A 144179-nucleotide genomic window follows, 5' to 3' on the forward strand; every position below is an offset into this window, starting at 1 on the left:
TTTTTCCCTTTTTTGTCTTTATCTTCACTTTTGCTGTAACAATTTAAATGTCTGTGTAATTTTTGTGGGACAAATAAAGCAAGAGAACATTAAAGTCTGGCAGTGGCTCAGTCCGTAGGGGCTTGGACTGGGAGCTGTAGGGTCTCCGGTTCAAGTCCCCGAACAGACCTAAAATATGGAGTGTGGACTACTACTTGGAGAGTTCACCTCCTGCCCTGCCGTGGTGCCCTTGAGCAAGGCACTGGACACCCCCCTTCCCCCCTCACTCCCAATGCTCCCCGGGCGCTGTACAATAGCTGCCCACTGCTCCTAGTACTAGACTCCTGGTACTAGGATGGGTTAAAAGCAGAGAACACATTTCACTGTGTGTGCTGTGTGCTCTGCATGTGTGACCATTAAAGAGGGTTTCATCCCTCCCAATATATATATATATATATATATATATATATATATATAATGGTGTTTGAACATTGCTGCATGTAGACATATTCTAGTAGGAACACAAAATACAAAAATGAATTTGAAAAGTTAGGTAATATGGTTATTTAATATTTCAAATTAGTTTAAAAGGGCTTATATTTTGTCAACAGTTTCATAACAGATGCCTCATTATTTTAGTCTTACTCCACTCTAATGTCCATTAAGTCTCACAGCAGAGATCAATGATCTTGATGGTTGAAATGATGCCTTTGGTTTCTGATGCAAATCAACATTTCTGGAAATGTAGAGGTTTTTTAGTCTGCACATACTGTATCTAAATATAACATGCTGCTCGTCTCTCTTTGTACCTTCAGAGGCCTGTGTGCAAAAGTCTGTGTGTGAAATATTGTGCAATAAAAAAGAGAATTCATAATGCAGGTGATGCTTCCTGGTAATAACGTGTGTGCAGTGGAGGTGGTAGTAACTCCTGACCCTATTAAATTAATTAAGCCCCAGCTTATCATGATAGAGGGACAGAGAGAGAAAAATGAGCATGGTGGAGTCTGGAAGTACTCCCTCTGAAAGCCCCTCGCTGATGAGGCCAGAGGCTCGGCACACCGAACAAACGCATAACTTATTAAATTAGTGTCGGTCTCCACGGGATGCTCAATAATTGTCCTCCATGTCATTAAATGTAGCCTGCTTTTGGCTGCGCTTCACAGGCTGCTGCAGCCAGCCATGTGCAAGGGTCCACAGCCACTGATATCTGCATGCACTGGCCTTGTGTGTGTCTGTGTGTGTTCAAGCATAATGTAGCGTCCCAAGGCTAGGGAGGACGCCAATAAAAGGATACATCCTGGTAGTTCTGTTTATCGTGATTTATTTTAGATAAAACATTTGACTCACATAGTACATTTAAATGTTTTATTATATAAGTAAATGTATAGGTAGGTGTCTCTTTATGGAGGGCTGTGAATCAGGGACTAGCATGGTCGTCCACTTATTGCAGGGATGGGGGCCGTTCAATCCTCTGTTCCTCCTGTTCACTTGTCTTTTGCACCTTATTTAGGTTGCATGGTAGTTCCAGCATTGAAACATGATAAGCTTAAACACTGATTTTAAATGTTGACCTCTGAAGACAGTCGATGATATAGTTAAACTGTTGGCTTGATAATCTCAATGAGTGTCTTGGGTTTCCAAGTGCTCCAACAGTTTAAGCATCTATATCATAACATTTCTGGTTGTTACAGTTACAAACCCATAGCTGTAGCAAACATGAAGGGTGTAGTTCAACATAGCCAGGCTTTCTTTGAGTTAGCTTAGTCTTTGCAACAATAGCCTCAGTATAACCTCAGTGTGACATTCTAAAGCAGGAGTGAAAAACTCAATTTCGTGGCAGGCCACATCAGCATTATGGGGCCGGTTGTAAAACTATATAAATATACATCTATAAATATATTAATATATAATATATATAAAATAATGTATTATATTACATTATTGCCTCTGCATTGGATTATTATCGGATAGGGTAATAACTTCATAATTAACTACGTCTGAAAGCAGAAGTCAAGGGCAAATAATTACAAGTCTCTTCAGTGGCATGTCACAAAGTGAGATGCATTTTTGGCCAACGTGCTTCTGTAAAGCAGCATGAAACCGTATAATAAACATATTATATGGATGAGCAGGAACTTCCTGAAGCTAAATGGTAGTAAAACTGAGGCCCTGCTAATCGGCTCAAAAAACGCCCTCTCCAAAATCGTAACTACCCCACCCCCAAGCATCATGATCGACGGCTTCCCTGTATCCTTCACCAGCCAAGTCAAAAGCCTTGGCGTCATCCTGGACAGCACCCTTTCGTTTGCACCACACATAAAAAACATCACCCGGACTGCTTTCTTCCATATCCGCAACATTTCCAGACTCCGCCCATCGCTTTAAAAATCCAGCACCGAAATCCTGGTTAATGCATTTGTCACATCCCGGATTGACCACTGTAATGCTATCCTCTCTGGCCTACCCACAAAACTACTCAACAGACTCCAAATCATTCAAAACTCGGCTGCCCGGATCATTACCTGTACCAAATCGTCCACATCACCCCAATCCTCATCCAACTTCACTGGCTCCCTGTTCAGCACCGGATTGACTACAAAAACCTTCTGCTTACATATATACCCTCAACAACCTCACCCCCACCTATCTCTCAAACCTCCTCCAGGAATACACCCCCTCCCGCTCCCTGCGCTCATCCTCAGCCGGACTCCTGACTGTCCCCACCTCCTGCCTTAGCACCATGGGAGCCAGGGCTTTTAGCTGCACCGCACCCAGGCTCTGGAACTCTCTGCCTCCACACATCAAACAGTCTGACTCCATCACGACATTCAAATCCCACCTCAAAACCCACCTGTTTAAACTGGCCTACTCACTCTAAAACACATTCAACCTGCTATCACGGATCCTCCTCTCACTCCACACACTTGTCTTGCCTGTTTTATGCTTTTATGCTGCTGTATTGCCTTGTCGGTTCGATTAAATTGTGTTCCGTTTTTTTTTTAGCTGTTTTAACTTTTAAATGCACTGTAAGGCGACCTTGGGTGTCCTGAAAGGCGCCTCGAAATAAAACGTATTATTATTATTATTATTATTATATTCTTTGCAAGCTCTTGCGGACCACATAAAATGAAGTTGCGGGCCTGATTTGGCCCAATTTTTTTAATCAGTGCTCTATTATCAGCAGTGTAAAAAAAAGGCTTCGGGAAGTCAGCATCGAAACAATTCATGTTTTTATTGTATTTATACCATCAATCAATCAATCAATCAATCAATCAATGTTTATTTATATAGCCCAATATCACAAATGTTACATTTGTCTCAGTGGTCTTCACAGTGTGTACAGAATATCAGTATGACAATACGACACCCTCTGTCCTTAGACCCTCACATCGTACAAGGAAAAACTTCCGGAGAAAACCCACAGTTTAAAGGGAAAAATGGGAGAAACCTCAGGGAGAGCAACAGAGGAGGGATCCCTCTCCCAGGACGGACAGACGTGCAATAGATGCCGTGTGTGAATTGAAAAAAAATACATTTACAACATAGGTAGTCCAAATGTTTGGAAATGCATGTGTCTATAATAAGAAGATGAATCCATGAGGATGTCAACAATCCTGTGGGAGCCATCAAGGAAGTAGTATGATGAGAGTCAGGCAGGACCACAGAGACAGGTTCAGCCACAACTCAAAATCCAGGACTCAGGATGCAGGACTCAGGATCCAGGACTCAGGATCCAGGACTCAGGATGCAGGACTCAGGATCCAGGACTCAGGACCACAGCAACAGGCACAGCCACAACTCAGGATCCAGGAATCAGGATCCAGGACTCTGGAACCGAACTGTTATATTGCATACTTCCACTCCCGGAGCGGCACACCTCGCTAACCCACTAATCTTGCTTTGTCATTCTCCCCTCTGATGTAGGAAACCTCCAATTACAGTTTACTGTTCTGTTGCATGCATGTATGATGGTGAACAGGAACTAAAGATTACACTTGATAAAATATTAAACTGTTTTTCACTTAGATGAATTCAACCATGGTGCAGTTTTGTTCCCAACTGAGAGGACAAAGTGTTCCCTGGTTTACCTGGTTCCAGACCTCGGAATATAACAAATGGTTCAGTGATTAAAATAGACCTGATGTTGTGCCATGTGATGGGTTTTGGAGGAACAATCAACCTCTAAGGATATAGGAACTTGTAAGAATTAAGGAAAAGTACATTCCTATATAGCTAGCTGCCTATATCCATTACATTACATTACATTACATTACATTGCATTTAGCTGACGCTTTTGTCCAAAGCGACTTACAATAAGTACATTCGACCAGGAAGACACAACCTTGAAGAAAACAGAATCATATAAGTACATCAGGTTTCATAGAGCCAAACATTTCAAGTGCTACTCAACTGGCTTTAGGTAAGCCAGTCCTTTATTAGTATAAAAGTGCTTCGTTAATAGTTCTAACGCTCGAAGTGGAGTCGAAAGAGATGAGTTTTCAGTTTGCGCCGGAAGATGTGCTAGCTATCTGCCGTCCTGATGTCAATGAGGAGCTCATTCCACCATCTTGGAGCCAGGATAGCAAACCCACGTGTTTTTGCCGATGGGAACTTGGGTCCCCCTCGCAGCGAGGGTGCAGCGAGTCGTTTGGCTGATGCAGAGCGTAGTGCACGCGCTGGGGTGTACGGTTTAACCATGTCCTGGATGTAGGAAGGGCCAGATCCATTCGCAGCATGGTAAGCAAGTACCAGTGTCTTGAAGTGGATTCTAGCAGTTACCGGAAGCCAGTGAAGGGAGCGGAGGAGCGGCGTGGTGTGGGAGAATTTAGGAAGGTTGAAGACCAGACGAGCCACTGCATTCTGGATGAGCTGCAGAGGTCGGATGGCACATGCAGGTAGAGCAGCCAGGAGGGAGTTGCAGTAGTCTAGACGTGAGATGACGAGAGCCTGGACCAGAACCTGCGTCGCTTTCTGTGTCAGCTATCCATGCATAACTATTACAGATTAACGCTGGATGAGATGCTGCCAGTCAACTAACAAGTCTTAAACCGATATATTTATTTGAACTATGTAAAAAACAGATAGTTAACTGTTACCAGCTTCTGGCTTGACTTACAATTATGTTGTAGGTGATATGTAATCCCTGCTTCTCAAAAGCAAAAATAAAAGACAAGAAAACCCTCCTCCCAACAAACAACTTGAACACAATATCATGCTAGAATATTATCGATTTACACGGAAAACCACAAACAAAACTTGTAGTATTGGTAACTCATCAGGGTACTGATTTATCTCTATGCTGTGGGATATTGATGGCATCAAGGAAACTTTAAATAATAACTTGAATTAGTGGATCTGGTTTCTCATCACACATGACAGATAGTGTTACATGACAAGTTTGACACCGTCATTTGTAGCTTTGAAAAATAATATCTTGCAATTAGGTTGAAGCATGTAATTACAACCCTGTAAAAGAAGTGAATTGGTGTTTGTGGAATCAATGTTGTTCATCATCAAATAATGAGGCATGGAAAAGGCTTGCTTTAGTTTCAGTTGAAAAGTATTATGTTCAGGAGTTGAGCTTCAGAGAATTGCTTCAACATGCTAATGCCCTCCTTTTATATCGGGTCTCTCACTGCGTCTGACATGATGAGGAAAAACTGCCTTTTAAATTTGAGCGTCCTGCAGCGTTTGCTGGGGGAAGGAGACTGCTGGGATCAGACCTGTTTTAACCGTTAGCTCCCCGGTGGAGATCTGACAGGTATCCATAACCCTTACCTTTCTAATCGGATCAAATTCAGCTGAGCTCTATGCTCTTTTTTGCAAAACAGCCTGCTTCACATTCTTATAACACCCATTTGTACAAAGGCATGCTGAATGATTCATGGGGCCCAGAGGTTGGGAACGTGGCAGGGATGATAGATGTTTCTGTATCAGGATCCTGACTGAACAGTTTCCAGACTAATATATGTGTATTTGACAGTGCTGTTGAAGAGCAGCTGTCAGTTACCTGTAGAATGTGTGCCTCCGCTGAGCTGCCCCTGTTTCAGACACTGTGATCTAACAACCCTTTTCCTCTTCTTGTCACCATATCATCTTCTTGTTTGTCCATTGAGCACCACATGACAACAACTCTCTCTGTAGGATGAAGGCTAATGTCAAGACAGAGAGGGAAACAGTGGAACAAACACTCGGGTAGAGAGACACCAAACTGTGAGATGATGAAAAAGGGAATGAGTGATGGTGTGAAACAGAAAAGTGAGAAGAATGATGAAGAATGCGAGCTGTGGCGAGCTATAAATGATCAGGAGGTTGGACGAAGAGGGGGAAAAAGACTCGACAATTAAAGCTGCTAAATGATGTGCAGCTCAGTGACAGGACGGGAGGATGTTTCCACCCAAATAAACAAACAACGAGAAGAAGACGAGGGAAAGTCTGAGGGAGAGACTCTGGGAGCTGATAATGAGGACTCGCCTGTAAACAATGAAACACTTCTTGACAGAAATCTGCAGAGGGGGATTCAGACACATTCTGTTAATCAGCATGGTTAATTAGTCGCAATGCAACAATAATTAATTAAAAAAGTGATATTTGAATTAATTATTGATTACATTAATTAATTCAGAGGGGGTAAGGGAGGGGTCTGGGAGTAATTAAGATAAATGGTAAATGTGTTGGTAATTAGGATTGGAGCGAGGTGATGATGATAATGATGTAAGGACAGGATGCCAGCAGACTGTCAGGCGGCTCTCCATTCATCAGAGCAGAGAGATGGATGATAGACGGGGAGAGAATAATGCTTCCAGGAGCATTATTCAGCTGGTGCTAATCAGCTGGGAGCCGTGCACTCTGTTTCCGTAGTGTTCTTACTAATGAGAGACTATTGATTGTGTAGCCCCCGCCCGGCCCCTCGCTTTGATCCGAGCTCTGAATCACTGGTTAGCACTCCGCTGGACGGACACATACACGTCCCTGCTGATGATTACAACACGAGCAGACTCAAGACTCCTGCCTTCTCTCTATGTCGACGCACGAGATATCTCCAGAGCCACGCCCACATTTGTGCACAATTACCGCCGTCTGGATCAGCAGGTGTGAGATGTGGCCCTAGAGCTGCAGTCTACAATACGACACAAATCAACATTACTGTCAAGGCAAGAATTAGGTCCATCTGACTCAAACCACATCAAACTAAACAACAATAAAATCCAAAGACCCTTCAAGTGGCTACCAAGACTGGATACTGAAAGATGGGACAGATTTACCACTACCAAAGATATTCAGTCATCTGAGCAGACAAATCAAATATGAATAATAAGCGGGTTTTTTTTTTTTTGGCGGAGGTGCGCATGCGCATGCGCACCTCCGCCAAAAAAAGAGCACCGGGTCATTTGAAAAAAGGTGCATTTGCGTACCAACATTGAGAGAGAGAGAGAGGAGAGAGGGATAGAGAGAATAGAGAGAAGGGAGAAGAGAAAAGAGAGGAGAGAGAGAGGACATAGAGAGAAGAGAGAAGAGAGGAGAGAGACGAGAGAAGAGAAAAGAGAGAAGAGAAAAGAGAGAGGAGAGAAGAGAGGAGAGAGAGAAAGATATTTGCGAGTTGCATATTATGAACTCAGGGTCGGCCCGGAGCACTGGCATTATAGATGTTCGCCTCGGGCGCCAGATCTGTGGAGGCGCTGCGCTGGCAGCTCTGGGAGGGAAAAAAACATTTTTGACCGTTGGGGCTCATCCTAATTTTCGGCCTTGATGTAACAATATTCATAATTAAGTAATTGTAACACCCTTTTCATCCCGGTTACACGTTTCATTTGCCCTGTACGATGGGTGCTGTAAGTGATGAAAATGGGGGATGTTGGCTTATCTGGCGCCCGCAGCTCACAGCCAAAATGCGAGTGAGCGTGGGAGCGAGGGAGGGTTGTTAGGGCTGTTGTTATTAGAATCTGGTGCTAGCTGCTCTAACGGATATAAGAAGAAGATGTTTCTACAATGATGTGGAGGGAGAGTTCTCTCCAGTCAGACTGAGAGGCTGATAACTTCAGCTCAGTGAGGTAAAGAACTCTGAGTGTTTAGATAGTTCACTTTAGTCTAAGTTATCTCAGTGGGTCTCAAACGGTTTGATCACAATTTATGTAAACACATATTTCCAAGGCACTCCTTTATAATTATTGGGATAAACAGGTTTGAAATCATTCCAATGTATACTATAGGACAGTAACCCAGACATATCGTTTTAAACTGGAGAGATACAAAAAAATGCATAAATAAATAAATGTTAAGGTAAAATAAGATATGAATGAATAACACAAATAAAATAAGTTACATTCATTTGTTATTGGCTATGGTAGGTTATTGGTTATGTTCACATACTTATTTGATTACATCCACTTGTCTAAGATGACAACAGAGACTTTCGACCCAAACCCAGCTGTTGACTTGTGGATGCAAGCAGCTAATCGCAGACTCAACCAGAGAGAAATAAGTAGGCCTACATCATCAGCTACCATGTCTGACAGAGAGGAAGACAGTGAGGAGAACAGTCAGGAGGGTAGTGATGACAGCTTGTAGGATTACTGGTCGTGCTAATGTTGTCTTGTGTTCACCTCTGCATGTGTGTTCTGTGTTCACCTCTGCATGTGTGTTCTGTGTTCACCTCACGTGTGTTCAGTGCCATGTGTCTGGCAAATAAAGTCAAGACCCCCTCAAAAGTTACAGTTTATTTCATTTTAAGGATGAGCACCAAGCAACATCTCCAGGTGCTCCTTTGAGAACCAGGGCAAAAAAGTTATGTGCACCCCTGGTTATAACTTATGATCAAACAACATTGCATTTCATTAAAGCTGTGTCAGGACCTCGACACAAACTGATGAACCCAAATGAACGACCCAGAGACAAAGTCTTGAATGTAATAAAATGTATTTATTAAATCCAATGATCAGGAAATCCCTCTTAACAGAGTAGGTCAGGGGTGCCCAACCAGTCGATCGCGATCGACCGGTCGATCGCGGGGAGATTCCCAGTCGATCGCGAGATGTGTCTAAAAATAGAACAACAACATTCTGTTTTATCGTTAATGTCCTGTAACATAATCTTCCTGTGCCAGAATAATGCACTTGAACGCATCAAAGCTTTGTGATTGGCCGGCTAGACCCCATGTGTCGGGGCGTGGCTGGTGGGCAGTGGGCACTAGTTGACGTTGTCTGTGTCAACAGGAGTGACAGTCCGCACACACACAAGACCGCAATTATGGCAGAAGCAAAAAAGCCCAAAATATATAATTTTCACTCCGAGTGGGAGGATGATTATTTTTGTATCTATTCCAATTCAAAGTCCATCTGTCTCATCTGCAATGCGAGCGTGGCTTTATTGAAGAAGGGTCATTTAGGAGCGGCATTTCAAAACAGTGCACAAACGCTACGAGACGGAATTCCCTCCTAATTCTGCCCTACACTCCCAAAAGGGGAGGGGCCTGAGAGGACAACTAAATGCACAGCAGTCCATTTTCACCAGGCCCAACAACAAGAGCAAGGCTGCTACCATAGCATCTTATCGTGTCAGTCACGTTCTAGCGAAACACATGAAGTCTTTCAAAGACGGCGAAGTTGTGAAAGAAGCATTCCTGGAGGCTGCGACGCGCTTTTTGGGGACAGTAAAAATAACAGTAGCATTTCAACAGGTTTTTGATATAATAAAAACTCAAGTTAGATACCGTTATTAATCAGCTGTAAGTTTTAGTTTGTTTGAACTTATTCATTATAATTATTGTACACAATGGTATAAGAATGCAAACTTAAATTGATTATAGTCTATTATCAATTCAGGTTAAGAAACTAGTGTTGCTTGTATCCTATTTTAAAGGCATTTCTTTTTATTCTCTACTAAAATGCAACAAAAAAAGGGTTTGATTCTAATAATGTTGTCTTTTTTATTGCACTTTGGCAGCAGATTCCTGTGTAGCTTCAGATCTGAGTTGTCTTATTAGTAAGCCTAATTTATACTTTTGTAGCAACACTATTTTTATATAATGGCAAAGAAAGGGTTCAGAGTCTTTTCTTTTTTTCCTGTGTCATATGTGGCAGCACTGTTCAATGCTTCTTGAAAACATTACTGTAGTATGTGACGTGTGAATACACTCCAACTCTGTATCAACAACACTGTTGTGTAGCTTCAGTTAAATACTTGTATGTGTGTAGATTAGAAAGAGGTAAGATAAAGGATCTGCAGTATTTTATGAAGTATTAATCGTACAAAGGTCAGTTTTATGTATTTTAGATAATAAGCAGAGTTGTGCAGCTCTATTTGTTGACCTATCCAAAGCTTTTGATACTGTCGATCATCGCATTTTGAAGCAAAGGCTGGTCAGTATAGGCATGTCCAGCCATGCAGTGGGGTGGTTTGTAAACTACCTCTCTGAAAGGTCCCAATGTGTTCAGTTTGATGGGCTGTCTTCTGAGTGGTTAAACATCACTAATGGTGTACCACAAGGTTCAGTTTTAGGTCCGCTATTATTCTCTATCTATATTAATAGTTTAGGTGAAAATGTCAAAGGAGCAACCTTACATTTTTATGCGGACGATACCGTTATGTACTGTGCAGGTCCCTCGATTAACGAGGCTGTTGTTAAATTACAGGCTGTTTTTAACATTATTCGGGCTCAGCTCTCTGAGTTTAAGCTTCTTTTAAATGTGGATAAAACCAAGGTAATGCTCTTCTCTAAAGCTAAAAATACACCAGAGACTGCTTTGGATATTGTAACTACGCAAGAAATACAACTTGAAGTGGTTACCTGTTACAAATACTTGGGTATCTGGCTTGATGACTGTCTCACTTTTAAACTTCATGTCAATAACCTGCTTAAAAAGCTGAGGGTTAGGCTAGGTTTCTTTTACAGAAATAAGTCCTGTTTCTCGCTTGAGGCCAGGAAAAGGCTAGTCACTGTGACCTTTTGACCTGTGCTGGATTATGGTGATTTGTTATATATGAATGCACCTGCCAATTACCTGAGCAAGTTAGATGCTGCGTATCACAGTGCACTGAGATTTTTGACAAATTGTAAAGCACTTACGCATCACTGTACCCTGTATACCAAGGCGGTTATGCCATCACTAACTGTACGGAGGCTCAGTCACTGGTACTTTTTCATTTACAAAGCCATGTTGGATAAACTACCATCTTATATCTGCTCCCTGATCTCTCTGCGAATTGAAAGTACTTATTGCCTGAGATCGCATGCTGTGGTTTTATTAAATGTGCCAAGTGCTAGGACTGTCTTAGGGAAGAAAGCTTTTAGATGTGCAGCTCCACTAACATGGAACAGTCTGCAAAAAGAATGGAAAATTACCAAGCTAGTACCACTACATGTTTTTAAAGCTCGGTTGGATGCTACAAAATCAGATGCTGTTGGTACCTGTACTTGTGGTTAAATATGTAAATTGTAATCCCTGTACATTTTGCTGTATGATGTCCTTTTGTTGTTCTGTTGTTTATGTCTTCTTGTGGAACCTACTGCTGCAGGTCTCCCTTGAAAAAGAGATCATTGATCTCAATGGGATTTTACCTGGATAAATAAAGGTTTTGAATTGAATTGAATTGAATTTATACAAGTAGAAGTGTGTATTTACCTGGTAGTAGGCTGTCAGTAACTACGCCTCTCTATTTGGACTGGTAGATCTCGGCAGACTGGCAACTTTAAAAGTAGCTCTCGGTTCAAAAAAGGTTGGGCACCCCTGGAGTAGGTGGTGGAATACACAAAAAGCGCTCACAAGGAGGAAAAAACTAGGCATAACAAAAGGAGAACTTGAGAAAAAACGTAAGCCTACAAAAATATACAAAATAAAATAACCTGACATGAGAGAAAGCAATCCTTTCTGAGTAGAGGCTTGGCACGACCATTCGGGGAAACAAACAAGACGAACTGACACAGGACAGGGGAGAGACTGGACTATTTAAACATGAGGTGAGTGGGAACAGGTGGAAACAATCCAGCCTGTCCTCCTACAAAAAACGACCATATAGGCCGATTGTTCAAGCCCTTATTACGACCCAGAGACACGTTTGAAAGTGTATGTTGTTTCTTACTCGACCACTAGAGGTGCTCTAGTGGTCGTGTAAGAAACAACATGCTCCCGGCCCGTTCATTGCAAACGCTCCGGAGGGACGTTTATTCACAAATAACCCTCTCTGGAAAATCCTAAATTGTGGAATAGTTTGGCCATTAAAATGCTTTTTGATTCGATTTCTGGCGAGAAGTGTATATTGTAATCTTAGAATCCACGTCCAGTCGATGTGTAGGATCTATAGTTTGATAGATATTACGAAGATGATTTGAGGTCTCGTCAGAACAATGTGTATGCAGCTTCCAATTAAAGTTAGCGTGGGTGAAAACAGTTTTTCCGGTCTCGAAGTTTTCATAATAAAACCAGATGTATTCCCCTCACTGTCAAATGATTACACAGTGATATCTGCATTACTCATCCACTAAAAAACATCAGTTTATCCTTGTTAATTACACAATATTGATTGGTTTAAATTATGTACAAGGCTTTTGTATTTTTAACCTTCGATTCAGAGAAACAAATAGTTTTAGACACTACAGTTTCCAAAGGCACTACACTACCCAGAATCCCCAGCTATCGTTTGGAACTACAACATCCCCCTTGCTTTACAAACCCTGTGAATAGTCATCAAGCCCTGTGATTGGATGTTGGAGTGGCAGTGCGACAAGGTTACGCTGAGTGTAAAACAGCTCTATGAAATGGAATGGAACCACGGCAGACTTTCCAAAACTGGAATTGGACGGGTCCAGTATTAAACTGTGTATTAAACCCTGGAGGTTTAGGGGATACGAAACACATACAATTGTTATCCACCGGTGAAATCCGAAATGAGCTACCTCCTTGCATTACCACAGCATCTGGCACTATATCGTACAGGGCCGCTATTTTAAATTGTTTTAATGAGCATTTTGTGTCCTGTGGCTCTCTGTTTGATTCTGTTACAAACTCTGCTACTGTGAACACCACAGTCTGTGACTCTGAAAAACGTAGTTTGGAAAACCTTTTCAGTTTTTCTCCATTTACTATTGAAGTCGTTCATGAAGCCTTAACCAAGTTAGATCCTAAGAAACCGGCTGCTCCGGACAACTTAGAACCTTTCTTTTTAAAGATAGCTGCAGATTTGATCCTCTTACTTCTCTTTCTAACCTCTCGCTCAGCACGAACACAATTAAAAAAATATGGAAGTCAGCTTATGTCCTTCCTATACTAAAAGGTGGGGAGGCCACTTTATTAAATAATGATAGGCCCATCTCTAAATTGTCAGTTCTGGCCAAGGTTCTTGAAAGCCTAGTGAGTGAGCAGGTAAAGGTGTTTTTATGTAAAAATGACATCCTATGTAAACATCAGTCAGGCTTCAGAAAGCAACACAGCACCATCACTGCGACAATGAAAGTGGTGAATGACATTGCGGGTATGTTAGACACAAATAAATTGTGATTTTAAATCTCAAAACCGCTACAGTATCTGTCAGGCAGAAACTTGGGACAAGTAATTTGACTGAAACCTTAAAACTGAACTAACTGACTGCTAGGGTTAACTTTGATTTAAACATTTGTAGAATACTAAGAGCTTTATTGAGTAGGTGTAACTGTATTAAGGGTTAAACTCATAACTTTATAACTTAGGGTTTAATGTAATTGTAAAACCATTGGGCCACTTAAAATACAATAACAAGTCAGGAGGGAGCCAGTCTAGATTTCCTTTTGAGGGCCACCAGCTGCAGAGAGTTAACTAATTAAAGGGACGTGGCCCCACAGCTGTGAGAACTCAGCAATCAGGTGTCCATTTTAGGTAGCACTTTCCTGGAGCGTCAGCTTCAGCGTCAGACAGGCTAAGACTGACAAAGACATTGGAGTCCTGCGGGAGTAAGACTGACAAAGACATGGGAGTCACGAGGGAGGCAAAGAGGAGGCAAATCCTACTTTGATTGAGCTAAAGTATCGCTGGTGTTTTATTTTATTTGGTTGTTTAGCCCCTCATGCTATAATCATGTGTATTTTCTCCATTCCTGTTTATGTGTCTTCTCGCAATTATCACTGGCCCCGTGTATCTCGTAATCGATATAACCGGCCTGCTCTCGTCTATCCCATATGCTCCACTGAGATCCAACATTTAGTTTCAGGCGGCCTGTGGAACTGCCAGTCAGCTGTTCCTAAGGCTGACTTCATCTCTGGCTACGCTTCCCTGCAGTCTCTGGATTTCCTTGCTCGCACTGAGACGTGCTTACTCCATCCAACACATCCACCCCAGCAGCTCTCTCCACAGCATATTCCTTCTCCCATACACCCAGACCCACTGGCAGAGGAGGTGGCACTGGTCTCCTGCTCTCTCCCAAATGGAGCTTTTCCCTCTTCAAGCTACCTAACTTCACTCCTTCCACCTTTGAATTCCATGCCGTCACAGTAACCCATCCTATACAATTAACCATTGTTGTTCTCTACCGTCCACCAGGCGCCTTGGGGGACTTCTTGGAGGAATTAGATAATCTCCTCTCACACATCCCTGAAACTGGTCCTCCCGCTGTACTTCTCGGAGACTTCAACCTCCAGACAGGGAAGATATACGAACTAACATCTCTGTTAACCGCCTTTGCTTTCTCACTGTCTCCGTCCCCACCAACTCATAAAGCTGGCAATGTCCTTGATCTCATATTCTCAAGGAACTGTACTACTTCTAACCTCTCTGTAAACCCGCTCCACACATCCGATCACTTATTTATTTCATTCTCTCTACCCCTTTCCAAACATAACAAACTAATCTCTTCTCATCCTGCACCTGTCCGCCGTAACCTTCGTTCCCTCTCCCCCTCTACCTTTGCCTCATCGGTGCTCTCAGCCCTCCCTTCCTCGGACTCGTTCCAACTACTACCTCCAAACTCTGCTGCAGAAACTCTCCTCTCTACTCTCTCATCCTCTCTGGACTCTCTCTGTCCTCTCACATCTTGGCAGGCTCGTCAGTCCCCTCCTGCTCCCTGGCTAAATGATGCACTGCGTGCTAATAGAACCGTCCTTCGGGCAGCAGAGCGGAAATGGTGGAAATCCAAACACTGTGTCGACCTCCTAACCTATCAGGCTCTCCTCTCCTCTTTCTCTGCTTCGATCTCTCAGGCAAAAAGCACTTTCTTTCAAGATAAGATCCAATCTTCCTATTCCAATCCCAAAAAACTATTTTCCATCTTCTCCTCCCTCCTGGACCCCCCCCAAAGCCCCTCCCCCCTCCTCCCTTCTGTCAAGCGACTTTGTTAACCACTTTGAAAAAAAGGTTGATGATATTCGCTCTTCTTTTTCTGACTCACCTCTACTCACCGCTGGGTCACCAGACCCTCCTTTCACCCACACACTGACCTCCTTTTCCCCTCTCTCTCCAAGTGAGGTTCTTACCCTCATTACCTCTGCCCGCCCTACCACCTGTCCTCTGGACCCTATCCCTTCAAACCTCCTTCAGACTGTCGCTCCTGATATTCTACCGTTTCTCACCCATTTCATCAACACTTCTCTAACTTCTGGTCACTTTCCAAACAGTCTCAAGGAGGCAAGAGTAAACCCTCTCCTAAAGAAACCCACTCTCAACCCGTCTGATGTTATAAACTACAGGCCTGTCTCTCTACTCCCGTTCCTATCTAAAACACTTGAACGCGCTGTCTTTAAACAACTCTCCTGCTATTTCCATCAGAACAACCTTCTGGATCCGCACCAGTCTGGTTTCAAGGCAGGTCACTCCACAGAAACTGCCCTCCTTGCTGTCACTGAGGAACTGCACACTGCTAAAGCAGCCTCCCTCTCCTCTGTCATCATCCTTTTGGACCCGTCTGCTGCATTCGACATGGTGAATCATCAGATCCTCCTTCGCACTCTCCAAGAACTTGGAGTTTCCTCACCTCATACCTCAAAGACCGCACCTACAGGATTACTTGGAGAGGGTCCGAGTCCGACCCTTGTCAATTAACTACAGGGGTCCCTCAGGGCTCTGTTCTTGGTCCCCTTCTCTTCTCCTTGTACACAAACTCGCTCGGATCAGTCATTAGGCCGCATGGTTTTTCATACCACTGCTACGCTGACAACACCCAATTAATTCTGTCCTTTCCCCGCTCAGAGACCCAGGTCGTCGCACGCATCTCTGCTTGTCTAGCTGACATCTCTCAGTGGATGTCTGATCATCACCTCAAGCTCAACCTTGACAAGACTGAACTGCTTTTCCTTCTGGGAAAAGATTGTCCCACTCTTGACCTAACAATCAACATTGGCACCTCTGTTGTTTCCCCGACTCAGACTGCAAGGAATCTGGGTGTGATCCTAGATAACAACCTGTCCTTCACTGCAAACATCGCTGCTACAAACCGCTGCTGCAGATACACGCTTTACAACATCAGGAGGATGCGTCCTCAGCTGACCCAGAAAGCGACGCAGGTTCTGGTCCAGGCTCTTGTCATCTCACGCCTAGACTACTGCAACTCCCTCCTGGCTGGTCTACCTGCATGTGCCATCCGACCTCTGCAGCTCATCCAGAATGCAGCTGCTCGCCTGGTCTTCAACCTTCCTAAATTCTCCCACACCATGCCGCTCCTCCGCTGCCTTCACTGGCTTCCGATAACTGCTAGAATCCACTTCTAGACAATCAAATCAAATCAAATCAAATCAAATCAAATTTTATTTCTATAGCACATTTAAAAACGATTTTTGGTCGAGCCAAAGTGCTGCACATGCAGATAATAAATAACACATTCCTACCGATGTAAACAGAAGACAATAAATTACAACATCAAATATAAAAATCAAACACAGGGAAGTGTCATGAGTCGTGCTCTGCTCTGATTAGAATGCCAGGGTGAAGAAGTGAGTTTTTAGTGGTACTTGCGTACCATGCTGCGAATGGATCTGGCCCTTCCTACATCCAGGACATGGTTAAACCGTACACCCCAGCACGTGCACTCCGCTCTGCATCAACCAAACGGCTCGCTGCACCCTCGCTGCGAAGGGGACCCAAGTTCCCATCAGCAAAAACACGTGGGTTTGCTGTCCTGGCTCCAAAATGGTGGAATGAGCTCCCCATTGACATCAGGACAGCAGATAGCTTACACACCTTCCGGCGCAGACTGAAAACTCATCTCTTTTGACTCCACTTCGAGTGATAGAACTATTAACAAAGCACTTATATACTAATAAAGGGCTGGCTTATCTAAAGCCAGTTGAGTAGCACTTGAAATGTTTTTGCTCTATGAAGCCTGATGTACTTATATGATTCTGTTTTCTTCAAGTTTGTATTTTGTTGGTCGAACGCACTTATTGTAAGTCGCTTTGGATAAAAGCGTCAGCTAAATGCAATGTAATGAAATGTAAAAAAAGCAGAGTTGTGCAGCTCTGTTTATTGATCTTTCCAAAGCTTTCGATACCGTCAATCATCATATCCTGAAGCAGAGGCTGGCCAGTATTGGCATATCCAGCCATACAGTGGGGTGGTTTGTGAACTACCTCTCTGAAAGGTCCCAATGTATTCATTTTGATGGGCTCACTTCTGAGTGGTTAAACATTACAAATGGTGTACCACAAGGTTCTGTTTTAGATCCACTTTTATTCTCCATCTATATAAACAGTTTAGGTCAAAATGTGGATGAAGCAACTCTAAATTTGTATGCGGACGATGCCGTGATGTATTGTGCAGGTCCCTCCATTAAAGGTGGGGTAGGTAATTTTGGAGAAACCAGCTCGAGTGCGCTAGAATTTGAAAATACACAGCCGGAATAAATCTCCTACTTCCTTACAGAGCCCCTCCTCCAACACACAAGAACGCGCACATGACTAATGAGGGCACGAGATAAGTTTTTGCACAGATGGAAGGCTGACAGGCAGGTAGGCCATCCAGTTACTTTAGCCGGGCCGGCTAAAATTATTGGTCGTGCTTTTTACAGTACTACGGCTTCCACAGATGACATTTTTTTATGGATTTTTTGTCAAAGCACTTAGACGTGTGCTCGGCTGGCTCTAACTTTCCCACTCTTATTTACCTTTTAAATCTCGTCTTTTTTCAACATAATTTGTTTGCAACAGTTTTATAAGCCAGTGTTAACTGCAAAGACCTCTGGCAATGTCGAAAGCAAAGGGAAAACAATCTGAAAAGGGCAAAGGGTCTCCATCAGCGTCGACTCCTAGCATAACTCCAGCCTCGACTCCTAACATAACTTTGGCTGACATTAGCTTGCTACTGGATGGACATAGAGCAGCTCTCACGGCTGATTTCAAATCCTCATTCGAGTCTCTGACATCTACCCTGGACAGCATACACTCCACTATCACAGACCCACGGGCAGCGTATACATTCTCTGGAAGCTAATGCTACTGAAGTCGACCAACGTCTCCAGCAACTTGAGGACGCTTGCTCTGCTCTAAAGGGGGACAATGAGACACTCAAAACTAAGGTAGCAGATTTGGAGGGACGCAGCAGACGCCAAAATCTTCGGATTATTGGCCTACCTGAATCTATCGAAGGTCCCCGCCCGTCTGCCTTCTTCTCTCAACTCCTCGTTGATACCCTCGTCACGGAGATTCTTGCATCGCTCCCCGAGCTTGACCGAGCTCACCGGAGCCTTGCGCCCAAGCCTGCCCCAGGAGGGAGACTGAGACCTGTCATCCTGCGCTTCCACCGCTTCCAAATTAAGGACCTAGTGATCCGTGAGGCAGGGTGAGCTGAACTACAAAGGCCATAAGATAATTGTTTGTCCAATGTTTTTTCAGTTAGGTTTTTTTATTATATTGTTCATTTTATGTTTTCTTATCCTTTGTCTGTGGAATGCTTCTAGACTTATACTAAACTCTGTCTCACGCCACACATTTTCTCTCCCTGTTGCTTGTCAGCGGGCGGGGGGTGGCAGGTATGGGGACAGGGACATGCAGGTACACCACCTGCCCAGTATCATGTTATGCTAAGCTCTAACTCCTTAACAGCACCAAGTGGTGCTTTAAGATTTACTAGTTGGAATGTCGGGGGCCTGAATTCTTCTGTGAAACGTAACAATGTGATTACCTTTTAAACACTAAAATTGCCTTTTTGCAAGAAACCCACCTCCAACCATCAGACCATCTTAAACTTTGCAGAGGGTGGGTGGGCCAGCTTTACCATTCTTCTTTTTCGAGCAAGGCCCGAGGCGTTGCAATTCTTGTTCATAAATCTGTCCCATTCTCTGTGTCCAATGTTATATCAGAGCCAAGTGGCCGTTTTATTATCGCAACTGGCAAAATATGTTGCAACAATCTGACGTTGGCGAACGTGTATGGCCCGAATTTTGACAACGAGGACTTTTTCAGAAATGTTCTTTTCTCCATTCCTGACATAAATTCCAGCCAGCTCATTCTGGGAGGTGATTTTAACTGTTGTATTGATCCTTCACTTGACCATTCATCTAACAAGCCCTCTGCCCCATCTTCCAAAGTTATTCAACTGTTCATGGAGCAATACGCAGTCTCAGATGTTTGGCGCTTTTTGAATCCTAGTGCCAAGCAGTTCTCCTTCTTTTCTCCTGTTCATGGTACTTTCTCCCGAATTGATTTATTTCTTATTGATAACAAATTGCTCCCCTCTGTTAGCTTGTGTTCATACAGACCTATAGTGATATTGGACCACGCATCTGTCATTGTTGACATCTCTCTTCCCGGCAGGTTCCCCCTGGCGCTTCAATTCACTACTACTTTCTGACCCGGATTTTATCAAAACTATTAGGAATTGCATTGACCTTTTTATTTCCACTAATGTTAACCCAGCTGTATCTGCAGCAACAGTTTGGGAAGCGTGCAAGGCCTATCTAAGAGGGGAAATAATATCCTATTGCGCTTACAAAAGGAAAATCAATACTGAGAAGAGTATCTGCCTTTCCAGGGCTTTATCGGATCTGCCGACAAGATGTGTAGACTCCCCCAGTGCAGATCTTCTCAAAGAATTACTGACAAAAAAGGCTGAATTTGACATTTTGGCCTCAGCAGAGGCAACACAATCACTTTTAAAAACACGCCATAATTACAATGAATTCAGAGATAAACCGAGCAAAATACTCGCCCAACAAATTCGACAATCCTCTTCCTCTCAGCACATCACTCAAATGAATACTGCTGATGGAATATCTATTAATCCTCAAACCATTTATGACCAATTCAAGGACTTTTATAGTTCATTATATACTTCTGAGGGCTCATCTGATGAGACACAATATGACAACTTATTTAGGTCCCTAAACATCCCCTCCATTGATCCTGAAATATCGTCAGGGTTAGATGAACCCTTCACAGTTAATGAATTAAAAGCTGCTCTAATGTTGATGCAGAGTCGGAAGTGTCCGGGCCCTGATGGCTTCCCTGCTGAATTAAAAAAAAAAGTTTGCTGATAAATTAACCCCTCTATTGCTAAACATGTTTAATTAATCGTTTCAATCTGGCACACTCCCCCCTACGTTACGTCAGACTACTATTTCTCTTATACTGAAAAAGGACAAGGATCCTCTTCTTTGTGGTAATTTCCGCCCTATATCTTTGCTTTGTGCTGACGTCAAGCTTTTAGCTAAGGTGCTAGCAAAACGTTTAGAATCTGTTATGACTACTATTATCTCCACAGATCAAACAGGGTTTGTTAAAGACAGACACTCTTTTCACAATGTCAGACGGTTATTTGACATATTATATTCACCCTCTTCTCCCGGTCCCCGGGAAATTATTATTTCAATGGACGCTGAGAAAGCTTTTGACCGGGTGGAATGGCCTTATTTATTTCACACGTTGAGAAGATTTGGATTTGGCGACACATTTATCTCATGGATTAGGCTTCTATATACACCCCCCCTAGCTTGCGTCCGCACAAATAATGATTATTCTGATTGTTTTCCCCTCAAACGTGGAACTCGGCAGGGTGGTCCACTTTCTCCTCTTTTGTTTGCCATTGCCATTGAGCCGCTGGCGGTGGCCCTCAGGTCCAGTTAGATGCAGGGCATCTCAAGGGGGGGAGTTGAGCATAAACTCTCCCTGTATGCTGACGACCTTCTGCTATTAATCTCGGACCCAGACAAATCTATTCCTCCAGTATCGGCTGTGCTGAGGGAGTTTGGGCAGATTTCGGGTTATAAGTTACATTTTACCAAAAGTGAACTGCTTCCCATTAACGCTTCAGCTACAGCCTCTTTCAAAGTTACCGTTTAAGACATCTCTGGCAAGTTTTACATATCTGGGCGTTTGCGTGACCAAGAGCTTCTCAGATTTGTTTAGGTGCAATTTCTCCACTCTGTTGGTCCGACTGACTCAAGACCTCCAACGTTGGTCTCTCCTACCTCTATCTCTGGCTGGCGGAATAAATTGCATTAAAATGAATGTGCTCCCCAAATTTCTATATATTTTTCAGTGTATACCAGTTTTCATTTCGAGACATTTCTTCCATTCACTTGATTGCTCAATTTCTCAGTTTATATGGAACAAGAAAACACCCAGAATTCGAAAAAACATTCTTCAAAAAACCAAGGAAATGGGTGGCTTAGCATTGCCTAACTTTTTATTTTACTATTGGGCCGCGAACATTCAAACTTTATTGTCCAGTCGTTGTATTAACAAACAACCTCCACCGTGGCTGCAGATTGAGGATGCCTCATGTGGCTCTTCTCCTCTGTTGGCCCTCTTGTCCCTGGCGTTACCATCCTCAACATACTCCAAAAATATTGTAGTTAAAAACTGTCTCAAGATCTGGACTCAATTTAAACGGCACTTTGGGTTCCAGGGAATACCTCTACTGTCCCCTGTGCATTCCAATCCGCTGTTCACTCCCTCCATCACTGATGCTGCCTTTTCAATATGAGAGATCAATGGGATTGTGTCTGTAAAACAACTTTACATTGATGTAACATTTGCATCTTTTGATCAGCTAGCCCGTAAATTCAATCTACCTAAGTCCCACTTCTTTAGATATTTACAAGTCCGAGATTTTATATATTCGTAATCGTTTTCCAAGTTTCCCCGCTATTCCTCCTTCTACCTGGGTTGACACTCTCTTAAGTATTAACCCTAACTTCAAGGGTACCATTTCAAAGCTATACAATACTCTTTCACATGCCACCCTCTGCCCTCTGATAACTTTCGCACTAATTGGTCAGAAGACCTCAATATGGAGATAGGGACTGAGGATTGGCAGTCTATTTTGAAATGTGTCCACACATCATCCATTTGTGCCCGCCACAGGGTTTCACCTAGGACCAGCTAATCTTGCCCACATGTTTTGGACTTACCCCACCCTATCTCAGTTTTGGAAGTCTGTCTTTGACTCACTCTCAGCTATCACGTCTGTTACCATCCATCCCTCACCCTTAATTGGCCTGTTTGGTGTCTTGCCCGTTGATCATTTACTGCCATCCTATTTCGCTGAACTTGTAGCTTTCCTCACATTGCTGGCTAGGCACGTTATTTTGATGCATTGGAAGTGTCCTCGTCCCCCCTCTCATACACATTGGATAAAGGATGCCCTATACTTTGTGAAATTGGAAAACATTAAACACTGTATTAGGGGCTCAGACTTAAAGTTCAAAAAATGTGGCTCCCCTTCTTAGAACATGTTAAGTCCCTCCAGTTGGAGCCTGTCCCCATTGACTGAGTCACCCCCCTGTACCGCAACAGTTCACAGGAATGCTCACAAGATTACCTGCAGGTTTTAAAAAAAATGTTTTTAATTATTATTTTTTTTTAAATTTTTTAAATGTAATTATTACATTATTGTCTAATTATAACTGATGTGTTGGTTCTAGGGGTTGTTTTGTTAGCAATCGCAGGGTAAATGTAATGTATTGTATTGTGGCTGGATTGGTCAAAGTTAAGTGAGAAGGATATTAATCACTATACCTCACTCACTGACAAATCATTAGACTTGGTTGTAATTCCTAGAGAAGCAATGCTGTGCAGTGACACCAACTGTAAAAATGCGCAGCATGGTAGTGATCTATGTTCTACATATGATCTTATTATTGATGTGTTAAATGCCTCAAGTAAGGGTTTTTACAACGGTAAGAAAAAGGAGCATAGTATAAAACCTGGATGGAATGAACATGTGTCTGAGCTACACTCTGCTGCTAGAGATGCTTTTAAATTCTGGGCCGAATCAGGAAGGCCGAGACAGGGGTCTTTGTTTGAACATAAACAGTCCACTAATGCCAAATATAAGTATGCTGTCCGCTTCATTAAAAAAAAAGAGGACACAATGAGGGCTGACTCACTTGCCAGAAAGCTGCGCAACAATAGTTGCTCTGATTTCTGGAAAGAGGTCAAAGTCATAAACAGCTGTAAGACTCCCTTACCGTCTTCCATTGAAGGAGTGTGTGGGTCAGGCAGCATCGCAGAACTGTGGCGACAACACTATTATGAGTTGTTCAACTGTGTTAAGAGTGATGCATTTGTGGTTGAAAAGGTTGACTCCACTGAAAATGTTACAGTTAGATCAGAGGAAGTCTACAACACTATAATGAATCTAGAAAATAACAAAGCTTGTGGCCCGGATCTCATCTCAGCTGAACACTTAAAACATGCCAGTCTTAGGCTTGCTCCTCTTCTTGCTCTGTGTCTTACTGGTTTCCTTAATCATGGTGTCTTACCAGATTCCATGTTATCTGTGCTACTTGTGCCAGTCATCAAGGATAAAGCTGGGAAGATTAATGGCATTGATAATTACAGACCCATTGCTTTAGCTAGCATTCTCTCCAAAGTGTTGGAGAAAATTCTGTTGGATAGGCTGGAAAGGTATATTACCACAGCTGACAACCAGTTCGGTTTTAAAAGAAAACACGGCACAGATATGTGTATTTTTGCTTTAAAAGACATTATAGCAAAATATAGAAGCCATAATTCCACCATGTTTCTGTGTTTTATTGATGCTTCCAAGGCATTTGATAGACTGAATCATTACAAATTATTTGACAAAATGTGCCAGAGAGGGGTACCCAAGTACATAATAAGGATCTTAGCCTTTTGGTATGCACATCAGACTATGCAGGTGAAGTGGGGCAATACTGTGTCTGAACATTTTTATGTTGGTAATGGGGTCAAGCAAGGTGGGATTTTATCTCCTTTGTTGTTTAATCTGTACATGGATGATCTGTCGAGGAAACTGAACTTGTGTAAAACTGGCTGTGTCATTGGTGCTACTGTTGTCAACCACCTTATGTACGCAGATGATTTAATCATCTTTTCCCCGTGCAGTGCTGGCTTACAACAGCTTCTGAGGACTTGTTCCCAGTATGGCATTGATTTTAATATTAAGTATAACGCCAAGAAGAAAAACATCATGATTGTACGAAGTAAAGAGGATAAAAAGGCTGTATTTCCTCATTTTATTCTCAGTAGCAACATTCTTCTTGTGTGCAGTGAGATCAAGTACCTTGGTCATTATATTTCTGATGATCTCACAGATGACAAAGACATCCAAAGACAACGCTGCAAGCTGTATGCCCAGGCAAACATATTAATGCGTAAGTTTCACAAGTGCTCTGTAGATGTCAAGGTATCACTTTTTAAAGCTTTCTGTACACCATTGTACACGGCTCACCTGTGGAGTAACTACAAGGCTCACCTGTGGAGTAACTACAAGGCTAGAAGCTTGCAAAAACTAAAAGTTGCATACAATGATGCTTTACGGTTGCTGCTGAGGGTACCAAGATGGCACAGTGCCAGCCAGCTGTTTGTTAACTTGGGGGTACCTACCTGTCAAGCCCTTTTAAGAAAGTTAATGTACAAATTCATGTGTCGCCTAGTAGACTCGGACAATTATGTTATTTCGATTTTAATTAACCCTGTGAAGAGTTCTACCCGGTTCTCTTCCATGATTTGGAGACATTGGCGCAATAGCCTATACAGACAGTGAGCATGTGTCGCTCGCTGTGATTGGACTGATTTTATGTTTTTATCTGTTTGTTTTTATCTGTTTTGTGTTTAGCTTTTTATCTTATTTATTGATGTGTGTTTTGTCTTTTTGTGTGATATGGACCTTGAGTCTGGAATAAAGATTGGAATTTGTGTATTGAAAATCTCAAAAATAAATCATATATTAAAAAAAAGACACCGGAGACCATTTTGGATATTGTTACTACGCAAGGAAATGTACTCAAAGTGGTTACCTGTTATAAATACCTTGGTATCTGGCTTGGTGATTGTCTCTCTTTTAATCTTCAGGTCAATAATCTGCTTAGAAAGCTGAGGGTGAAGGTTTCTTTTTCAGGAACAAGTCCTGTTTCTCACTTGAGGCCAGGAAAAGGCTAGTCTCTGTGACCTTTTTACCTGTGCTGGACTATGGTAATTTGATATATATGAATGCACTTGATCAGGTAATGACCTGATCAAGTTAGATGCCGCCTATCACAGTGCGCTGAGATTTGTTACTAACTATAAAGCACTCACTCATCACTGTACCCTGTATGCAAGGGCAGGTCTGCCTTCACTTACTGTTTGGAGGCTCAGTCATTGGTAGATTTTCATTTATAAAGCCATGTTTGGTAACTACCATCATATATGCTCTCTGATCTCACAGAGAGTCGCAAGTAGCTATTGCCTAAGATCCCAGGATGTGTTTGTATTACATGAGCCAAGTGCTAGGACTGTTTTAGTACTAAAGCTTTTATGTGCGCAGCTCCTCTAGCTTGGAACACTCTGCAAACAAATTGGAAACTGAGCATTTTGGTTCCCCTGCATAATTTTAAAGCTCGGCTGCATGAAATGATATGTTATACTCTTGGTACCTGTGCATAGGTTTGTAAATTGTACCCCTGTAAATTATGTTGTATGACGTCCTATTTGTTTTCTGTTGTATTTATGTTTACATGTGTAACCAATGTGCTGCAGGTCTCCCTTGAGATGAAAAAGAGATTGTTGATCTCAATGGGATTTCACCTGGATAAATAAAGGCTAAAAACAAACAAACAAATGGATATTTCAGGCACCGTCAGGTGAACAGGTGAATGTAAATGTTTGCTGTTGGGACAGGAAGGAGACAGATTCCCAGTGAAAAAGAGGAGAGCAGACGCTTCACCTCCAAATCTGTTGACAGGCCAAATGATAATGTGATGGAGCGAGAGACTAAGAGCGGGTGATCAGTTGGGGAGGGAATTGGGAATAGATATGCAAGGTAACTCAATTAAAGAGGCAATTTCCACCCTCCCCTCTTGCCCTGATAGAACTAGAGCAAGTGAAGCCACTTACAATGGTGTCAGAGGACAAGTGGAACACAGAGTAGAGAGAAGGCTGGCACACTTAGAGTGGGGGCACCAAGATATGAAAACCTCATGACAAAGAACCAAATCAAAGCCTCTGGAGAAGAGTCAGAATAACTTTATTTATCCCCGGCGGGAAATTGGGTGATAAAAATATATCGGAGACCATACATTTATATTTTACATATGAGAAAAATATGAAAAACAGATACAAAAAATATATAGGTTGAATATGTAAAGCTAATTCAGGATCTATGATTAAGTGTGTTAAAATGCACCAATAGAATACAAAAAGAATACTACTCAAAATGTATACAGAATCAGAGCATTGTGTCACGATCTGTCTGTGTTGTGTTTTGTCTTGTCTTTTTTCTGTCTTTGGTTTCATGTTTTATTCAGTGTTTATAAGTGTTCACCCCCTGTCTTGCCTGTTGCTTTCTGTCTGTTCTATTTCATCCTTACTGACCGCCAGAGGTGGTGCTTTAGCACTGAATATCTTCTGTCTCGCGCATGTGTAGGTTGAATATGTATATCAACAAAGTCACGTGTGACCTCGTATGACCCCGGAAGGCATAAGTTCCGGTGTTGTCAACGAGTTCAGTTCTATGGAATCTTCTCGCGGAAACACCAAGAAACACCAAGAAACTCTGGTGGTCATCCCGTATTCATAGAACCGTAGTTACATACGTAACTATCGTTTTCCCTACTACCTAATTACCCGATTGTGTTCACCTGGTGCCCCTGTGTTTTCTCCTCCCTCCTCACCTGTGTCTTGTTTGTGTGATTAATCTTGTGTGTATTTAAGTTCTGGTTTTTCTGTCTGTCATTGTTGGTTCATTGTTTGTCTTTGACTGTGTCACGGGGTAGGGTTCTGTTTCTTACGCTTTGGCCTTGAAAGAAAGGTATTTTTTCGTTACTTGGAATAAAGGTTTTTCGTTGAAATCTGCATTTGGGTCCTGCCTGCTTCACTCAACCTGACAGAATTAACCAACCACAAATGGACCCAGCAGATGATCTATTTGAGATGGAATTACAAAATTGTACCTTTTATTTGGCTTGCTGCTTTGATTGGTGGAAGGGAGCGTCCAGTGTTCGGCAGAAGAGGGCCGCTCTGGTAGTTGGCAGCAGAGAAACCATGTTTTGTTGAGTTCTTACCTGACTGGATTTTGGACTTCCTTTCGACATGTGATTCCCGGCCTGCTAGCCCCAGGCATGCTAGCCCCCTGCCTCCCAATTCCCAACCTGACGCCATACGTCTCAGTGTGTTCCGTCTGGAGTCAACCCCTGCTTCTTCCCCATTTCCTGCTCCTTTCCAGGAGCCGTTCTCGGGTACTCGTCTGGCTTTTGGAGGTCCACGGAGCCTCCAAAAGGCTCCTAAGAGAAGGAGTCGCAGGTCCAGGCTAGCAGCCCGAGCCCCAGAAGCCATGCTTTGGGCTCCAGTGCTGGCCCCAGCAGCCATGGTTCCGGCCCCAGTTCTGGCCCCAGCAGCCTCGGTTCCAGCCCCAGTTCTGGCCCCAGCAGCCATGGTTCCGGCTCCAGAACCGGCCCACAAAGCCATGGATCCGTGCACCAGTACCGGCCCACACAGCCATGCTTCCGTGGTCCATTACCTGGCTTACACAGCCAGGGTCCAGGCTTCTGTTCCGTGTCCAACAGCCATGGTTCCGGCTCCAGAATCGGCCCCAGCAGCCATGGTTTCGGCTCCAGTACTGGCTCTCCGGCCGACTCCAGCCCCCCGTGTTCTGTTGGCGAACCGACCGTCTCAAGTCTCCTCTCAAGTTCCTTCTCAAGTCACCTCTCGAGTTCCCTCTCAAGTCACCTCTCTAGTTCCCTCTCGAGTCTCACCTCGAGTTCCCTCTCGAGTCCCCTCTAGAGTTCTCTCTCAAGTCCCCTCTCAAGTCACCTCACGAGTACCCTCTCAAGCCTCCTTTCAAGTCACCTCTCGAGTTCCCTCTCAAGTCTCCTTTCAAGTCACCTCTCAAGTTCCCTCTCAAGTCACCTCTCGAGTTCCCTCTTGAGTCTCCTTTTAAGTCACCTCTCTCGAGCCCTCTCTCGATTCCCCTCTCGAGTCCGCTCTCGAGTTCCCTCTCGAGTTCCATCTCAAGTACCCTCTCCAGTCCCTACTCAAGTCCCTTCTCTAGTCCCTACTCAAGTGCCATTAGAGGTTCCGCTGGGGGTCCTGCCAACTCCATGTCCTGTCCCGTTGGGGGTCCCGCCGACTACTCTTCTGCCGGGGTTCCTGCCAACCCTATGTCCTGTCCCATTGGGGGTCCCGCCGACTACTCTTCTGCCGGGGGTCCTGCCAACCCTATGTCCTGTCCCGTTGGGGGTCCCACCGACTACTCTTCTGCCGGGGGTCCTGCCAACCCGATGTCCTGTGCCAGTTCTGGCCCCAACAGCCATGGATCCGTGCACCTGTACCGGCCCACACAGCCATGCTTCCGTGCTCCATTACCTGGCTTACACAGCCAGGGTCCAGGCTTCTGTTCCGTGCCCAACAGCCATGGTTCCGGCTCCAGAACCGGCCCCAGCAGCCATGGTTTCGGCTCCAGTACTGGCTCTCCGGCCGACGCCAGCTCCCCGTGTCCTGTCGGCGTTCCGGCCGACTCCAGCCCCTCGTCTCCTGTTGGCTCTCCGGCCGACGCCAGCCCCCCTTGTCCTGTCGGCGTACCGGCCGATGCCAGCTTGAGAGGAACTCGAGAGGAGACTTGAGAGCTGACACGTCCTGTCGGCATTCCGACCGACTCCAGCCCCCCGTGTTCTGTCGGCGAACCGACCGTCTCAAGTCTCCTCTCAAGTTCCTCTCAAGTTCCTTCTCAAGTCCCCTCTCGAGTCCCCTCTCGAGTTCCCTCTCAAGCCTCCTTTCGAGTCACCTCTTGAGTTCCCTCTCAAGTCTCCTTTCGAGTTCCCTCTCGAGTTCCCTCTCGAGTCCCCTCTCAAGTTCCCTCTCGAGTCCCCTCTCAAGTTCCCTCTCGAGTCTCCTTTTAAGTCACCTCTCGAGTCTCCTCTCGAGTTGGAGGCCCCGCCGACTACTCCTCTGTCCTGCCAACTCCATGTCTCCTCTGTCATGCCAACTCCATGTCCTGTCCCGTTGGGGGTCCCGCCGACGCCTGCTCCGCCGGGTTTCCTGCCAACGCCGTGTCCTGTCCTGTTTCAGGTCCGATCGACACCAGCCCTTGCTCCGTCGTGGATTCCACTGACACCAGCCCAGGTTCTGTCCAGGGTCCCTGACTTTCCCGGCCGCGGTCCTCGCCCTCGGGCCCGGCCCCCTGACTCTTCCAGCCGCGGTCTTCGCCCTCGAGCCCGGCCCCCTGACTTTCCCGGCCGCGGTCCTCGCCCTCGGGCCCGGCCCCCTGGCTCTTCCAACCACTACCTTCGCCCTCATGCCCGGCCCCTTGAGTTTGCCCGCTGTGGCCTTCGCCCCTTTGTGAACTCTGCCTTGCCCCCTGGTCGTCCGCCTGAGACCCCCACCGCAAACTCTGCCTTGCCCCCGGGCCGTCCGCCCGAGATCCCTTCCGGGTCCTCCGCTTTGCTCCTGGGCTGTCAGTCCAAACCCGTCCTCCAGACCCCCTCCACCCACCCTGATGGCCCTAGTTTTGTGGACACCCGATTTATTTTTTGTGGATAGTTTAGCCATTAAAATGCTTTTTGATTCGATTTCTAGCGAGAAGTGTATATTGTACTGTTAGAATCTACGTCCAGTGGATGTGTAGGATCTATATTTTGAAGGATATTACAAAAATGATGTCAGGTCACGCCAGGAAAACGTGTATATACTACGTATGTTAACTACAGAGGTTGCTCTGTGCGCACCGCCTGAAATTGTGAGATTGTTACTTTTTTTTAAAAACCTTTCTGTCTGATGTTTTACAAATTAGATATTCAGATGTGTAGAACTAAAATATGTGAAATAATATAGTAATATCCTGTAAAATTATGTGAAAACATGAATAAAACTACACATCTTCAGATGTTATACATACATAAGTGTCCTACACTAATAATACAAAAATATTATGGCATTGTATGCTGTGTGTACCTTATTTGTAACATCCTCAGAAATTACCTTTCCAACTCCCCATCGGCCTGTTTTTGACTGTTACAGGTGTATACAGGTTCATGGTACATTGCAAAAGCTTCAAATAGTCCATATTTTCCTTGGTTATGATCATTACATATGTAAACTAACATAATCATTTATTTTTGTTGGCTATGTGTACTTTAAATGTCTGTATCATCCTCAGAAATGACCTTTCAAACACCTCACTGGCAGACAGTTTTTGACTAAACAAATAATGTATGGCTAAAATAATGTAGCCATGTCACAGTTTGAGAGGATGTTTTTGTGATCTTACTTACATAGCTGTGTTTGTGGGACTGGGTGGGAGAAACTTGAAAGGCAGGAAGACCACAGCCGCTCAGCTGGATCTAAGTAAGTGTTTCTGAAGTTAACATGTATGGACCATGGTATGGACATGATTTATCTGATAACTAAACATTAGTTATCAGATAAATCATGTCCATACATGACCTTGTTGTGTTGAGTTAAACTTTTATTCTGAAAATCAACGGTTCCCAACTGGAGCAGGAAGGAGTGGACTGAGATGAAGCAGCAGGCTCATTGCTCAGAAATCAAAAGATTAAAAATAAAAGGCTCATAAGCCTGTACCACTCAAGAGTGTTCACAAAAGGGCATGTTTACCTTTATGTGGCATTGTCTTGTTTGTTATTTTCTTTATTTCAGTTTTCTTATGACAATTTCAACCTCTCAGCTATACACAGTTGGGAATTCTCATGGAGCTGACAGATCAGAAAAAGAATATTAAAATACATTTACATGGGTTTACATAGGGATCACCGCATCGCATTGGGAGGCAATTTATTTATATCTATATATCTATAATCATTTTATGAAAAAGGTAATGTGAAATTAATGTGTAATTCAAGGATTTTACAACATTTTGCGAACCTTAATGTTGTAAAATCATTAGGTTTAATTGTATACTATACATCTAAACATCTGACTAAGACCTCTGCCTTGTTGTCTCCTGTTAAATGCATGCATCAAAACTAAATCTCAGCAGCCAATCAGAATGCAGCGTGTCTGCGGCCTGCCTCACAGATGGTTCTTCTGTTTGTTGAAGTCCAGCCGTGACTTACTCCCATCATTCCTCTCATTCAGGATTATACCGAGCCCTGTCTCTCTAACCGCTGTACACACCTGAAGTTTCAGAATCCCACACAGTGTAACTGACGCCCCATGCTGTGCACACGTAATTGCAATCACACTTTTACAAAGTCAGACAGAAGCTGCACTCTGTAATGCACAGCAGTGAGCCACATAATCACATGCACTGTGTTTCACATTAAAGCACAGCCTGCTCATATTGTGGCTCCTGATTCACATCAAAACATGTAGAGTCAGGGTCTTCATTAAAGGATACATTCATTACAAGTTGCTTCTTAATTAACTCTAATCCCACACTGAATCACTGCTCCCTTTAATGTGACTGTAATGATCACTGTAGTGTGTAATGTGGTGCTTATTGTGTTCTCAGATCCCAGCAATAACTTGATTAGTATGATTACAGTGACAGTGAGGATGGCTGAATATAGAAAAATAGCACCCAATTATCCTTTAAGTTTCAAATGATTGCCTTGGTTTACTCTGTCAAAACCAATACTCCTTGCGACAGCTCACAGTATTTTTAATTGACATGTTTCTTAAAAAATAAAACAAATCATCAACAAACTCCAATACATCCAGAACTCCGCCGCCCGTCTACTCACCCACACCCAAATCCGTGACCACATCACCCCGTCCTCATCAAGCTCCACTGACTCCCCCAGAGAATTCAGTACAAGATCCTCCTCCTGACATACAAAGCCCTCCATAACCTGGCCCCATCCTACCTGACTGACCTGCTCCACAGACACACCCCCAACCGCTCCCTCCGCTCTGGTGCTGACAACCTCCTGTCCCCCCCCCCCCATCCGAACCTGACCAATCTCAGGTCCTGGGGCGACAGAGCCTTCTCCGTTGCTGCTCCCATCCTATGGAACTCACTCCATCAGAGACTCTTCCTCCCTAAAAAAATCACTCAAAACCCACCTGTTCAAGACTGCATTCAACCACTGACCCTGTTGGCACACAGCATCTGTAGCTTTCTTAGCAACCTGCACAAGGTAACATATTCGAGTTTAGATTTTAAAGCAATTTTTTTAAACAACAATGGCTGACAGCGGGGGAGAAATTGACTTGGTGAAACTAGCAAGCCTGTCGCAGCCGGGTAATGGGTTTGTCCACCACTTTCAATTCACTAACTACAGCGTTACCTTTCAGCCTCTGAGGAGCACTGCACACTGCTGGGAACGCCTGATATTCACAACTGATCCACTGTTTGGAGCCATAGAGGATTTGGAACTTGAGTTGTCTAACAAAGGCAGCAGCAAGACACAAAAGCACGGCTGGACTCTCACAAGCAACGGTGAGTAAGGGCTATAATGACCTTCATTTACATTCTTGATATTTTCTTGTCATTTTATAGTTGTATGTATAGTAAATATTGAGACAGTAGAGAGGATGGTGCAGCTGTGTCTGCAGTGAAAGGAGACTTGTTGAGTTGGATTTCTTGCTTTAGTAACGCCATTCATTCTGCTACATTAGATACCTGTCTGTTATGCAACGTCCTGTTATTTTGCGTTTCTGTATAATACTGAACGGGCTAGTTATAATGTTGATGTTTTTTTTTTAATGTTTTTTTTATTGAGTCAGGCACAATGAGTTTACATTTATACAGTCAATATTTTTATTTATTTTTCCCCTTTCCCCCCCTCCCGGTCCTAGCTAGTAAATTAAATAACTAACTAAAAAATAGATACCTGTATAGGTAAAAGTAAAGTAATATAGAAGATAATATTAAAAGAAAATGTATAGATAAGGGAATAAAGAATAGTAACAGTAATACTTGTACCCATATAGTCATATGTATACCCACATGTACACATGCACATACATACACGTACCTACATACATACATGTATACAAAGACAGAACAAATAAATAAAAATAAATACAAATTAATATAAAAAAAACAAACAGATAAAAAGAGACACAAGGAAGAAAAAAAAAACAAAACAAAAAAAACATACACATACATTCGTAGTTCCCCCTCTTTCTTCTTAATTTAATGTCTTAAGTTCAGCTATGTAGGCTATCATAGAGCCCCAGACAGATTCAAATAGTTTTGAGGAGCCTCTCAGGTTATATTTAATCTTCTCCAAGTTCAGGTACAACATTAAATCTTTAAGCCATAGAGATGCTTTAGGGCAGGGGTATGCAACCTTTTTGACCAAAAGAGCCATTTTGCTGCTTTTTCCAAAAACATTTTTTGTCTGGAGCCGCAAAACATATTTCATAGTTTTTTATTGTTATATCAGACAAAAACTACAGTTTTTTTGCATTTATTAGGCTATTTATTACATGATATAAAACTGTTAAACTCTAATAAGAAACAAAGAACTCTTATAAGGAGAATTAAAAAATAATACACAGGCCTACTTTAAAATAAATTAAACACAGCACTTGGGGAGTCCTCTGCACATTTGAAGGAAAAAAAAATTATTAAAATGGGCCCACTTTGAAATAAATAAAACATATAGCTGCACCCTAAAAAGAGTTAAAGGTAGGGTAGGTAAGAATGGAGAAACCAGCTCGAGTGCGCTAGAATTTGAAAGTACACAAATATGCCTCTTCCTTCAGACTTTCTTACAGAGTCCCTCCTCCAACACACACGACCGCGCACATGACCAATGAGGGCACGAGATAAGTTTGTGCACAGATGGAAGGCTGACAGGCAGGTAGGCCAGCGCCATATAGATAGAATGATAGACTATATCAGTCTATGGCGCTGAGGTAGGCCATCCAGTTATTTTAGCCAGGCCGGCTCAAATGATTGGTCGTGCTTTTTACAGCGCTACGGCTTCCAGAGATTAATTTTTGTATGTATTTATTGTCAAAGCATTTAATATATTCATTGATATCGGGACGTTAAGAGCATTCCATGGAATATAACAAAAAGTGTTTTCTGAAATAAATTACATACCCCATTGAATTATGACTGAAGATCGTCAGCTGTCTTCCTCTCCCTTGTTGTTCCTCGATGCATAAAGGCTTCACCACCGTTGACAACTTCTCTCTACATATCAAACATACCGGTAAACCAGCATCGTTTGCTGTGAAAGCATATAACTCTGTCCACACAGAATTAAATCCTGTGTTCCTTCCTTTTCTTTGATTTATCCATAGTTCGCTCATCGAGCCGGGGGTCAGGTTATTCGCCTCCAAGAAAAGGCGCTCGCGCGGGACCGTAGCAGGATGTGACGCATATTTTAGTTGACCTATTTTAAAACCGTTTTGTTTTTTATTTATGTGTCACAGTATCGCCTCAAAATACAAGATACGAAACATTTTCAACCATGCAACAAAATATAAATAGTCCTACAAATACTTTTATTTTATTTCCTTCTTATTTTTGTCTAAACTCAAGGGAGCCAGAGCAGAGGGCTTAAAGGGCCGCATGGGCCGCGGGTTGCCGACCCCTGCTTTAGGTGGTATAGAAGATTTCCATTCTAGGAGTATTCTTCTACGTGCTAAGATAGATGCAAAGGCTATACTGTCTTTAGTTTTCCTCTTCAACATTCGGTGGCCAGGTAGTACTCCAAAAATGGCAGTTTCTGCACATGATGTCAATACCACGTCCAAGGCCTCAGTAAGGTGTTTGAAAATGCTTGTCCAGTATCCTTGGACAAGACCAAAACATATGAGTCATGTTTGCTGGTGACATGTGGCATCTGTTACAGGTGTCCGTAATATTTGGGTATATTTTGGAGAGTTTAGAGTTGGTGTAATAGATACGGTGGACAACTTTTAGTTGTATAAGATTGAGCCTGGCACAGGACGTACTATTGTTCACTCTCGCTAATGCGCCATCCCTGACCTCATCATCTATAGCTTGGACTAGTTCCTCTTCCCAATCTTGTTTGATTTTACCAAGCGATGTTTCTGTGAGACGGGAGACGGAATTGTAAATTCTTGAAATCAGACCTTTTTCGATTGTTAGAGTGTCCAGAATTGAGTCAATTATTGAATCCGGAGGGATATTGGGGAAGGAAGGGTTGTTTAGTTTAACCCAGTTTCGGACCTGGAAGTAGCGAAATAGATGAGTGCTTGGAAGGCAACATTTGTCAGAGAGTTGGCTAAAGCTACCGAAAACATTGTTAATGTAAAGGTCCCTTACTCTGATAAGACCTAATCTCTGTTTGTTTTTTTTACGAAAAAGTGATTTTGGTAGGAAGACTGGCAGACATTGAAAGAGGTACAGAAAGCGAGGGAGAACGTTCATTTTGATACAGTTTACCCTCCCAGCGATAGTTAAATGTAAATTATTCCACCTTTCCAAATCATATTTGAGCTTGTCAATTAGTGGTGGAACGTTATCTTTGTAAAGGTCTGAGAGTTTTCCACTTATATTCACGCCTAAATACTTAAAATTACTCCTAGACATCTTGAGGAGTAATTCAAAAAGTAATCTTTTTCATTTTGTTTTGCCTTGCAGAGTAAGAGATAGTCTCTCCTCGGATCACAGCTTTTAACGTCTCCCACAAAAGAGATGGTGATATCCCATCCGACATATTGGTTATAAGGAAATCATCAATAGCTTTAGAGATTGTTTGACAGAATCGATCATTGTTTAATAGTATACAATTCAGTCAGGGGACGTGTCTTTTGTAACAGTGTGAATGAGAGGTCAAGTAACAATGGGGCGTGGTCGGATATCACTATGGGTCTATCAGGGATCTGAAGGGCCTGGTCATTTACGGGGAAACACTCACTCTTTGAAAAGTTTAGCTTGTACCCTGAGAAGGTTCCGAATCGGGTTAACAGATCTATTATCTGAGGAATGGTAGATATAGGGTTAGAAATGAACAATAGTAAATCGTTAGCGTATAACGAGAGTATGTGTTCAGAGCCATATCTGGTAATTCCTTGTGTAAAGCTGGCCGATTTAAGCGCAATTGATAGGGGTTCGATTGCCATAGCGAATAGTAACAGGCTTAGAGGGCAACCCTGGCGAGTACCTCTACCTAGTGTAAAATATTGAGAACTTATCCCGTTAGTACTCACTGAAGCCTTGGGTGAAGAGTATAACAATGCTATCCACGACACAAATTTGGATCCGAGGCAGAACCTCTTAAGGACCTCAAATAGAAAGCCCCACTCCACCCTGTCGAATGCTTTCTCTGCATCCAATGAGACCACCACCTTTGGTGTCTCCTTGGATGCAGGATAGAGGAGGATGTTGAGAAGGCGACGGATGTTGGAGAAGGAGTATCGGCCTTTCATAAACCCAGTTTGGTCTAATGATATGATGTTTGGCGTGACTGATTCAAGGCGTATGGCTAGTATTTTAGCCAGGATCTTATAGTCTGCATTCAGAAGGGAGATGGGGCGATAGGAGCTACATTCAGAATTATCCTTGCCTGGTTTTAATAATACAATTACTACCGCCTCAGTCAGAGTTTGTGGCAACGTTCCCCGGTCCAGAGAGTCCTCGAACATTCTCAAAAGAAGGGGGTCAATTTATCAATAAATTGTTTATAAAACTCAATTGGATAACCGTCTGGGCCCGGGGACTTGCCACTCTGGATCAACCTGATCTAATCAGCTATTTCACTAGGCTTTAGAGGTTGATCCAACTCACCCTCCTGAGCAGGTGTTATGGATGGAAATTCCAGATCATCCAAGAATTTAGTTCTGTCCGCATTTTCGACAGGGGCTTGTGAGGCATATAGTCCAGAGTAAAAGGTTTTAAAGGTGTCGTTGATAACAGATGGGATTGTTGTGAGTTCACGAGTAGGGGTCCGTATGTGTTTAATTTGTTGGGAAACCGACTGGCTCTTAATTTGGTGTGCTAGGAGACGACCCGCCTTCTCCCCATGTTCATACTGAAACCCACGCGATCTTAAGAGCAATTTCTCAGTCTCTTGCGTTGAAAGTAAATTGTATTCCATCTGAAGATTTTGCCTTTCCCTATCTAGTTCAGGGGATGGACATGTTGAGAGTTGGCTATCTAGTTTTGCTATACTGCCCAAAAGTTCTAACTGTTTTTGCTTTTTCATTTTGTTTTGCCTTGCAGAGTAAGAGATAGTCTCTCCTCGGATCACAGCTTTTAACGTCTCCCACAAAAGAGATGGTGATATCCCATCAGACATATTGATTATAAGGAAATCATCAATAGCTTTAGAGATTGTTTCACAGAATCGATCATCGTTTAATAGTGTACAATTCAGTCGCCAGGGGGGACGTGTCTTTTGTAACATGTGAATGAGAGGTCAAGTAACAATGGGGCGTGGTCGGATATCACTATGGGTGAGTATTCTATGTTCTATCTATAATGTTGATGTTTTCATGTGTTTTATTGTTCAGGGTTTATTTACATTTTACAGAATTTCAGCGAACGTGTCACTGTTTTGATAGACAGTTCTTGTGAGGTGAGTGAGGTTAGCCCAAGTCTGAAGTTGAAACCAACAAGTCCCACATTAAGGTCCAAGTCAAGATCCATTTTAACTCCTAGATTGTGTTTCCTTATCATAGGTACTGTAGGTATATACATAATTATTCGACCCTAACAAATGCAAACAGAAATGTTAGGACTAATAGTTAGACATTTTACAGAAATAATGCTTGCCATGACAGATGGTCAGGGTTAAACATGAATTATTATGACTTAATGTTTAAAATAACCTTATGATATTTATGAAAAACTTCCATCATCAGCTCAACAGAGCAAGATGCTACATTTAAGCATGCGCACAGGCACTCGATTACAGTGTTTTCATAAACATCATGCAATCTGAATTTATCATAAGTAGTACAGTATGTCATCCCCCCAGTGTTTCCCCTAGGATGGAGTCATAGCAGCGGTGCTAAGGCACGTGGGCCCAGCATAATGTGAGCACGGAGCGCGTGGAATTTTTTAGTGTGTGCACGTGCAAAGTGCGCCCCGCCAACTTGTTTCTATGTGTCTGCCAGCACAATAAAGGCTCTAGTACCAGGGCCGGTTCTAGACAATTTGCTGCCCTAGGCGAGATTTTATAAAGAATAAATGAAAAATCTCTACAAAAGACAAATACACTACAAAAACAGAAACGTATTGACATAGGTAATATACGTCAAAATGGCTTCAAATGTATTCAGTATTGTATGAACATGTTTGAAATGGGGGGTGGACGTCACATCCTCTAGGGGGGTCCGGGGGTATGCCCCCCGGGAAGATTTTTCTTTTGAACATTTTAAAGTAAAATGCAAAAACAGAAACGTATTGACATAGGTAAACACTGATCACCCCCTCTGTGTTGTTCATAGGTCATTCTTTAAAACATGTTTTTTAGGAAGTCTGACATGTAGAGCACAGTTTGTTGTTGACCCCAGCCAGGTGTTCTGACCTGAGACACATCTGTCAGTCAGCTGCTCTGCATCCACAGACTCACATTGGCCTCTTACTTGTGAATAGTGTTTGGCTGCCATGAGATTGAGTAAGTATAAGACAGGAAATGTAGACTTTACAATATGACTCAACGTCATGTCATAAGGCACAAGCACACACCTCTGATTCCCAGGAAGTGTCAGTGCAGAGTCCTTTCATATTACAAAACTGCCTTTTCTTTGGTACAAGGAGCTGATTAAATGTCAGACTTTAAAAAGAAACACAGCCCTGTGCAGTGTGTAGGACAGTGTGTATTTTTGCCATAGACGTGCTTCTAGTAGACTGTGTTGTGCTTTAAGTGGCCCAATGTTGCCATCCTAACATCTAAATGTCCCCATGTGACACCACAGGGACATTTGATAGTGTGCTTGTTAAAGCTTGGTTTCAGATTACTCTGTGGTGCCTGTAGCTTTATAACATTTGATGATTACATGCTCTTTCTCCAGCTCTAATGATCGAATGGGTGCGATTGCTTGAGGTGCCCTTTTTAGTTGTATTTAAAAACGAACTGTTCTAACTGCCCACTGCAATGTTTGAGGAACTTGATGTGCGAGAGAGACATTATTTTTACCCAGCGAAAGACAGTCACTACTATTTTTACCTTTAAAAGGACAAGAGAATAGGATGTTATGACCTTGTAAATCAGGATAAGAGGCTGCTCTGCTGCTGTGTGTATGAGAGACTGCTATAATCATTTTATATAATTAAATAATTTATTGTTCATGACTGCGAAGATGGTTTCTGTGTCAGTGCTTCATCTTGGTTACTGTGTGCATGTATGATGCATGTCTGACTGTACCACTGACCAGATGGAAGTTGATTTAGAGAAGTGATGATTCTCCTCTGTGAGCTCTGACAGTGAATCACCCACTGTGTGTTGAACTCTCTGCAGCTCAGAAGGTGGATGTGTGACCATCATGGACTCCGCACAGCACACAGTCAGGGTGCAGCAGTGTGCGGGTGTGGTGCTGTAGTCTCTCAATAGGGGGAGCACTCGGTCTGCTGCTCAGATCACACACTTCCTATTAGGACAGATCAGTTCACAGAAAGGAGTCCAAAATAAAATTCAAAAATAAAGAAAAGATTACAAAACAACTTCTGCACACATTCTGCCTGCTAGTATGTACTCACAAAGTTCAGGTATATGAACACGCTTCTCAGTTCAACATGAGAAACACACAGTTAATGTGGTTAAGGCATTAATAACTCATCCGTCTTAAACCACATCAGAATCATCCGTTGTTTTAAAAATCCGAATAAATTAAGAATTCCTTTTAAGTAAATAGTTCCACTATAGCTGCAACTAGGGCCCATTTCTCCCTTTGTAATGTACCAATTATAAATAATACATTAATATTCAAACAACTATGGCTTTGATGTCATGTGCAATTGCTTGATTGCTGGAATATTCATATTCTAAAATACAGACAGAGATGTGGAGTCGTGTCTGCAAAAGGAAAATGGCTCAATTGGATTCTCTGATTAAATTCACGAGTATAAACCCTGCTGTATGTAAATGACTCCTTTGGTAGTCTATTCTCAGACTACTTTTAGTAATACTGTCTGCTTTTAATGCCGTTGTATTATTCATGTTGTAATATTTTATCTCCAATTTAGTAGGCTGCAGTATTGGGCTTGTTTTCCAACCTCATAAGACTATTCCTGTGAACTAAAACTCATTCAAATGACATGCACATTTATATTTGGATGTTAGTTCTTCCAGAGCAGTGAGTGCACCTCTGTGAATGATAGGTACAGACCATAGACTGCACACAGACCTGTGTGGCCCTACATGTGTCCATCCGTCCATGTCACACTGTCACAGATATCTAATAAAGACCTTAGTTGACACATTTAGTTATTCAGTGTTTGATATAGGGTAAGGAACACTGACATTGAGTGGACTTACATTGGGTCTGAAAGGGTTTTCTTGTAATTGTTTTGTAATAAGCACAGCATTATGGTTAACATCATTTAGTCTATTTGCTTCTTGTTATGAGTCAGACTCTGGTTAGGACGTGTGCCGCTAGGGGTCGCATGAGCTCTGCATATGCCCCTCTCCCTGCATGCCTCCCTGTCCCGCTGCTGCGGCTGGAGGTGAGTTAATAACGTTTCAACTACTGGGTGTAATGATAACGCACATCCTTAAGAGCAGCACGTGGATGGCCGATGATTCCCTGCATACACTTCACAACATTTGCATGCATTAACCGAGCAAGTCCTCCTCACTCTGAGCACGCAAAGGTTCAACTGGTGCGCTTTAAATTACGCATAGGTGGGATTGGATTGGGAGTTAGCAGCCGATGGGTTAAAGTCATATCTATCCAGCCTTGTCTTTCTCTGTCCCTCTTCGCTTTTGCGTCAGGTATTCTAAAGGGAAGAGAATGGGAGGTAGAGCGAGGTAAGAGACACATACAGAGAGAGTAGCCTATGGGCTGAGCGGGCACTGACAGGCAGCCCCGTTATCCAATCAGGGAGCTCTCAGCGTGACTTAAACCCGCGGGGGCTGAGAGGGGGAGGTGCGATGCAGGGGGAAAAGCAAATAGTTGAGTGAACAGCGTCAGTACAGAGTGGAGTGGAGGGGACGCAGTGAGGGCGCAGGGTGCCAAAGACACAGAGCCAGAACGCAAGAGGACAACACTGACTTTTATTTCTAAATAGGGATGATAATAATAGAATAGAAAACGTTTCTCCTTTTTTTTTTATAAATGGATATTTATTTTCTCTTTTTCCAAGCAGCACTGCGCCTCATCGTAATGCGCGCTGGAGCTTCTCCGGGACACATCTGAAAAAACAAGGCAACGGGAGAGAATAGAAAAGAGCTTTTGCTGTTATAAAAACTGCTTTAATAAACCAAAATGTCTCTCTTTTAATGGGGCACATTTCTCCGGACGCCTTACGCTTTTTTTGAGACTTTTACGCAATTTGGAGACTTTATCTCCCGACTAAAATGGTTGATGGAAATGGAAATGTTGTCCAATAACAGAAGATAATAAGGTTTATAATATTTTTTACCCAAGTGCACTTGTTTTTCCGGCGATGATTGTGCTTTTGGTTGTCCTGTGCATCACGGATGGAGTGCTCGCTCAGATACGCTACTCTGTGCCGGAGGAGGCGGACCATGGCATTTTGGTGGGGAATATTGCCGAGGACCTGGGACTGGACCTTACCAAACTGGCATCCCGCCGCTTCCAGGTGGTGCCCAGCTCTCGGACACCGTACCTGGAAGTGAACCTAGAGAACGGCGTCCTGTTCGTTAACGAAAAGATCGACCGGGAACAGATCTGCAAGCAGAGCGCGAGCTGCCAGCTCAACATGGAGGTGTTCTTGGAGAACCCGCTTGAGCTGTTTCGGGTCGAAATTGAGGTGGTAGACATTAACGACAACCCGCCCAGCTTCCCGGAGACAGACATCACGGTGGAGATCTCAGAAAGCGCCGTCCCGGGCACCCGGTTCCCTCTGGAGAGCGCATTCGACCCGGACGTGGGCTCTAACGCTTTACGAACGTATGATATCACCACTAACAACTACTTTTATTTGGATGTGCAGACCCAAACCGACGGAAACAAGTTCGCAGAGCTGGTCCTGGAAAAGCCTCTGGACCGGGAGCAGCAGGCAGCGCACAGGTACGTGCTGACCGCGGTGGACGGCGGCCAGCCTCCCCGAACTGGCACCGCGCTGCTGGTGGTTAAAGTGCTGGACTCTAATGATAACGTGCCGGTGTTTGACCAGCCCGTTTACACGGTGAGCCTCTCGGAGAACGCACCGGTGGGCATGCTAGTTATACAGCTGAACGCCACCGACATGGATGAAGGACTAAACGGGGATATAGTTTATTCCTTCAGTAACCACATATCCAACCGCGTAAAGGACCTTTTCAGCATAGACCCGCGCACCGGGCGCATCGAGGTGCGCGGAGAGGTGGATTTTGAGGAGAGCAGCTTGTATCAGATCTTTGTCCAGGCCAAGGACCTGGGACCAAACGCCGTGGCCGCGCACTGCAAAGTGCTGGTCAAAGTCACCGATTTAAACGACAATGCTCCGGAGATCACCTTCAGCACTGTCACCGAGTCTGTGAGCGAAAAGGCGGCTCCGGGCACCGTCATCGCGCTGCTCAGTGTGACGGACCTGGACGCAGAGGAAAACGGACAGATCCACGTGGAGATCATCGGTGATGTTCCGTTTAAATTAAAAACATCCTTCAGGAATTATTTCACTATAGTGACTGACGGTCCGTTGAACCGGGAGCAGGCAGACTCTTACTCCATTACTGTGGTGGCGCGGGATAAAGGGACGCCCTCTCTTGCCACCAGTAAATCCATCCGAGTCCAGGTGTCAGATGAGAACGACAACCTGCCGACCTTTACGCAGCCCATATATGATGTGTATGTGACCGAGAATAACGTGCCGGGGGCCTACATCCACGCTGTGACGGCCCTGGACCCGGACATCGGGCTGAACGCGCTCATCAGCTACTCCATATTAGAGTGTGACATCCAGGGCATGTCAGTGAAAACGTATGTGTCTATCAATGAGGAGACGGGCTATCTGTATGCGCTCAGGTCCTTCGATTACGAGCAGCTGAAGGATTTCACATTCATGGTGCAGGCCAAAGACGCAGGCACCCCGGAGCTGTCCACTAACTCCACAGTCAAAGTCATCATCGTGGACCAGAATGACAATGCCCCCCTGGTGCTGGCTCCCTTGGGGAAGAACGGCACAGCCAAAGAGCCTCTGCCGCGCACCGCTGAACCGGGCTACCTGGTGACCCGCATTGTGGCCATGGATGCTGATGACGGAGAGAATGCCCGTTTATCCTACAGCATCCAGAGGGGGAACGAAAATGGTATGTTCCGGATGGACTGGAGGACAGGTGAGCTCCGTACGGCTAGGCGGGTGTCTGCCAAGCGAGACCCCCACCAGCTGTACGACCTGCTGATCGAGGTGCGGGACCACGGCCAGCCGCCGTTGTCCTCCAGCGCCAGCGTGCTGGTGATGTTGGTGGACAGCGTGGCTGAAGGCCGCGGCGTAGGGAACAGGGGGGGCACAGCCAAGGCCAAAGAGGGGACCCTGGATCTCACCCTCATCCTCATCATCGCCCTGGGCTCCGTCTCTTTCATATTCCTGCTGGTCATGATCGTGCTGGCCGTGCGCTGCCAGAAGGATAAAAAGCTCAACATCTACAGTTGCCTGACCAGCGAGTGCTGCCTGGGATGCAGCTCGTGCTGCTCCCGGCAGGCCCGGGCCCGCAAGAAAAAGCTCACCAAGTCAGATATCATGCTGGTGCAAAGCGCCGGTAACGTCAGCGGGGCCGGTACGGCTCAAGTCCCCGTGGAGGAGTCAGGTAGCTTCGGCTCTCACCATCAAAATCAGAACTATTGCTACCAGGTATGTCTGACTCCAGAGTCTGCCAAAACCGACCTCATGTTCCTAAAGCCGTGTAGTCCGTCTAGGAGCACCGACACCGAACACAACCCGTGCGGGGCCGTAGTGACAGGGTTTACAGACCAGCAACCCGACATCATATCAAATGGCAGCATTTTATCAAACGAGGTAAGAGTTTAAACACACACACACACACAGAGAGAGAGAGAGAGAGAGAGAGAGAGAGAGAGAGAGAGAGAGAGAGAGAGAGAGAGAGAGAGAGAGAGAGAGAGAGAGAGAGAGAGAGAGAGAGAGAGAGAGAGAGAGAGAGAGAGAGAGAGAGAGAGAGAATTCAGAGACCCTCAGCATGTCCAGACCGTTATTCACATCATGAATCATGAAACCTGCCTGTTTTAAACAGTTTGAAATCACACATATTGGATAGGAAATATTTTTCATACAGAAGCCTAGAAGCCCTACCTCAGCTCAGCGGGATGTCAGGTCTAGAAATGGCTGTTATTGAGAGCTGATAAACAGCATGTGGCGGCATCCTCTGACTTATTTGAGGAAAGGCTTCACAGTAGCACACTGACAGTAGACATTCTCCTTCAGCAGTGCTCAGCGCCCTGAAACAGCACTGCATGTTTACAGCTCTCCCAACTCTTTGAATTTATAACACTGTTTAATCCATGGTTGCCCCCATCACCAGATGTGAGTAATATGTGTAATGCTTGTACACAGCGCATGCTAATTCACAGTTTACATCAGTAGTGCACTGTGTGTTTTGCATCACTTCGGTTTGGGTGGTGGTGATGGTGTTACACATGGGGCCCGAGCACACACACTGATATGTTCCTCTTTTCTTTCAGACCAAACACCAGCGAGCTGAACTCAGCTACCTGGTTGACAGGCCGAGACGCGTCAACAGGTACATATGCTGCTCACCTGTCACCTTAACACTTCATCGTTTCAGAACCAGAGCTAGGAGAAGTACTTACATATTGTACTTGAGTAAAAGTAGAAGTACTCAGATATTGTACTTGAGTACAAGTAGAAGTACCAGAGTGTAGGAATACTCTGTTACAGTAAAAGTCCTGCATTCAAAATGTTACTCAAGTAAAAGTAGAAAAGTATTATCATCAAAATATAGTTAAAATAGCAACAGTACAGTAAGTAAGCTGTGTGAGGCTTTAATGGAACATTCTCTTTGGTTTCAGTTCGGCCTTCCAGGAGGCAGACCTGGTCAGCTCCAAAGACAGCGGCCACGGAGACAGTGAGCAGGGGGACAGCGACCACGACGCCACCAACCGAGGACATTCCTCCGGTAAGAAGCGCTCTGCTGCAGGTGTGTGACCTGCCTCTTCCTTCACTGTGCTTAACTTGATTGAAGCTGTGTGTTCAAAGGGTAAATCGATGAAGCACTAGAGTAGGCTTTGATGATTAGCAAACGGCTGTGGCTCTAGGAGCAGGTTGTCTCTCCGCGGCTGTATACTGGACTCTTCTGCTCAGATGGAGCACATTGTGTAGGCTGGAGAAAAAAAACAGGCCCATTTTAATTAGAGCCAGCGTACCACAGGACTGGAGTCAGCAGCATCCAGGCATTTCACTGCGTCCGAGCTTTAATGCTGATGATGCGGTACTCTGAGACATTCTGATTTCTCTCTTTTGACACTGTGGTGTGTGGTTGTTAAAGAAAAAGAAAAAAAGCTTATGATGGCTGGGAGCCTGTGAGCCCTGGATGGAAACTTGTTTCTTAACCCTCCTGTCGTGTTTGTTTCTCCCCCCTTACTTTGTGTTCCCCACTCTGTTTTATCTGCTCTTACATTAACACAAAAAACACGAATCATAATCACATTTTATTTAACGCCCAAAAAATGTCTTAGATTACTGTTTTTTATGAAAAACTGCAGTGAATATACAAAGAATGGACACTGAAAATGTATTCCAAAATTAACGTTGTCAATTTGGATGTGTATTATCTGCCGGATGAACATAATCTACGGCAGGGGTCTCCAACACGTCGATCGCAAGCTACCGGTAGCTCGCAAGCCCTCAATAAGTAGCTCGCCAAGCAAATCCAAAATGTAAAAAATACACACACAAAAAAAGGAAATGTAATTAAAAGAATCTACCCTATGCATAAACGAAACCTCAATCAAATCACTCTATCTGCTTACTACAACAGCCCAGTGGCGTAACAAGGTTGTGATTGGCCCCGGTGCAAATATTGTTTTGGCCCCCCCCCCCCCTTTGCACCAAACATAAGCGCACACTGATGCGCTCACACACGCACGGCACGGACATACACTCTCTCTTGTCCTTTCTCTTTTGAGCGTCGCTCTTGTGCTTTGGTTTGCTGTACATTATAAATGTAAGCTATTAAATTGTTTATAATGCTGCCGAACTTGCTGCTGCTAGCTACAGTACAGTACAGGTTGATTAAACGGTTCGCTCACCACGCAAGGTATCACATGACATAAAAGCAGGGCCGGTTCTAGCCAATTTGATGCCCTTGGCGAGATTTTAGCTGGCGACCCCCCCCCTATAGAGTCAATGAAAAATCTCTACAAAAGACAAATACACTACAAAAACAGAAACGTATTGACATAGGTAATATACATCAAAAAGGCTTCAAATGTATTCAGTATTGTATGAACATGTTTGAATTGGGGGGTGGACATCACCTCTTCTAGGGGGGTCCGGGGGTTTTTTAAAGTAAAATGCTTCAATCTGGTGCACTTTGAGCACACAATTACTACACTAAACAACACTAAAACACCCATATAAAAAAGATCGGTTTACATTTTAATAATCAAATAACTTATTTGATTATTAAAATGTAAACCGATCTTATTTATATGGGTGTTTTAGTGTTGTACCCCCAGATCTAGTCTCTTATTTGAAATAAGTATGTGCACATAACCAATAACCTACCATAGCCAATAACAAATAAATGCAACGTATTTAATTTTTGTTGTTCATTCATATCTTATTTTACCTTAACATTTATTTAGTAATTTAGCATTTTTTTTATCTCTCCAATTTTAAACAATATTTTTGGTTTACTGTCCTATAGTATACATTGAAATGATTTCAAACCTGTTTATCCCAATAATTATAAAGGAGTGCCTTGGAAATATGTGTTTACATAAATTGTGATCAAAATGTTTGAGACCCACTGAGATAACTTAGACCAGTGGTTCTCAACTGGTGGGTTGCGACCATAGACTGTATATATAAATGGACGTAGGGTCCGTGACGTCACCCATAGGATTCTGCAGAGTTGCAGAGAAGCCCTTAGTAGGCGGAGTCGGCCACTAACGGCTCGACTGTGACATCAGAGTCTAATCCCGCCTGCTCCAAATAAGGGCAAAGAGGCGGAGCCGAGGCGGGACCTGCTGCCTCCGAACTGGAAGTAAACAGAGCTAGCTCAGGCTAAGAAGCTAAGCTAACATGAAATACATGCATACCAAGTTACTGCTAACAGTGTAGTTCCACTATATAAACGTTACATTCATAATCAAATGAGACAATCTGCAAGAGAATTAGCTATATTTTGTTATTCTTAATGATTGTCATTCACACGTTAAGAAAAGACGGACTCCACCGCCCGGACCTAACGGAGCCGAAGTGGGCTAGCTCCGGGACGCCGGCTGGAGCTAGCCCCCTGCGGCTCCGTTAGCTCCGGCGGCCACCACTGGGATAATTGGGTCCCCTATTAACTTTTGCTCCCGTTTAGCATTATGGGCATCATAGCCATAGACTATAAAAGTCTTACCCAAGGCTGAATCATAAACTAAAATGTATATGTATCAGGGTTGCCAACTTTGGGTACCTGGCTGGAGTGAGATTTTGATATCATGGGTTTAATTACACATATGCGCACGAAATTACTGCTATCGTGTCAGTAGCGGGACCTTAGCATATATATATAGGATATACAATATATACAAATACACAATATTGGACACAGACTATAAAGGGTACACAGTTTCCTTCACTAATGAAAGTCAAACACATGTTTGTTTCCACTGTTTTATTGTGTGCCTGTCGCGATAAGCAATTAATTGACTTATCGGCTCCGGAGTATTTTTGTTGGGTAATCTATGGTAGGGCTAACCCATACAGTGGTGGGGCTCAAGTCAGTATAATGTAATTACATACACTCTATATCGCCCCCTTGACAGTGAAACGCCACGCGTGAGGTTTAGATTATTTCCCTGTCTCAATCCAAATTGAACTGTATGAAATAAAAAGGCACATTTGTCTTGTAGTAAATACAAAGGGCGACCTGGAGCCAATCCTGCAATTTCCCCACAGGTAAAAGAGTTGACATGCTGAAAACCCAACCCCTGCACACATTCTGGTACTCTCATGAGAAGAAAAAGAAATAAATCTATTACTACACATTTAAAAAAATGAATGCCATTTTAGTTTTGTGTTACTTTGTTCTGAAAGCTGAACCTGCTGCTCCTCACAGAGAGAAGAGGGAAGAGGCTGTGTGAATTACTTGTGGATAGCCCCCATTGTTCTGTGTGTCAAAATGAAAGACAGCCCACACACCTACCAATCATCAAACCGTGTGGTCTTATTTAATTACGTGTTGATTTCTATCAACACGTAATGTTGTATCGATGTATATAGAGATGTACTACAGCAAAAGTATTCTCCGTCGGGACTTCCTGCAACAACACCTCGCCGTTATCTTGATTCTGATTGGCCAGAAGACATTATCAAAGATGTTCTATTGAGAAGATGATCACTACGTGACAACAGTTTTCAAAACCGTTTCTAGTCTTCGGTATTCTTGTTTTGGCGTGAGAATAGTTTGGGCAGCGTGAGAGCGTGAGATTGAGAGTGAAAGCGTGTGTCACACGCCAGATGCGTGAGAGTTGGCAACCCTGATGTATGTATAAAGGGTTACGTCCTTAGCTGGCTAATAAGTAGCGAGCTAAGCTACCAAGCACAAAAACACCTGCGAACGGGGTTAACATGTATAATATTATCATTTTAGACTTCTTGGAAGTTCTGTTAGTACATTCAAGCGCACAGCACAACATTTTAATTGTCTGGTATTTGTAACAATATTCCCTAAAAGGCACAATCACCACGAACACGGCTAAAGGGTCAAGTACAGTAACTACAACTAACTAACGTTGTAGCCTCTATGGTTGTAGCCTAGCAGAGTGGACAAGTTGCTGTTAGCTGACAGTGAGGCATGTACATGTCCATCAAAGTGACCACGCCCTAATTTCTGCAAAATATTTAAGGCTTAATATTAATTAAACAGATGAGTTGAGAAAAAATTCACCCCCCCAATTCATATTCATGAAGGGGGGATCTAACTATAAAGAGAATATGGTTTTTTGAACCACGATGTAAACATGTTTATTTCTGCTGTAAAGTTGGGCATTTTAACATGGGGGTCTATGGAAATTGCTCCCTTCTGCAGACTGCTCCTACTGCCCACTAGATGAACTGCAGTTTGAGACACTTCCGTATTAGCGTACCGGCTCTTCCCCAGAGTTTGCCGCTTGGTCGCGACCCAAAAGTGGGTCGCGGACCCGTTTCGAGTGGGTCGCGTGTGTGAGTGAGTGTGAGTGAAGAAAAAATATTTTTTGGGGGAAAAGTCAAACTTTTATTTTGAAGGCCCGATTTTCTAACGCTGTGCAAGCAGTCGGCGTTGGACTGGAAGTACCGGAGACCATAAACGGTTTTGAAAACTTCTGTCACATAGTGATCATCTTCTCAATAAAATATCTTTGCTGATGTTTTTTCGAGTCTTCTGGCCAATCAGAATCAAGATTGTTGCCGGAAGTCCCCACGGAGAATAACTTAGCGGTAGAACCCTTCTTTATACATCCATGGGTACAACTTCAGATAAAAATGAACACAATGAAATATGACCCCCGGTTTGATGATTGACAGGTCACAGAACAATGGGAGCTATCTGTCACGGTAGAGCGAAGGAAGCAGGACCCAAATGCAGATAAACTGATAATACCTTTATTTCAAGGATAGTGAAATATAGAACTAGGACAGACAGAACACTCACCGGTGAACACAGTCAACAACGAAAGACGAACCGACAAAGACAGACAGAAAAATCACTAAGCCACCAGGGTGGGTGGAGGGGGTCTGGAGGACGGGCATGGGTTGACAGCCCAGGGGCACGGCAGAGGACCAGGAAGGGGTCTTGGGCGGACGGCCCGGGGGCAAGGCAGAGGACCAGGAAGGGGTCTCGGGCGGACGGCCCGGGGGCAAGGCAGAGGACCAGGAAGGGGTCTCGGGCGGACGGCCCGGGGGCAAGGCAGAGTCCAAAATGGGGGTTATGGAGGGGCGAAGGCCACCGCGGGCGAACTCAGGGGGCCGAGCATGAGGGCGAGGACTGCGGCCGGAAAAGTCAGGGGGCCGAGCATGAGGGCGAGGACCGCGGCCGGAAGAGTCAGGGGGCCGGGCCCGAGGGCGAGGACCGCAGCAGGAAGAGTCAGGGGGCCGGGCTCGAGGGCGAAGACCGCGGCTCTCAGGGGGCCGGGCTAGAGGGTGAAGACTGCGGCTCACAGAGGGCCGGGATCGAGGGCGAAGACCGCGGCTCTCAGGGGCCCGGGCTCGAGGGCGAAGACCAGAGAGCTCCGGAGGCCGGGCAGGAAGGCGCTGATGGGACAGTGCCAGAGACCGGGCAGGACCCGGTGTCGGAGCTGGTGGGACAGGCCTCGGCAGGATCCCCCACGGAAGAGGACCAGGACACGGGATTTGCAGGATCCCCAGCAGGAGAGCAGTCGGCGGGGCCTCCAACGGCACAGTACATAGGATTGGCAGGACCCCCGGCAGGAGAGTAGACGGCGGGACCTCCAACGAGACAGGACAACGGGTTGGCAGGACCCCCGGCAGCAGAGTAGTCGGCGGGACCTCCAACAGCACAGGACAAAGGGTTGGCAGGACCCCCGGCAGGAGAGTAGTCGGCGGGGCCTCCAACAGCACAGGACAAAGGGTTGGCAGGACCCCCGGCAGGAGAGTAGTCGGCGGGGCCTCCAACAGCACAGGACAAAGGGTTGGCAGGACCCCCGGCAGGAGAGTAGTCGGCGGGGCCTCCAACGGCACAGGACAAAGGATTGGTAGGACCCCCTGCAGGAGAATAGACGGCGGGACCTCCAACGAGACAGGACAAAGGGTTGGCAGGACCCCCGGCAGGAGAGTAGTCGGCGGGACCTCCAACAGCACAGGACAAAGGGTTGGCAGGACCCCCGGCAGGAGAGTAGTCGGCGGGGCCTCCAACGGCACAGGACATAGGATTGGCAGGACCCCCGGCAGGAGAGTAGACGGCGGGACCTCCAACAGCACAGGACAAAGGGTTGGCAGGACCCCCGGCAGGAGAGTAGTCGGCGGGCCCTCCAACGGGACAGGACAAAGGGTTGGCAGGACCCCCGGCAGGAGAGTAGTCGGCGGGGCCTCCAACGGCACAGGACATAGGATTGGCAGGACCCCCGGCAGAAGAGTAGTCGGCGGGTTCTCCAACGGCACAGGACAAAGGATTGGCAGGACCCCCGGCAGGAGAGTAGACGGCGGGACCTCCAACGAGACAGGACAAAGGGTTGGCAGGATCCCCGGCAGGAGAGTAGTCGGCGGGGCCTCCAACAGCACAGGACAAAGGGTTGGCAGGATCCCCGGCAGGAGAGTAGTCGGCGGGGCCTCCAACAGCACAGGACAAAGGGTTGGCAGGACCCCCGGCAGGAGAGTAGTCGGCGGGGCCTCCAACGGCACAGGACAAAGGGTTGGCAGGACCCCCGGCAGGAGAGTAGTCGGCGGGGCCTCCAACGGCACAGGACAAAGGATTGGCAGGACCCCCGGCAGGAGAGTAGACGGCGGGACCTCCAACGGGACAGGACAAGGAGCTGGCGTCGTCTGGGGAGCCAGCCGGAGACGAGGTGCTGGAGTCGGCCGGTACGCCGACAAGACTTGGGGAGCTGGCGTCGGCTGGGGAGCCAGCAGAAGACGAGGTGCTGGAGTCGGCCGGTACGCCGACAAGACTCGGGGAGCTGGCGTCGGCTGGGGAGCCAGCAGAAGACGAGGTGCTGGAGTCGGCCGGTACGCCGACAAGACTCGGGGAGCTGGCGTCGGCTGAGGAGCCAGCCCTGTAGCCGAAACTGGAGTCGAGCCCATGGCTTCCGGGGACGGTACTGAAGCCGGAACCATGGCTGCTGGGGCTGGAACCATGGCTGCGGGGGTCGGAATTGAAGCCAGAATCATGGCTGTAAGGTCCTGTTCTGGAGCCGGAATCATGGCTGTAAGGTCCTGTTCTGAAGCCTGGATCATTGCTGTGTGGGCCGGTACTGAAGCCGGAACCTCCAACGGCACTTCAGTAGGGACTGGAGAGGGAACTCAAGAGGGAACTTGAGATGGGACTAGAGTTGGGATTTGAGAAGGGACTAGGGAAGGGACTAAAGGAGGGACTGGAGATGGGACTAGAGATGGGACTAGAGGAGAGACTTGAGAAAGGACTTGAGAAAGGACTAGAGAAGGGACTAGAGAAGTGACCTGAGGAGGGACTTTGGAAGGGACTAGAGAGTGGACCAGAGAAGGGACTAGAGAAGGGACTTGAGATGGGACTATGGCAGCTGGGGCAAGAGCTGGGTCTGGAACCATGGCCGCTGGGGCCAGAACCATGGCCGCTGGGGCCAGAACTGGGACCGGAATCATGGCTCTTGGGGCTCGGGCTGCTAGCCTGGACTTGCGACTCCTTCTCCTAGAAGCCGCCTTAAGGCTCCGTGGACCTCCAAAAGCCAGACGAGTTCCAGAAAACGACTCCTGGACAGGAGCTGGAACTGGGGCAGAAGCACTGGTTGACTCCAGACGGAACACACAGAGACGGTTGTATTCAGCAGGCTGGAAATCACACACCCAGAGGAAGTCCAAAATCCAGCCAGGTAAGAACTTCACCAAGTCTGGTTTCTCCATAGCCAACCGGTGCGCCTCTACCAGAGCGGCCTCCCTCTGCCGAACACTGGACGCTCCCTACCACCAATCATAGCAGCAAGCCAAATAAAAGGAAAAATGTTGTAGTTCCACCTCAAATGGATCATCTGCTGGGTTCATTTCTTGGTCGGTTCGTTCTGTCACGGTAGAGCGAAGGAAGCAGGACCCAAATGCAGATAAACTGATAATACCTTTATTTCAAGGATAGTGAAATATAGAACTAGGACAGACAGAACACTCACCGGTGAACACAGTCAACAACGAAAGACGAACCGACAAAGACAGGCAGAAAAACCAGAACTTAAATACACACAAGACTAATCACACAAACAAGACACAGGTGAGGAGGGAGGAGAAAACACAGAGGCACCAGGTGAACACAATCGGGTAATCAGGGAGGGAAAACAGACAGAAAGCAACAGGCAGGAAACGGGGGTGAACAATTTACAAAATAAAACAGGAAACCCAAAGATAGAAAAAGACAAGACAAAACAACAACACAGACAGATCGTGACACTATCTACCCTTACCCACAATTTAAAGTAAGTCACACAGACTATCTCCTCTTTACTCTTCTCGCAGCAAGATGTCAGAACAAAGTGAAAAACAAATAATGGCATAACATATTATTAATATGTCGGGTAGTAATAGATTTATGTATTTTCTTCTCAGAGTGTACCAGAATGCATAGTTTATGTTAGTATTTCTAAAAATCTCCTGGAGGAGAATCCCCCCCAGACCCCCCTGCTGGGGTTGGGTTTTCAGCATGTGTGCCTTTTTATACAGTTCAGCTTTGATTCCATCATCTCATTAAACCTTTTTAAAAAGCATACTTTAGTTCTGTGAAGGGATATAAGGGATATATGCACTGTACTTCACTTTTATTAATATTGTATGCTGAAAAGCATATATTACAGCATGTTTTTTTGTTGAATAGATTTGAGTGCTTCAAAATATTGGGTCGCGATGTATTGACCAAGTAAAAAGTGGGTCCCGAGGCCTGACCAGTTGAGAACCACTGACTTAGACTAAAGTGAACTATCTAAACACTGAGAGAGTCCTTTACCTCACTGAGCTGAGGAAATTGGGAAATTATTTAACATGAAGTTATCAGCCTCTCAGTCTGTCAGGAGAGAGCTCCCCTCCACCTTTGTTGTAGAAACATCTTCTTATATCCGTTAGTGCAGCTAGCACCAGATGCTAATAACAACAGCACCGGTACCTCGCTCCCACGCTCACTCGCACTTTGGCTGTGAGCTGCGGGCGCCAGATAAGCCAAAATCCCCCACTTTCATCACTTACAGCGCCCATCGTACAGGGCAAATGAAAAGTGTAACCGGGGTGAAAAGGGTGTTACCTTTACTTAATTATGAATGTTGTTACATCAAGGCCGAAAATTAGGATGAGCACCAACGGTCCAAAATGTTTTCCCCCTCCCAGAGCTGCCAGCGCAGCACCCCCCCAGATCTGGCGCCCTAGGCGACCGCCTATGTCGCCATGCCAAAAACCGGCCCTGCATGAAAAGGAGCAAGGTCATTGGACAGACAAATTAATTTAGGTTGCTTGGTTAATTTGAAGACTGCGTGAACCGGTCAATGCCATTGGGGCCCCAAAAATATATATTTTGGAAGCGAAATTAGACTTTGTCCTGGAGACAGTCACAGACCACGGCAACCGCCTGACCTCCCTCGAGGCTAACGCGAATCAGCACAGCGACAAAATTGAAGAGTTGGAGGCTAAGTGCGCAGCAATGGAGGGAAGCTACAACAAGCTAAAGGCTAAAGCTATAGACCTTGAGTCACGCAGCCGCCGCAATAACATAAGGATAACTGGCCTACCGGAGTCGATTGAGGGTGCACGTCCCACAGACTTTTTTTCGAGACTGCTGGTGGAGCTTCTGGGTGACCAAGTCCTCATTACAGCTCCGGAGCTGGACCGAGCACACAGAGCCCTGACTGCCAAGCCAAGTCCCGGGTCAAGACCAAGAGCGGTAATAGCCCGCATCCATCATTTCAGGACGAAAGAGCTGATCATTCAGGAGGCCCGGAAGCGGCGGGGAAAACTGTTTTTCCAGGGGAAGCCCGTGGCTATCTTTGAAGACTACTGCCCAGAGATCGTGGAGCAACGCGCGGCGTACCGGGAGGTGATGTCCGCACTTTATCAACGCGGCTTGAGACCGTGTACTCCTATATCCAGCGAGGTTACGGATCACAACCAAGGACGGTTGAGGACGCTACATCTTTCCTGGAAACACTGCAGTGTAACACGTCGGAGTCTTCGACTAGAGAGGAGCAGTGATGGCCAACTGTAATAGCAGGTTTGATCTATGTTTCATCAGCGCCGTTGCGCTTCATACATCACTCCATAACAAGCTAATATATCTTATAAAGCTGTGGAGAAGGACTTTTTGACACTCTTTGCTGTTTTTTTCATACTATACATGTCGAGGTACAGTCTTATGCTTTCTCATCACATTACTGGGACTATTTATTTCTTAATTTCTGTTATGAATAAACCCCCAGTCACTGTTACTCTATTCGGAGTGATTTGCATTGAGATATGCCACCGGCTGTGTGTGTCCTGAAAAGAAAGTCACATTTTGACCCTCCAAATGCTTATTTATTCATTATAACTATTTCTTATTTTAATTAATATTGCTGTTTACCATTGTTTATTTGTATCACTTATTTCATTATTGTTATTATCTAGTTACCTTTTTTGTATGTATATTTGTCTGTGTGTGTGTGTGTGTGTGTGTGTGTGTGTGTGTGTGTGTGTGTGTGTGTGTGTGTGTGTGTGTGTGTGTGTGTGTGTGTGTGTGTGTGTGTGTGTGTGTGTGTGTGTGTGTGTGTATATATATATTGTAACAGGACTGGGCAGATAAAGAGAAAAGTGGTAGTGCAGCAATCACAACAGAGGCAGTGTTCCTGTCCAAAAAAGAGGCTTTATTGCTGTTAAACTCAAAAATACCTTGAACTATATAAAGGCTAACGTAGCCGGGCCGCTAACCGACTTACCAGCTTACAAACTGTTTCCTCACACTGGGAGTCTCCTGCTCCCTCCATGTGCCAAACACAACTGAGCAACTCTGGGTGCTTTGTCTCCCTTGAGGGAGTGATTAGCACCAGGTGTGAGGTCTCCACACCTGCTAATTAACACCTGTTAATTGGAAGCGGGTGGAGCCACCTATTGGGAATGTAGGTGTCTCCCACTACTCTGCCTCTCAGTCCTTTACACACCTCCCCCTTCAGTTCTGGCCGAGGAGAGGTGACCATGGTCCACAGGGCATCTCTACGGGACAGGGCATCTGCATTCCCATGCTTGGCTCCGGCTCTGTGGATGATAGAGAAGTTAAACTCTTGTAGTGAGACAAACCACCTTCCTACTTTAGCGTTTGTGTCTTTATTATTTGCTATCCAGATCAATGGGGCATGATCAGTTACCAGAGTGAAGTGACGTCCCAAGAGGTAATACCGGAGGCGCTCAAGCGCCCATTTTATTGCTAGGCCTTCTTTCTCCACAGTAGCATACCCTTGTTCCCTTGTGTTCAGCTTCCGGCTGATGTACATGACGGGGTGTTCCTCACCGTGAACCTCCTGGGATAGTACTGCTCCTATGCCCACCTCTGACGCATCCGTCTGCACAATCATCCCCCGGCTGAAGTCTGGGGTCACCAACACCGGCCGTGCACAGAGAGCCCATTTAAGTCCCTCAAAGGCGTGTTCAGCCTCTCCTGTCCACTTGACCATTAGCGGCTGTGAGTCTCTGGTCAGGTCTGTAAGGGGAGAGGCTACTGTGGAGAAGCTTGGGATGAAACGGCAATAGTAGGAGGTCAGACCCAAGAAGGTTTTCACCTGTTTCTTTGTTGACGGCCGTGGCCAGTCCTGGATCACCTGAACCTTCCTTTCTTGTGGTCTAACGTTTCCCCGCCCAATGGTGAAGCCCAGATAATCGGCTTCCTCCAGTCCAAGCTTATAACAACGTCATCCAAATAGGCAGCTGCATACTCACGATGTGGCCTCAGAACCTTGTCCATCAGTCTCTGGAACGTGGCTGGTGCTCCATGAAACCCGAAGGGAAGCACAGCATATTGGTACAGCCCTGTGGGGGTGGTGAAGGTTCTCTCTTGAGGCTGCTTCAAGTGGGACCTGCCAATACCCTTTCGTCAAGTCCAGAGTGCTGATATACCTGGCTTCCCCAAGCCGATCAATTAGCTCATCTATCCTGGGCATAGGATACGCATCAAACTTGGAGATTTCATTCAATTTTCTAAAATCATTACAGAACCTGTTGGTTTTGTCTGGCTTAGGAACCAGAATGACAGGGCTGGTCCACTCACTGTGAGATTCTTCAACCACCCCCATAGCCAGCATTTGGCACCCGGTAGGGCCGCATCTTTAACTTTTGGCCAGGCTCTGTGTGGATTTGACGTTCCACCTTCGTTGTGCGTCCAGGTCGTAGTGAGAACACATCCAAACTCTGCTGAACCAGTTCCTTGGTTTGCTGTAACTGAGCTTTGGACAGCCCTGGACCGTATTCAACTTCGGCCACCTCATGGTCTGGAGAAGAGGGGGACACAACCGGGGAACCACAACACAGCAGTGCCTCTCGGGCGTACCATTTCTTTAACAGGTTAACATGGTATATTTGGGATGGTTTGCGACGGCCAGGTTGGCGTACCTTGTAATTGACTGGTCCCACCTTCTCTGCCACTTCATAGGGACCTTGCCACGATGCCAGGAATCTGTGTTCTGTGGTGGGGACCAGGAGAAGCACTTTATCCCCGGGCAGGAATTCACGGAGTTGGGCACCTCTGTTATACACTTTCCTCTGGGCTTCTTGGGCTTGAGCCATGTGCTCTCTGACCATGGGCCAAACATCTTTCATATGCGTCTGCATCGTCTCTACATGCTCAATCAGGCTCCGATGGGGGCTTGGTTGCTCCTGCCAGGCTTCCTTCACGATGTCGAGAACTCCTCTGGGCTGTCGGCCGTACAGCAGCTCGAAGGGGGAGAAACCGGTTGAAGCCTGTGGAACTTCCCTGATTGAAAACAGGACATAGGGCAGAAGCTGGTCCCAGTTACGTCCATCCTTGTCAACAACCTTCTTTAACATGGATTTCAACGTCTTGTTAAAGCGTTCTACCAATCCGTCTGTCTGAGGATGGTAGACAGATGTACGAAGCTGCTTTACCTTGAAGAGCCTGCAGAGATCCTTCATTATCTTGGACATGAAGGGAGTGACTTGGTCTGTTAGCATCTCTTTAGGAATCCCAACTCGGCTGAACAGGTGAAGCAGCTCCTGTGCAATCACTCTCGTTGTCATGTTCCTCAAGGGAATGGCCTCCGGGTACCTGGTTGCATAGTCAAGGATCACAAGAATATACTGATGTCCCCTGGCAGACTTCACCAGCGGTCCCACTAAGTCCATGCCAATGCGAGAAAACGGTACATCGATTTTCGGTAGAGGTATTAGGGGATTTTTAAAGTGTGGCTTGGGACTCATCTTTTGACATTTAACACAGGTGCGACAATAATCCTCTATAGCTCTTACCACCCCTGGCCAGTGGAACCAGCTCCCAATCCGCTGCCTTGTCTTCTCAACCCCTAGGTGGGCCCCTAGGACATGGCTGTGAGCCAGATGCAACACTGTGGACACATATTGTTTTGGGACAACCAACAAGTCTCTTCGCTGACCTTCAACCTCTTTGGCATAGTATAACAGATTATTTTTTATTAGGAAATGAGGACATGTAAGCTCACCTACTCCTGGAACTGGTTTTCCCTCTATTTCCGTAACATTGCATGCAACAGATTGGGGTCTTCCATCTGGGCGGTCCCGAACTGGCCCTTCAAACTTGGAAGCAATGCGACTTCCCCCTCCTCATCACTTGTGCTTAGGTCTCCCGGGAAAGCAACAAAAGGGTTATCATTTGCCTCGACTGCACTGGAAGATTGGTTGCCTCTCTGCTCCTCCGGCACAGCACACTTAACTTTGGGGAACAGCTGAGGAGACGTACCCTGGGTGGCAATTTGTCCTTTCTCTCGCTTTCCTTTGGCACGCTTGGGCTTTTTGGGACTCACCTCCTTCTGGTGCCGCAGGCGCTTGTAAAGTGGGCAGTCTCGCCCCACCAAGACTGGGACTGGTAGGGAAGGAACCACCCCCACTTTCAGCTCACAGCTGCCTTTAACTGTGGTAAGGTGGATGAGGCAAGTGGGGTATAATTTAGTGTCCCCATGGACACAGGAGACGGGCACAGTCTCTTCAGATGGCAAATGGTCGAGGAGGTGGGGTTGAATGAGGGACACCACACTTTCCTGAGTCCACTAGCGCCTCTGCATCTTTTCCATTTACCTTGACTGGTATCATTTGAGCCAGGGAGCTTTCCTGTACCCAGCAAGAGTCAAGAAGGTGGCAGGGCCTTGCACCAGATGAGTTGGCGGTCGGCATTAGCTCATCCTTCCCTGTGCAGTCCCGGGCAATGTGGCCTGTTTCCCCACACTGGTAGCAATGCGGTTGGCCCTCTGGCAGGTAGGACTGTCGTCGCCTTACCTCTTCTGGTTCCCATCGCGGTTCTCGTGCCCGTCTAGTCCATGATGCTTCCCCACTGACTTTCCGGCCCCACTTGGTGTCTGGTCGTGTGAACTTAAGCAGGTCCGCTGTGACCACGTGGCTCTCCACTACGTTAACCAACTCATCCAGACTGGCTGGATTCTGCTGGCTTGCCATTTTCTTGGTCTCATAGGGCAGAGACCGAATATATTTGTCCATCATTATCCTCTCTAAAACACTCAACTTTTCAGGGTTGCATGTCAGCCAGGCTCTGGTTACCCGGCCTAGGTCATATCTGGGCCCTGACTGACAACTCTGGCTTGTATTTCCAGTCATGGAACCGCTGGGCTCTAGCTGCTAAGCTGTAGCCATACCTCGCCAGGATTTTCCTCTTCAAGACGACGTAGTCCTTTGCTTGGTCAGGAGGGAGGTCGAAGTAAGCTTGCTGTGCCGGGCCCAGGAGGAATGGTCCAACCAGATCAGCCCAGGAGTCCCTTGGCCAGCCCTCTCTTTCAGCAGTGCGCTCAAAGGCTGTTAAGTAGGCCTCTATCTCATCACTCTCCGTCATTTTGGGGATGAATCAACCTGGGTTAGGCTGCACGGTTGCTTCCCTCTGGATAGGAGAGGCTGCTGTTAGGCATTTTTGGACCTCCACATGGAGAAGCGCATTCTGTTTCTGCTGCTCCTGTATCATCTGCCGTTGCAGAGTCTGCTGCTCAGTAGAAATACGCACCAACTCCCTTAGTACATCCTCCATCTTGAAACCGAAATACACTAACTGCAACACCACCACTAGAGTCCTTGTGCCCGCATTCTCCACCAGTGTAACAGGACTGGGCAGATAAAGAGAAAAGTGGTAGTGCAGCAATCACGACAGAGGCAGTGTTCAAGTCCAAAAAAGAGGCTTTATTGCTGTTAAACTCAAAAATACCTTTAACTATATAAAGGCTAAGGTAGCCGGGCCGCTAACCGACTTACCAGCTTACAAACTGTTTACTCACGCTGGGAGTCTCCTGCTCCCTCCATGTGCCACACACAACTGAGCAACTCTAGGTGCTTTGTCTCCCTTGAGGTCTCCACACCTGCTAATTAACACCTGTTAATTGGAAGTGGGTGGAGCCACCTATTGGGAATGTAGGTGTCGCCTCTCAGTCCCTTACAATATATATATATATATTTGTATATGTATGTATGTGTGTGTGTGTGTGTGTGTGTGTGTGTGTGTGTGTGTGTGTATATATGTGTATGCATTTTCTTTTTTACATCCCCGAGCACTGCTTTTTGTTTAACCTCTTCGTGTGTAAGGTTGCTCTCTTAACACTGTGAGTTGGAATGTCAAGGGTCTGAACCACCCAATTAAAAGAAGGGACGTACTCAATCATCTGAAGCAGTTCAACGCTGACATTATCTTCCTTCAAGAAACACATTTGCGTTCCGCAGACAATGACAGATTTCTGGCATCTTGGGTGGGGCAGCACTTTCATTCTACCTTCCAGGCAAAAGCAAGAGGGGTTTCTATCCTTGTGGGGCGTAGTCTTTGAACCAGTCGATATTACGGCTGACAAGAACGGTAGATTTGTAATCGTCACTGGGAAATTATTTAACATGAACGTTGTCCTGGCTAACGTATATGCCCCAAGTATAGATGATGCTGCCTTCTTTGTCCGCCTTTTCTCTAATCTTCCCGACCTGGGCCAGCACTATTTGATACTTGGAGGGGACTTGAACTGCTGGCTGGACCAGGCGCTGGATCGCTCCTCCACCAAGCCAGGTGCAGTGACTAAATCATCGCTGCAAATTCAATCATTTCTCTCAGTGTGGTATCTCAGATGTATGGAGGTTCCTCCACCCAAAAGAGAAACAGTATTCTTTTTTCTCCCATGTTCATCATACATATTCTCGAATAGATTATTTTCTCATTGATAATAGACTACTTTCCCAAGTCCGTTCTTGTTCTTACCAGAGTGTTGTTATATCTGACCATGCACCTGTTGTGATGTCACTGGCACTCCCAGGTGTCCCGATGTCCACAAGGCACTGGCGTTTTAACTCATCTCTACTGTCTGATGATGAGTTTGTAAAATACTTGGAGGATCACATCACCTTCTTTCTAGAAACAAATACCACATCCGATACCTCTGCTCTCATGGTCTGGGATGCACTTAAAGCTTACCTAAGAGGACAAATAATTTCATTCACCGTTAACAAAAGGCGAAAGTCCCATAGGGAACGTTCAGACCTGTTATCCAATATTTCTGGAACTGATGCACAATACGCTCTGACCCCGACCCCTGAGCTATATAACACAAGACTGGAACTCAAAACTAAATGTTACCTACTTACTACTCACCAGACTCAAAACATTCTACTAAAAAACAAAAGTACATTTTATGAGCATGGCGAGAAGGCAGGAAAACTGTTAGATAAACAACTAATCACAAGTATTAATACACAAAGTGGCAATGTCACACTAGACCCTACAGAGATAAATACTGCATTCAAGGACTTCTATTCTCATCTGTACAAAATCAAGTTTTCTTGACTCTCTGCCCATTCCAACTATTCCCCCGGATTTGTCAAAGGCCCTGGAGGCACCTATAACACAAGCATAAATAACCATAGCTATATCCTCAATGCAATCTGGAAAGTCCCCCGAACCAGATGGGTTTCCCTCCGAATTTTTTAAGAAGTTTTCCACGCTTCTCTCATCATACTTGACAACCGTTCTGGCCGAATCCTTTCAGCTGGGCTCGCCCCCCCGTCTCTCAACGAGGCAATAATTACTCTTATATCTAAAAAAGGGAAAGACCCTACCGAATGTGGCTCTTACAGGTCTATCTCATTGCTGAACACAGCCAAGGTTCTGGGTCGCAGATTGGAAGGTGTCATCCCACTAATAATATCATCCGATCAGACTGGGTTTATTAAAAACCGCAACTGCTTCTTTAATGTCAGGCGTCTCTTTAATATAATATATTCACCAACTGGAAACGTCCCAGAATGTGTTGTGGCTTTGGATGCGGAAAAGGCGTTTGATAGAGTCGAATGGAGGTATTTATTTACAGTTTTAGAGAAGTTTGGCTTTGGGTCATCATTTATATCTTTGGTTAATCTATTATATGCTTCTCCCACCGCCGCAGTCCAAACAAACGGTACACTCTCGCAACCTTTTGCCCTGGGCCATGGAACACGCCAAGGTTGCCCATTAAGTCCAATCCTTTTTAATTTGGCTATTGAACCGCTAGCGATTGCTCTCCGCAACAGTGCAGACGTTGCCGGTATCTCAAGGGGGGGCTCGGTGCATGAGGTGTCTTTGTATGCAGATGACCTTTTGCTATATATTTCAAACCCAACAACCAGCAGCATTATCTCTGCTAGAGCAGTTCGGTTCCATATCTGGTTACAAGCTACATTTAAACAAAAGTATTCTGTTTCCAATCAATAGTGAAGCACTCCATTTAGACTACAAAGACTCGCCATTTAAACTTGAACGTGAGCAGTTTACTTACCTTGGAGTGACAGTTACACGAACATTTAAAGATATATTTAAAGAAAACTTCATGACCTTATTCGGCCAGGTGAAAACGTTGCTACAGCTGTGGTCTCCTCTCACAATGTAAACTCCATTAAAATGAATATACTCCCGAAATTCACTTATCTATTCCAGATGGTGCCAGTGTTCATCCCCAAATCCTTCTTTGTTTCCTTAGATTCCGTTTTCTCCTCATATATATGGCAAAACAAGAAACCGCGAGTTAATAAATTACTACTGCAACGACTCAAGAGGGATTAGAGCGGTTTTCTGACGTCAATGTTGTGAATCGAGTGGCACATGGTGGTGTTGGGGTTATGGTATGGGCAGGCGTATGTTATGGACGACGAACACAGGTGCATTTTATTGATGGCATTGTGAATGCACAGAGATACCGTGACGAGATCCTGACCCATTGTTGTGCCATTCATTCACGACCATCACCTCATGTTGCAGCATGATAATGCACGGCCCCATGTTGCAAGGATCTGTACACAATTCCTGGAGGCTGAAAATATCCCAGTTCTTGCATGGCCAGCATACTCACCGGACATGTCACCCATTGAGCATGTTTGGGATGCTCTGGATCGGCGTATACGACAGCGTGTTCCAGTTCCTGCCAATATCCAGCAACTTCGCACAGCCATTGAAGAGGAGTGGACCAACATTCCACAGGCCACAATCAACAACCTGATCAACTCTATGCGAAGGAGATGTGTTGCACTGCGTGAGACAAATGGTGGTCACACCAGATACTGACTGGTTTTCGGACCCCCCCAGACCCCCCCAATAAAGCAAAACTACACGTTTCAGAGTGGCCTTTTATTGTGGCCAGCCTAAGGCACACCTGTGCAATAATCATGCTGTCTAATCAGCATCTTGATATGCCACACCTGTGAGGTGGGATGGATTATCTCGGCAAAGGAGAAGTGCTCACTATCACAAATTTTTTTCAGATTTGTGAACAATATTTGAGAGAAATGGTTATTTTGTGTATATAGAAAATGTTTTAGATCTTTGAGTTCATCTCATGAAAAATGGGAGCAAAAACAAAAGTGTTGCATTTATATTTTTGTTCAGTGTAATTAGTTTGATCATCCACTGGCCGCGGTGCCAAATGTTAGATCCTTGCCTGGTTAAGATTAATCTGATAAAATACAACTAGATATACCCTGAATATAGCACACATTTGAAACCAATGTCCTGATTCTCCATGTGAAAGTAGTTTCATGGTTCCTAAATCAGTTTAGTATTTCCCATGCATGGCTCCCCATCTAGCTCAGTATAAAAAGAAACATGATTTTAACAAAAAGTTGTCGAATGTTAGATGTTGTCCAAACAATTGCTAAAGCCCACATATTTAAGGTATTACAATTAACAAAGGGCCCTTCTGCAGGAGAGGGTGATCATTGTAGTAAATGTGTGCTCCATCTGTAGGATTTCTGTGTTGAACAAGAACATTTATAAAAATATTTTTAAAATAAATAAAAACAACAAAGTTGAACTAGATTGATGCATTTAACTTCAACATTTAAAAAGAAATCTTCCCGGGGATGCCAGACCCCCCCTAGAGGATGTGAGGTCCACCCCCAAATAAAGCAGGTTAAAATAATTAAATTGCATACATTTTCTTTTTGTGAACACTGACAACGGGTCCCACAGACCCAAACAGCACACAAAGGTTAAAGGTAAGTATATAATAACATTAACATTTGTTAAATATATACACTGCAAAAAAAAAGTAAAAGTAGCTAACGACCTGTTTTATTTTTTGAAAGTAGCTCTCATCCTAAAAAAGGTTGGAGACCCCTGATCTACGGTTACCCATTCATGTCCTGTAGGGATCATTTTGGACCAGGAACACCATAGCTGTTTCAAAGTTGATATGTTCAAATGTCTACAGTGGAGAATATCATAAGGCCTTGAAGCAATAAAATGTAAAACACAATATTTATGATTGATGTAAGTAGTAAAGCGGTCAGATTTGACCCCGAACACGACAGGGGGGTTAATGGTACTCCAAGACATTCTGATGTCTCTCTTATGTTCTTAAAGAAGAAAAAAGCTTAAGATGGCTTGGGCTCTGTGAGCTGCCTGCAGTAGGAACATGTTTCTTAATATTTTCTTTTCTGACATGTGATGATTCAATGAAAGGTGTTGTTGGTAAATATCTGGCAGTGTTAATGAGGAGCTGCTCCCTGTGCCGGGTCACTCGGTGCTGGCGTCGCTCCGCAGAACGTGACAGGCTGTTTAATGAGGCCGCGTGCTCTGTAGTGCTGGGAAGTGGACCAAATAGGTTGGGCCGCAGCAAACAAAACAGACGATTCATTGAATTAATTAATTAATGCAATCATTCATGCAGCTCCTCTTCAACTGCACTCCCTCTGCACTTCTCTTTATCCTCCCTGACCACATTCTTTCCGACCCATCCTTTTTTTATTTCTAAAGGAGCCTATCTTAGCTCATACAATAGGGCCCCACTGAATGCTGATTGTATGACTCCATTCAGCAGCAGCTCTCTGTGGACGAGCCTGTCAGCCTCACCGGGCCTAATGGAGCCTCCACTGTCACACCAGTGAACAGTGTGTTTCAGCTGCAGCGCAGTCAGACCCTCACCCAGCTCCAGGTCTCTCTTTGTCCCCACTGTGGAAGATCTCTCCTAACCGGGTCCCGAGCCAGTTGTGTGGGTGTCCTATTTTGGGGCTTTTGCATGTCATGTGTGAGGCTAAGGAATGTATACACGAGTTCTGGTCTTAACAGCAAAGGGACATTCTTTGATGCATGCTGCGTTAGACAATAATGAATGTTGCTGAAACACAGCATAAATACATAACATTTACAAAGAATGTAAATCATTGTAATGCTGTATCTGGTTTACATGGTACTCATTTAACCTGTTAAGCCCCAAGCCTGTTTTTCAGGTCTCAGGCTCGAAAATGACATTCCCAGAACAAATGACAATAAATTCCCTCCTAAAAGGGGTAAATTAATAATCTTTTTTCTCAAATAAACCTGTGAGTTGGATATAGAAAAGTCAGAATCAATATAGATTTTTTTTATTTTAAAGTAAATTCAGATTGAAAAAATAAATGTAAATTATAGTGTCCGTCCAAAACCATTACTTATAGTGAAAACCACCCTTGAATGATGGGATCGGAGACTAAAAGCTTTATGAATCCAAACTATAACATATAATAAGTACCCTGTATCAAGATTGATGCAAAACAAGTGACATTTGACCTTTTTAGAGAGGTTTAGCAACAACAAAAAACACCTTTTGGGTGGAAATGGGTGTATTTGCCGTTTCTCTGGAACCCATTGGTCGATTTTGATGATTGACATCTCTTTTGAACCGTTAGAGCCAATAGAATCGAATGGGAATTTCCACATACACACACACACGTTACCATTGAGAAGTCAGAGCTATGCGCACGCAGTTTGCCCAAAGCGAAACCTATCTTACGCTCTGAAATCTGAAAACTTAAAACTAGGTTTATTGTTGATGGATTATCAGAAATCATTTCAAAGTGACACAGACACATTGGATTAAACTATGGATTAACCGTCAGCAGTGTTTTTATCGTTTTAATGCCATTGAAGACAACTTTTGATCAGAAAACAACAAAGGTAAGACATATTACCGTGTTGGCTACCTAATGCTACGTGGTGTGATGTCTTTGTTAGCTTCTCATGTCACGAGTTTGGATCGGTCAGTAATGATATTAATACCTGTCGAATCTGTGCAATCTCAGTTTGCTAATCGATATCTTGTTTGTGCAGATACGATAAGTAATAAGGGTATTTTACCGTGAGTTCTTGTGCTAAGTGCGTTAGCATTTTTTTTCACTCGGGGCTAATTCAGAGCCTTTGTTATTACCCTTATGTTTCATTTAGCTAAAAATTCTTAATATTGTCTGATAGCTGGGTTCCCATTAAGTGGGTATGACACATTCATAGTTTGTTAACTTCCTTTTTGACTTTGAAAATAGAATTTGGCATACTAATTTAAATGTACAAGCTAGAAAATGTTTTGTGTAGTCATGGTGAGTTAATGTTAAAGAACATTCTGTAATTTGCTGGAATTAGAGCTCTGAGTGTTAGCCGTGGCCCCTGTAGAGCCTCTTCTGGGGCCCCCATCAGTCCTGCTACACGTGTAAAGTACATATTATCAATACAGCCAATGTCACGCACTTGGAGAAGATTAAGTCTCTGCGCTTATCCCCCATCTCTCCCGCTGCCATGATGGATTCCTCCTCAGGCCCGCTTCATGTTATCACTGTGGTAACAGCTCGCTGATCAGTAATTCATTTTTCAGATCCCTGCATACCAATTACCAAATGAAGGTTATTATCGAGACTTTGCATTTGCCCTGCGCCAGCGCCGTGCAGAATGCTAAAATGAGATGAGGCGTTAGCAGTAACGAGGGTCAGCGCACTCCAAAATCACATTACCCCCCCCCCCCCCCTCCCCCTGTCTGCTTGCTGGTTTCTCTGCTGCTCTGTCTAAGTGTGAGACATGATGACACTTCTTCTTGGTCCCGGCTTGAAGTGGACGGCAGACTGAGCAGCAGAACACTGTTTGCTCTGAGAAAATTGTTAGAGAAGTACGTGGTGCAGAGATAAGGGCATTAGCCACAACCTTTATTCTCAATTTAAGCACTGCTCACGCTCTGTCTGTGTGTATGTGTGTTCAATTTTACAGTGTGGTGTGCCAGAGGAACCTCTCGTTTAGCCAAAAATGTCAAAAGATATCAAGATGTTTTAATCTGGCTCTGTGGCTTAAATTACCCTTCCTCTCCCATTTTGAGTGTGTGTGTGTGTGTGTGTGTGTGTGTGTGTGTGCGTGCGTGCGTGCGTGCATGTGTGTGTATGTGTCAGAGAGAGTCTTATCTCTGTGATAAAGTCTAAATGCCATATCTCCCCTTTCCCATTTTAAGAATTAACACAGCATCCATTTTGTAACGGAAGCAGACCTGTGTGTTCTCATTCTTTTTTTGCTGCCCATAATGCATCACTCCCTGCGTGTCCAGGTGCAGTGATACGGTATGTCAGCCCCCAGCATGCGTTCTGGTCCCTCCCCCACCAGGCTGTACACTGAGTTGTTTCCTCCCCTGTAAAAGACCCTATTAAAACATAATGTGATGGTGTATTTATGGCATGTTGGTTAATATTTAATAAGAAACCCTCTCGTTAGGAGACTGGGCACTTTTCCAAGCTGTTAGTGACGGCAAGCCAAATTAATCCGCTTTGTAACAAAGCAAATTCCCCCTTTGCTGACTGCCACATACACATTCAGCAAAACACACACACACACACTTTGTGCTTACTGGGACGAGAGCAGACCTTAGTCTAATCAGTCTGTGTTCAGAGGGATTAGTAGCAGATAGCTGGACAGTTCAGATTGCAGCTCCAAACAGCGACTCAGACACACACATACACAACAAGCGGATTTAGAGTTTCAAAACACATGCAAATGCGGGATATGGGCCCTGCTGCAGAAAAACATATGGGGCAATGAAAACACAATTTGGCTTAAGGCTCACACTCGGCCTGAATAGCTGTTTACTGTTAACTCCGTTCCCCTCTGCTCTCTGACAAAAGGTGATTTTCTCACAGAGAATTCCAGCCGTTAAGACTCCTCACAAAGTAATACTCCACGCTCAAACTCGTTTTCAGGTCTGAGGGCCCGGGACAGGGGCTGGGTAATTCAACACTATTGAGTTTGTGGTTTGGTTCATTTGATGCGCATGTTCAGCCAACCCAGTCTCACGGCATTTCGTGTTCACCAACACGATTTTTAATCTATTGATTCGTGTTCACCAACACGATTTGCCCCTTTTTTTTCGTGTTGCACAGCACGATTTTAAAAGCAATGTATTTCTACTGCCTGCAGCACGTCTTTTTCTCCGGTCGGGTCGAGGAAGACCGGAAGCTGTGTGGTTCATAAAAACATGTTCTTACTCAATATCAAGCCACAGTTATTGCTTTTATTTGAAATCGTATAATTTCGGACTTTTGTTGCCGTCTGTGAGGGAAATAAATGGGGCTCAGAGCCTCAGGATACTGAAATCTGTATTTTTTAAATCTTTTTTTCCTTCTAATTTGTTATTCTTTTCAAAATAACACACTGTTATTTACTCACCAATAACACACAATTATCCTTGCTTTTATTTATTGGTTTAATTCCATAATCTCGGGCTTTTTTGGCGTCCGTCAGGAACTGAATTTCAAAATAAAAATAACCGGAAACAGACGTAGGCATTTCGAGCGATTACCCAAGATCCTCAGCTATGGTTTTAAGCTTGCTTATTGGATGTTTTAGCCGCAATGCATGCTGGGATTTGGTGTTTATATGATATGAAATCCGGAAAACATTTTAAAAGAATAAAATAATACTTAATTCCGAGCGCTCTTGCTTTTCTCTTTGAAAGTCATCACATAACGGCATTGTAATACACGGTTCGGCTGCATTGTATATTACAGATCTGCCGTAGTTCTTTATTTATAGAGCCCTGATGAGAAGACCTTTGGAAAAACTGAGAAAATGCCGCCGAAACTGAATATGTGACGTGGATCATAAATATATTCAACAATTAAACAACATCTTCAATTTCTCTTCACACAATACGTCTCCTTGCAGTATCAACACTAATTCGGCTGACTTTTACATTTGATCTAATTCACAGATAGGTTATATTTACACCATAACGGTGCACAGCTGATATAAAAGGACTGTAGTTTTTAAAGATATTACTGATTTTCTTTGAATGTAAATACTGAGTCTGAAATAGTATAGCAATATGCTGTAAAATTATGTGAAAGCATGCATAAAACTACACATTTTCAGATGTTGTACGAAAACAAAAGTGTCCTACACTAATAATACAAAGTTATTATGGCTGTGTGTACCTTGTGTGCACCTCCTAGTGGTTAAAGCACGTTATTGAATTATTGTGTTTTATTTGATTAAAAAAATATTAAGAGTACATACTTTCATAGGGGGAAAGTATAAATATAGAATATAAAAAATCAAGAAGATACTATAAGTGATCTCTACAATAAAACAGTTTAGTGCAGAATGTACAAAGATATTAATAGGAGGAGGTGCAAAACAGAAAAACGAATTAACCTTTATTTAAACATTAAATAACAGATTAAGGTCTTCTTTTAAATAAGAAAAAAACTTTGGGGGTATCTATCTACAGATAAATATTAAGCCTGACAAAGTACTTAACGTCTAATATATTGCTTTCCTGCAATGTTAACTATGTTGAAGCACTTATTTTAACTGATATTATACATATATATGAATTATACTCTTATGTATGTAGATAGAATAAGAAATGTGCAGAATATGACAGTTTAATGGTGGAGGTTCACACATATTGATAGATGTCTTGTAATGCACTGTTGAGGAACCTGTGACCCAAGTGTTTCATTCATTGCATAACTACACCGTAGTTGTGTATAATGATATGTCAATACACCTTTGAAAATCTTGAAAGGGATGTGCAAAATAGCCATAATATACAGTCTTTAATTAACTATTAGTAGAGAATAACGAGTAATGAATATACTTTATTACTCGTTTCCATTCATGTCAATTGCAGATACATGTTTAGTCTTCTCAAGCACCAACTATCAAATATCTCTCCTGATTGTTGGCACTAGACAATCACCTTACCTGAATTTTACTCAGGTGTAACTAAAGTCTGATTTAAGGGTTGTTTATATTTCACATAATTAATCAGAATCTGCAAAGTAACTCAAATAAATGCAGTGGAGTAAAAATACCAGGTTAACCTCTGAATTGTAGTGGAGTAGAATTACAAAGTAACAATGAGCTGTCATGTGGGTATTAATGCTGCGCATTATGGACACAAGCGATTTTCACCCATTTATTAATTATATGTTTTACATTTGATAACACCAATGTGTTTAATACTGGCAACTTCTAATTGTGGGAAAAACGAAAACGTTCAGTAGAGACGTCCCATAGAACATTTTGCGAAACACAATAGCCAGCATGTGTAGTTCTAGAGGGGCGTTCGATTCCAGTTTTGGATAGTCTGGCGTGGTTTCGTTCCATTTCACACAGCTGTTTGACGCTCTGTGTAACCTTACGGGGGACTGTAGTCCTAAACGATAGCTGGGGATTATGGGTAGTGTAGTGTCTTCGGCCATCCTAAACTCAGAAATGTTGACAATCGCAATGATGCTTGTAATTCCCTCGAAGCACAGGCAGACACAAGTGGCTTTCTCATAACGGGTTTATTCCTCCGAATCCACCGTGAAAACTACACAAACAAACAGTATAAATGACAAACATAGTTTCGTGTTAGACACACAATAACATGCACAGCATGTGAGATAATAAACATAAAAGTAATACAAACACAACATCATACCTTGTTGGGCTGCATGCTCTGTAAACAGAGGGAAGTATTCTTCAGTTCTCTTCACAACTTATATGTATAAGAATACAAAACTAACGGAGCTTTAAGTATCCGTGCATCTTACTCTGAGGGTGCTTCTCATGTTCTCGCTCTCTAACTCACGCGAGAACAGCATAACGAGACGTGAGCTTGGACTTCAAAATAAAAGACGAAATATTGCACGCATGAAACATTACAACAATAATAATTAGTACACTTAGAAAATACACATTACAGTTAAATTATGAACATGTCAAGGCTGCACTTACAATGCTCGAAATGTCCCTTATAGGCCTACGTCTGTTTCTGGTTATTTTTATTTTGAAATTCAGTTCCTGACGGACGCCAAAAAAGCCCGAGATTATGGAATTAAACCAATAAATAAAATCAAGAATAATTGTGTATTATTGGTGAGTAAATAACAGTGTGTTATTTTGAAAAGAATATCGAATTAGAAGGAAAAAAATATTTAAAAATACAGATTTCCGTATTCTGAGGCTCTGAGCCCCATTTCTTTTCCTCACAGACGGCAACAAAAGTCCGAAATTATACGATTTCAAATAAAAGCAATAACTGTGGCTTGATATTGAGTAAGAACATGTTTTTATGAACCACACAGCTTCCGGTCTTCCTCGACCCGACCGGAGAAAAAGACGTGCTGCAGGCAGTAGAAATACATTGCTTTTAAAATCGTGCTGTGCAACACGAAAACACGAAAAAAAGGGGAAAATCGTGTTGGTGAACACGAATCAATAGATTAAAAATGGTGTTGGTGAACACGAAATGCCGTGAGACTGGGTTGGTTCAGCGGGCTGGTATGGGGCTATATTTGTCTCTATAATATTTGTGTGAACATAAAAATGATCTGTGTGTAAATGTGCATTCAAAAGATTTGCAAACTCACAAAAATTTAAAACGGATCTGCAAATACGCAAAATGTTTTCACAAATTAAAAAAATATCTGTGAATACTCTAATTAGTTTACAAATAAACAAAAGGAATTTGTGAGTCTCTCTAACATTGACAACTTTCAATCAGGCATTTATGAATCCATTTTGTATTTGTCGACCAAAAATGCGTTTGTGGATCTCAAATCTCTGCTTGTGGATCGTCTTTTTACACACACAGAGTTTTGAGACAAACTTTCTGCCGGTCTCGGCTAAAAGCTACTCGTGTCACTCGGTTATTTTCGGAAACCACGTGATGGCCTGCTAATGACGACATTTCCGCATTTCATTTCAAGTAATTAGAAAGACAGATAGATAGGTAGGTAGATAGATGGATAGATTGATGGATAGATGGATAGAGAGAGAGAGGGATGGATACATACATACATACATACATACATACATACATACATATATACATACATACATACATACATACATACATACATACATACATACATACATACATACATACATACATAGATAGATAGATAGATAGATAGATAGATAGATAGATAGATAGATAGATAGATAGACAGACAGACAGACAGACAGACAGACAGACAGACGGACGGATAAATAGATAGAACATAATAAAACATAATAAAATAAAAAACAATTAAAAGCAATAAACAGTAAGTGGTGTGTATATACATATAAGGTAGAAAGGACATGATAAATATTACAACATTTAAAGCAGCCTTACTATGAAGGCTAACCTAAATACGGTGCTTTTCTACAGATTACCTTACCACTGCACTGGTAAGGTATAACTAGGCCGATTAATAAGATGTGAAGTGCTTAGTAACTTTGACTCGCTTGAATGAATACACAATACAAATATGAAGAAAAAGTTATCTCTGGGGCTGCTTTGCTGCCAGCTTAGCCCCCCCCCCCCGGGACCCGAAAGTGGCGTGGCCCAAGTAGCCTACTTACTGTAGCAACATCAATATGAATTTGCTCGATATAGGCTGTAGTGAACAAATAAACTAACACAAACTAACTGTATCACTATAACATTATGATGGTGATAAAGAATGCACCTAACGTACCGCTGTTCAATATAGTAATACAAAAACAGTGCATTAAACAAACCACCATGCTCTTACTTTGAAACCATGAAATGCGGAAATGTCGTCATCAGCAGGCCATCACGTGTTTTCCGAAAATATCCGAGTGACATGAGCAGATTTTAGCCGAGACCTTGAGGAAACTTTGTCTCAAAACTCTTTGTGTGTAAAAAGACGATCCACAAGCTCATTTTTGGTCAACAAATACAAAATGGATTCACAAATGCCTGATCGAAAGTTGTCAATGTTAGAGAGACTCACAAATTCCTTTAGTTTATTTGTAAATGAATTATAGCATTCACAGATCTTTTTTTAATTTGTGAGAACATTTTGCGTATTTGCAGATCCGTTTTACATTAGCTCATTTTTTTTGTGTTTGCAAATATGTTGAATGCATTTGTGGAAGGTGTTTCACATTTACATTTACAAATCACACATTTACACACAGATCATTTGTATGTTCACACACATATTATTGAGACAAATATAACCCCATAGGCTGGCAACGACTTTGAAGACACACACACACACACACACACACACACCCACACACACACACACACACACACACACACACACACACACACACACACACACACACACACACACACACACACACACACACACACACACACACACACACACACACACACACACACCACACACACACACACACACACCGTGATGCTGTGATGTCATTGAGATGAATCTGAGGCTGTCAAGACAAACCCCAATTCACCATTTACTTTGGGGGGCCTAACACATCATTACTGTCTTGTAAGAACCTTGGGAAAGTTTCAATTCAGCCAATAAAGTAATCAAATATGTGTAATAATCGTATGTAACTAGTTGCTTTACAAATTAAGAGTTTTACACATAAAACATGAACATATTCTGTCAAAGATAATAGGTTCCAGTTTCTATAATGTGAACATATGCTGCTTTTTCTTTTCATTATTTTTATTATTTGAACACTAGCTTTCTGCGATATACTGTAAAATATTTTGATACGTTTGAATATAATTAGCTTTAATATGTGAATTAATTGAGTCGGGTGTTTTTTGCAGTGAAGCAATCTGTGTTTTACAATCCATTCTGACATTATTTAAATGTAATGCTACACATTTAAAAGTCATGCCTTTATTCCTTTGAACAGTGTAAAACCTCTCACACATAGACATTGTGATAATGATAGGGCTGCATTGAAATCGAGTCGGATATATGTCACTCTCTAGTCTTAGTCTGACTGACATGATATTAACAAATCCCTAACACAGGTTATTCAAATAATTAAACAGGGTTGAGCATTTAAAAAGTGATCCTATGCTTCGTATGTTGAGTCTTGTAATTAATAAGTAAGTATTTTATTACATGAAGAGAAATGTAATGAAAAAAAAGGAATGAAAATACAAATATATTTTATACAAAACATATACAAAAATATTTTGTTGTATATGTTGCATGCTTTCCCAAAGTATATGGGAAACAGTCCTATGAGTAATTTTGTTCAACCGTCATTGTGTGTGTGTGTTTATGTGTGTGTGAGCAGTTTTTCTCTCTATTGTGCGGGCGGCTTTGATCTTATCGATGTTAAAACATCCTCATGTGCCTTGACATGAGGATTCAAAGAGCAGGTTACATAAATACATAATGAAAGTCTCGCGGAAATTTGTCAGACAGTGTCATATGTGTGTGTGTGTGTGTGTGTGTGTGTGTGTGTGTGTGTGTGTGTGTGTGTGTGTGTGTGTGTGTGTGTGTGTGTGTGTGTGTGTGTGCAGGTATCATGTTTGCCTTGCATAAGAAATGCAAAAGACTTAAACTTATGTTTTCTTTCTCTCCGTCCCTCCCCCTCTGTTCCCTCCCCCCCAGGCGCTGACCTCTTCTCTAACTGCACAGAGGAGTGTAAGGCCCTGGGCCACTCGGACCGCTGCTGGATGCCGAGCTTCGGGCCCTCTGATGGGCGCCAGGGCCCGGACTACCGCAGCAACCTGCACGTGCCCGGCATGGACTCGGTCCCCGACACAGAGGTATTTGAAAGCCCCGAGCTAACGGCTGATCAATCATTCTCCACCTTTGGCAAAGAGACGCCTCTCAGTCACCAACACCTCCACCACCATCTCCTCAAAAACCATCACCACCAGCAGGGCTCCCTAGAGAGGAAAGAGTTTGTGCCCTATAACCCGGCTTATTTAAGTGAGTACTGTATTTTTCCCCCTCTCTGATCTGGTGATCGAGTTAGGTGAAAAATAAAAAGATTCAAATTTCAATTTCCCCCTGGATTGGCTGCTGGAACGTAGCGTTTACTCAAGTACTGTATTTAAGTCAGTTTTTAGTAAACTGTAGTATTTCTGTAGTATATACACTGTATATACACTACACATACACATACACATAGTATATACACTGTAGTATTTCTACTTGTACTAATGTAAAGAGTACTTCTTCCATCTCTCTATAAGTTGCTACGGCGTCAGCGTGGAGGAAGCTCTGACTCAGTTTGGGAGAATGGCTGCCGTAATATAAGCAACACTGCCCCCTCATTGAGGGGGGGCCTCAAAGAGGTTGTTTTCTCTCAGTGAAGAAGAAGAGCGGGGAGCTTAACGTCTCTCTTCATCTGTCGGGTGTTATTGCGTAGGAGCAGATGATCAAAACATTGTTTTAGGCCAGGGAATTACTGTTCCTTAACTCTCATTCAAAGGCCACAAAGAGATACATCCTCAATCACTGCAGTTTGGTGATAATGCTTAATTATAATTTTGTCAAGCAGCGCCTGAAGAGCCTCCCCCCCTCTCATCATCCGGCACAGCTAGCAGGAATGATCTCACTGTCAGAGCACCGCTGCTCCCCTTGCCAGTGTTTAAAACCACAGCGTGATGTAGCAACAGCTGGGAAGTCTTTATTTCCCTTTAATTGATGTTTCATTCATTTGTTATGCTTTTTAGTTTTTGTTTCTTCCTGGATCAAAAAGTGATGTCAAGAAAGCTACCATTCGCTAACATCATAATTTCTTCTCTGGATAATGTTATTCAATATAACATCTTACTGATTACAGCAACACTGTATTTCAGATGTTGAGAAAAGAATAAAGAAAAAGCAACCACAACAGTAAAAGAAAGAAATACAAAATAAAGAAAGCAAACCACACGTTTAAAAATGAAACTCAGAAATAACTCAAACTGTTGCTCTACAAACCATTTAAAAAAATATATATATACAAAACAAGATTCACAAAACATGGACAATTCTGAAAAAGTATTACCATAAATATACATTAATGAGATATATTTGACAAGGAACGAGTTATGTAATAATAACATCATCACTTCAGGTGACCAAAGGACATTCTGAGCAGGTTATTATAACATTATCATGATTATGGCAAGGATTCCAGGTTAGCGCAGTAGCTATGGTACGACAAAAAAAGAATAGGTCATCATACCGATAAGAAATACAAATCAACCTAACAGAAAAAATAAATACAATTTAATATCAATGTAATATACATGAGCATTGACAAGCATTGATCTATCTATCTGATGCAAACATAAGAATAATAAAATAAATAATAATGCCTCATTCATTAAAAAAAACTATTATAAAGCCATAGCTGCGATGAAAATGAGACATATTTATATAAAAGGCAAGACCACCGGGTCTGGGAATGTGAGCAGCACCAACCCTGCTGATGTCCCACAGGGGAGAGAAAGGACACATTTCTCCTGCAACCACAAAACCAGCAGCTAGCATCACCACGTTCTCCTCTAATGCTGCCCAGCCTTCAGTTGAAGCACCTTGTGTTGTTGTGCGCTGATCGGCTTCTAATAGTTACCATGGATATTATGGGCTTCTGATGCAGCGCTCAGAGTGAAGGGCTCAATATCTCTGTTTCCCACCTCCACTCACTCCCTCCCAAAGTAGATCACTGTGGCCTTTATGGTAATGAGTGCGGGGGTGGCCACTGAGGAGGGAGGGGGGGGGGGGATAGAAGATGATGCCAAGAGGCTGAAGCTCCCTAATCTGATCAAGTGAGCGAGTGATACACAGAGAGCCTTTTGTGCTGGGGGGGCCGGCCTGGGGTGGGGTCAGGGTGGGGTACAGAGGAGAGAGAGGTGGGAGATTGATAGCCAGAGCCCGTTGATTACCGTCATCAAACTCAGACTCCACGGAGGCGAGGGGGGGAGGTTAGACTGGTCTTTTGTTGGTGTCCTAAATAAATTGGCCATGCAATATTCTCCAGTCCCCCCTCTCACACACACACACACACACACACACACACACACACACACACACACACACACACACACACACACGCACACACATATATATGCTTGTCTTTATTGCATTCTGGGGGTACCTGACCATCCCTTTTGGGATCCACACTTTCTGAAGGTTGTCCAGCACTGTAAAGACACAGGCAGAATCCTGAAGTGGACTCAAACAAAGATTTTACTTCAAATGATCAATCAGAGAAAGTAGAGGTCACTGACAATGTACTGATAGCATTTTAATTAATATTTAAGCTATTATAGTAATGTTTTTTATTAGTCTATTTACCCACTGTGACACTGGCACGTATACAGGCGGTTGGTGCCCCACGTAAACTGTCAACGGGGGAGCCTCGCTGCGGGGAAACGGTGGACCTAGTGTCCCGAACGGAGCGGGAATAATAATAATAATAATCCGTGCATTTTATCCATTAATTTCCCCAACATTGTGGTGAAAAAACCACACGTTTAATCCATGTTGGTGTACAACTACAAAAAGCATCGGTTTGTTTTCTCATCAGGAAATGCGGACCGGCTCAAACAAACGATTTTTAATCATCATCCTCACGATCATTTAATCTATCATATGTTCGCCGAATTGACATGAAAGCACTAATAAATGTAGTTTCATCCACTTGAGTTTACAACTACAAAAATAATCGATTTGTTTTTATATCACATCCTACGGGAGGAAATTCAGTAGCTCTCACTACCGATTTGTAATCCTAATGTAATCATCATCTTCACCACGATCACTTATGTTTATGTTCACCGAATTGACATGAAAGCACTGACAAATATGAATATACTGTAGTCAACTTCATTAAAACGTTATTAACGTGCCTAAACTCAGTAATTCACCATTTCTACGCATGACAACACACTTTGTCCGTGTTTGGCTCTCTCGCGGCACAGTGAAGCGTTCCCGCATTGACGTCACTTCCGGCTTCCCCCAACACTTCAAAATGAGTCGAAGGAATTTCCCCGCGATGTTCGAAATTATTGATATTTATCGGATCGGTATCGCACCTTCTTTTTTAAGCTGATGGTTCGAGATTACTAGTAGCCCAATATTTCATTGCACAACAGTTGTTGGGAGGCTGTCACAGGCTCTTTAAGTAGTTTTACGACATTCTTCCAGAATATCAGCAATAATTCTGATTCCATTGACCTTTGATATAAAGGGCATGGTGGCAGAAGTTTCAGAGGAGAATATCTCAAAACCTCACACATGAACGCACCAAAACTAACTACATAAGCCTGGTGGTAAACTATATACATTTTCTAATGTGTTTGAAATAACCCTTTTACATTGGATTGAAACAAAGAAAAATTGCTTTCAATATTACACCAGTAACTGAAAATGCAAGAGAGAAAATAAGAGGATGCAATATATAATGTTATATATTCAAAACAGTTAACATTATACACAAGCAGATCTAAAAGATGTCAGTGTAGAACCATGAAACATTACATCAACCATGGAAGAACATTCAGTAACAAAGTGTGGTCTAAAAAGTTGACCTTTTTGCCTTCTCTGGGTCTGTGGTTGAGCGGCTGGTGGAGGTGTCAATGCTGACCATTCATGGGAACTACATGAGAGTATTATGGTTTGAAAAAATGTGTGTGAGAAAACACATTTCACTGAGGATGCTTCATCTGTATTGCTCCCATCTCTCATCGTTGTTTTATTCTCCTCCATCTGAGTGGATGTGACTTGACCCTCTGAAAACTAGATATACAAAATAATCAATTATGTGTTGCAAGTGATGCAAAAGAAAATTAGATATATCCCAAGCTAAAACTTGAAGATTTGATCCGGCTTTTTGGGTGTATAATGGCTAAAAACAAATCTGATCCTTTCTTTAATGTGTTCTCCCTCCTTTTGTCTACCCAAACACACTTGTATTTCTACGCTGCTTTTATTTACAGCTGAACTCTACAGGGTGAACTGGTTTGTAATATCAAAGTAATCTTTCATTCATGTCACATCAGTAATTTAAGTCTTACAATTTAGTATTTATGATGCAATACTTAATTTATTTTTATGAAGTAGCTCATGATACAAATCTAATTGAAATGATGTTAATTACGACAATCTGACTTGCCATAAGCTGATACAAAATGGTACATTACAAAAGATCAGGATTACCACAAACTTGAATGGGATATCATTTTTTTTAAAAACATTTAAATGTCTTGATGATTTAAAACGTATGAAAAATGTTTAAATTATTCATTAGGATTAAAACATGAATTAAAAATAGGAAATTATCTTTCTTTTAAATGTGTACTTTATCATCCAGTTACCATGGACCCCAAAACAACAGCACCCCTGACATGTGTGTGTGAGACTACTCTGCTTAACGCCCCCTGACTGGACCCCATTTAATGAAGTCTGGCAGCATGAATTGACCTCTCACCAACAGTTGGTATGACTGGTAAAAAGTAAACTGAGCTAACGTTAGAGCACACATGTCGAACATGATGTTTCCTTCAGTTTATGGTCAGAAAAACAGAAAGAAGTGCAGTTTAATGTGGTTCTAGTAACACAGTAACGTGGACCCCACAACAACAGCACCCCTGACATGTGTGTATGAGAGTATTCTGCTAAAGGCCCCTGATTGGACCCCATTTAATCAGAAAAACCTGACTGTGTTCGGCAGCACAAATTCAGAGATACACTGATCTACAGAAAAGCCAATTGAACCATCAAATGCCAATACCAAATATCAATAAAACAGGAAATTGTTAAATACTGATTTATTAGGGAAATTAAGTCAAGGGACAAATCCATTGAAGACGTACCTGTGTGTTGGAGATTGAAGATCTCTGAGGAGCTGGCTCACTCGGGATCTCAGCCTCAGTAGACTCGGTGGCAGTAGATTGCTCTCCAACCTGAAGAATAATTCAACATTATTATTGAGAAGACGGTGCATTTACCTGATCCAAAAGTGATCAGACGTAGAAACAACTGTGTTAGTCTAAATGCGAGGAAAGAGAATAACTCCTAATCTAAAATTACTAACATAAGCAAATAAATCGTTGTCCAAATCTATTTGAAAGTTTGTTCTCTGCCACGACCTTCTTCATTTTGCTGTATTGATGTTTGTGGTCATCATTGACTAATCTTCCTAGACTAGAATCTTCTTGTGCTGCATCAACACTTAATAAATAAAAATTAACCACGTTTTATGTTCACAAAATAACAACTTACAACTCAATTTCAAATATGTAAATATAGTATTTATGTCTTACCACCATGTTCTTTCTTGCCAGTAGAAGTCAGACATAAAGACAGCACAGCTACAATGATATATCCTCCTCCTACTTTGTAATTCTTCAGAATGTATTAATTCCCCTCTGTACTCCACCACAAAGTCTCCTTTTTGTAAATGAGCAGTGGAATCGACCTATCCCAATTACAGGTTATTATTAAAATGATTACATGATTACATGATTACAGTGATTCATCTTCTTGCCATGCTTTTTTATTAAAATCCACCAAAACTATATAGTATTATAGAAATAATAGTTATTTGCACTGGTTTGGTTTATACAGTATCCTGGCACACTAGACCAGGCAAACAATTCAGCTTTTCCATCAGGCCCTTCAATGCAAAAATATATCAATAGTATGAGGATGCAATTCATGCAACATTACTTTAATCAATGAACTCTAAGTACTAGTAAGGGTGTAGGATCTGATACAACTTTGAACATAACAACACAAATTGTACTGATGACAAAAATGCATACCATTAAAAGAGTTGATGTACTGAACATCACTTCCAATTTTGCAGTCTTGTCAACTGCCTTGCTCGCATGTTCGATCGCATCCGTGCGCAGGGGTATCCTGCGTCTCAGTCCCGAAATGTGTTGTCCTATAATCAAAAACAATGAAGCGTTAATGTGACCAGACACCATCATAATGATTGCAATTCATTAAAATCCTTTATGTATTAGACAACTACATCTAGGACACTGTGGGCAGGGTGATGCTGCTGGTTTCACTTTAGTACAATTGAGCCTTAATAGGTTCTAGCTCAGTTTTAAGCCTTAGTAAAATGAAATACAAACCCATCCATGTCACTGAAACTAATCTGGGAAAAGAGGACAACATGGCTGAACACTGCCCCGGAAAAAAATAAACAGTAACATATTGTAAATACATTTAGCAAAACTCTCTACCTTACTTAAGGTTCCAGTGTGATAACAAATGTAAACACTACTTGGATGTCAATAAGATAGATGGATAGAAAGATTGATCCAAACAGGGAAATCACAGTAGAAGTACATTTAAATGTAAATATATGTATATATATTTAAATGGAACATATCAATACTGATAATAAAAATGCATATATGTATACAAATATATGAATTGCAGATGGATAATAACATAAATGATTAGAATATATTTTCTCTTACTATACTAACCATCTTACTAGACTCCTGGTACTAGGATGAGTTAAATGCAGAGGCCACATTTCACTGTGTGTGCTGTGTGCTCTGCATGTGTGACCATTAAAGAGGGTTTCATCCCTCCGATTCTATCTTTAAAAAATTGTAGTACAAATTACAAGCTATCTTGGGAGTCACAGTGGCATCTATAGTCTAACTGTTCATTAAATGTCTCCAAACCTTGTAAAAAATACTCTTTGAACATGATATATATAATATTACCTCTTACTAAGTAAGTCAGTTTGTCAAATGCTAGACTGCAAGTCATCTCTCTAATCCATTAACTAAAATAAGGATTCTGAATATCTACACAATTACACCTTTAGCTTGTACTGAGGTCTGATTTGGGTTTTTTGGCTTGGTTTTTCGATGTGATCTTTCGATGAGTCGTTGAACTTTGTGTTGGAGGGCAGTTATAGCTTCCTAAATAAAGATGTATATTGTGGCTTAGTCTGTGTCTCCATCTCTCCTAGGTGACTGAATTCATTTTCACAATGGTAAAGTTTTAAAGATGAGTTTAGAAATCAATATGTTTGCTGCTGGGTGACTTTATACCATTTATTGAGCAAAAATTAAAGCAAACTGGTTTTGTTTGATAGCTTAATAGCTCCAGAGTTTTTAAATGGGCTTCAAGTCATTAAAATGTCACTCAACAACTGTAGGATGAAATCAAGCCATCAAAGTAGCAAAAAGATAGATAAGGGCAGATTTGTTTTTGTAAAGGAGCTATTAATCAAGCAACATACAACTTAACATGGAATAAGTCACACTTTCATCTCATGTGACAAAGTTCCCCAACTATGAGGATGATTTTTTCCGGCAGGAAAATGCTCCATGCCACACAGCCAGGTCAATCAAGGTGTGGATGGAGGACTACCAGATCAAGATCAAAGTCAACTTTAATGTCAATCTTTCAGTTTGTGTGTACAGACAGAGAGATCGAAATAACTTTTCCAACAATCCTGAATACAAAAATACAATTATACAATATACAGATTTGAATACAAATATGTATAAAATATGTATATCCTATATACACAATCAACAGACACATTTACACATATGCACACATTAAGATCAAAAACAAAACAATCAATATATACAAAATAACAGTCACTTCAATATCAATATATTTGGTGCAAGATTGTCCATAGAATGTGCATTTATTGCAAGATTGTCCATAGCAGCGTAAAAAAAAAAAAATGTCGTGCTTGATTTGAGTGTCTGAGTGTGTGTGGGGAGTTATAGTCCAGTGGGAGCAGGGGGGAAGGGAGGGGAGGGAGGGAAGAGAGTTTAGCCTGGTGGAAAAAACTCTCGACTTCAGGCTGCGGAACCTCCTACTTGAAGACAGGAGGGTGAAGAGGCAGTTGGAGGGATGGGTGGGGTCACCAGCGATGCTGAGTGCTAGCGGGTGATGCTGTTGTGTCATCCGCAAACTTGATGAAGTGGTTTGAGCTGTGGGTGGATGTGCAGTTGTGGGTCAGCAGGGTGAAGAGAAGGGGGCTGAGCAAACACCCTTGGGGGACCCCCGTACTGAGTATGATGGAGCCTGATGTGTTGTTGCCGACCCCTAAAGATTGGGGCTGGCAGTGAGGAAGTCCAGCAGCCAATTGCAGAGAAAGGGGCTGAGGCCCAGGTTTGTTAGCTTGCAAACCAGCTGCTGGGGGATGATAGTGTTGAACGCTGAGCTAAAGTCTATGAACAGCATCCTAATATACGAGTTTATAGTGTCCAGGTGGGTGAGGGCTGGGTGGAGAGCAGAGGAGATTGCATCCTCAGTGGACCGCTTCGCTCGATATGCAAACTGAAACGGGTCCAGCGAGGGGGGGAGGTTAGATTTGCTTCATGACTAGCCGCTCAAAGCACTTCATGATGGTGGAAGTCAGCGCTACGGGGCTTCATTGAAACAGGAAGGTGATGACTTCTTCGGTACAGGTATCATGGTGGTTACCTTGAAGCATGAGGGAACAAAAGCCTGGCTCAGGGAGATGTTGAAGATGTCTGTGAGGACATCTGTGAGCTCAGCGGCACAGTCCTTTGGCACACGACCAGGAATGTTGTCAGGCCCAGAAGCTTTCTGGGTGTTAATCCTTAACAGTGTGCTCCTCACACTGCCTGGGGACAGACAGATAGCCTGGTCGTTGGGAGCAAAACGTAGCTGCTTGAATATCTGCACCTGGGTGGCAAAAAGTCATCTAACAGCATTCTGACAGACTGAAAAACGGATGCCAACATGCATGAAAGCTGTGATTGTAAATTAGGGTTATTCTACCAAATATATATAGAATTCCCAGCAAATGTCTGTATATATATATATATATAGTATCAACTTATTTTCTTTGAATTATGTTTATAGTTGCATCTGTTCATACATTACATCTTTAGTTACAGCACATGTCCATACTTTCTATGTATCTGTTTAAATATACATGCTCATACATCTATTTATATACATCTGTTAATAACACCTTCTCATACTTCAAAACATTACAGTACAAAGTATTCCATTTAATGTGCATATTGCAAAGAAAGAAAGCTTGAATAAAACTACGTTTGCCTATTATTCATTGTTGATAGTGATTAATAGTCTCTGCATTTAACATCAAATCAAAAGTTTAAAGTTTTTCTTTGGATTTAAATAAGGTGTGCTGCCCCTTTAAGGGAATAAGAGTGTTGGCTGTGCAGCACTGTTTGTCCATGTAGATTTGCTGTAGCTTCATTTAAATGGAAAAGTCTAAGAAGCAAATCAGCTTCCAAATCAGTGTTTCCCTTTTTTACTCTGTTGAACCTTCAATAACACATTGTTGTGAGTAATTGGTTATATTTGATTTAAATACTTACCTGGAATAGTTAGGAATAGAAAGCTGTAAAATAATCGCAATGCTAATCCAATTAGCTTGTCTGTGGATTTTTCAATGTTAAGTTAGCATTTTGCTAACTGTTAGCCTCTCTATGGCGTTTTCAATGTTAAGTTAGCTGTAGTATGTAATGCACTGTAATATCACAAATCTTTTTATATTTATGTCATTTACCTAATTAATTATTAATGATTAATTGCTTGTTATTGTGACAACACGAGTCAAACTCACCAAAATCATACATTTGTGTTTTTAATTCTGTATTTCATTAAAGACACTAAGCTAAGGAGCCAAGTGCTACCAGCTAATCAAACAGCTAGTCCCCTTGGAAGATGGCTGCTTTCACATGTGCAGTTCAGCCAAGTGTGTATGGAGAATGGAATGTGTGGGATGCTGTACCTGCTTTGGCCAGTAGAGGCCGATACTGAGTTACCTCCTGTTAGCACACTTATACACACTGAGTCAGTACAAGTGATTTTCGGGGACAACCCTGAAACCTTCACAGGGCATAGTTCTGACACACACACACACACACACACACACACACACACACACACACACACACACACACACACACACACACACACACACACACACACACACACACATCCAATGTCACTATTCCCATGACTGCCCCACCACCCACCCCCCTATCACACATGGTCGCACACACACACATTATCCATGAGCCATTTCACATAACTGAATCAAGCCGAGGGATGTGAGACTTCCTACTTGTTGTTAGTGAGTGTGTGTGTGTGTGTGTGTGTGTGTGTGTGTGTGTGTGTGTGTGTGTGTGTGTGTGTGTGTGTGTGTGTGTGTGTGTGTGTGTGTGTGAACCCCCTGATTCTATGTGAATGAGGCCATTAAAGTGCTGCTTTTCTTTCTGTTTTCTGTCATCCCTCTCAGACAAACCTGAATACCCCCCTACACAAACACACTTATTCACATTTACATGTACATAGACTCCTGCATTGACTAACATTTAGTTTATTGGATTTTATTCTACATGTATTTAGTTTCTGCCACATAATCTGCACAATTGTATTTCTGTTTCATTTAGCACTCCTATTATTGCTTTAAATTGGTTTAATTGTTTTATGTGTTATATATATTTATGTTGCATTGTTGGAAGAGCCTGGGACTTCAGATTTCCATTGCCATATCTACAGTGTAGCTACTGTGCTAATGACAATGAAGCCTTTGAATCTTAAATCTTTCATTTAACCAGGCTTTGTGTTATTCTCTTGCAGCGCGGAAAAGGGTTTGCTAGCTCCTTTCGTGTGGACATACCGGAGACCGCGTGACTTTGCACAATCACTCCCCGATGACTGAGGCTACAGTAAAAGTGTTCAACCCATTTCGCCCTCCTCGCCCTCGACCCTCCTCACCCTGCAGCGAACATTGAAAATCACACTCGACTTCACACAAAATGAGAAACCAACACCCTGCTGGAATTCCTAAGAGCAATGCCGGGCTTTGGAGCACCCTACTCCAGGGTTTAGGAGACGGTGGTCCATGGGGAGGGGGAGAGGTGCTGATAGCCTTACATGGAGGAGCCTAATGTCTCAGCGGGACTGAGAAACGGACAGAGGAGGAAGGACAGCGATGGCGGAGAGATAAAACTGGACTCTGATCTCTCCGTCCTTTTCCAATCTGCGTGTGCCTGTTTACAGCACTGATGTATACATCTATGAGGAAAATAGAACCACTCCAAGATGACATGTGTACTGACAGACTAATCAAAGGAGAGCCACTCAGAAAACCGCCACTGAGCCCTTTAGGCGTTTGTACTCAAAGAGTGACGCCAAATTGTACAGGAGAATCGTTGTGCATTTCAAAATGCAATACCACTGTTTTAGATTTTTCTATTCTGTTCGTGTGGTCAGGTGTCTCTATTCAGATGTACTTCAAACTTTGTAAGAAAAGATTGTGAGCAGTATATCTTTTGATTTGTGTTTCTTTTTTCTGTCCTTTTCACTTTTTGGCTTTGTTTTTTCCTTCACATTGTAGGCTTGGACAAAGTTCCTACACTTTTCTGATTCTGAGGCGTCAAGTAGTTTCTATCATGTGTGAGAAGTGTTTACTGTACTCTTTTAAAGTTTCAAGCTGAATATAAAACTCTATATATAATTCTCTCTATATCTTCTTGTTCTGAAGGCGTGCTATCCATTTGCTGGGTTCCACATTCTGGTTCAGGTCTGACTCTTCTTGTGTTTTACCGGAGGGGGGGGGGGGGGGGGGGGGGAGGTTGCAGAGACACAGAACAGCCTTAGCAGATGTAAGCTCAAGTTCTCATTGTTTGACTTGTTTCATTTCTGTTTTCCACTTTGGGATATTGATACAGATCATGTCTATAAATAAAAATGAGGTAATCATTTAGATTGAAAACCATGGTAATTTTGTGTCATTGTAACCAAAACGTTAAGAGTCAATTTATAAAGAAACACAACAAAAACAGGGCCAGATGCAAAAGTTATTGTACACAATTCAGTGGACTCGGGTATACACACACTTTTTTCTCACAAAAACACCAATATGCCAACAATAAACAGAAAAATTGTGAAAAGGACCGTCGTATGTGTTTTTATTTTGGTATTAGAGAAAGTCTGAGTTGACCTGGTTATTGGAATTCTATTTTCTTTTATTGTTCATGGGTCAACAGTCATGGCCTTATACCCCCGAACAAACGGGGGGTTTAAACCCAAAGCTTTAGATTCAGTGTCACAATTTGCTTTAAGTGAACTACTAATTACTTGGTAATTCCTCTGGGAAATGTAATTAGTGTACCAACAAGGACAGGTCATCAAAAGCTAAATGTATGCCACTCCTGCTTTAAAATGTAAAAAATTACACAGTAGTTCTCTGGACCACTGTAGGCACTCGAAAGAACATGAAGGGCAACAGAAACAATACATAATGCACATAATGCAGCTTGTGCTCTTGGCACATTACCAAATGTGTTTATAGGGATTTAAATGAGCTGCTAATCAATTTTCAGATAACATCAGTAGTAGAGGTGGAAGACGTATGCAGACATGTTAAGTTTCTCTCAATTGCTTGCACTGATTAACTCTCAATAACAATTAAATCTGTGCAGGAATAATAATAATACATTTTACAGGTGCTCAAAGCGCTTTACAATTACACATTACACATGTAAGAGTCATTATTGTGGACATTACCCAAGGACACAACGGCGGGTTTCGAACTAGTTCACTAACGCCCCTCGATCTGATGATCAACGCTCTAACCACTGCACCAAAACCGCGTACCGAATGAGTACAGTCGGTAGATATGAGGCATATTGTGCGCATGACAAACCACCGGGTGATGTTGCAGTGCTCTGCAGCGTTTACCTCTCCACAGAGACACACATATGGCAGACTTTTATTTATTACCGGCCCAGACAGTCTTTCGGGTTATGGCCGGCAAAGCTTTCAATGCTTTAAACCTTTAAACAAATTGATATTTTATTTGTAACCTTGCAGCAGGTTTTAGTTTTCCGTACAAGGTAGCATAAATACAAACTCTTAATTATCTCCATCAGGCACCAACGTGTATTGATTAAGCTAAGTGATGAAAGCCTTTCCGCAGATTAGTGTCAGCATGAAATGAGCACTTGTGATTACTTCCTCTAAAACATGACCCCAATGTGTTCCGATTTTAATTACAATTCAAGAAGAAAATAATCTTTGTTGTCCTTCACTGTCTCCTCTGTCCAGTGCACACAATCTGTAATCCACTCAGTCCTTTTTGCAGCAGCCGTGGAGATTTAGAGATGTTGTTGTTGTGTGTTTTTATCAGCCTGTAATCCGAGGTAGATTATGGTATCTACAGATGGTGATGAACCAATACCACATTGGAGTTCAGAAACACATGCTTAATCATCTGTAGACCTGTCTAATCTTCCAGTGCACACTGAATATTCATCGATTTGCTTGTCTGATAAAGCCTTTGACGGTTTCACACTATAAATATTACCAGCAAACAGAAAGGAAGGGGAGTAAAACGCATGTCTGTTCATAGAGAATCCCACTGTGATGTTAAATATAGGAAGTGAACAGTGGCAGGGTGAACTATGGGCCCTTTTGTTGCTGCGTAATGAGGCCACAGCTATCGGAGCAGCGCCGTTTAGATTGAGGACAAAAGTTGAGCGGAGAGCATGCATATAATCATATCTATTTTCCTGCTAAATGAAAGCTATTATATTTGACCTCCACTGGACACTAATCTCTTTCATAAACCAAAAAGTTTTAATTTCCACATGCATTTATGCACACCAGGATGGCTCCAAATGAGGAAAACCAATAGATTATAATGAAAAATTATTTAAGAACAAAAAAAGAGACTTACAATTCCCTAAACAAACAGGAGGATTTGGAGAGAGACGGACAGTAAAGGAGACCGTTTCTCTTTCTATTTCCGGTGAGTTGGGTAAGACAGAGTGTGGGGGGGGGGTGAATGTGATAGCGAGTTTCAAAGTCACTCACTTGACAAAGGCAAAGCGGATTATAGGAGGCTAAACTTTTTCATGTCGGAGCTCTCCTCTTTTGCAGATGCCGTCAGACACACAAAGAGTCATGGCGATGAATTCCCCTCGGTCAGTGTGGAGGGAAATAAAGCCTCAGGCGGGTGTCCATGGTCCGCATGAAGGTTGATTATGGGCTCCTCAGATGTGGATGAATGGGAGATGGACTTTGAACAAATCTCAAAGAAAAACAGGTCAGGATGGACACAGAGCAGCAAACTGTGATGCTGCTATAATGGCACATTCTGGAAAAATATAAGACTTTGGGAAATACAATATAAAGTTCCTCCTGAAATCCACTGTCATTGACTTACAAAAAATAAATGCAACACACACAGACACACACAAAAGATAAAAACTACAATCAATTACCATGGTTACACTATGTTTTATCAATTTTGCACATACATGATCAGGATGTGCAAAGGTGCAAAGAAAATGAGTGAAATGTCCGAATGAGGAGCAGAGAAAATGGAGAATGTACACATTATCATATGTATCAAATCACAAGGCAGTCAAACAGTGAGTTAGAAGACATCCCTGCAACAGAGCAGAATACGTTCTGAACATCCTGTCCGGCAGGGTCTCAGTCAGTAGGGGCTTGGACTGGGAGCCGTAGGGTCGCTGGTTCAAGTCCCCGAACAGACCGAAAAATGGAGCGTGGACTGGTACATGGAGTAAGGAACAATGCACCGGACAGAGATGATTGATTATCAGATTTGGTGCTGAAGACTTAATTGATGAGCGCCATGAGTGTGAGGAAGGCTGACCTTGCCCCCACCTGCTTTCTATTTTTTAAGTGTAGGGTAAATATATTCATTTTGAAATTGATTTCTTTGGATTATGTGTTATTTTCAAACATTTATCTAATAATTAATGTTAATTAATATTATTTAAAAATAATATTAAAGATAATATCAGTTCTCTTTTGTACTTGTACATGTTTATTACCTTTGCCGAATAAGTTAAAGTTAGTATTAAGCAAATAAAAAAACTTCCATAACTAGTAACACACACACACACACACACACACACACACACACACACACACACACACACACACACACACACACACACACACACACACACACACACACACACACACACACACACACACACACACACACACACACACACACACACACACACACACACACACACACACACACACACACACGTGTAATTTCCACTGGGAACAGGGGGGACCCCACTTTTCAAAATCCCGTTTGTCCCCCCCCCACTTTTCAAATGTGTTTATTATTTTAATTTTTTACGCAAACGGTCATGGTCATGGAGGAGCGTCTGTGTGTGTGTGGCACGAGCGCATCTTGTGAGAGAGAGAGAGACAAAGGGTGTTTCTCAATGTTGAGGAAGGCTCCTCCAGAGCCACTATTTCAAGGATGCTACATCATCGAGTCCCGCCAAAGGATTGTTTCAATTTCCAGGATCCTTGGAATTCTACCGAGGCCGGTGTCCTTCGTTGCGGGAAATTTTCGAGGCTGCACATGGTATCCTGGTCTTAAAATCCCCGCAATGCTTTGCGCATGGAACAATTTCCAAAACCTTTGGCGGAAATCGCGCTCCATTTAAGGCATATGACGCACACCTGCACACCTGTTAGCCTGTTCCACCAATCTTCGTTTTCCGAGGCTAGGAAGGATTCTTGCCTCACTTCTGAAGGACCTGACTCGGAGGGACATGTCCTACCAAGGAAGCGTCCTCGACATTGAGAAACACCCACTGACAAAGAGACTTACGGGGGTTGTTGTTAGCATCTGGTGCTAGCTGGGAGCTAACGGAGATTAGAAGCTGTTTCAACAATAAGGAGAGGGAGCTTCCTCTCCTGTCGGACTGAGAGGCTGAGATAACGTCAGCTCAGTGAGGTAAAGGACTCTCTGAGTGATTAGATTGTAAACTTTAGTCCAAGTTATCTCAGTGGGTCTCAAACGGTTTGGTCTTCTATGTAAACAAATATTTCCATCTATTTAAAATAGTTGTAAAAAATAAGTTAAAGGACACCTATCATGCTATATTTGAACAATATATTGTAGGGCCATACCTATATAAAGTATATAAATATAGTTTTTTTTTCAAAATACCAAAAATATCCTGCATTTTAGCCATGCCTCATTTCACTCTATTTGCTCTTTCCAGCGCTGTTTTTGCAGGGGGCTGATTCTGTGAGCTGCAGCTGACCACGCCCCCCTGCAGGAGAGGGGAGCGTGCTCTGAGATCAGCTGATAGGCTGCAGCGAGGAGAAAAAGAGGGGGAGAAAAAGAGATCTCCGTCCACCGTGAGAAGTAATGGGGCAGAAACCCTCCTTTTTACGCAGCGGTCCAGACATAGACATCAAACGGCGACACATATTCAGTTGGCAGTTACTTTGGCATTAGGGCAGGGATATCTAGATACTTTCCAAGGTTTGACATAATGAATTGTGCTACTTTTAAAGCAAGCAACGATGTTTTCAAATCTGTAATCAAAAAGCTCCTCAAAAACGCTATCGAAGCAGTTCCTGCCGTTGCTACGTTGGTTCAAACAGTAACAACGGATTATTTTTCTTAGCGGATGCATGTCAATTTAAATCAATACATACAACTATTTTTTAAATCAATAAAATCATTTTAGAAATCCATAAAAGCATTTCAATTAATATTGGGAGTCATGTCGTTACTTTGTCGAGAATGTGGTCATGTAATAAGCGGGATAATGTGCACATTGCATAATGTGCCTTCATGCCGATCTAGATCCCTCCGCTTCGCGCCGGGCTCCTGATCAGCCTGTCGGTGTTCTTTTCCCCATAATGACCGCGTCACTGCACATTATCCCTTACATATGATTATATAGAGTCATTATTCATTTGTTTTAAAGCAGGAGGCGCAAACGCTTGCCTCGGGGAGGGAGAAAAAGAGCCACAGCGGAGAATAAACAGAAGGGCAACCATGGCAACCATACAAGGTAAGTCTTCTTCGCTGCTTTTGTGGCAGACTACAGCGCCACTTACAGGCCTGGCATATGTACTACAGCGTCAGTAAAGTGTTCAAATCTGGATCAGTCTGAATCAGATCCGTCGCAGCCCCTTTTGTAAAAATTTGGGTATGGAGGAAAATAGAGGGTTGTGTTTTCTGACACTTGGTGAGTTCCCTGGGACACCGGGGACACATATTCATGTATAAAAGACGTGCAAAAGTGCATTTTGCATGATAGGTCCCCTTTAAGAAATCATTCCAATATAGGTCAGTACACAAATAAAAAACACAGTTTAAAAGGGGAGTGATTAGTAAAATATTCATAAATAAAAAGAAAGAATGCAGACTAGGTAAGATAAAGATAGGAGAGAGGAGTTTATCAAATATTTGTTATTGGTTGTGAGCATATTCTAATGGTTTTTTGATATTTAAATATATACAGTTACGTTTCATATGAGTGTTGAGAGCAGTATCTCTTAATGTTGCCCTCAAAGTGCACCAGATTGATGCATTTAACTTCTTCCAGGGGGGTGCATGCCCCCGGACCCCCCAAGAGGAGGTAAGTTCCACCCACAAATAAAACTGTTTCACATGGATAGTATACCACATATGTTTGCACACTCATTATATACACTACACATTTTTCTTTGATTTGTTACCACCATAGTCCCTAATATATTTGTAGAAAGGCAGGAAATGGAATTAAATCGAAACAATTATTCTTTGCGGAGGACCCCCTGTTTTGTGTCCCCCCCACTTCTCAAACCAAAGTTACACCCTTGCACACACACACAATTAGTAACAGATGACCACAGCAGTTGTAGCCCAGGACGCTGATATTATCTGCGGATCATTCCCATCCCTCCTCCCCATTCCCTCACTTTTTCAAAGAAAACACACACACACACACACACACACACACACACACACACACACACACACACACACACACACACACACACACACACACACACACACACACACACACACACACACACACACACACACACACACACACACACACACACACACACTCTCTCTCTCGGCTGACCCTGTGTGTTCCGGCTGTGTTCCGGCTGGCCCGGCTTGCCCCTATCTGCAATGAGTGTGGGGGTCGGGAGAGCAGTGCCACCCAGCATGTTGACTGCTCAGTGTCACAGTGATTATGCAAACACACACACACACACTCAGCAAACCACACCTTTTCACTTAACAAACTGTTACTGACATTTCTTTACACTGATGTTGTTCAGTTACTTTTCCAGTGAATAACGGAGCGTCCACACTACAGCTTCAAAAAAAGCTTGGAGCTGGGCGTGTCTGAAGCTTGGGGATTTTATTCGAGCAACGCGACCAACAACCAATCACATGAATCTCCCGCCCCCGACATACAAAGCAAAAACCCCCGGGGATTTTATGCGAGCAATATATATATATATAAACTCCCCAAACAGGCGAAAACCTACCAGTTTCACCCACTGTCTCTGCCACCTCCCTCCATGCCTGGTTCCTCCGGTTTGTATCCCGGTAGGTGAAGAGGTTCTGGTCATACAAAACCGGGTGATTTGCTACGGCGATAAATAGTTTCTCTTCCATCTTTTTCTGAAATATAGAAATGAACGGCGGGATATCTCTCCCAGCTTAGACGCGGTTTGATTGGCTAGCGCTTGAGCTGTCAGATTTTCAGAAATGGGATTTGATTGGCTGGCGCTGGCTACTCCGGCGGAGACGGACCGCTATGCTACCCACAATTCAGTTCGGCGAAAAGCGAGGCAACGTGACGTCACCCCATTCAAAGTGAATGGGCAGACGCGTTGGAAACTGTTTTTGAAGCTGTCGACGCTGTACTGGACGCAGCGTAACTGTCAGGAGTGGGATTTTAACCCATGCCTGTTACAACAAAGCTCTGAGTGTTAGTGATGCTTGCTAATGTAAACACAGAGCATTTTACTTCCAAAACACGTTAAGCATTGTTTCTGCAGTGGGTGTAAAGCCAGCCCACATTTTAGTAATGTCGTCATGACCGCAGCAAATCTGCATCAGCTCCGTTGTTCCCCCGTTTTTAGAGATGTGGGTACGGAGGAAAAGAGAGAGGGTTTTATTTTCTGACACTTTGTGATTCTCCTTACACACCGGGGACACATATTTATGTATAAAATACATCAAAAAGTACATTTTGCATAATAGGGGACCTTTAGCGCAGCGCCTTGGACCTTTCCTCAATTCTGGAATTTTTCCAATCTAGTGATATGTCGCTTATTTGTGTTTTAAGTATTGTAAGTTCTTTGAAGTTCTCTAAATAATAAACTCCTAGATTAGCCTTGTGCTTGGTTGCATATTTGAGGCCACAAAGATCCTGCAGTGAATCAGTGTTTTTGGTGTTGGTCAGAAAGTCTGTTCACTCATAGTAACCGATACTTCTCTAGGAGAGCAAACCGAGCAGTGGCGGCTGGTGGAAAATATTTTTGGTGGGGCTTTTGATATAGTGAGTAAAACATTTTTTTTGGGAGAAATTACCCCTTAAATTAGGACTTCTGGTGATGTAATGGCGCGTTTCCAGTGCAGCGCGGAGCTCGCTTTAATGCTGCGTTCAGACCGGACGCGATGCGAATATTCGCTTCACTCTAAACGCTCCTCCTTCAAAATATTGCTGCTGGTTTATAAAGCACTGAATGGTTTACGCCCAAAATACATTTCTGACCTCCTGCTAAATTATGAACCATCCAGATCTCTCAGGTCTTCAGGGACTGGTCAGCTTTCTGTCCCCAGAGTCAGAACTAAACATGGTAAAGCAGCGTTCAGTTATTATGCTCCAAATATCTGGAACAAACTCCCAGAAACCTGCAGGTCCGCTACAACTCTGACTACTTTTAAATCCAGGCTGAAGACTTTTCTTTTTGTCGCTGCTTTTAATTGAACTATTCATATCTTAGACTGCACTGTAACTTTTATCCATGTACTTTTTTTCTTTTAATGTTTAATTGACTGCCATGTATTTTTTTCTTTTAATGTTTATTTTATTAGCTTTTCTTTTTAATGACTGATTTTAAATGCCATTTTCTTAATCTCTTTCATTTTTTGTAAAGCACTTTGAATTGCCTTGTGTTGAAAAGTGCTATATAAATAAACTTGCCTTGCCTTGCCTCCTATCGCATCGCTCTAGTCGCTCGAGTTTCACCGCGGCTGCCAGCTGTGTTTACTCGCATCATTCAAACAAGACGCGCTGGCTCGGGAGCTACAACAAAATGAACATATTTTACCGTGATTAAATTGTAATACACGTTTCTAAATTATGCCGACGTAACGACATACTGATACCGGTTAGTAAAAACCATGAATTAATGCTTTGACAAGTCTGCAGACAGACGGCAGGCGAAAAACCTTTTAGAATGCTTGTTTTCTGAATGGAGCTTGGCTAAGCTAACGTTATATATGTTCCGACCGTCCACACTCACAACAACGGCCTATACAGACATAAATAAACCAGCGACTGTATTCTCCATGACACAGACAGTCTGTGGTTTGTACTTGTTTAACTTGTGTCTAGTTTCTGAACAGATCGTATCTGTCCCCGGCTGTTTGAAGAGCAAGCATGGGAAACAAAAGATAGCATTTACCTGTTTGCATCGTTTGCATCCAGCTAGCCTCGTTGATACGTTTTGTCTTTTTCACGAGCTTGCTGTGATATATACAAATCAGGTTGGTCCGGTCCAAGGTCTTTAAGTATCAATTTATCTCCCAAACTTCTCCTTTGGAAAGGATTGGAGAGTAGCTCTTGCACGGAATTGGGTGCGGACCGAGGTCCGGCGACTCCACCTGCACACCATTCTAAATACTGCGTCACCTTGGTCACTCACGAGTCTAAAAAACAACTCACGTCACGTAAGCAACGTGGGCGCCAACGTGAGCGCCCTCGTGACCAAAATATTTGACGGCGCTGATTGGCTGAAATTATGTTTCGGCGGCACAGTTTACTATTGAGACTTTTGCAACGTGCTGGTTGCTGCTGTTTGGCTCGGGGGCTCCATGGGCAAGGCCAGGCAGGAAACATGTGACTTATCAGTAACTTTAGACATCGTAACACAATATTAAACGACATTTTATTGTAGATTATACATTTTACTGATACCAATTGTATGATATTTACCTTGTTCATTAAAAATAAAAATATAAAATATATATATTTTTTAAATATATATTTTTTTAATTTTTTTTTTTTAATTTAATGTTTTTTTTAATTTTTTTGTGGGAAGAGGTGGGGGGGCACCCCTAGCGCCCATATGGGCCGGCCGCCACTGAAACCGAGGACTGCAATCCTACTCTCAATCAGGTTCCACCGAGACTTGAACTCAGATCACTGGATTCAGCACTGCAGACTTCAACTGCAGCAACCCCAGTTTAAATCTACGTAAAACCTCATTTTCAGGTTCCAACAGGTCAGATGTCAAAACATGTGGTTTTTGAGAGAATTCTTACCAAGCCTTAAGCCAGCTACATATAGGAGTGCTGTATAGAATGACATGCTGAAAAAATCGACCATTAAAACTTGTGTCTGCTATGCTGTTAGAACCCGATATAGTAGTGTTAGTTCAGGTTTCTTAATTGTTCTGTTTAAAAAAAAAAACACAAAGGTTTGTGTTGGCCAGTGACAACCGACCACAGGTCGCTCTCTCCCCTGGGTCTCCACTTGTGTTGGAACTGCATTTCCGATTGCCAGTGTTTCTGTGTTTAAACCTGGCTTGACAAAGCAAGTTCAGACCACCCTACTTTTACCTTGAATATTTTTTATAAACAGGATCTGATCTGAACATGTCTGCATAAACCTGACAAACTAACACATGTTGGCGTTGTGACACACACTCAATGTGCAATGCTGGAGAAGCTCATTCTCTGTGGGAGAAAATAAGCAAATGTTGAATGTAATGTGCTCATTACTTTCAGAGTACTTGTAATGAATGTAAAACAAGCAGCAGTAATATACACGGTTGCGATTTCTGACAAACACACACACACACACACACACACACACACACACACACACACACACACACACAAAAGCCCTAATCTTTTTAACTGATACATATCTTGACACAACTCACATTCTTCTTTGTTTAGCCCCATATAAGCAGAGCAGTTAGCCATTATCAGGAGTCTGGAAAAGTAAAAACTGTGTAATGTGGGCTTGTGAGTATGAGGGAGTGACTGCAGCTCATATAACAGCATCTGTCTCTTCCAAAGACTCTGGAAGAGCCTTCCCCTGCCTCTGACCTTATGAAAGCAAATATACAATGTGGATAGGATAGAGTGGGGTAGATGAGCCAGTGGGTAAGTTGACCCACCCCCTTTATCCAGGGAACTGTGCACATTTGTTCATTTGTCATGTGACCATACACACACAAATGGTCATGAAGCACCCATCATTTCTATTTGGCTGTGATGGAGGTAAATGTGTTTTTTTTCACAATAAACCATGTTCTGCTTGTCAAAGTACATTTTCAACATGTCAGGTATAATTAGTGTTCTGTCAAAGCAAATGTATCCAGGTCTGAAAATATGTATCATACATGTTGGTTATTTAGCAAGGTGTGAGCTCATGTGAATCATTAGGTAAAGATTAGCATGAAGGACTAAACTAGACAGTTTTTATTCCAAAAAGTGTCTGTGGGTCAAAGTGAGCCAGTGGTTGACTTCGCCCCCATGATGCGCTGAAGTTCAGTCTCTGTAGTATAACATGGTATTTCAATGTAGTTTTGGAGAGAGCCACTGATGGAGAGGCTGGATAATTATGGGATTAGTTTTGTGTCACAAAGATAAAGCAACACTTTCTCAGAATCAAGCAAAACCAAGAGTTTAACCTGTTAAGCCCGAAGGTCCCCGCCGGCGGGGACCCTGGGTCTTCTTTTCACGATACTGTGTCTCAGGGGATCTTAATATTTAAGAACCTATTAATGTGTTATACCAGATTAACGGAAATAATCTCAGCTAACTGCCGATACAAACCATGTTTACCAAAACAAAACACAAGTATCACAAGAAGCATCTAAATTACCCCTGAGCGAAAAATGCTAACGGACATTGGCACAGAACTCAAGATAAAAGTACCCTTATTACTTATCATAGCTGGACATACAATATATCCGATTAAAGCTGAGACTCCATAGATTATGTAGGTATATAGTATCATCACTGAGTGATCCGGACTCGCGACAGGGGAAGCAAATACAGTCATCACAACACGTACCTTTACGAAGCTTCTAGGGAGATCGTCTCACAAGTAGCTGTCAATCTGATCAAAGTACGTGTTCAATGGCATTAAAATGAGAAAAAACACGGCTGAATCTGTTAATCCATAGGTTCTTAACGTCCATGTATAAAAAACTGATTGAATTTATAATCCATAATTCCATTTTTATGTAAAAATCGGAGAGTAAATGCTAGCTGTTAATGGTAGCCACCACAGCTAGCTGCTGCTTCCGGTCTCGGCGATTCAGCAGTCTCACACATACACATGACCAAATAAGGACTATGTGGGAGTTCCCCTCGATTCCATTGGCTCTGACTGCCAGAAAGAGATGTCACATGTCAAAATCGAGTAAGGGGGGCCAGAGATATGGAAAATCCACCCAAATGGCCCCAGAAGAGGTTTTTTTGTGCTAAATCTGTCTAAAAAGGTCAAATATCACTTGTTTTGCATCAATCTTGATACAGGGTACTTATTATATATTGTACTTTGGATTCCTAAAGCTTTGAGTCTACTAACCCATCATCCAAGGTTAGTTTTCACTATAAGTACAACATATTTTTTGGACGGACACTATAATTTACAGTTTTTTACCATGTTCAATCTGAATTTTCTTTAAAATAAAAAACATCTATATTGAATCTGACTTTTCTACATCCAACTCACAGGTTTATCATTACTTTGAGAAAAAAGATTATTAATTTAACCCTTTTAGAAGGGAAGATATGGTCATTTGTTCTGGGAATGTCATTTTCGAGCCTGAAACCTGAAAAACAGGCTTGGGGTTTAACAGGGAGAGAGAAAAAAAAAACTGAGTCAAGAAAAATATATTTAATTAAAAAATAAAACTATAAGTTGCAAACAAATCATTTGTGTAATCATGTAAACTATAAGTATTTTTTCTTTGTTTTAACATACTTTTGTTTGCAGTTCTCTTTGCTTCTTTCTTTTTTCTTTTGCTCTCGCTGCAGCTCTCTCATTCATTTTTTCCCCCGATTCTGACACAAACCTCCCAGGTGGCCGGGGCTTTCAGGGGTGCGTCCCCATTGGCTACTCAGTTTTTGAATGACAGCCCACTACACCACAGATCATACAGTGCAGGAAACTCCGGAGTCCACTCGGCCACGTTTGTGTTGGTGCCTCCTGGGGGGTTTTCATGAAAATATCGGACTTATCTTATGGATTGTTGTGTAGTTTATACTTTATTCCAACTTTAAATATTTTAATACCTGAACACACTGCTGCTGTCAAATAATTTCCCAATTTGGGATTGATAAAGTGTCTGTCTGTCTATTTATTTTATAGATGAAAAACACATCTATGTATTTTCAAGCTAAAGGTGATACACAATGTAAACTGTATACTGTTATTTCTTCAAAGACATGTTACATTTCAGAAGCATATATTGCTATGTTTAGGACAAACAATTAAAGACTGCTTTAATTTAACAAATTATACAATATAAAAGTGGCAGATTTGCTTTATTAAACAGACCAGACCTAGGCTGCATACCAACACAATTAGGAACATGCTCACATCTTGCTATGTTGGTCTGAAGAGCTGAAGCATTCATACACAATGGATAAAAACTGTGTTGTCTCATTCTATATCCTGTGAGAAAATGATATACATTTAGCATTAAAAACTCGACATACTATTCCTAGCCTGAGGAAGATATGAATAATCAACAGATTTGAATGGAATCTCTAACATTTTCATGTAGAATAAAGACAAAAGAGTGATTATACAAATTACATTTATTGAAATTTGAACCAGAAGATGAAGCTCAAAGAATGTTTTAAATAAAAGGACATAAAACAAAAAGGTGGATAATAATAAAATATATTAATGTATATGTAAAGACATGTGGTCAAATGAAATGACACTGAGCCAGTGATAACAGCAACGCCGTTATGTGATGACTTCCAAAGAGAAAAGCAAGCACACTCGGAATAAAGTATTGTTGTATTTTTTTTCAATGTTTTCGGTCTGTTTCCGTTATTTGTTAATGACGATGTGCTGTGAGATGTGAGACTGGAATTGCACAGGGGGAAATAACGTAGGCTATCTTTAGATGCGGATTTTGTTAAACTAATATGTTTTCGCTGTGGACCAACACTATACATTGACGGGGAAGGGGGTAGCAATAAAGATAACACCATTAAACAGTTACACAACATAACAGAAATAATATCGATAGCAGCGTCCCTAGCAACCACCTTGGTAACAATGAAAACGTTATGGACGCAATTTCCTGAAGTAATCTTCGTAATAACTAGCAAACTAAAGATCATGTACATCCACTGCACACATAATCTGAAATAACAACTCATATTTCTCGCATCAAATGACATCAAAACGCATTTTAATGGCCAAACTAACTTTAAAATAGGCATTTTCCATTGAGAATAAAACGAAGTTCGGCCATGTTTTGTTTTTCTTCAGGGAGAAATTTGAAGATCACGTGACGTCAAACAGAGCACATGGTGTAGTCCAAACGATAGTTGGGGATTCTGGGTAGTGTAGTGACTTCTGCCATCCTTTACTCCGAAAACATATTTGTTTCCCCGAATCGAAGGGGAAAAATACAAAAGCATTGCACACAATTTAAACCAATCAATGTTGTGTAATTAACAAGGATAATCTGGTGTTTTTTAGTCGATGAGTAGTGCAGATATCACTGTAAAATCAATCGACAGTAAGGGGAATACTTACTTCCGGGTGTACAATTCTCCGTTATCCAATGAGAATGGACGCTCACATTGCCTTTAAGGGCAGTCGACACAAACGAACGCCGTGCTTCCATGAGCGTCTATAGAAGCATATGGACATCCCGGAAAGCTGAAAATGGACGCTAAGGGCCCCCCCCTTGCGTTGAAAATGGACGCTAAGGCTCCCCCCCTTGCGTTGGAAAAAGCTGACAGGGGACTTGACATAACGTCAACATAGGCCGACCTGGGAGTGAGGATGTGTTGCTAGAATCCACTTCAAGACACTGGTACTTGCTTACCATGCTGCGAATGGATCTGGCCCTTCGTACATCCAGGACATGGTTAAACCGTACACCCCAGCGCGTGCACTACGCTCTGCATCAGCCAAACGACTCGCTGCGCCCTCGCTGCGAGGGGGACCCAAGTTCCCATCGGCGAAAACACGTGGGTTTGCTGTCCTGGCTCCAAGATGGTGGAATGAGCTCCCCATTGACATCAGGACGGCAGATAGCTTGCACATCTTCCGGCGCAAACTGAAAACTCATCTCTTTCGACTCCACTTCGAGCGTTAGAACTATTAACGAAGCACTTTTATACTAAATAAAGGACTGGCTTACCTAAAGCCAGTTGAGTAGCACTTGAAATGTTTGGCTCTATGAAACCTGATGTACTTATATGATTCTGTTTTCTTCAAGGTTGTGTCTTCCTGGTCGAATGTACTTATTGTAAGTCGCTTTGGACAAAAGCGTCAGCTAAATGCAATGTAATGTAATGTAAACTCAGTCTCCATTTATTTTCATATCAAATTAGCGTGTTAATAAAATAAGCTATCATAGCTTACTTACCATTTTTAGTAGCAGAGCTCAAAAACGGCAAATTTTCCCCTGAATTCCTGCCCTTATGTCTCGTAAAACATCCTGCATTAACGTTTTTAATTGTAATTTTCAGGCAAGGTTAAGCATAAATGTAGTAAAAAAACAACAACCTGCAAGTTGCTCTTTAAAGGTCCCATGACATGGCCATTTCTACTGATAATAATTCCATTGTTGAGGTCTACTAGAATATATTTACATTGTTCAATGTTCCAAAATCACATTGGGTTCTCATACAGCATCTCTGTATAGTATGTGTATTCACTCTCTGTCCTAAACGGCTTGTTGGAGTTTGCCTCCTGTCTCAACTCTGCACCTGGGTTCTAAGCAAGCTGTAAATCCATAGCCAGATGACTGACAGAAATAGATGACAGTCGCTGTCTTTATTGCATTTTAAGTCTATCAGCCCACACTAAGAGAGGAAACTATTATAGAAAGAACAATTGATGTGTCAGTCCCTATGTTTCATCCATCACTATCCAATGGGCTTATTAGTACTTCACTACAAGGGAAATCCTAATTCACCCCAGAGGTAAAGACGCGGCCGCTGACTGCTTTATTTCACATGAAAACTCCTATCCATACCTTTCCCATTCACCCGCTAACTCAGACACAAACACAGTGCCACACACACACACACACACACACACACACACACACACACACACACACACACACACACACACACACACACACACACACACACACACACACACACACACACACACACACACACACACACACACACACACACACCACACACACACACACACACACACACACACACACACACACACACACACACACACACACACACACACACACACACACACACACACACACACACACACACACACACACACACAATTGCAGGCCATCTGCAAGCATTCATCGAACTGGTGTAAAATAAGGTAATCAACTGCTCATTACTTCTTCATTATGAAGCGGAAACACACACTAAACACCTGAGCTTAGAGGCAGGCATTCTCCTTGACACACACACACACACACACACACACACACACACAGACACACACACACACACAGTCAGTCTGTCTCTCACTGTCATACGAATGAAGGGCTGATAGACACGGCTCAATCAGTAAGAAACTCAGTACACAACATGTTTCTGTTAAGTGTGCTCACAGTGCCAATCAGGCAGCATGGCGCGGCGCTTCACCCCCCCCCTGCCCACTGCTGCCCAGTCGGTACCCCCCTGCCCACTGCTGCTGTTAGGATTTATTTAGCCCCGAGACTAGGATAAACTGAAAAGAGTACAAGGAAGCTTATAAAAGTAACAGCATTTAATTAAACAAATTATGCGGCGATATACAATGAAATGTGCGAGTTGGTGGCTCCCCCCTGCCAGCTGTTGGTCCCGTTGGCGTTGGGACCATAGACTGTATATATACATGGATGTAGGGTCCGTGACGTAACCCATAGGATTCTGCAGAGTTGACGAGAAGCCCTTAGTAGGCGGAGTCGGCCACTAACATTACATTATTACATTGCATTTAGCTGACGCTTTTGTCCAAAGCGACTTACAATAAGTACATTCGACCAGGAAGACACAACCTTGAAGAAAACAGAATCATATAAGTACATCAGGTTTCATAGAGCTAAACATTTCAAGTGCTACTCAACTGGCTTTAGGTAATCCAGTCCTTTATTAGTATAAAAGTGCTTCGTTAATCGTTCTAACGCTCGAAGTGGAGTCGAAAGAGATGAGTTTTCAGTTTGCGCCGGAAGATGTGCAAGCTATCTGCCGTCCTGATGTCAATGGGGAGCTCATTCCACCATCTTGGAGCCAGGATAGCAAACCCACGTGTTTTCGCCGATGGGAACTTGGGTCCCCCTCGCAGCGAGGGCGCAACGAGTCGTTTGGCTGATGCAGAGCGTAGTGCCCGCGCTGGGGTGTACGGTTTAACCATGTCCTGGATGTAGGAAGGGCCAGATCCATTCGCAGCACGGTAAGCAAGTACCAGTGTCTTGAAGTGGATTCTAGCAGTTACCGGAAGCCAGTGAAGGGAGCGGAGGAGCGGAGTGGTGTGGGAGAATTTAGGAAGGTTGAAGACCAGACGAGCCGCTGCATTCTGGGTGAGCTGCAGAGGTCGGATGGCACATGCAGGTAGACCAGCCAGGAGGGAGTTGCAGTAGTCTAGGCGTGAGATGACGAGAGCCTGGACCAGAACCTGAGTCGCTTTCTGAGTCAGCTGGGGACGTATCTTCCTGATGTTGTAAAGCGTGTATCTGCAGCAGCGGGTTGTAGCAGCGATGTTTGCAGTGAAGGACAGGTTGTTATCTAGGGTCACACCCAGATTCCTTGCAGTCTGAGTCGGGGAAACAACTGAGGTGCCGATGTTAATTGTCAGGTCAAGAGTTGGACAATCTTTTCCCGGGAGGAAGAGCAGCTCAGTCTTGTCAAGGTTGAGCTTGAGGTGGTGAGCAGACATCCACTGAGAGATGTCAGCTAGACAAGCAGAGATGCGTGCGACGACCTGGGTCTCTGAGCGGGGAACTAACGGCTCGACAGTGACGTCAGAGTTCAACTCCCGCCTGCTCCAGCCTGATCCAAATAAGGGCAAAGAGGCGGAGCCGAGGCGGGACCTGCTTTCACCGAGCTGGAAGTTCCAGAGCTAGCTGAAGCTACCAAGCTAAGCTAACATGCTCCCCATCTGCCGTCGCATTTTACGTTTCTAAGGTAAGCGGACATGAAACTATTCAGCATAACTATCAATAATAATCTAAGTTATTGAGTATTTAGCATAATACTTCAGAATCTTACAATCCCTTAACGCAGTGGTTCTCAAAGTGGGGGGCGCAGAGGCATGCCAGGGGGGGCGCGAGAGACTAGGAGGAAAAATGGTTATTAAAAAAAAAATAATAAATCATAATTTGAAAAATTATTGATTCGAAAATAATATAATGCAGTACAGTACTATTACGTCTGGGTCTCTGTGTTTCATTAAAGCTCGACTCCGTGTGTGTGTGTGTGTGTGTGTGTGTGTGTGTGTGTGTGTGTGTGTGTGTGTGTGTGTGTGTGTGTGTGTGTGTGTGTGTGTGAAACGAGCCATTTTGTGTGCACGAGCGAGAGAGAGCGCACCGGTACTGGAGATCGTTGTTGTTAGCTTCTGGTGCTAGCGAGCTACGCTAACAGATATAAGGAGTTTTATCAACAACAAAGTGGAGGAGAGTCCTCTCCTGTCAGACTGAGAGACTCAGTGAGCTAAAGGACTCTGTCAGTGTTATCTCAAAGGGTCTCAAACGTTTTGGTCACCATTAATGTAAACAATTATTTCCGAGGCACACGTTTATATGATCATTATAGTTATACAAAAATAAGATAATAAATGAAAAACAGGTATGAAATACTATATGACAGTAAAAAAAGAATAACGTTTAAAAGGGTGATTTGTAAAATATCCATAAAGAAAAAGTAAATCTGTTTACAGTTCTGTTTCATATGGGTGCTGAGAGAGGTATCCATAGATCTCTTCATGTTGCTCTCAAAGTGCACCAGATTGATGCATTTAACTTCAATATTTAAAAATAAATCTTCCCGGGGAAGCTTGCCCCCGGACCCCCCTATGTGAGGTCCACACACCACCTGTAAAATTAGCACTTTACCCCTGCTTACACCTATATGCCGTGAGCTGATTATCGAGCCTTCATTGTAACAGTCGCGGGTACACTGTGTCTTTGCGTGGGGAGTGTTGCAGTAGAAAATTCCACTGTAGCGCCCGGTACATTAATGGGAAACCCTAAATGTTTGAGCACCCTCTATGAAACGTCAAGCTACCCCACAGCACCCCCAAAAGAAATCTCTTTTGCGCCGCCACTGAGCCTGACTATTTGTGTTGAGGGGGCCCGACTTTTTTTTTTCTCCAAAGGGGGGGCCTGACAGAAAAAGTTTGAGAACCACTGCCTTAACGTTTGTATGCAATTGTGCTAAATTCAACACTGGAATCAAGCAAATATTAATATGTTTGCATGACATTAGTTATTTATATTTTGCTATCACTTAACTATACGTTTAATACATTTAAGTCAAGCTAAGGTACATGTGATGGTAGCTAGTTAGTGCTCTTACCTGTGAGGCCTCCTTCAAACAGCATAATAACCAGACTGTATCATTAAAACTAAGCACCAGTTCTAGATCCTTGACTTTAGACAAACAATTCAAAAGACAACATGTATTTAAAGACCAATATGTATTTGAAGGTGCCTCTTAACCGGAGATATTAGTTATACAGTATTGACAATCTAAAAAAACTGAGCAACTCAACAATCAACTTTATATTTCTTATTGTCAAAGCATTTATTATTTTCATTTCCCCCCTCTCATATTCAGTGTGGACGGATTGAGACAGCGTGGTGTCCAGAGAGCTGCAGAGACTTCAGGGAGAAACCTCCGTGTGATGGACGTCCTGTCTGTTGGTTTGGAGAGGACTGAGGGTCTTTCCTCAGCGAGGAGGACCAGGCCTGATGGAGGAGCCCATGCTGGGCAAAGCTGATACCAACTGCACAGGCCTAGTCTGTCACTTTATTTGACTAAATGTGTTCACTTATACATTTAATAGGTTTACACCTTCTGTCTATATGTGCTTTTTATTTAAAACATTTGATTAACTTTTGGTTCACATTTCAATAAATTGTATTTGCACTCCTTTTGTCCATTATTCTTACTGAAAGTGTTAGATTACACATTCACATCTGACTGAAGATTTGCCCCATTTATTTGTGACGTTGCAAACTCTGTGGTACAAGGCACAAGTGATGTGAAACTCATAAAGTGAGGCAAATAGAAATAATCAGCTGATGGGGTGTAGATGTGGAAATAGGTGCATTCGATCAGCCGACTGTGTTTTCACAATAAAAGTAGTTTCTTAGTGAATGTCCTGTACTGGTCTTAAAATCTCATAACATCGGCTTTTAATGTTCCTCTTGGATGTTCTTCTTGACCCTCAGAGAAGGAGAAGATGTCGTGTCTTTCAGGCATGTCCTTTCCTAACAAAAATGACAGGAAACATAAAACATTATTGCAGAACAAGTGTGTTATTTATGAAAGCGGTGTGTTTGTGTGTTTAGGGGCTGTAGATATAATTATTTTGTAATTGTAATGTTCTTTTTTTTATTTCAACAGAGATACAAAGACAATCAGATTATGAATGAACAGAATGAAGTTCATCAACATTGAAATATATGTTATTATCAAAATAATATTTAACTGTTACAAAATGTAGTGCAACTGTAGAAGCTTGCTCTGTTGTCTCACTGAAAGAATAACTTTTACCACGTTTTTTACAGACAATATTGAGAGATAAATAGTAGCAGTTCTCACTATGTGTTAAATATCTTTGCCTTCAATACATTACATTAGAAAGCTGACAAAGTCATATTGCTTGTTAACATCTAAATGTAACCTTTTGCATGGAAAAACCCCTCAACTGAACTGATGTGTAGGTGATCTAGTATTTAGTATTGTTTAATGGAATGTATATCAGTGTATTAAAGTCAATACTTCATTCATTTAAACCAATATCTTTCTTGATTCTTTGTACAGTATGAAAAAAAGAGTATTTGTACCTGAGCTGAAGTTCACTGCTGTGAGGAGTCCAGTTCTGTCTCTCACTCTCTGGTCCAGCCTATCTGCATCACCAGGACACCTTAAACAAACAGATATATATATGTAAAGTACCATGTGTACAAACAATATAACTTATTATCTTCTGTTGAACATGTTGGATTGTGTATTGTTCGAGTCAGGGTCCTTTTTATTTTTACTGTAACTTTGGAAGTTGTGTTACCAATGCTTACTATTTATTTGATACCAATTTGGTAATGCAATTAATAAAAACAACAAGGTTTGGGTTCGTTCTTCAGATGACTGTGACGTTAACGTGTAAGCTCAATAATGAACTCCAGCTCAACCAACCATATTGTAATATCTAAGTAATCATCTTGAAATATGACATTAATAATTGTAATATACACACATCTTATTGTGAGGTTGATTTCACATACACTACTTCGACATTAGCTTGTCTACATACTTGAGCATAGCCAATTTAAATTAACCTTAGCGATGCATACAGTTCCTACCTACATAATAAAATATCTCTCTAAGTTACAAGGATGACCTTATTTTATCAACCTCAAACAGAAGCCGTTTGTTCTACAGTATTATCCCACTTAACGCTTAACACTTGTCTATTTCGTTTTAACCTTTATATATATACAGTCTATGGTTTTAACTTGGAGGCTACGATTAGCATCGTTAGCACCGATGTAGCTACCACTAGCTTACACGCTCACCCAAGCCTTAACATTCATTGAAGCTGATTAACATCATTAACACATAAATAAGTACTCGATGTTCACTTACCGCAAAACCGCATGCATGCACTGTCTGTTTCAACCGCAGAGCGAGTCACAATAGTCCGATATATAAGCATGAAGAACAAACAAACACGGCCGGCTTCAAGTTTTCAAGTTGTGTTTCCTGGATGAGCTGAGCAGGCAGAGTCCCTGTAGCTTCACGGAGCAGCTAGCAGAGAGACAAGAAGCTAACAGCAGCAGTCACTTTACAGAGCTGTCACTCAATGTGACCACGCCCTAATTTATGCAAAAACGTTAAGACCTAATATAAATAAAAGGGTCATGTTAGAAAACAATTCACTCACAGATCCATAATCATGAAGGTGGAATCTAAGTATATTCATAATAATATGTATTGCATCCATGGGTAGAAACATGTTTTTTTATGCTGTAAAGTTGGGCATTTTAACATGGGGGTCTATGGAAATTGCTCCTTTCTGCAGTCAGTCCCTATCGGCCAATATATGAACTGCAGTGTGTGGCACTTCCGTATTGGCGTCCCGGCTCTTCCCCAGAGTTTGCCGCTTGGTTCAGTCTATGGTTGGGACCAGAGTTGGGTGTAATAATATTACTTTTGCCGGTAACGAGTAGTGTAACGCGTTACTTTTATAATTTAGTAATTACACTACAGTTACTAACATTGCCCCGCCACGCGTTACTTCGTTACTTTTATAAAATAATCACACTCACTGACAGACAAGAGGGGTTTCCGCCGCAGGTTTATATCGGTTTATATACATGTAGGCCTATGTAATATGCGCGACTTGCGAGACCACATCTCCACGTGCAGTGCTGCATAAACATGGCTGAGTCTTTTCATCTGTAAACTCCCTCAACAGGCCGCTCGCTCTCTTTTGTTGATCGCCCTCTCACGGGTGAACAGTTCAATGTCCCGCTTCATTGTAGGAATTCTGCCATGTCTCTACCACTTTAGTTTGACCATCTCTGTTACTAAGTTATGGAATACTAAATAAATAAATAATTAGATACCTTACCGTTACTGCGCTCATAAAGAATGATAAGAATAATGCGTCTTGAACTGGTTTCATTAATTAGTGTCTTGACGTTTCACAGATTGTTAGCTTGTTGTGGTAGGCTGGTAGCCTATTTTAGAGCATATAAAAAGAAAGACTTGTGTTATGTCTTCCTTAATGTGGCGTGCTTACACTGTAGGTGCGCCGCAGTCTGCGTGATCTGCCTGTAGGGAGGGGCGGGCCGGCCCGGCGAGTAAAGTAACGAGTAAAGTAACGAGTAAAGTAACGAGTAAAGTAACGAGTAAAGTAACGCGTTACTTTGTGTAGAGAGTAACGAAGTAGTGTAATATATTACTTTTTTTTAAAGTAATATGTAATATGTAATATATTACTTTTTTTTAGTAACGACCCCATCTCTGGTTGGGACGCTGGGTGGAAAAGAGATTGAGACCCAATCCCAAACCACTCCCTCGACCCTACCCCTCCGTGACGGAGTGAACTCCGTCTGTAGCCACACTCGCAGCTCAACGAGGCTCCCTCCTGTCAGATGGAGGGAGTAAATACAGCAGCAAGCTTTGGGACGGCCTCCCCTCTCCGGCAGAAACAGGAAATGCCGTAACTGTATCTAACAACGGTTTCAAATCAGCATCTCTTTGACAAAAAATGTTAATTAATAACTCAAATAAAACTCCAAACATCTTTCATTGTGTTTTGCAACAGTCTGTAAATATACACAACTTTATAATAAAATGCACACATTTACCTTTTTCTAGACTAAACACAGGTATGATCCTAAGTTAAAACATATGAGGTTATCATGAGGTTGCTAACATCACAGTTTATCAGTGGATGTTTGCTGGAACTACTTGTAAACAGCGTGTTTCCTGACGGACACACACAGCGTGACTCCGGTCAGGTAGAGACAGGTCTCAAGTCAGCACCGATGCAGACTCGCTGTTTGAGGGCTTGATAGCCCATTCCCCCTCCACACCACTCCACACTCGTTGCTTTGGAACAGCCCTTAATATGGCGGACCCTCCGCGTGAACGCGCAAACGGAGGGGTAGGGTGTAGGGGGCGGTTTGGGAATGGGCCTTATTCTCCCTGTCCATCACGGATTATCAACTGTAATCTTCTCCTATTGGCCGGCGTCGACGGGGGCGGGTCCGAGGCAATCCCTGTCGTTTTTCTGGTGTTAATTACAGCATTCTAATGTCTGTGGTTATTTAAACATTCCCTAATAACAATGAGTGTTAAAGACTGTGTGTTTAGTGTACAACACCACATGTCATTTCACCTTCAATTCACGGTTTCACATCGTAGTATTAGCCACATACTAATGCTAACCGGAAATGAAGGATTTTCATAATAAAAGTTTTACGTTTAAAGGGTTGTGAACTTCCGTTTTTTCAGAATAAAACAGCTTTAATTATAAGAATATATTTAATCTAAATTAGGCCATATAAACATTGATTTTAATTTCTTACACTGCCCAGTCGGTACCCCTCTGCCCACTGCTGGCCAGTTACCCCCCTCCCCACTGCTGGCCAGGCGTTACCCACCGGTTGCCGCAGGAAACAGAGGCCCAGTCATTTCCTTAAAATAGGGGATGCTTTGATTAATGTTTCAACAAACATTAATCAAAACAGGAATAAAAAAGTCTGTTCTGGCAAATATTTGTCTGTGTGTCTGTCTGATTGTTTGTCCTTCGACTTTCTCGACGACAGTACATTCAAACACTTTACATTTAAAGAATGGAGCTCTATGGCACAGAGAAGGAATTAGACACACACACTAGATACACACATTAACGGTTGGTTTTGCTCTGCACATTGCTGATAATACAAAATATATATATTCATATTTTTCAACCCTTTATGCTCATTAAAACAGACTGATTAGTGGCAATGATTTCCAATCCTTTTGTTACACTGAAACAGTGGTGTGAATGTAATTTATTTGTAAAGATAGTGTTGTTATAAACATTGCATTGTCTCTGTGAAGATTACATCATAAATTGGCCAGCTATGGAGCCATTAGATACATCACAGAGGAAGCAATCTGCACTCCATTTACTGATGTTGTTTAGTTGTTTGTATTTTGAACTACAATGTAACATTTTCATGGTAAAGAAAATGTTCTATTTTTATCAAATCAATTTGTTTATCCTAGCAAAATATCTGATACACAGGAGATAATGCATTTGAAAGAGTCCATGTAAACCCTAAACAACATGAACTGTCTGTCCTCTAGTAAAGTCTTTGCACCAAAAAGATCAAAGTCCATATCTTCTTAAGCAGTCACAGTTACTGTCAAGTCTGAAAACAATTTGCCTTCAACAGATTTGTATACAAGTCATTTTCCATTTCAGTAACTCTGAAAGCAGCAGTGTTCTCTGCAGCCCTGCGTGAGGCGCCCGCTCAAATACTCGTTTGGCCATTTTTTTAAGGCAGCTCATGGAATATGAGTCAAAGGATGAAAATGAGAGTCAATTATTCCCTGTCTTCTCTGTTTAACCCTGGTTTACTTTGACCACATTAGTGATCAATAGGAAGCGGGAACATAATCCTCTCGGCTGTATTTGTTTACCTCCTTCGCATCAGCCTTAATAAATATGTGATCATTCTGAGATGCTGGAGAGCTCAAATCCAATTACCCTCTCTTCCTTTTAGTGCTTTCAATGGAAGCGTGTGTGTGTGTGTGTGTGTGTGTGTGTGTGTGTGTGTGTGTGTGTGTGTGTGTGTGTGTAAGTGTGTGTGAGAGAGTGTGTGTGTATGTATGTGTGTGTGAGAGTGAGTGTGTGTGAGAGTGTGTGTGTGTGTTTATGTATGTGTGCTACTGCTACTGTAGTAAGAAGACATCGTGTTCCTTGTTGTTGCAAATACCCCAGCAAGGCTAACTATTACTCCTTATCAGAGATGGGGTCGTTGCTAATTTTTTAAAATATATTACATATTACTTAATATATTGCACTACTTCGTTGCTCTCGGTGTTGGGGAAGTTACTTTTAAAAAGTAGTGTTTGCTCGTTACTCGTTACTTCTTTAAAAAAGTAATCCCTTACTTTACTTAGTTACCCTCCAAGGAAAGTAACTGTTTACGTTACTCGTTACTTTTACGTTACTTTTATGTTGCTCGACTTTGGGCAGAACCCCATCTCTGTTCCTAAATGTGTAGGCTTACATGAAGTTCTACTATGGAGGACATAACAGATATGTCTTTTGTGCTCTTTATTATAAAAAAAAATGCCACAGAGCACTTAACAAAAACATTGGGCTATAGGCGTCAACACCACCACTAAACAATAATATCAAACAATATCAATATAAGATCATAATCATTAAGGGTTACAGGCTAGCCCCAAAATAGGTGCAAAGCTAGTGCAAATCATATCAATAGGCTACTAAATAGGCTTGGACTCGAAATATCATCATTTCCCCGGGGATCTTGAGCTACTAGCTTCATGCTAGCATGTTTTCCTTTTAAATGCTTGGTGAGGTTGGCAGTTAAACGGCAGTGGACACAAGTTTCTGGCCAGGGCACAACGTACACTTTACACTCACATTTTTCCCCTTAGTTTCAACAAGTTCGAAGTAATGGGAATACCTCCATCCCTCGAATGTTAGCGTTGGCTGCGCCTGCTTCTCGCTTGCCATCACTGCTCTTCAGTCTTCATGCCACCACCAGCGGCCAGCCTCTATCACGTACAGTGTGGAATGAGAGCTCGTGCCTAGTGCGTAATGTTAGAAATTAAAATCAATGTTTTTATAGCATAATGTACCTTAAACATACCGTCAGTTTAAATGCTATTTTATTCTGGAAAAAAACGGAAGTTCTCAATACCAAGCTTTTATTCTGAAAATCCTTCATGACGACATCCGGGACTACCGTCCATTAGTATCATTAAAGTGGCTATTGACGCCGTTAACATGTATTACATATAAAGTTATGACAGAGATAAGGAGGAGAAAAGGCATGTGGAAGTAAGCAATGAATGTAAAATGTCGAAATCCTCTGTTTAACGCAATATCGGACACGAACGAGGGGGAAAGTCCCCTACGGCACTACAGCTCACAGAGAGGAGGAGCGAACAGCCAGCAAGCGGGAAAGACGAAGGCTTGTGGTCTCTCATCGGCACGGCCAGCACCTGGGAGAGGAGAGGAAGCTGCAGCCTTTCTCTCCTGACTGAACAATATCCTGTTTGTCACATTACCGCGCCATATTTTTAATTAAAGTACAATTGTAACCTTCTCAGAGACTCCATTTAGTCCCCTTTTTAAGCTTCTCTCCTGGACGCGAGAAAAACGATCACGGTTTACAGTAAGCACACAGCTGAGTAGGCAGTGTCACTGTCACTCGTCCTTGGGAAAAGTAGAAGAAACTACGTTACGTTACCAAATGTTCCGTAGTAGCGCGTTACACTACTTTTTACCCGGCAAAAGTAGTTACCAACACTGGTTGCTCTCTACATAAAGTAACTCGTTACTTTACTCGTTACTTTACTCGCCGAGCACGTACGAACTGCGCATGCGTGAGTGGCAATAACTCTCCTTACCAGCAGGCGGCGTTAGTGTGTATTCGTCATTCAAAACAGGCAACAAGCGGAAGACAGAGAAGAACAGACTACGTGATATAAACAAACAACAAATAGCGTGTGCGGTAGCTTCACCTTAGCATGTGTTCTTTGCAGGTGCTTGTTGAGGTTTGACGTGGTGTTTCCAGCAGTGGATAACAGCTTCTGGCCTGGACACAGTTTGCACCTCACCGTCACATTCCTGTCTATTCTTCGGACGAACTCAAAATAATGGGCATACCTCCACCCCTCGAAAGTTATCGCTGACTCAGCCATGTTTATGCAGCACTGCACGTGGAGATGTGGACGTGCAAGTCGCGCAGATTACGTAAACCTGCGGCGGAAACCCCTCTTGTCTGTCAGTGTGATTATGACTGATTTTAGTAAGTAACGAAGTAACGCGTGTCGGGGCAATGTTAGTAACTGTAGTGTGATTACTGAATTATAAAAGTAGCGCGTTACACTACTCCGTTACCGACAAAAGTAATAGTATTACAGTAACGCGTTACACCCAACTCGGCTCCTTATAAAAGATTAATTGAACTGATCATTAATTCAACCTCAAGGCTAACGCTGGTCTGCAGTGAGAGCCTCTTGATGTTACTATTTCACTCCCCCTTTCTTTTTCTGGATTTATGAATTAGACAAAAACCAGTGAGTGAGTGTCTGTGTGTGTGTATGTGTAAGACGACCTAGGGACGGTACAAAGGTATGAAGGATGTGAGTTGTGGTCAGAGAAGAGAGAGGTTGAAGGGAGGTTAGTGCCCCTTTTTAACTTATGTTGATCCAGTCCTCTCTCTGTCAGAGCTTTATTTTCCTCATGAAAAATCAGCCAGTTGTTATTCACTTACTGCAGGGGCCCGGGTGAAATGCAACCTGTCTTCCCCTCTCTGTCCCCCGTTCACCTCTATCTCTCTGTGTATATATAGTGAAGCCCTTTAGAAAGGCAATGTTGGTCCTGTGTCATAAAAGTTTAGTATTCCCTCAGTGTAGGCCGTTAAAGAGGCCCTATGATGCTTTTGGTGATTTTCCCTCTCCTGTATATGTTCTACTATTTTGTGTGGTCTACAAAAGCAAACATCTCTCCCACACAATGCACCCCCCCCCCCTCAAACCTCTATACTCTGTTTTGCTGGTTAAATACTGACACATATTCAGAACTTCAGACCTAAACTGGCTTTAAGAATGGCATCTCAAATCCAGATCTGACAGTTGGTTATACCTCAAAATATTGGATGACGTTTTACAGACATCAATAGACCTGTTTGACACCTGACTTTTCATGAAGAACCATCACGAGGTTGACATTTGTCATTCTAAGTGAAATGCTTCCAATCTAATTTAGTACACATACCATGTTTTTATGGGAACATTTATTAACCAGCTCAAAAAACAGAAATTGGGAATAGAGATGGTTTGGTTTTGATTTAAAAATGAAATATATTCAGCCCTAACCTCAATACTTTCCACACATTTCCTTAGGTTGAGAGTGCAGCCTCATCCACATGATGTTTTATGAACACGTCTCTGGAAATATAATTCATTTGAAGTATTTCTTCTTTCAGTGAGCGAGGAGTTACACAATGGCTTTCTGTCCATGTGTCTGTAAACGCCAACATGTTAATGAATGTTTAATTCGAAAAGTTTCTCCGCTCTTAGCTTGTGGGTTAATTTAGACGACTGATTTTTCTCTGCAAAGTGCAATTATTCCAAGAAAGAAAAAAGATCCATCTGTGAGGGCTGATTCGGGGTCTGAAAGCTGGGTTTTGTTGCAGATCAATGGTAGTAGGGTGGATTTATTTTAGTAGCTTGAACATAATTGTATTGTCTGAGAGAACCAAAGAGGACTTGCACACACACTGCACCCCTCCCACTATCTGCGCAAACAAACATACACAAAAATACTTGTATTGCTTTTCTCTGGGAGGACCTTTCATTGTCTGCTTTCACTTCTGAAGCCAATAAGCAACCACAGCCTGAGGCAATCATCACTCACATTCTCATAAACTTTTTGTTTGTTGTATTTATCTAGAACTCAGCTTGCCAGCTGATACGATAATAACTATTTGTGTGCACTGACAGACAGTTGTTGTGCGACTGTATCTTCTCAGATGGACGTTGGTAGATGACATATGTAGTGGGGTGAAGCTGGTGACTATGAGGGGCCGTACAGGCCGTAATTCATACTTGTCCTCTCACACACATACATTCTCCTTTTACATAAATATATTTTCACTCTCACACACATACATTCTCCTTTTACATACATACATTTTCACTCTCACACACCCCCCCCGCTCGACCTTCTGAGCCAATCACAGCGCGATAATGACCTTCCGTTTCAACTATACTACTTCCGTTTCCACTATACTTTCTCTCACACATACATACATTCTTCTCTTGCATACATATATTGTCTTCAGACATGCATATATTATTTATAATATTAAATGTAAACATTGAATGAATGTGCATGAGAGCAACATTTATAAAAATGAGCGTTCAAATATATGAATATGAGATCAAAATGAGTGTGTGAGTGAAAAATGTATAAATATGTGAGTGACAATGTATGAATGTGTCCATTGAAATATGATAATATGAGAGCAGAATGTGTGAGTGTAAATATATATATGTGTGTGAGAGTGAAAATGTAAGTAAGTAAAAGGAGAATGTATATGTGTGAGAGTGAAAATATATGTATGTAAAAGGAGAATGTATGTGTGTGAGAGGACCAGTATGAACTAGAGAATGCAATTCCTGAAGAAATTGCTAGTGGGAAAATCTGACGCTAAACTGTTATGCTGAAATGTAATGTGTAAGAAGAAAGTGAAGAATTTAGATTGAAATGATACATGGACACTGGGGGCTTGAATGTGTGATGAGAGAAGAAAAGAAAGTAAAAAGGCTTGGAAAAGCAGCAGAATATTTGAACTGCAAACTTCTGAACTAACTTGATGGCGAATGATCTGTCGCCATGGCAACGACATTTGATGACACCCCATAATACGCTTAGATGCGTTGATGGCTGCATCGTTACCAAACCTGTGAAGTTTTGGGGCGTTTGGAGCAGTTTCACTGAAGTTATGAGAAAACCGTGTTTCATGGCGAGCATTGTGTTGCCATGGCAACGGCATTTGAAGAAATCTCAAAACTGTCCCGTAGATGTCTTCACGGCCGGACTGTTAGACATCGGAAGTTTGAGCACTTTTTGAACATTTTCATAGGAGTTATAGCTAGGCTACATCATGTTTTATGGTGAGGGATGCGTTTCCATGGAAACGGCATATGGTGAGATCTCAGATTTGGCGTAGAGCTGTTGAGGCATGGACCGGTGATATCCAAGTGAAGATTGGGGGACGATTGGACTGTGTCGATTGGACTTACAGCCACATCGTGTTTCATGGCGAGTGGTCTGTCGCCATGGCAACGGCATTTGATGACACCCCATATTACGCTTAGATGCGTTGATGGCTGCATGGAGTATTTTCACTGAAGTTATGAGAAAACCGTGTTTCAAGGCGAGCATTGTGTTGCCATGGCAACGGCATTTGAAGAAATCTCAAAACTGTCCCGTAGATCAGGGGTTCCCAACCCCGGTAGTGTTACTACCGGGCCGCGAAATAGCTTTGAGTTTATCGTAATATTTGCAGAATTATAAATATATAAAAATGTTGTATAATTTTCGCACCTATACCAGTCATATTATTTCATCCAGTAGCCTAGTTAATCTTTCACCAGAAAACCGTTGAAAATGGCTTTTATGATGTTCCGAGGGATTCAGCGGCTCAGATAAGGTCTCAGCCTCTCGTGCGCACGAGAAAGTTACCGGTGCGCCAAGTAGGAAGAGGAGCGCACAGGAGACAACCGTTTCATTGCAGACTGTTATGTTTATGTGGGGAAATGGCAGTGCATACTTGAGATATATTTCAAACTCAGACTTCATTTTAAGGATTATGTCGGCCAGGGGTGTATAGATATTTGTTTAAGCACCGGATTGGCAAAACAGGAGAGTAAACCAGTCTGCCTTGATCTATGAATTCATGTCCGGACTCTCACGGTATCTGCTGCACACAGCTGTTTTATAGAAGGAAAACCTCCTTCGCTTCATGAAATGGCTGCAGCATCAGGAGGCAGCGGGACGTGGAACTCCGCCTCTGAGAAGTGCAGCACCAGCGCGCCGAGAGCTGTGCCTTTTTACGCACCACCTTCGCTGTGTTTACCTTCATCAGAACAGCTTAAGAGTGACTGCAGGCCGCTACGTGTTAACCACACATACCTCTACACACATCGAACTGCCGATTACTCCCCCTTTTATTAGTTTTATGAAGGAGATGTCCAGTCACCAAGGCGCATGGTGTGTGTGTGTGTGTGTGTGTGTGTGTGTGTGTGTGTGTGTGTGTGTGTGTGTGTGTGTGTGTGTGTGTGTGTGTGTGTGTGTGTGTGTGTGTGCTCAGCTCAGCTCTTTGTGTTCGGTGTGTTTGTTTCTGTCCGACACCGGCATTTGTTTTCAAATGACCATGAACAGTAATTTACACACATCTGACTAACTCCATAGGTAGCCTATATGCGGGTGTTCCCAAAATAAATCTGTTTAATCTTAATCTCGATGTAGTGCTAAATGCTGTCGGACGTGCACCGGAACGAACGTCACTATCATAACATCTTCTGAAAACAAATGCCAGTGTCACACACACACACACACACACACACACACACACACACACACACACACACACACACACACACACACACACACACACACACACACACACACACACACACACACACACACACACACACACACACACACACACACACACACACACACACACACACACACACACACACACACACACACACACAGGCGACCGACATCTCCTTCATAATGCGCCTTCTCCTCGTTTTCCCAGCATTCACTGGATTATCCGTAAATCATCCAAACAAAACCAAAACGTTGATTTATCTGTTTTCCCGTTTTGGTTTAAAAACTGAATAACGTCGGTTTTTTTGGTTTTCCGTTTTTCGGAAAAACCAAAAAACGACACCGGTTCTTTTTTAAACGTTGTTAATATGTTTTGGATGCATATTGTTCTAGTATTTGTTCAGGCTGTTACATACAATTAGCCTCTGTTGCTACCTGCTGGTGGTGAGTATAGTGTTGGTCCACAGCACAAACATATTAGTTTAACAAAATTCGCATCTAAAATTGTGGCATACGTTATTTTCCCCTGTGCAATTCCAGTCTCACATCTCACATCACATCGTCATTAACAAATACCGGAAACAGACCGAAAACATTTTTTTAAAATAAAATAATACTTTATTCCGAGTGTGCTTGATTTTCTCTTTGAAAGTCATCACATAACGGCATTGTAATACATGGTTCGGCTGCATTAAATATTACATATCTGCCGTAGTTCTGTATTTATAGAGCCCTGATGAGAAGACTTCTAGACAAACATGAGGAACTGAAAACGTGACGTGGATCATAAATATATCAGCAGTTAAACAACATCTTACATTTCTCTTCACACAATACGTCTCCTTGCAGTATCAACACTAATTCGGCTGACTTTTATATTTGATCCAATTGGTAGATAGGCTGTATTTACACCATAAAGGTGCACAGCTGATATAAAGGGACACCTAGTGGTTAAAGCATGTTATTGAATTTCATTATTTGTATTATTAGATATTAATAGGATCCCTATAAAGTATATTCATTACTCGTTATTCTCTACTAATAGTTAATTAAAGACTGTATATAATGACTATTTTGCACATCCCTTTCAAGATTTCAAGATTTTCTAAGGTTTATTGACATATCATATTGACTACACAACTATGGTGTAGTTCTGCATTGAATGAAAAACTTGGGTCGCAGGTTCCTCAATAGTGCATTACAAGACATCTATCAATATTTGTGCATACCTCCAGCAATGTTAAGAATGTTGAAGCACTTATTTTAACTGATATTATACATAATGTATTATACTCTTATAAGATGTATGTAGATATTTCATCTCCGGCCTTGTCAGGTATTTAACAATCAATAAATAAAGAACACAGAATTATTAAATATAAAACACAGAATGTGTGTGATTATACTAAATGATTTACAAATAAACACCACTGCATATTTACAACTGTTACACATGCTGATTTAACGCAAATGTTTCCAACTTGGGATCAATAAAGTATATCTTATCTTAAGCTGATCGATGGCTATACTGCCATATTTGCAAAATTTGCCTCTGAACCTTGACAAGTGCATGTTTCAGGCTTATCAATTAATGTAATGTAATGTTATCAATTAACAACAGGAGGGGTCACAAACATAAGACCAGCTGTTAAATAAAGCTCTTCTGACCTTAGCTGGCATGTGGGTATATATTATGGGCATTGCCATTATGGGCACAAGCAATTTTCACCCATTTATTAATTATATGTTTTAAATGTGAGTGTTTCCTATCCCCTAAACCTCCAGGGATGTACACAGTTTAATACTGGCAACTTCTTAGTATGGGAAATACGAAAACGTCTTTTAAAACTACAACTCCCAGTAGAGACGTGCCATAGATAGATAACATGTTGCGAAACACAATAGCCAGCATGTGTAGTACTGGGGACGGGGAGGGGGGGACGGGGTGGACCCGTTCAAATCCAGTTTTGGACAGTCTGCCGTGGTTCCATCCCATTTCAAGTGCTGTTCGACGCTCGGCGTAACCCTCGGAGCACACTCTCCAATCACAGAGCTTGAGGACTATCACAGGGTTTGTCAAGCGAAGCGGAGAGAATACTTACTTCCGGGTGTAATATTCTCTAAAGCAAATGAGCTGCTCCGACTCTCGGTCCTGACGGACTCCAACTTGTGTTTATTAATCAAACAAATACATAAACACAAGGATAATTATGTGTTATTGTTGAGTAAATGGAGAATTGCACAGGGGAAAATAACGTATCTATGCCACAATTTTAGATGCGGAATTTGTTAAACTAATATGTTTGCGCTGTGGACCAACACTATAAATTGACAGGGAAGGGGGGTAGCAATAAAGATAACACCATTAAACAGTTACACAACATAACAGAAATAATATTGATAGCAGCGTCCCTAGCAACCACCTTGGTAACAATGAAAACGTTGTATAGACACAATTTCCTGAAGTAATCTTCGTAATAACTAGCAAACTAAAGATCATGTACATCCACTGCACACATAATCTGAAATAACAACTCATATTTCTCGCATCAAATGACATCAAAACGCATTTTAATGGCCAAACTAACTTTAAAATAGGCATTTTCCACCGAGAATAAAACGAAGTTCGGCCATGTTTTTTTTTTCTGCAGGGAGAAATTTGAAGATCACGTGACATAGACGCCAGCCATTGGAATGAATGGTGGAAAAAAACATAGGGATCTTACAATTTCAGAGGCGTTTTTGTAGAAATACTACGTCCCAAGTTGTGGACCAACGTAGTTATTACACGTTTTTTTATGAGACTGGGTTGGTATATTAAAATCAGTTAAAATTGACAACCGGTCCGCGATTTTTTTTTAATGTATCTGCCGGTCCTTGGCACAATAAAGGTTGGGAACCCCTGCCGTAGATGTCTTCACGGCTGGACTGTTAGCACACTGCTATCTGAAGTCTGCTGCTCTGAGCATGTCAGTTGGAGTGATGACATCATCGTGTTCCATGACACAGGTGTTTATATTGGAGCTAACGAGGCGTCCAGAGATCACAGGTCTCCATTGTTCTGAATGAGAGATAAACCTCTTACATGTGAACGTTTTGTGGAAGAACCGTAACAGATATCTGTGAAATTTCAAAACGTGAAGCATGTCAAGGAAGTTGAGTGTCTGAAGTGTAATTTGTGTGTACTTTCGGGTTAATAATGTGGCCTTTTTGACAGTTTAACTAAAGGTGTTCGTCTGCTGCTGTGAGGAAATATCAGCCTGAAATTACAATGGGCTTTAATGAAGGAATGTTGAATGTTTTTGTCACTTCATGCCCTCAAGAGGCATTTTGTTTAATTATTTTTTGCTTAATTATCTGTCATTTTTCAAGCTACGAGATGTTTTCCTACGTTTGTCATGAAAAATTATGTCTCAGGAATGTAGGGTTTGGGAATTATGGCAGTTTAAAAAAAATATATGAAGGCAAATTTCAAGATTTTCTACCCTCTAGCTGTGACATCACGCACTCTAGTTAATGTTAAAATCTGAAGAAAACCTCTAAAACAAGGTCTGAACAATGTTTAATATCTCTAAAAGAAAGAATCAGATTTAAAAGTTGTTTTACACGAATCATGTCAGAAAGATGTCTAACATTTTAAAGTTAGAATGAGGTTTCTGAGTGAAAGTATGAATGAACAGTTAGCAGTTGAAGTCGCATGAAGATTTGTTGAAGTCTGAAGATTTCCTCCATTGACTTCAATGTTAAAAATGTGATGAATTATGGGATGTATCTCTGGAATTATGAAAGTTATGAATGAGAAAAGAAATAGCCATCGATTGCCGACCGACCTGAACGTTTTGATGTTTGAACTGAGTTTCTGCGATGTTCAATGCGGGAGGAGAAGCGTGGTAAAATACCAATAAACTTTTCGTGCGTAGAATAACAGATAGTGGGAATGCTGTTAACAGCTAAACTAAATGTCAACTAAATGACATGGCAGACTAGCTTTATTAGCAGGGCTGCACATAACTGGTGCGCGGGTGCGCATGCGCACCCCCCGCCAAAAAAGAGCACAGGATCATTTGAAAAAAGGCGCATTTGCGCACCAACATTGAGAGAGAGAAGAGAGAGATAGAAAAAAGAGAGAAGATAGAGATAGAAAATAGGAGAGAGGTAGAAAAGAGAGGAGAGAGAGATAGAAAAAAGAGAATAGAGAGAGAAGAGAGAGATAGAAAAGAGAAGAGAGAGATAGAAAAGAGAGAAGAGAGAGAGAGATATGTGCGAGTTGCATAAGAACTGGTAAGATAGCAGGGTTTCCCACACATAGACTTTACTTGGGCGGGCCGCCCAGGTATATTAACGGCCGCCAAAGTATAATTCGCGAGCTATTTAGGTTTAATTGTTTTAATCCGTCCACGAGCACGACGGCATCTGCGATCCCTCGCTCTGCCCCTCACTTTCGCGTGAAGGGTCTGCTTTATGCGCTCCGCACAGTAACCCTGCTGCGTGCTCACTAGCACACCTCCCCCCGTTCATAAAGTCAAGTACCCCTCAAAAGGTCTGGTTTATTTCATTTTAAGGATGAGCACCAAGCAACATCTCCAGGTGCTCCTTTGAGAACCAGGGCAAAAAAGTTATGTGCACCCCTGTGTATTAGCCACATATCTATGATGTTAATTGATCTTAGTTTTACCTTTGGATTAAGGTGTACTTTTGACAGTGGCGAACCGTGTCTATCACAACTGGACCTTCTGTAGACACACACACACACACCCCGCCGCCGCCCCCCCCCTCCGCGGCATTATAATGTCCGTCTTTTCACTGAATTGTTGTCTTGAAAAGGGTACTTACAACAATTCGCAACAACTTCATCTTCACCTGTTGCACTTGTCATTTCAACGTTAAAAACAATAAAACGGCATGAATTGCTTCGTCGCATTCATCTAGATCCTCTGTCTCGAGCCAGTTAACTAGCGGGCCTTCTAGAATACCCTGGAACCGAGAGAAACTCTGAAAGAATACGCCCATTGGCTACAAATCAATATATGATTGGTTGATCAAACTGTCAGCCCAAACGTACGCTCTCATTCAGTGCAACGGCCAGGGCATTCGATCAAGGATGTAGAATACCTTGGTTGAAGGACAAGATCTGATTGGTTGCTTTCTTTTCTAACACAAAACCACTGAAATGCGTAGTGCATCGAGAAGGATGAACAAATCAACGTAACACTGTAATATTACTGATCAACAACACAGATACGATTCTCATTTATTCATTTTATATACATTTATATACATTTTATTTATATAATTAAATCAATTTTTGTTTGTTTTATCTGAGTGTTCCAGGGTATTCTCTGAATACCTTGAAGGCCCTGACGGTTCGCCACTGACTTTTGATAATAATGGCTGATTTAACTTTGAGTTTATAAGAAATTATTTTCATAATGTGGAATTATCTAATATCACAGACAATAGGAAATATGAGACCCCTGTATGGAATTCAGTCGGATGTTGCGTCAGCGCATTCTGAGGTAATCATGGATTTATGTCTAAAAAGCTTGACATAAATCCCTGCCATATTCAGAACATAAAACATTATGAGAGGTACTACCTGGTAACAAACCTTTTGATAGACTCACTAAGATTTCAGAATCATAGCTAATCCAGTGGAGGTCCTCACACATTCAATGGAGTATCTATCTATCTATACTTTTGCATTTCTCCTGCATTTTAGAGAAGTGTGTCATTGTTCACAGATTATGGATATCTGTCTCATGAAGACTGAAGAAAGATGGAGGGAGCAATTTGTCCGTTCTCCCTGTGAAGAACATTCCTTCCTGCCACAACCCCCCCCCCCTTCTCGCCTCCTGGTCCTCTCTGCTCTGGATGATAAAGTATCCAGGCAGGAGGTCTGTCAGTGTGTAAGTGGCCCCTGCCCAGGCTCCTCTCCTGGGGCACCGTACAGGGGGACAGGGAGCCCCTGTTGGAGCTCTGATGACGAACAAGAGGTAAATAAGCCTTTCCATCTGTACCCATATGTGCCCCCCCCCCTCTGAGCATACCTCTCCTGCACCTCCATCACCTGCCGAGGTCTCACTCAGCACTCGTTTTGTCACAGCGTCCTTCTCTTCCTCCACATCTGTCTCCCTGTTTTGTTGTTCTCCTAATTTTCAGTTTTCTCTCCTCCCTCATCGCTCTTTCTCTTCTTTTTGTGTGGTTGCCCGCATGGAGTACTCTTCCTGTGCTATCACCAGCAACACACGTGCACACCCACACACACTCACACCCTCCCACACACATAAACACGTAGAGACAGAAAACAGCACGCGTCATTACCTTGCTGAAAAGTGCTGCCAGCCTGAGTCATCTATCAGTTCTCACTCCTCAGATGCATTGGATGCTTTCTTCCTGTCCCTCCCAGCAGATCCTCCACCTCCTGTTGGCTGTCTGAAAGGTCATGGGTCAACGCTGGAAGGCGGTGTGTGTGTGTGTGTGTGTGTGTGTGTGTGTGTGTGTGTGTGTGTGTGTGTGTGTGTGTGTGTGTGTGTGTGTGTGTGTGTGTGTGTGTGTGTGTGTGTGTGTGTGTGCATGCGTGGGGGGGCAGGGGGTATTGACAGGGTACTGATAGAGCAAGCTAAAAAGGTAACTTCCTTTTGTTTCCTATCACCTGCAGCCTGAGGGCTCCACACATCTGTGTATGATGGATGCTGTACCAAATGCTGTGTTTTTTTAGATGCAAAGGCCATGGAGGCACAACATTGTCCTCATTTAAAGCTGACAAGGAGAATATCTTTTGGATTTGCTGGTTTAGATTCCATTCCGTGTTCCTTCACTGCAGAAGCCGTTTTGATGATGTTCCTGGTGCACCCAGTAGGCTGGGAGCCTCAGGGTGGATCACCAGAGACGCCCCACAACACTGACTTCTGTGGCAGCGCTGTTCGCCTAGGGTGCCAATTTACAAGACCTATCCATCTCCGAAGACAGGAAGTCAAGAACTGGATGGCCTTCTCTTCTTATTCTTGAAAGCACATCGCTGCACTCCAGTTAAGATCTGAGAACTATTAATGCCATATATGGTTCTCCTAAATTCAAAGGGCATACAGCATCACAGTGTGCGTTAGAAATGAGCTAGGCCTGCTGCATATGAAATGAAGACGCTGGGCGGGATGGTTCCTGCCATTATAGCTGTTACCCACTTTGGGATGCTTTCTAATATAAATACTGTGTCAAAACAGAAAGCAGAGCACAAACGCAGAGTCAAACTGGATTGATTTGTTCATCCTGAATTACCTTGCTGGTCAGGAAATATTGAGCTGTGAGTCAAGGGGACTTAATAGGTGAGATGGGTCATCTGCCTTCAAGTGCTGCTAAAGATAAAAGTATTGCATTGGCCTTGATTTAAAGGAAGAAATGTAGTGTCCTTTTATGGTCTAAAAGCTCTTTCAAAGGTGTTTGCACCAGAGGTGTTCAGCACGCACCATCTGAACTCTGAATCCTCAAGTTGAAGTTAATCAGTTTGTTTAGCATCAAATCTATATTAGGTTACTTCTCTACGTAGAAGTTCACCAAAACACCACAATCTTCACCGAACACAACAACATGATTTGAATCTGCAGAACAGTTATTTGCAATTTATACCTATTGTTTGCACCAAAAGAATAATACATGTTTTAGACCTGAGCACACGATTTATGCAATTGATACCAATCATGATGGCCCTTTTTCTCTTTGACCATGACCACAGATGCAGTTTATACCGCCAAAATCAAATGATAGCCATTCCTCCTCTTATTATGCCAATATGTTATTCACTGATGGAAACATAACATTCCCTATGTCACCGAACCATTTTGGCTAAACATCATATATCTGTCTCCCAAAACAGGCAAGCTATTAGTAACATCCACAAGAAACAGTGAGAGACCAAATGTTGTCTTTCTTTACCCAGCTGCTTTTGTCCCTTTTCACACTAACCACAAATCTAGTTTGTTTCAAGCAAACCGGACCCTCAGACTCAGGATCACCACGGTCGCTCCCCACAACACTGACTCTCTCCTTTATCCCTTCCCACACAGCTATCTGTTAAAGCATGTGGATGAGTGGTGGAGGAAGTGTTCAGATTATTTACTAAAGTTAAAACACTAATACCACAGAGTAATGTACTCCAATAATAGAAGAACACTTGGCGGAAAACCTTTAAGTGTGAGCAGCTACATTTACTTAAAGGTGCCCTATTGTGCAAAATGCACTTTTTTATGTCTTTTATACATAAATATGTGTCAGGAGACTCACAAAGTGTCCGAAAATACAACCCTCTCTCTTTACCTCCATACCCACATCTCTAAAAACGAGGGAACAACGGAGCTGATCCAGATTTGCTGTGGTCATGACAACCAGTGGCGGCGCCAGGGTATGGCTGGGGAAGGCTACAGCCATACCAAGAAATGGCTTAGCCTCACCTTAGCGCCACCATGAAAAATTATGTTAAAGTAAGCAAAATAAAGTCCGCGGAGTAAATTGCACAGACAGAAAGTAAGCTGATTTCAGGAGCCACTTGTCTGGAAATACCGAAGACTAGAAACAGTTTTGAAAACTTTTGTCAGGTAGTGATCGTCTTCTCAATAAAACATCTTTGATAATGTCTTCTGGCCAATCAGAATCACGATAACGGCGTGGTGTTGTTGCAGGAAGTCCCGACGGAGAATACTTTTGCAGTAGTACATCTCTATATACATCGATACAACATTACGTGTTGATAGAAATCAACACGTAATGAAATAAGACCCCACGGTTTGATGATTGATAGGTGTGTGGGCTGTCTTTCATTTTGACGCACAGAACAATGGGGGCTATCCACCCTTATCCACAATGTAAAGTAATTCACAGCCTCTTCCCTCTTCTCTCTGTGAGGAGCAGCAGGTTCAGCTTTCAGAACAAAGTAACAAAAAACTAAAATGGCATTCATTTTTTTTTTAAATACGTCATGTAGTATGTTGGAGCAATGAGGACGGTGGTCTGAAGCCCACCTCGGCTCCGCGTGTCCCTTGATGAACTGATCAAATTATAAAAGAAGGAATTCGAAACACCAGGATAAAGGATAAACAATAATCTGTTTTAATGGTAAAAGAACAACAATACAAAATAAGGAGTACTCCTGCTCTGTTCCTAGTGCTGGGAGATCTTACTATCTTGGCAGCAGGAGGAAAAAGAGGCCGGACAAAAAGACACAACAGGGCTACATGCAATCCCAACGGGAGGAGCCGTGTCGGATGCTCCCCCCACAGCGGCCATCCATTGGGAGATACAAAAAGGATGGGCTGTCGTAGCGAATCAGCGCGAGCCAGCCGAGGTGACCCGGAAACAAGAGTCTCTTAAGTTTGAGGCAAAACAAACACATCTGGTGTTCGTTGTCTCGCATTCTTGCAGCCTGCACACACACACAGACATTTTCTGCATAGACTTCCCTCTCTCCGGCCCCCTCCCCCATCAGTTCAATACACACAACTCCACACACCCGTGGCATTTTTAAGATATGTCTAAGATATAGTTGTTTATAGTTGGCTAATGCAAGTAATACATGTAAGTTACTTTAATATCAATAAAAACGAAGAAAACATTCCTACAGCAATGCGAGAAATAGTAAAACTTTACAGAAAACATATAGGACTCTTTGACAGAACGCACACTCATTTCCCTAAGCATGTTTAACGCACACTCATTTTACTCTGCTGCCTTCCAGATGTTTGCCACGCGGTGTCCAAATAAGGATATCTCATCTCTCACATCTCCACTACTCTTAATACAAATGTTTCACGTCTCACATTTCCAGCTTCTTGTTATACAAACTGCTACTATTTAATACAAAGTAATTAAGTACACACATATATTTAAGCAAACTCACGTCTGGACACTAGGAACAGTAATCTAAGTAATAGATGTATTTATTTTTCTTCTCAAGAGAGTACCAGAATGTGTATTTTATGGGAGAATCCCCCCAGACCCCCCTGCAGGGGTTGGGTTTTCAGCATGTCAACTCTTTCACCTGTGGGGAAATTGCAGGATTGGCTCCAGGTCGCCCTTTTTATTTACTACAAGACAAATGGGCCTTTTTATTTCATACAGTTCAATTTGGATTGAGACAGGGAAATAATCTAAACCTCACGCGTGGCGTTCCATTGTCTAGGGGGGCGATATAGCATGTATGTAATTACATTGCTGTTGTGGAAATAATTGACCTAGACTCCTAGATATGACGTACAGGACCAACCCTGACGTCTGTTTATCTCCTTTAAGGACATAGGCTGCTTCAGCCATAATGTTATTGTTCCCATTCTGTGACCGGTCAACACTAGGTCACAGATGGTCTGTTGTTGTGGGTGCATTGGGACACTTCCTTCTTTGTTGTTTGTGGACTCCAGAGTATGACATAATCGAGGCCATAAGTGGCGGAAGCAGGTGACTCAGTGTGCCCAACTGTTTAAACTATCTTATCAAAATATGTTGATTACTCTCTGTGAAACCAGTTCAATGGGCTAACAAGAGAGAGGCGCTCCAGAATTGACGTGGCAACCCACCCGTGCAGTCTCACCGTGACTGCTGTGATTTGTGATGTGAATGCTCTGGCCGAAACTCCAATAAATCATCAGTGTTTTGACATCAAAGCTCCTGCTCTACCTTGTCTCCTTCCTGAGTCGGTGACTCCCATGAATTGCTACACAGAAGTTTCCTCTACAATTGCAAATACTGACTTGAGCCCCACCACTGTATGGGTTAGCCCTACCATAGATTACCCAACAAAAATACTCTGGAGCCGCCACTGATGACGCAAGGTTGCCAACTGTCACGCATCTGGTGTGTGACACACGCTTTCACTCTCAATTTCACGCTGCCCAAACTATTCTCATGCCAAAAACAAGATGAACCGGCGATCGTTTTTGGTTGGTTATTTAAATGTTGAGTTGACAGCTGCTCAAGCTGTCAATCCGCTCCCTCCCCGCCCCCACCACTCTTAACAACGTTAACAGACAGCAGAGCACACTGAAAAAAAAGGCCGTTGGATTAACATGATTTTAATATGGAAACCGGTTGCACACATTAAAAACATGTGTACTCAAAACTATTCCATTATGTTAGAGACACACAACTATGTTATGTCAAAGAAACATGAAATTGTTATGTTAATGTGAATATTTCCTTTAATATAGGTATATTCATTTACCCTATGTTTAACCAACATGACTTTTAATGTTCATTTTAGGCTTTTAATATACTCAGTATATTTCATTTGTACCTGTTAAAGCCACATTACTGTTTTGTTTAAACTACATGCTATAGTTTTCCGTTTAATCTACCTAGTGCTCAAGGGGTACATAAGATTATTTATTTCATGTGAATAGAGGCATGTCGTACATTCTTCTACAGGATCCATCCTAATCTCTTATATCTACAGCATTTATCATAACATTTTAAAACAAATAGTCAATAAAGACAAACACATTTCTTTGAACAACATTCATGTATTTTTCTCAAAAAATAAAACAATATTAACAACCACCACACATCCAGATGAGCTTTTGGTTTTTCCATCATGCAGCCTCAGGAGAATTAACAAATACATTGAAAATAAAGAAATAGAAGAAATAGAAAATGTTTGTGATGCATGTACATATACATTATTGTGTTATTACACAGCAAGCAAGCTTAAAGGAAACTATTCTCCTGACCAAAATAAAGGTTTATTGGGCCAAATGGCAAAGAAAGGCTTATTTTTGTAACTCATTCATAGTAAACAATTAACAGAAAATGTCAACCTAGCCGAAAAAAGGAAATGTTCTTGCAAATCCATTATTTAAATAGTAACCTGCTAATATGAAAGGGCACTTTAATGCAAAAAAGCAATGGCATTGCTTTGGAAAAATACATGGAAGTATAATAATGGCCTGGTTTCTCACCACATATGCACTAAAGAAAGTATTACAAATAAAAACAAGAACTGACATTTTGAAGTTAGTACATTAGTACAATTAGTGCAATTAGTACATTGTGAAACACATGACAAGTGGTACATTCTGAAAACACATGACCCCAGGAAAAACCCACATTTCTGAAATATGCAAATCAAGCAAAAAGCATGAGCAAAGGAAGTGCAAGACAGTTGTATCGATGAAAGTCCAGTATGAATGCTGTAAAAGTGCACAATGGTCCTTGGCAACAGCTCACTCAAACAGTTTGTTTTTAAACGCTTGGGCTTTCTTGGAGAGCATGTTGCCGTCTAGCTCCATTAACATTTGCTGGATCACTTTGAACGTGCACTTCAGTTTAGGCGGGTCGTTCAGGTTCATTGCATACATTAGTCCAAACAGCATGGTAGCAGCTAATGCAATGTTGTCCACATCAGTTAGTACCTGTTGGCCTTCCAGGACAATCTGTCCTCTGGTCTCATCTGTTCTCTGGTCTCATGGTGGAATTGTGTTTGACAACATAAAGGCCCACAGAATGACGTCTTCATCTTCTGCCTGCAGAGCGCAGTCACAAAAGGAACAGAGTGAGATCTAACAAATCAATACATATATATACCCATTACTAAGTCCCTGTGTTTAACTAGTACATTTGATCAGATGTCAGTACTTTTAAGCCTCCTTGTTATCTGATATACTCCTGTCTGACCTGATAAAAAACGTTTCCTTTCCTGTATCCGTTTTAAATTAAAAGCCCTCAAGCTTTTCAGTGTAGTCTGGCTATTAAACAAAAAACAGGGATGTTCACATACTTTTGGCTATATATTATGTGGTGTTTCAATAAATACATATTTTAACGCCCAACAAAAAAATTAAAAGGTCAAATATTACTTCTACTGACCACAAACTCTCTCATTGAGGTACACACACAGCCCCTTGAGAAGACAATCCCGGCCTAAATCGACATCATCAACCTAAGTGAAGGGGAATAAGAAAAGAAAGAATCTGTTTTGCTCAATGAAATGTGTACACTATTGACTCGATGTATAATTTCCTTAAAATGAATTCTTACTTGAGTCATGTTTGACATAATACAGTTCAGACGCTGGCCTATCTGTCCGCCTCTCTTCTCAAAAACCTTCAGAAGTTTGTCAGATAGCACATCCAGCTGAGAGAGAAATCTTGATTGGAGGGGCAGGGTTGTTATACGCTTAAACTCCGCATTTATCAAAAAACAACAAAACAACAAAATATCACAGTCATAAAAATCATGAAATCATTTCATTTTCTAATGATGTTATGATTGTAGTTGTTTGCTTGCCTCAAAACGATGCAGAGAAACTAGTCCATGCATTTGTTACTTCAAGGCTAGTTTATTGTAACTCTTTATTATCAGGGTGTACCAAAAACTCAGTTAAGTTGCTTCAGCTGATTCAAAATGTATTGACCAGAGCACGGAAAAGGGACTATGCACATTACTCCTGTTTTGGATGAGAATAACTTTTTATATCAAGTACGAACAACCAGGTTAGACTACATTACATTTAGTTTAAGTTTTTTTCCAAAGCGACTTAAAATAAGTATTACTGTAATATAAGACTACATATAAGAAACACCCTTATAACTGTAAGGGAAACTTCTGTGTAGCAATGCAGTGGGAGTCACCGACTCAGGAAGGAGACACAGTAGAGCAGGAGCTTTGATGTCAAACACTGGAGGTTTATTTGGAGTTACGGCCGGAGAGTTCACATCACAAGTCACAGCAGTCACGGTCTGACTGCACGGGTGGATTGCCACGTCAATTCTGGAGCGCCTCTCTCTCGTTAGCCCATTTAACTGGTTTCACAGAGAGTAATCAACATATTTTGATAAGATAGTTTAAACAGTTGGGCACACTGAGTCACTTGCGTCCGTCATCTATGGCCTCGAAGATGTCATACCTTGGAGTCCACAAACAACAAAGAAGGAAGTGTCCCAGTGCACCCACAACAACAGACCATCTGTGACCTAGTGTTGACCGGTCACAGAATGGGAACAATAACATTATGGCTGAAGCAGCCTATGTCCTTAAAGGAGATAAACAGACGTCAGGGTTGGTCCTGTACGTCATATCTAGGAGTCTTGGTCAATAATTTCCCTAACAATAGCCATTTCAACAAACAAAACATTATCACTTTTGTGAAGGAGGCTTTATCACAGAATGTTTGGCTTTTGCCTCTCACTTTGTGAATAACTTTTGCAATGTTTGCAGTATGTAAATGTTATGAATAAATATTCAGAAATTGTCAGACTAATACCAGTTTTCAATTAGTTAAAGATCAAGTTTAAGTTAGTCAAGTAAATCACACAAAACATTTGAATACTCACCATTTACTACAGAGCCTTTTGAACAATGTTCAAAGGAAGGCTGAGGTCAATCTTATCCACACCAATTACCTATCACAGAAAAACATATTTGAAATTATTTCATTATTCACACACAAATAAAACAAAAATGTTCTGCTCCTTAAAGGCGACATTTACCATTTAATTATGTACCTTTACGTTAATATGAACCGACTTCGGCCGAGATGGGCGCCTCCAGTGTAAAAAGCTACAGTTAAGTAGCCTATACTAATGCAATGAGTACAACTTTGTACGGAGCCATACACATCAGCGTTGCGAGCTCATTCCCATTGGTTTCAATGGAGACGTGCACTGCAGCAGCGCGCACCGCTCGTCATGTGACGAGGACAACCAATCACAACCGAGAAACATCTCAACTTCCGTAAACACAAGTGTACGGCAAATATGGAAGATAAGTTCATTTCACAGCGGGTGGATCGTGACCCTTACTTGATCTATCCGGCATGTCTCCATATTAATGGTATGTTGACAGCTTCTCAAGCTGTCGATCCGCTCCCTCCCCGCCCCCACCACTCTTAACAACGTTAACAGACAGCAGAGCAGTGGGAGCCGGTTGGTCAATCCCCGACCCGTATTGCGCATGCGCAGATCTAAGATCCAGTAGAAATGATAAAGTAAAAGTCTGCTGCATATTGTTCCACTATAGGCCAAAATAGAGTCAAAGAGTATGAGAGTGAGAGTGCGTTAATTAATATATTTGGCAGTTTGGAGTAAGTCTGTAGATTTCTTTGTGTGTGTGTGTTTCATGTATAGGCCTCTCACGATAATTAATTTAGTTGGATACATTTTCCCGGAAATTATTGCGATAAATGATAATATTGTCGGCACCGTTGTATCATTTTAGACCACTGACATGATGATAATATATCTATAATAATTCAAGTACATTCTATCAAACTGCTAGTCACATCCTCATGTAAATGGAAATGTATCGAGTTCATTTGTAAGTATCATACGATAAGTCATTTAATTGCTTATCGCGACAGGCACACAATAAAACAGTGGAAACAAACATGTGTTTGACTTTTATTACTGAATGAAACTGTGTGCCCTTTATAGTCTGTGTCCAATATTGTGTATTTGTATATTGTATATATATCCTATATATATGCTAAGGCCCCGCTACTGACACGATAGCAGTCATTTAGTGCTCATGTGTAATTAAACCCATGATATCAACATCTCACTCCAGCCAGGTACCCAAAGTTGACAACCCTGGATGACGACATTACTAAAATGTGGGCTGGCTTTACACCCACGGGCCTATCAGAAACGTTGCTGTATCAGAAACAATGCGCAACGTGTTTTGGAAGTAATATGGTCTGTGTTTACATTAGCAAGCATCACTAACACTCAGAGCTAACCTGTACTGGAGAGAGTATGTGTGAAGAAGCAGGAAATAAAAGGTACTCACCTTGTGGTAAACCCAAGAGAGAGAAAACATTTGAGCTCCATACTTGTCACGAACGAGCTGAGAACCAAAATGCAACACACGGGAAACCAGGGAAAGTCGATAAGCAGCTTTATTAGAAAGTGTCTCACTTGAAACGTTCTGGTATGAGATAAACCGGCAGACAGTAGGTAAAGGGCTGGTCGGGGAACGGCGAGGGTTCCAGGAGTAGGTAAGATGGGAGACGCAGGTACAGGCAGGGTCAGGAAGCAGGCGAGGCAGAATAATCCAGGGACAGGCAGGGTCAGGACACAGGCGAAGCAGGCTGGTCAGGGACAGACAAGGTCGAAACCGGGAGAGCAATCTGGGAGGTAATGCGGGAAAGAACTGCATGCTGCGAAGTACGATCTGGCACTGATGTGAGAATGAAGGGGGCCTATATACTAGTGGAGCTGATGGGTGTAACAGAGTGTGAGAGAGAAACAGGGTGTGACTACCAGGTGACTTAGGTGGCTAAGAAATGCTAATGCAGAAAATAGGTAAGTGAGGGAGCAGACTGAGACAATACTGTTTCAGAAATAATGCTTGATATGGTTTGGAACATAATATGGCGTTTAAGTTTCTGCCGGTAGTAGGGGTGTAACGATTCACAGAGTTCACGGTTCGGTACGTACCTCGGTTTGGGGGTCACGGTTCGGTACAGGTTCGGTACAACAAGAAAAAGGCAAAAAAAAGTCCCAAATGTATAATTCCAGGTTTGTTGTTATTTATTTTGAACAGTAGTGCAAGTTTCAGTTTAAAAATAAGGAACTCTAACATTTTTGAATAATTAACTGTATTAAACAGTTAAAAACAAACCACAAACAGTACCACACACACTCAGATGGCCATATTATCTATAATGGCTGATGTCAAACAAAAAGGTTTCATCAAGCTGTAAAACTAAAAAGAATGTCTTGAAAATATTACAAAATAAATAATAAGAAAGTGTTTCAATCACAATCAATATAAGCCGGGGTCGTCTACTATTGCATAAGGGCGCAGCATAGCCGTTGAAATATATATCCCAAAAGCTTCCATTATTTATTTTGGTCTCACGGCTTTCATGTCTATTGGTTTATTAAAAACAGCGGGGATCAGCTGTTGAACTGCTGTTGTCTTTTGCCAGGCTCCGGTGATTGCCAAATCTGGCTGATGCCTTCTGATATGATTTAGCATGTTTGGCGTGTGTTACCATTAGCATACCGCACCGCTGTCGAACAACACCGACACACCATCCTTGTCCGATCTTCCACTAGCACTCCATCGTTATTGTAGTCCACAGGGAACCCGAAATGTTCCCACACAGCTGATTTAAAAGAAGCAGGTGGGTTCTAGCTCCTGTGTGTTCAGTGTTTCCCCTAGGATGGAGTCATAGCAGCGGTGCTAAGGCACGTGGGCCCAGCATAATGTGAGCGCGGAGTGCGTGGAATTTCTTAGTGTGTGCGCGTGCAAAGTGCGCCCCGCCAATTTGTTTCTATGTGTCAGCACAAGAAAGGCTCTTGAGGTCTAGTACCAGGGCCAGTTCTAGCCAATTTGCTGCCCTAGGCGAGATTTTATATGTAAAGAATAAATGAAAAATCTCTACAAAAGACAAATACACTACAAAAACAGAAACTTATTGATATTGGTAATATACGTCAACATGGCTTCAAATGTATTCAGTATTGTATGAACATGTTTGAATTGGGGGGTGGACGTCGGGGGGTCCGGGTGTATGCCCCCCTGGGAAGATTTTTTTTTTGAACATTTTAAAGTAAAATGCTTCAATCTGGTGCACTTTGAGCACACAATTACTAGAGACCTGATCTAGGGAGTACAACTCTAAAACACCAATATGAAAAAGATCCGTTTACATTTTAATAATCAAATAAGTATATGAACATAACCAATAACCTACCATAGCCAATAACAAATAAATGTAGCTTATTTTATTTGTGTTGTTCATTTAACATTTATTTATGTATGCATATTTTTGTATCTCTCCAACTTTAAACGATATTTTTGGATTACTGTCCTATAGTATACATTGGAATGATTTCAAACCTGTTTTTATTTATCCTAATAATTATAAAGGAGTGCCTTGGAAATATGCATTTACATAATTTGTGGTCAAAACGTTTGAGACCCACTGAGATAACTTAGACTCAAATTAACTTATCTAAACACTCAGAGAGTCCTTTACCTCACTGAGCCTCTCAGTCTGACAGGAGAGCTCTCCTCCACCCTGGTTGTAGAAACATCTACTTCTTATATCCGTTAGCGCTGCTAGCACCAGATTCTAATAACAACAGCGCCGGTACAGGTGCGCCCTCTCCCTTGCTCGCTCCCACGCTCGCACTTTGGCTGTGAGCTGCGGGCGCCTGATAATCAAAAATGAAAAAGGATCGCCACTTATTATTATTTAAATTTTTTTTTTAAAGTACCTGCCTGGCGCCCCCTAGCAGCAGCGCTATTTGTATATAGGGGAAACACTGGTGTTATCTGAACTCGCAATACTAACTTTTCTTCTTCTTGTATTTTCTTCGTTTTGTTGTGTTTTCTTCTTGTTCTTCATTTGTTGTTTAAGGGCGGCTGGCAAACAGCTTTTAGGCGCAATACCGCCCCCTGGATTATATATAGTATAATGGATACTGCCCTAAAGGACAGACTTTTTTCCCACTCGTAAAAAAAAGGCGTATTCGTCGTATGACTGCATGTGCCGAACCGTGACGTCCGAACCGTGACGGTACGGGACGATTACGGATACCGTTACACCCCTAGCCGGTAGAATTCTCCTGTATGAGCTCTCCTCTTTTTATTTTTCAAAGCTACAGACACAGAATCAGCACTTTAGTAATGGGTATGAAGCATGCATGGGTGATCTGTTTGGTATTTTGAGCAAAGCACTTCAGAGACATGTTTTGTTTCTGAGACCTATGATATATGCCTAAAAATTGTATAATAGGAGACCTTTTAAAGTATTAAAAGCAGAAGTTCTCAAAAATAAATGTCCAGTGTGATTGTTATACTGTTATTTATTTGATCATGTTATTATGATTACCCATGAATCCATTTAAAAGCAGGAAATGCCTTTTTACTTTTTTGAGGTGGGGATCATTTTAACTTTTAAATGCAAGTCAGATTAATGATTATTTCCCCTATGGATTAATCAGCTGATTGATCTTGATTATTGAAGGATTCTGCTAAGAAAGTGTTCATCATTATCCAGAACTCAAAGTGACTCCTTTATAATCTATATATTATCTCAGTTATATTCCACTCCAATGGATTTGCATGTCAAACCTGTAAAAAAAACAATAACGTAATAACGTATTCTGAAAGTGATTGTATATGTATATAATATGCTATGGGAATAAAAGGTATGGCAACAATGACAACCAGCTGAGAGTTCAATGAGCAATGGAATGAGGGAGATGCAAAAATAAATTGGAACAAAAGATATTGGTTGAAGGAGAATGGACATGTTGCAGATAAAGCCATCCTCCATCACTCCCAGGCATCCTTTTCAACGTAGGCCTCTTGGCTGCACTGTGCAAACACAACAAAGCACAAGAAAAATTAGACCCCAAATCCTCCCAGATTCCCCAGCTGAATTCACAAAACATTGTTGGGTTTTCCCTAGCGACCCCCTGCCAGCATCATGGCCTGCATCCAGCTATCCATCCCCCCCATCCACAGCAGCAGCAGGAGTGGCCTCCACCTCACCTGTCACATTCATCATGATGGAAACAGCGCTCTGCTGCTGAAATGCCAGCGAACCAATCATGCAGGAAAACACTAAAACACAAAGTAATTATGTTCCAGTACTTCTACTGGAGGTAATTAAACAACACATTTCTCTACAATACACACACATGCTGTAGCCGAGCAGCTGCAAGAAACACACTCACACTCACACACACACACACACACACGTCTGTTTGTTCATTACCTGATATTACATCCAATCACCATAATGACATTTCTGAACAATGCTGAAACAGTGCACGATTAAACCATCATATGGGATGAACGTATTATTCATTTAAATATATTGTCAGCGGGGTAAAAAAAACAAACATGCGCCTACACTTTTTCCTTGCCCTTGCTCAACATCAGTTTCTGGTAAATAGCAATAAGCAAGTGTACTGCAGCTTTGAAAATTACCAGCAAATGTCAACACTTGTTAGCTATGATAAAACAGATCTTCATGCACACACATGGGTTGGGACCGTTGGGATCATAACTTACACAAAACCCCTGGGCAACGTTACATACTTGCCTTGGCATGCAGTATGACAAAGCTGTGTTTCACCTGATAACAGCAATATCACTATGGAATGATTCTTGAAATCATTATAGAGAAGTTGATCAAACATTTGGCAAAAACATTGAATTGCATAATGCAAATACATACATGCACATGTAATTGCACACAATCACTGCTGTACACTGCGTCAGGCTGTTGTGTCCTTGGGCAAGACACTCTACCCGCATTTGCTCCTGTGGGTAATGTCCACAGTATTGACATTTACATGTCTAATATGTGTAATATGTAATTGTAAAGCGCTTTGAGCACCTGTAAAAGCGCTCTAATTAAAAAATGTAATCCATTATTATTATTATTATTACATCATTTCTGACCATTTTGAAATGTTCTGTTGAGTGCATTTTTATCATCTGATGCTTTCATTGCAGTGCCTTGGTTGCAGTAACAGTCAGACGGAGGTTTGAGAGTGTGTGTGTGTGTTGATGTGAGGCCTGTACACACACAACTACACGTGTCTTACAGTTTCCATCACATGCTGTCAGAAATGTGGTGTGAGCAACTATTTTGCACCTTTCAACTCTCCTCTTTACTAAAGATCGAACAACATATTTATTTCACCAAGGGAGACACTCTCCTGTTTGCACAAACACTCTCACCCCCCCTTGCCTTCATTAAAACCATGATGTAAGCTTTGGCAAGGCACAGCTCGCAGGCCTGATAACACCACACATAAATACTTCTGATCCCTGAGATTCCCCTCCTTATCTTTTTCTCTCTCTTGCCCCCCCATCCATCAACACGCACCAGCCACCCCCCCCCCCCCCCCCCCTCCCTTACACATCCACCTTTGTAAAGATCCCTGAAGATGTGCTTCAAAAGCCCAAAAGTCCTGTTTGACTTCCGAGCGCAAGTTAGCATCAGCATTTGCAGCGTGTTGCATCAGCGCACACACAAACACTTGGGGGATAGAAGTGGGGGGGGGGGGGGTCAGGTGGTTAAGTGATCATTATCCCCTGAGGTTAGGTTACAGTAACTGAATGTCACACCTGCTGCTCCTAATTGCTGACACTCACTCACTGCCTTACACTTTCCCTCACACTGTCTAGCATTGTTGGAGCCCGGGTGGGGAGGAGGTCAGACTGGGGGGGGGTTAGATGAAGTCTGCTGTGACACTATATTCAGTGAGAGCTGATGAATAATAATAATAGGAAAGTTGATTAGACACGTTTGACATGTACGTTAATAGGGCTCTGAATCATTGTCCATTATTAATTCAGAACCTAAAATAAAAATAAATACAAATGTCCATCTTTGTATGATAATATTCAGGGCCGTCCCTGGCCAACTTGGGGCCCCAAGCGACATTGTGAGATGAGGCCCCACAACCGACAGGAGTGAAAACATTTTTTTTGGAAACAAAGTACTTTGCAAATGTAATATATTTCCTGTTTATTATTATCATCAACACAGTTACTTTTTTATACAGTGAGGTAAATGGTAAATGTGCATGTATGTCATTCATTTGGTCTGCATTTCCTGCCAAATACTAGCCTCAAAAAGATTAAAATATAATTAATGAAAATAAACTACTTCTACTAATAATCATAATCATAATCAATTCAATAATATAAATACTATATTTTATTATAATATAGTTGTAATATAGTCAAGACAAAACATGCTTATGACATGCTCAAAAACTGATATTTCTTAAATCTGTAATCAAATGTAGTTCCCTCTGTCAGCAATGTATCAACAACTAAATACACATTTCTATCAGTATTTCTCTGTGTTGACATGATGATGACTGTTAGGAGTTAAGGGGAGAGGCTGAGCATCACCATGAAATGTGCAAATTGACATCAAAAGGAGGGGTTGGGTGCGTGGAGAACTGCGCTGAGAACTGCGCACAAGTCAAGCTCATAAGCCGAGGCCCCCTGCGCAATGTGAGGCCCCATGCAGCCTGCATGATCGGCCTGTATGGAGGGACGGCCCTGATAATATTGAACTAATATGAGGAGTTGCAGAGATCCAGAGTCCAAACAGGTCAAGAAACACAATCGGACCAAAAACAACTGTTTAACCAGATGAGCTGAACTTTATTTAGTTAAAACCAAAAGTGAGCACTGCAGATTTCACAAAACTGAGAGTATGATAATTGAAAATCTAACCAGGAAGTGAGTTATCCTCTTTATTCTATGTTTAGGAGTTATCATTTCACCAATAAACTGTGTTTTTCTCCCAAATCTATTGACTTATGTCATTGGACACTTGTAGCCTCTTTGGACCTATTTTTAGTGTTCTTAGATCCCATAGAACACTTTGGTGAGTGTAGTTTCATAACCAATAGGACCAAAGTCCACAGGTGAGAGAATAAATGAAAGGTAAAATACACTTTAGTTTAGTACTCATTTGAAAACATGGTAATTATATTTGGTGAGGACTCCTGGATGGAAGGCTGACCTGCATATGTTATCTCAATAATTTTTGATTGGCTGCTAAGCTAATGTCACATTTGAATATCATAACCTAACAGGAAATGCTGTTTGTATTGCTAGCTTGCATGTTGGCCGACTGGTTAATCTTTCTATTGGCTTCTCTTCTTATTAAGTATCAGAGCTTTACACAGTGGGATAACTTCATGAGATACGCCCTCTTTGGTTGACCAATTAGAAACCAAGTGGCTAACCACATTGGCCAGATAACAGTCATAGCAGCTGATCAGGCTGTGATATCATAACTTGAAGGGTGCTCTGTGTCAAACCTTCTTGAGACAACTTCATTTAAAAATCTTTACATATCATGTGCACTCATCACAAGCTCATGAACTGGAGTCGGCCTTGACTTGTTATTTCAGTATAAATACATTAATGAATCCCTGTGGGTTTCGAAGAAGGATTTTACACATGAAGAGGCATCCTTGAAACTAACTAAATTCACTAAGGAACCCTCCAAATCTCTATACAATAAAGTGCTGCACACTTTTTCACTGGGAATTCCCTAAAGTACCTTCCTTGTTCGTTTGCTCTCCCAACAAATCTCCCCAAGTTAATATTTACAGTGGCTGAGTAGCAGCAGCTTACCCTCAGGAAATCTGATTACAGCGTGCCCTTTGAACGCAAAACTGATGAGAATCAGTTTGATCACTTTTCCAAAGATCTAGGAATGTATTACTTTTTATTGTTGAATAAAATACTGTGGTCAGTAGAAGGATCTTGTACAGGGGTCCCAGAGCCAGGATGGGTCAGGGAGAGTGAAGGGGAAGGAGAGGCAGATGGTGAAAAGGGAGTCACATGAGCACAGTGGCACTTTTATTTCTTTAAACTTGACCTCAAATACAAGCTTTTCCAAAATAGAACTTTCCTACATAACAGAGACTATGTTTTTCCCAGAGCAAACTTTCAAGTTCTGCACACCTGAGTATCATGTCTTCACCGTTATTACGGCGGTATCACCTTTAAAGAGACATGATGTTTGTTAAGCTTTATCAAAGGGGAGGGGCTAGCTCAGGTTGCTTAATCAACCAGTTACGGCCCGTCCACACAGCGGCGTGCGTTGAAGCTTCCAACGCTTCTGCCCATTCACTTTGAATGGGGTGACGTCACTTTTAGCCGAACTGCATCGTGGGAAGCGACGTGGAGCGTTGCTGGCGTGGCTCGCTGCAAAAGTTGAGCAATGTTCAACTTTTGACGCCTCAGCAGAAGCGTCAGCCAATCAAATCATATGCCAGTACAAGCTCTAGCCAATCAAACCGCTGCTTGTGTGTCAGGGGCGGGAGATTCATGTGATTGGTTGTTGGTCGAGTGTCAGACACGCCCGCCGGCAAGCGTCAACGCACGCCGCTGTGTGGACGGGCCGTTAGACCCCAAGCCTGTTTTTCAGGTCTCAGGCTCGAAAATGACATTCCCAGAACAAATGACTACATCTTCACTTCTAAAAAGGGTACATTAATAATCTTTTTTTTCTCAAAGCAATGATAAACCTGTGAGTTGGATGTAGAAAAGTCAGAATCAATATTGAATTTTTTATTTTAAAGCAAATTCAGATTGAACATATATAGTAAAAAAATGTAAATTATAGTTTCCGTCCAAAATAAACCCATTACTTATAGTGAAAACCACCCTTGAATGATGGATAGTAGACTAAAAGCTTTAGGAATCCAAACTATAACATATAATAAGTACCCTGTATCAAGATTGATGCAAAACAAGTGAAATTTGACCTTTTTAGAAAGGTTTAGAAGAAAAAAAAACACCTCTGGGGTCATTTGGTGTGTATTTGCCGTTTCTCTGGAGCCTATTGGTCGATTTTGGTGATTGACACCTCTTTTGAACCGTTACAGCCAATAGAATCGAAACGGAAGTTCCTAAATGAGTGCTAACACACTTAGCACGGAACTCTGGGTATAAATACCCTTATTACATATCGGATCTGCACAATATATCGATTAGCAAACTGAGATTCCACAGATTCTAGGGGTATAAGTATCATCACTGAGCGATCTGAACATCTGGGACATTGTCTTACCTATGCTGTTGTTCTGTTGATCGTTTTAATGCCATTGAACACAACGTTCAATGGCATTAAAACGATAAAAACGATGCTAAAGGTTAATCCATAGGTTAATCCAATGTGTCTGTGTCACTTTTAAATGATTACTGATAATCAGTGTTGGGACTAACGGGCGTTACTATAACGCCGTTATTTTTGGCAGTAACAAGTACTCTAACGCATTACTTTTTAAATTCAGTAACTCAGTTACTACATGGTGCGTTACTCCGTTACTGCGTTAGTTTTTTTATATAGTCAACAGCCAGGCGAACAGAGATGAGAACTGTACTTAAGTACAGTACTTGAGTAAATGTACTTAGATACTTCCTGTGTCACATGCGGAGACGGGCTGTGGCCGTGTTTGTGTTGTTTACTAACAAGACTATCATGGCGGCGACG

At 42.5% G+C, this 144179-nt stretch overlaps 1 protein-coding gene and 1 long non-coding RNA gene across 6 annotated transcripts; one reads left to right on the forward strand and one right to left on the reverse strand.

The window, feature by feature from the left end:
• The first annotated feature begins 41351 nt into the window (after window positions 1–41351).
• Window positions 41352–87820, forward strand: pcdh10b (protocadherin 10b). Of its 5 annotated transcripts, none has more exons than XM_034222805.1 (5): window positions 41352–44342; window positions 45023–45081; window positions 45371–45498; window positions 75531–75854; window positions 86502–87820. In XM_034222805.1, the coding sequence occupies exons 1-5, from the start codon at window positions 41829–41831 to the stop codon at window positions 86519–86521; spliced, it is 3045 nt and encodes a 1014-aa protein (XP_034078696.1). In that variant the 5' UTR covers window positions 41352–41828; the 3' UTR covers window positions 86522–87820. The 5 variants fall into 5 exon arrangements, with proteins under 5 accessions (XP_034078696.1, XP_034078698.1, XP_034078697.1 ...); XM_034222807.1 differs by having other exon boundaries at window positions 75531–75688; XM_034222806.1 differs by having other exon boundaries at window positions 45371–45477.
• Window positions 87821–130681: 42861 nt separating this feature from the next.
• LOC117550382 lies at window positions 130682–133815 on the reverse strand. The gene is made up of 5 exons (XR_004569621.1): window positions 133681–133815; window positions 133510–133578; window positions 132215–132323; window positions 132044–132116; window positions 130682–131700 (listed from the first exon to the last, which is right to left on the reverse strand). It is a non-coding gene; the product is annotated as an uncharacterized LOC117550382 (long non-coding RNA).
• Between the last annotated feature and the right edge of the window lie 10364 nt (window positions 133816–144179).

This window comes from Gymnodraco acuticeps, unplaced genomic scaffold (assembly GCF_902827175.1).
Source record: "Gymnodraco acuticeps unplaced genomic scaffold, fGymAcu1.1, whole genome shotgun sequence".
Classification (NCBI taxonomy): domain Eukaryota; kingdom Metazoa; phylum Chordata; class Actinopteri; order Perciformes; family Bathydraconidae; genus Gymnodraco; species Gymnodraco acuticeps.

Coding starts and splice junctions, on each gene's coding strand:
- pcdh10b (XM_034222805.1), top strand. CDS start 41,829: ATGATTGTGCTTTTGGTTGTCCTGTGCATCACGGATGGAGTGCTCGCT. Junction 44,343..45,022: donor GCAGCATTTTATCAAACGAG/GTAAGAGTTTAA, acceptor CTTTTCTTTCAG/ACCAAACACCAGCGAGCTGA. Junction 75,855..86,501: donor CTATAACCCGGCTTATTTAA/GTGAGTACTGTA, acceptor ATTCTCTTGCAG/CGCGGAAAAGGGTTTGCTAG.